The sequence below is a fragment of the Thermobia domestica genome, chromosome 1, assembly GCF_964235325.1.
Source record: "Thermobia domestica chromosome 1, izTheDome1.hap1.1, whole genome shotgun sequence".
NCBI lineage: Eukaryota > Metazoa > Arthropoda > Insecta > Zygentoma > Lepismatidae > Thermobia > Thermobia domestica.
The window spans coordinates 117,489,989-117,603,390 of record NC_137454.1 but is presented as its reverse complement, the minus strand read 5'-3'; the positions used below and the strand labels follow the sequence as shown (position 1 = coordinate 117,603,390).

Sequence of the window (113,402 nt, the reverse complement as noted above, 5' to 3'; positions counted from 1 at the left end):
CCCCAGAACCCACCTCCTGCGTAAGTCCCTGTATATATGCCCCAATTAATTGTTTTAATTGCTTCAATCTCCTCTATCTCCTCTACCTCTTTTCAAGAGCGAGAGCGGGAGAAAGTTGAGAATCTCAACGTAGACGACCTGGGATTCTTTTTCCAGACAGCCGTTCTTTTCTAAAAGACAGCAGGTGATAATTACTGACTGTATTTAGGATAATCAGTTTATATTCTTAACGGTTGTCACAAATTTTTCATTCACACGTTACATCACAGCAGAGGGCTTGTGTATAGCCCGCTCCCCCCAGTTTTTTGTCACCGGAACTGGAAGTCACTACTACTACTACTACTACTACTACTACTACTACTACTACTACTACTACTACTACTACTACTTATATCGAGAACAGAACCCAACCAATCCCTGCGGGGCTTCTAACCCGTTCCTACTACTACTACTACTACTACTATTGCTACTACCACTACTACTGCTACTACTACTACTACTACCGCTACTACTACTACAACAACAACTATTACTACCGCTACTACTACTACAACTACTACTACTACTACTACTACTACTACTACTTATACTAAAGCTTCCTTACCACAAGATTTACATCTTAAATCTTTATAACATGCGATTCCGATTCATTATGAACTAATATGAATCGTTAGAATCACTTAAAAATCACTGGGGGGAGCGGGCTATACTCAATCCCAGCAGAGATCTATTGTTTCTTACTGGTGGAAATTTCGTACCCCTTTTCATGAGAAAATTACCAAATAATTTTAAAAATGTATATGGGATGATTTTTGTATTTACAAAAAGGCGAAAAGGATATAGAAATTCTTCATAAAGCTGCTAGTACAATTCCTCGTTTTATAGTAAGTGATGGATATTTATATTAGTATTAGTAAAGAAAATAAAGTTACCTTCATTGCACTGAGTGTTCTTTATCTAAAATATAATTCTTTAACTTGTCATATTATGATTATTGGTTATCAAATATGTTTGCAGTAGAAATGTATTTTATCAAATGTAAAATTAGTTCGACGTATAAATTTCTAATTACATGCTTATTGCATTTATTTCAGTCTAATTTCACACCCATCCAAGTGTCACTGATTATTCTAGAGATTTTAAACCGAGAAATCTAATAAGGATTTGTTTTGGAACAGAAACAAAACAAAACAAAAATACAGTATAGAAATAAATATCGATTTTAACAACAAAGCATTACATTTGAACTTGATATGTATAACAAATATTACAATTTAACTATTTCATCGTATCTTTATAATTGCACCTGTGCAATAGGACACAATCGATATTTATTTTGTCCAAGATTAGTAATTACTATGTCAGTTCCCTTCACTGGCGCGTGAGACGGCCTATCAGAAACTGAAACAAAGTAAGGTCCAGTGCCGCCATTCGCGATAATGTTAACGAAAAACGATAATAAACTTAGATTATTTTGATGCCGACCCTTAAGCAAAGAAAACGTCAGAAGTTGTTCTCAGATATATATTCGAAATTTAGAATGACAGTCATCGAAAGAAGGATTGAGTTTTACTCTTCAGGAAAGAAGTAATTTAACATAATATATAGTTTAAAGTCTATGACGTACCGCAGTAATTGTCATAAATAATGTACTATATAACAATAACTAAAATAGAATTAGTTTTATATTTGCATATTTTTAAGAACACAATTTGGACATTGGTACAACAAATTAATCATATAGGCCTATTCATTTTACTTTACAGCTCTACAGAAGAAGTGCAAGGCATAGGGATTCCAGGTACAGCGATTTATCAGTTTTGGTAAGTATTCCAAAGTATTCCAGACAGGTAAGTATTTTCTTAAACAGTTTTTAGTATAAAATAGTTAGTAGGCCTATATTAGATTAGTGTAAGCATAGAATTGATGATTATAGTAGTAGTAGCAGTAATGATAACTTTCAAATAGGCTTAGGTTAGGTTATTTTCCTTTTTCCTGTAGTCAGGGTCCTGTATTTCATTTATATTGAAATACAGTAGGCAGTAGAAAATAATACTGTTCCATAGATAACACTAATACTTAGTTCGTGCCAATTCTTGTGATGGAGTGTACTTTAAAAGTAGTTTCATTTCATTTTCATCCATAGTCATACAGTTTAGTTAATAAGTAGAGTCCAAAGTTCTCTTTGAAAGTTAGGTTAGGTTTCAGAGGAAAAGAAGACACTTGATAATATTTATGAAGCAGTACTGAATACACAAAGATACGTATTTTGTATTTGCATATTTATTCTTTTTAAAACTTGCTAAGTAAGTTTTTTTTTTTTTTTAATTTTCTTTCTTTACAGTTTTCCAACGAATTGCAGCTGATTCCTCTCCATCCACCATGTTCCAAATATGTCAGTAATACAGTAATTGTTTTCACAACAATAAATTATAAAATATTGCGGCGCAACACTTAAATATTATTTATAATCGCCCCGTACTCTTCATAATCCTTAGTTGCAATCGCAACCTAACATATTCTTCATAATATAAATATTTTATTAAAATTACAATTTTGATATGGTAGAGGAGGGATATCAACAACATTGTATGATATTTCTTAAATTAAAGGTATATAGCAATAACATGCAATTGTAGAATTCATCAAACTATCAGTACACAAAATTATCAGTAAAAATGTTCATACATATCCTCTGATTAAACCAACTTACTAACACTATACTTCCTTCTCAATTAAATTTGTATGGGTTAAGTTCCAGAGTTAGTCGTCCGTTTCTAGCAAAATTTTGAAAATTTACCAGGAAGAAATGAATAATTTGCTTGTTTATGTATTTGATAATGTATAAGGAGAGTGAAAGTTGTGTTTATTTTCTTATATAAACGGTTTTAAACATGGAACTGTTTGGCAAGCGGAGGGAACTGCTTGGCAGAAGGTAACTTTATGGTAGAATTACGGGAACGTAATGAGCATTTGTTTTGTAAACATGGCTAGTGATAATCAGGAAAATTATTAAAAGTAAGTAAAAGTCAGGCTTAGTAAATCTAAAAATAAATTGTAGAAAATGCGGTAAGCAAATAACTGTAAAGAAACGTGGAGAAAGTTATACTTTCCAATGTTACGGTATGTAACATACAGTAACCAACATGACGACAAGATTCTAGAACACAGGTGCCTCTTCCCATTTAGCTATAATAAAGACAGAAAACAAGGTGCTCTGTGGGACTCTAACCCATACAACTGAATTTTATAAAGTTTCACAATATTTCTCACTAGATAGTCTTCTATCTACGTGTTTGGATATTTTGATAACAGATGTCCCTATTAAATGTTTAATTTTCCCTAGATGTTTAATTACGGAAAAGTTTTACAATGTATTTGTATTGAATTGAAATTGTTTTGAATTTACTACATAAGGTAAGTAGACCGAAGGAGGAGAACTCAAGTAATTGATATTCTACGTAAAAGCAACGTATTGTAGAATGATGATGCTTCTTACCTTCAGCACATAATCTTTACGTTAGAGAGTCAGACAGAGAAAAATCCTGGTTTTTCCTCCCCTATGACCACCCATCTTAAACCTCTACATATCATTGTTCGTCTCACAAAATTTCGGTGCTCCAAAAACATTCAAATAATAATAATAATAATAATAATAATAATAATAATAATAATAATAATCCTGAATATGCCATCCTTACATAATGTAAGGATATCTTAGTTTCCTAGTTTAAATCTTAAATATCTTAGTTTAAAATGCTTTCTTTAGTACTTATTTGAGCAACCATGTAGGAGGGGGTACGACTTTTTATTTTGCCCCTCTCATTTCAGTACCCTTCCAACAGAAAGTAATTTTTGATAAGCAGGACAGACAAAATGAATAAGAAATATATTTACAGCATCCTCTCCCCTTTCATGATTGGAATATCATGTAATATTTTTTTATTCTACGAAAGATAGCCCTGTGCGGTTAGGGGTAGGTAACTAAAAAAATACCAAATATATAGCGCCCCTTGATTGTAATATTACCGCTTCTTTATTTGTACGAGGGAGCCCCTGCACAATCAAGGGTGACATTTCATTTTCTAACCCGCCTTCACTCGCTAACGCTCGCTCGGGAATACTATGTGAATCATATAGGCCTATTAAACTTTGGTACAGAAAGGAACCAATTATTACGCTCTTAATCAAAAACTAAGCTGACAACCAAATTCGGAATAAATGCCATTTGTATATAGAGAGCATTCAGAAAAGATCTGTGAGACTACTGAAAATTTGAAAATTTTTTACTAGAATTTAGAAGGTAGTAAACTGTCTTAGATCTTCAAGACATTCGTAAGTAGTGGCATATTATGGGAAGAATGGACCTTCCCATACAATATGATTACTGCCGCATCATTATTATTCTATGCACATCTTTAAACACAAATATCCTAAATTGGTTATTCAGAGTTTATTAATATCAACTTTACCTATTCGCTTTCCACACTTATTATGTAGTTTTCAAAATCACCAAGTTTGAAATCAACTTCAATAAAGGTTTTGTGAATAAATATACTTTATTTTTCTAGTTTTGAAAATGAGCTATATCTGGTTTGCATCTATTTTATATTTTAAGGAGTCATAAAAAAAAACTTCTTCTTAATCAATACTCTGGAATCTTTTTTCAATCAACTAACATCTGAAATCGAAATTTAAAATTAAATGTAATAAAATAAACTTATTTTCTGCAGTATAGCTTCGTGTTCATTAAATAAATCGCTGATGGCAGAGAAAATGAAAATATTTAAAATAATTAATTTATTAATTCTGGAACGAAAATGAAACAAAATTAATTAATTAATTATAGAACAAAAATAAACAAATACTGTAACGATGTACTAGTGGAGCGTTACATCTTCATGTTAAAAAAAAAGAAATAAAAAAACATCTGAGAGTGAGTTTTGAACCCTCGATTTTCAAATTTCACAAGTTCTGTATGAAGATTCCGTACCTCCCCATGCTCGGCTATCATCGATACAGATAAGTCTTGCAGCTAGTGTCTATACAAAGAACGAAGGAAAACTGCAATTTCCTCTGTACAGATCTGTAGGAGTTGTGATGGATCTGGGATCACTTTTTTGGACTTCACCTGGTCTCGCCTAAACCTTAACTGCTTCAAACACTAATTAATAAACAAAAACAAGTACTGCGATCAATTATACCTCATTATTTACCTTCAAGATCAACAATAATTACCTTTTACCCAAAAGGTTACATGTACTACCATGAGCAAAATAAATGACGCGTCTCTTTATTTTGAAGTTTTTTGAAAATATCTCCGTTTTCTTTATATGTTCGAAATTTCGGAAGGTTTTCCCAGCAGGACAGGTTAATAACAAACCCGTTTTTAATATTTGTGTTAGATATTAGCTTAAAATAAATAAATTAGAAGCAAAAAACATGAAATCGACAGAAATCTCGAGAATTACCAACTCTGCTAAAGTGGGAAATTTTCAAGAACACGAGGGAATTCTGCATTTCAACACGAAGCAGCGACATCTATGTCATTGAGAGAAATGTGGATTAAATCTACAAATTAAACTTTTAACGAATATTTCTAGTATGTCTTATTATATGCATTATCTGCAAACTCCAAATATATGAATATATGCTAAGTATTAACATAAAGATAGAGCAAATAGTGGAAATTATCTATGGAAAAGGACGAATTGGTAGCACGATCGTAATGAAATATCGTCTTTATCGGAACAGGCTCAGTTCACGTTAAAAAACAAATAGCTCAGTTAGTTAAAGCACCGAGTCTGAATGCTGAAGGTAGCGGGTTCGATCCCATGGAAGTGCCGTTGTCATTTTTATCACTACACTACGGTTATTTTATTTATTTTTTTATGTGGGAAAGAATCAAATTGTAACGTATGTGTAAAATTCATGACGATACCAAAAAAAGAAAAAATGCCGTTGTCGCACTTGCATTAGCGTCCCTAATTTTGTTTGCAAACAGTTTCGTAATTATTTCCCCTGTGCTCACTGCTCACCATATGCTCGCTGGTGCATAACGAATGTTTCCCAGTAAATGTTAATTCTAATTTGGAGAATTTTATAAAGTTTCACAATATTTCTCACTAGATAGTCTTCTATCTACGTGTTTGGATATTTTGATAACAGATGTCCCTATTAAATGTTTAATTTTCCCTAGATGTTTAATTACGGAAAAGTTTTACAATGTATTTGTATTGAATTGAAATTGTTTTGAATTTACTACATAAGGTAAGTAGACCGAAGGAGGAGAACTCAAGTAATTGATATTCTACGTAAAAGCAACGTATTGTAGAATGATGATGCTTCTTACCTTCAGCACATAATCTTTACGTTAGAGAGTCAGACAGAGAAAAATCCTGGTTTTTCCTCCCCTATGACCACCCATCTTAAACCTCTACATATCATTGTTCGTCTCACAAAATTTCGGTGCTCCAAAAACATTCAAATAATAATAATAATAATAATAATAATAATAATAATAATAATAATAATAATAATAATAATAATAATCCTGAATATGCCATCCTTACATAATGTAAGGATATCTTAGTTTCCTAGTTTAAATCTTAAATATCTTAGTTTAAAATGCTTTCTTTAGTACTTATTTGAGCAACCATGTAGGAGGGGGTACGACTTTTTATTTTGCCCCTCTCATTTCAGTACCCTTCCAACAGAAAGTAATTTTTGATAAGCAGGACAGACAAAATGAATAAGAAATATATTTACAGCATCCTCTCCCCTTTCATGATTGGAATATCATGTAATATTTTTTTATTCTACGAAAGATGGCCCTGTGCGGTTAGGGGTAGGTAACTAAAAAAATACCAAATATATAGCGCCCCTTGATTGTAATATTACCGCTTCTTTATTTGTACGAGGGAGCCCCTGCACAATCAAGGGTGACAAAAAGAATAGGAAGAGTGTCTATTGATTCCAGTGGTGGATCCAGCACGAACTCCTGGGGGAGGGGAGGGGAGGGGAAGTGAAACATTCTTTTGATGATGTGAAGCTGTCACAAATTACCACTTAACTAAACTAAACAATAGTGGGGTGAACCGGAACCCAGTCAGTTTAAATTGATGTAAAAGTTTAATTTTTGGCTTCATATTAAAGTTTTGGTTTCAAATGAGAATTTCAGTCCAAGTGGTCAATGATCAAATCTCGTGGGGCTCTTCAGTGTAGGCTAATACGGCCCCCTTATGAGAAAAGGCAAAAATATTAACATGTTTATAACTTTCGAATTTTTCGTCTATTTTAAAGAAATATTTTGCTTCGTATTAAAGTGTTGGTTCCAAATGACAATTTCAGTCCGAGTGGACAATGATCAAATCTCCGGGGAAGGGGGGGGCTCTTCAGTATAGAGGCTACGGCTCCCTTATGGGAAAAGGCAAAAATATGAAAATGCTTATAACTTCCGATTTTTCCGTCTATTTTAAAGAAATTATTGGCTTCATATTAAAGTCTTGGCTTCAAATGACAATTTCAGTCCGTGTGGACAATGATCAAATCTCGGAGGGCTCTTCGGTGTAGGGGTTTCGGCTTCTTTATGGGACAAGATTCACGTAGTTGATATTGCAAAATTGTTTTGTATATATGAGTGGAAACTTGCACCATTTGGTTAATTTTACCTCTTATGTTTTGCAGATTCATATTCCAAGCAATAGTTACTTCGCAGAGCTAAAAGAAGGCACTTACTAGTTTCATTAAAATGAAATGTCTTTTATGAGAGGAGCAGACGAACGAACAGACACCCAAACGCTGGTTGAGTCATACGGTTGAAACTCGTTAAGCTCGCTTCAATTATTATTATTATTATTATTATTATTATTATTATTATTATTATTATTATTAATAATAATAATAATAATAATAATAATAATAATAATAATAATAATAATAATAATAATAAAGCATTGCAGGGACATTTGGTGCAGGGGGTCCGTGTCTCGATTCCACTTCTTGCCAAGTGAAATTTGAGGTGGACAAATACCGTGTGCATGGGTATGTGTTTTCTTGAGATTTTCCATTTTCCTCCCACTTTCTTCATTTCACCATTTCATTCATCATCATTCTCCCTTAGCGTAGGTGCATAATCCTCCAACGTTAAACTAGATAATGCAATTTCAATAATAATAATAATAATAAAAATTAATTCAACTGAAAGGACTGTAATTTATGTGGACAGCAATTATCATAAATATGCAACCATTATAACAACAATGCTTTGAGTAGAAAGATAATCCTTTCCAAGTGTTAACGAATGCGCACGAGATAAGACATGTCTCGAGAAAAAGCGAGACGCGCTTTGTGACATCCAAGATAATACGAGGCAAATGTTTTGGACACGAGATAGCTTGTAAAATGTCTCGTCTTGTCTGGAATGTCTCGAAAACAAAAGTCTAAGTTTTAAAATTATTTTTCAAGATCTATTCTCTCAGAAGTAGTTCTCTGCCTTAAAATTAATAACGGCATTTGTGATTTAAAAAAGATAAACAATGCCTAAAGTTAATAGTTAACTTTTCGAAAAGAAGCTTCATTAAGGGTGAACCTGAAAGATGTTCACAAACTTCGGGAGGTGATTCGTGACATCAAAAGGAGACAAATGGTCCTCTTGCAGTTTTCGAATTCAGCTTCGTTGTCGAGATACAGGGTTGCCAACTGGTCGTGTTTGAGAAACTCATTGGGAATAAATTCAAGTCCAAGAATAAACTACTACTCATATATTTTTCAGGTCAATTGACTTATACCATGTTGTAAGGTCAAATATTTATTTATGAAGTGTCTACAAAATTCGCCAGTGTCTTTTCTGAGAAAATCGTCGAAAAAAGTCACCTCCAAGAATAAACTACCCATCGTAAATTTTTCTAAGAGAAATATCTGATACTGCAATATAGGGTTGTTAATTAAATATTGATTAATGAAAAATAAACAAAATTGTTAAAACCATTTTTGAGAAAATAGCGTTTTTCGATTTTCGGCTGTTGGTAAACCACACTTATTTTAGGTGGTAGGAAAAAATGGAAAAGCTCCTGTAAGAATACTAAGTAAACCCTAAGTTTAAAATAAGATAAGTTGAACGGTATGGCCTCTAGGCGAGAGCATATAAAAGTGTGCCGAACGGACGGACCGGAAGGACGGGTGTCGAAAACTCACATTTTCGGTATGTAGACGCCATGAAACATGTAAATCCGTTGAAATCCGAATTTGATATTATTTTCACAATCACTATATTTTCTTCTCTCTTTTGTCGCTCTAAAAAGAAAAGCCTGAGTTTACCACAAAAAGCTAGGGAGTTTCTCAAAAAATATTCAATTACAGGGCCACCGCACTAAACTTTTTCAATTCAATTTCTTAACTGTGTTAGGCCACAGTTGTTACTGAAGTGTGTATTTGGACAATACGAATAAAATTATCGTACTATTCAAATACATCGAATGTCAGATTATCGAATAAAAAACTTCGATTGAAGAAAATCCACACTACAAAACTAACTCACACTTTGAGCACATTTTCATTAGACATATAATAGACCAATTAATACAATCATTGTTTATGAAATATGAAAAAAATCAAATGAGTCACTTTGTGAAAGTCGTTCAAAAAGAACACGTCAGGAGTAACCTACCTCTTGTGAATTGTTTCGAACAATGAGTTAAGATATACTTTTGGTTATTAATGAAATATTTATTTGCGAAATTTGAACAAAATCGCCTGTCGTTCGAGAAAATTGTCGGGGAAATAACCTCGACCCCAAAAATAAACTATCCGTTGTAATTGTTTTTCATAGAAATTACTTATACTAAAATATAGGGTTATTAATGAAATACTTATTTATGAATTATCAATAAAATTGTCCGAGTAATTTTTGAGAAAATCGTGAGGGAAAAATAACTCCCCGAATAAACTATATCTTGAGGATTCTTTCAGAGTAAGCGAGTTATTCCATATTACTAGGTTTTTAATGAAATATTTATTTCTGAGTACGAACAAAATTGCTTGACTCATTTTTGAGAAAACCGTGGAGGAAAAACACCCCCAAGAGTAAACTACCCCTCGCATATTTTTTAGGACAAACGAGTTTTGCCATATTGTTCGGTTATTAACGAAATATTTATTTTTGAAATATGAATAAACTCTTTTGAGTCGTTTTTGAGAAAATCGCCCAGACAACACTCCACCAAGAATAAACTACCCCTCGCATTTTTTTAGGATAAACGAGTTATGCCATATTGATAAGTTATTAATGAAATCTTTATTTATGAAATATGAACGAAAACACTTGAGTCCATTTTGAGAAAATCACAGAAAAAACTCACCCCCTTAGTATAAACTACCCCTTGTAGATTTTTCTCAGATAAATGCCTTATACCACAAAATAGGGTTGCTCATTAAATATTGATTTATAAAAAAAGAAAGAAAACAAGATCGTTAGAGTCAGTTATGAGAAAATGTCTTTTTTCTATTTTCATCGTACAGGAAACTACCCTTGTTTTGGGGGTAGGAGGGAAATAAAAAAAACTAGGAAATACTATGAAAATCTTAAACTAAAATTTGGTGCACATAAGTTGAACGGTATGGCCTCTAGGCGAGTGCACAGAAAAGTGTAGCGAACGGACGGACGAACAGATAGACATGTATCGAAAAATAACTTTTTCGGTGTTAGGTGCTATAATACGTGTAAATTCGTTGAAATCTCAAATTTGATTTTTTTTCGAACACCATACTTTCTTCTCTCATTTGTCACTTCAAAGTAAAAGGAACTCAGAACTACAGATAAGAGACACCTACTTTTACACATAGACATTTATTGATTTAAAACTGTTTTAGTTTGTGTCATTTCACTTCCAATTGAAAGGTTTTACAATGATTAACGGCATACCAATGACGAGACGGAAGTTTTCAGGAAGTAAATGCATTCAGAAGTCTAGACTGCATTACAGCTATCAGCCTGTTTTTACTTCTGCAATTGTTAACAGCTGTAATTTCGTCCAAACGCTACATGAAATAATTCTTGGTTGACGTCATTGTGTTACTATTTTAGTATTGTTCTCTTCAGACTTGGTTGAAGTTTTGTCTTAACGGTTATACATTTTTTTTCTTATTTCATCGTTACATAAGAATAAAATGTTGTGGTGACTGGATAGATTCGAACCTACAAACATTGAGTTTTTATTCTTCAAACACTTTATCAATGGACCAAGCTTTGCCCTCACGTTAACGTACGGTTACAGGGTTTATTACGATTTAAATAAAATGGCTGGCTTTTAGAGTTTCCTGCTCACATATTTTGATAAAAATTTTCATTGCTTCGTAGATATGTAGAGCAATGTTTAGATACACATTTTAGGAGAGTGCATTTTAATTTCATGCCAGAAAAAAGCTGGATAAGTTTTAATAACATGTTTCATATGTAGTTCTCAATAATAGACTTGTTGTTCGGATGACGTTCCAAGGTTTAGCAATGACTAGCAGTTTTTGCTATTAATATCCCATCTAGCAATATTGGCAGTGGACAAAAGTTAGCCCGTGTTGAAGCTTTTTGCTCCTAATTTAGTTATTTTACTTTATTATTTAACGAATATGTTGAAAATTGTCAGAGACACGTATGCAGTAATTTATTTCGGGAGGGGTCCGACTTCAATATTAGGATAAATTATAATAAAATTTTAAAAGATAATCCCCCAAATTAGGCTAAATTTACAGAAAAGTTGGGGTTTCAGAGGGGTCCGGACCCCCTGGACCCACCCCTAAATTCGTCCTTGTTTGTCAGTAACGTTTCCTCATTTTGAAACCCTCAAAAACTTCGGATAGACTATATAAAGGAAAACGAGTTATTTTCGATGAAATATCACTTCAAGGAGACGCGTCAGTTTTATTGCACATTGTGGTATCCTACGCTCACAATGGCAAGAATTCCTTTCCTCTGATTCTCTGCCATTGTGCGCTATCGAAAGGTTAGGTTTGTAACATATTACTCCTACGAACAAGCATGACTGGGAGATAGGAATACTGAAAGAACTCCACAGAAATGCATGCTGAACTTACGTTTATAGCTACCCTTTGGTGATCTGCCCTCAAGGTCAATCGAGTGGTAATTCAGTTCCGTCTCTGTTCTTAAGCCATGTTCGTATTACTTCGAACAGTTTTGATAATGAAAAGCATGCCTCTTAATATAACAGACTTATTTCGCGTAAGAAATCGAAACTCAGTTGGTCAGAGCAACTAGTCTGTACGAATTAGGTTGTTAGTTAGTTAGGAGCCCAGTACGAGTAAGGGTTTTTATTACTATTGTTTTTATCTTTTTTATGTGAGGAAAAATCAAATTGTGATATCGCGATATCAAATGTATTTGATTAGGTAGCTTTGTCTTAGCTAAACTTTAAACATCAGTAACCGTCGAAATTATTTCACTAACCGATCACTTACTGAACATTTCAAACACGTCAAACCAGTGGCATAACATGAAGGTTAACCTCTCCTCCGCAGTCCTTAGTTATGCGTCCGTACTTTCAAGGGCGGACTAAGGGCTGGGCGACTGCCCGGGGCGCCAGAGAAAGAGGGGCACCAAAACGAGCCTCAAAAAGTAAATTTTATAATGTGCTTTCTACTGACGTTTTTGGTTTATATTCTTGTAAAGTAGTGGTAATTATATGATCTTTTTCCATTTCACTATGGAAGAAGAGAGTTTCATAGTACTAAGGGATCTGTATCGAAAAATGGAGAGATGGCATGTAGAATAAAGAGTATTAAGTATTGTTTGTTTGTTTGCTTGAGTTTAGCATTCCACGGTTATGCCTTAATGGGCAAGGGAGATGTGGATACTAATTATAGTGGAATTCGAACCACTTTTATCGTTCAACAGTAATCCACCGGGAATTGGACCCGGTACCACAGAAGGCAGGCGTGCTAGCCACTAGACCAGGGGGTGGAGTTGGTATTGTTTATAGCGGGCCATATTCTTTGTGAAGTATTCCTAGGTAATGGATTTCTTTTTGAAAATAGGTTTAAAACAGGGGCGTCATTTAGGGAGGGCAGGGAGGGGCATTTGCCCCCCCTGAGTTTGAGATGTATATAGATTTTATCATTAGAATAGTAGTAAATCAGTGAACAACGCGAAATTTTACTTATATCAAGAGGTCTTGCCCCCCCCAAAGCAAAATCTGAAATAACGCTCCCGGTTTAAACTATTAAAAACACTATGATAAAATGTAAAATATAGGCTACTACTAGGGGAAGGGCGCCAAAAAGTCACTTTGCCCGTGTGAAAATTTGGCCTGCTCCGCCCCTGCGTACTTTCTGTATATTTTTTGGCCTTGCAGCTTGTGCGGTCCCCACGCCACATTGTTGCGGGGGCGCTATTTACGCTTACCCTTCGAACGTAATTCAATAACTGTTTAAGAAATTCTACCATCAGCGTGGAAACGGGAATATATTTTTCTAATAGTCCCATAGAACTTTCACTCAGAACGCCAGATGCCATTTTTCAGAGTGGGCTCTGGCTAAGTAGAAGGAAGATCTGTTTCCTAAGTAAGTTCCTTTCAGAAAGTTTGCTATTTCTTTAACAGTGATGTAAATAAACATACTCATCGTTATTAGCTCGACACCAAACCATCCTGGACAAATCCCTCTAGAACAATGATCGGCAAAAGTTATTCTGCCTAATTTTATAAGCGACTCAAGGGTGAAACACTTGTTAACGAAAGCAATGTTGTGTATAAACTGCCTTGTTTCAGACAAAATATAGTCTTTTGTAATCTTTAGACACTTTTCCTATTCTTTTTGTCACCCTTGGTTGTGTAGGGAGGCCTCGAACAAATAAAGAAGAGGTAATATTACAGTTAAGGGGCGCTATAAATATATTAAGTATTTCTTTTGTTACCTAACCATAATGGCCTAGGGTCGTCTTCAGTAGAATAAAAAATGCTACGTGATATTCCATTCACGAAGGAGGAAAGGATGCTCTAAATATATTTCTTATTCATTTTGTCTGCCCTGCTTCTCAGAAATTATATACCTTCTGTTGGAGGGTGCTGAAAAGAGAGGAGGGGAAATAAAACGTCGTGCCCCCTCATACATTTTAAATTTTGTGACGTGGTTGCTCAAATTATTACTAAAGAAAGCACTTTAAACTAAGATGTCTAAAGTTACTACATTATGTAAGGGTGGCATATTCAGGAATAATAATAATAATAATAATAATAATAATAATAATAATAAATATGAATGTCTTTGGAGAGCCGAAATTATGTGACACGAATCATTATAGGTAGAGCTTTAAGATGAGTGGTCATAGGGGAGGAAAAACAGGATTTTTCTCTCTCTGACTCTCTAACGTTAAGATTATGTGCTGAAGGTAAGGAGCATCATCATTCTACAATAGGTTGCTTTTACGTAGAATATCTATTACTTGAGCTCTCCTCCTTCGGGCAACTTTGCTTGTGTAGTAAATTCAAAACAATTTCAATTTAAGACAAATATTTATAGAGAAAATTAAACATTTAATAGGGAAATCTGTTATCAAAATATCCAAACACGTAGATAGAAGACTATGTAGTGAGAAACATTGTGAAACTATAAAATTCTCCAAATTAGAATTAACATTTACTGGAAAACATTCGTTATGCATCAGTGAGCACAGGGGAAATAATTACGAATCTGTTTGCAAACAAAAATTAGAGACACTAATGCAAATGCGACGATATTTTCTCTCTCTCTCTCTCTTTTTTTTTTTTTTTTTTTGGTATCGTCATGAGTTTTACACATATGTTACAATTTGATTCTTTCCCAAATAAAAAATAAATAAAATAACCTTAGTGATAAAAATGACAACAGTACTTCCAGGGGATTCGAACCGTCTACCTTCGGAATACAGACTCGCTGCTTTATCTAACTGAGCTATTTGCTTTCTTACGTAAGCTGAACCTATTCTACAGTAAAGACGATTTTTCATTACGATTGGGCTAACAATTCGTCTTTTTCCATAGGTAATTTCCACTATTTGCACTATCTATACGTTAATACTTAGCATAGATTCATATATTTGGAGTTCGCTGATAATTGATATAATAAGACATACTAGAAATATTTCGTTAAAATTTTCGTTTGTAGATCTAATCCACGCTTCTCTCAATGACATAGATGTCGCTGCTTCGTGTTGAACTGCAGAATTCCCTCGCGTCCTTGAAAATTTCCCACTTTAGCAGAGTTGGTAATTCTCGAGATTTCTGTCGATTTAATGTTTTTTTCTTCTAATTTATTTATTTTAAGCTAATATCTAACACAAATATTAAAAACGGGTTTGTTATTAACCTGTCCTGCTGGGGAAACCTTCCGAAATTTCGAACATATAAAGAAAACAGATATTTTCAAAAAACTTCAAAATAAAGAGACGCGTCATTTATTTTGCTCATAGTAGTACAACTAGATAAATAAGGGAAGAATAAGCTAGTATAGTCTCTGAAAGGGTTTCTAGGTTTTTGTGAACAGAAGTGTACAAGCTGAATGTTAGTGCTTCTACATAAAGAAAGTTATTAATAATTTAAAATGGCGATTCCGGTTTTGCGTAAAAAGTATAATCGATACATCTTCAAATGTTTCTGGATTTAAAAGAAAAAAAAAGGAGGGGGTAGTTAAAACTCCTAATTTAAACTATGTTCCATGGAAGGTTATTGCTCTAGATATCTGTTACAATAAATAAATAAATAAATAAATAAATAAAAAAGCAGCTTACATGTATGGGATATGGACTGTACATAGCCACTGTTGAAGTCACCGTTATCTGTTAATATATTCACAGATTAATTCCATTAACAAACTCGGTCAAGATGATCGCTCAAGCTATCTACTGAAAAAAAAATTAAAAATTAGCAATCGTTCGTTATCGTGTGGAGTGACGGAAAAACATACTAACAACACAATATTATAAGTATCACTGCGTGATCCTAATAAGGAATCACGTATTTCAGTGTTTCTCGTAATTCTGCTCCAAACGGTTAAAAATAGCTCCCTCGTGGCTAAGCGGTTAGCGTATGCGCCTTTGGCGTGGAAGACCCGGGTTCGATTCCTGGCGGGAGCTCATGTGGTTCGGATTCCACGTTAATCAGTAGGTCCACGTCTCATATAGCCTCGCTGCTGAAAGGGACGCTAAACTAAAATCAACTCAACCCAAACGGTTAAAAAAAGGGGGACAATTTCAAGTATATTGATACTTCCCTTTATTCATTCACAAAGTGCCAAATAGGGAGTGGATTCGCTCAAGTTGGTATATAAACTCTCGAATAAAAATAAGGGAATACGTGTTTCAGCATTTTCAAAAACTCTACTTGTAAGGAAGGGGGGGAAGGGGGAGTTGGATCATTTCTTCAATATTCAAATTTTCCCTCTCTTTATTGAAAAAGTGCCCAATGCGAGGATTCACCTCAAGTGAAAATCTGAAATTGGGTATAAACTCTACGTAAAAATAAGAGAATAAGTGTTTCAACATTTACGGAAATTTAGCTCCTAAGGAAGAAAAGGGAGACTGAAATTTTCCTCTTCTTTATTAAGAAAGTGCCGAATGTGGGGAGTTGGCTTAAGTTGATGTTAAATTCAGTTATAAACTCTTGAATACAAATAATGGGACACGTGTTTCAGTATTCTGGAAAATTACACTCCTTAGGGGGGGGGGGAAAGGTAGTCATTACCATATCCGAATTTCTCTTTCATTATTAAGAAAATGTCCAATGTGAGGATTCGCAAGTTGAAGATGTGAAAATCGTTATATTAACTCTTAAATAAAAATAATTAAATACGTATTTCAGAGTCTGAAAAGATTCCGCTTTTAAAGGGGACAATCTCTATAATATTACGATTTCCTATTATTTACTCAGAAAATGCTTAATGTAAGGATTCGTTTAAGTTGGAAGCGTGAATTTAGTTATATAAACTCTTAATTAGAAATCAGAGAAACACGTACCGGCATTTCGGCGCTTTTTCGAAAATTCCACTCCTGGAAGAGTGAAATTGATTCACCGAAAATTCAGGCCACGCAAATATATCTAGAAACAGGAGATTTGGACATAAAACTCCTTTTGTAACGAGAACAGTGAATAAGAAATGAATTTCCTGAAATTCTATGCTGAGAGAGGTAAAGGGGACTCAAATATCTTGTCGAGAATAGAATACCACATAAGTCCCCTTAGTTTGGGAGATGAAACTCAACATATAAACTCCTCAATAAGAATAACTGCCCACGTGTCTAGAGTTTCTAAAATTTCCTGTATTAAGAAGAAAGGTGATTTTCCATTTCCTCCCTCCGTATCGTCTGTTGTTTATGATCATATCACGGGAAGAGGCTAAAAAACTTTGAAATGGATTTTGGAACAATTTAGTACCTACATCGAGCTAGGTTTCAATCGCTACGTTGATTCAAGGGCGTATCCTAAAGGAGTATGAAGTTCAAAATTGATGTGAAAAATAGAATATCTCATGAGCTCCCAAAGTTAAGATGATGAAAATTTGTACATAAACTAATTACAAATTAATAAGCAGACACCCGACCTACCATTTTCCAAAATTTCGATTTTAAGGGGGATTTGCAATTTCCATATTTTTCGCCACATTGGAATAGACGTTGTCGGTTGTTTGTGATCGTATCACGCCGAACGGTTTTCCCGTTTGAAATGAATCTTGGAATGTAGTTAGATCCTGATTCAAGATTTTCATCATACCACACTAATTATCGAGTGGTGAAGGGGATTCCCTGAAGTTAAGGGAATGAAACTCGGCATGTAAACTCATTATAAATAAGTCAACCCGTGTCTCAGCGTTTTAAAAAATTCTCTATGCTAAGACGAGACAGTTTCTATTTTTTCTCTCTCCTCTGTATTGAAAGCGACGTTCAGTAGGGGAGTTCAAAATTTACGCCTAAAGTAGAATATGTTATGAGTTTTAAAAATTACACTTTGATTGGAATATGTGTTCTTTTCCATAAACCTAACCTTCCCGTGCGAAGAATGGACACTTCAGCTAGTATATATATAAAGTTTAAATCTCGCTTGTGAAACAAGCAACAAAACTACAGTTGTGTGGCTTCAGTGTGTTCCACTCATGTTCGTCTCAAGAAGAGAAAAAGTAATTACTTTCTTGCCTAATGGGCAAAGTTTATTTGGACATCTCAGTAAATATGCTGACCCTACCAATAAGGGACAGCTTTTGTTTTATTTCATTACCATTCGCATGGAAAGTATAATCTCAGTACTTTTTTTTCTTCTTAACACGATGTTTGACACATTCTTTATGACAGAACGAAATGCACTTTTTTCATGATCACACGTAAACTACTTAAGTTTCATAGATACAGAAAGATTTATGAAGGGAAACTATCGTTTACGAACTACGGAAAATTTAACTAAGAGAAATTTCTGTTCTACGAATACTGGTCTCAATTGCAATATTATTTGAAGCTGGGGCTCAGGATTACAGAAGCTTCTGTGGAAGTTTTAGCAAAATTTGCGAACTGAAAGCGCAACAAATAATATCAAACTATACGCCCAAAAACTAGTTCAAGCGCTTCACAGCTGGCGATTGCTTCTTCAAATTAACGACTACACGTGGAAGGCCATCAACTGTTGCATATAATGCCTTAAATGTAACATACAGTGAACCTATCACCATACTTGAAAAGTTTCAGAAACTTTTGGATCACATAAGGATATCGTAAGTTGATCATTTCACAAACTTAACAAATTTTTAGAAATCCGTGGTGATCAGGTTGAGCTCTGTTAAACTTTTAAAAGCTTAAGTATGATTCTATCGGGTTATCTCTTTAACACTTTCAATGTCTTAAAGGCAAATAATAATCCCATGGAATTAAGCTTTATTTGTTTCCGGTGTAATAGTCCGTAAGATACTAAATTTTAAGGATCTTTAATCTCAATTTTTTCAGATCATAGACACAAGGCTGGGTTAGTTCTTGATAACCATATCCTTTCTCAATAGCAACATAATTACTATTATTTCTTTTAACAAATGTATGTTAAGGACAAAATAATGACAATTACTTGATTTTTTTAAATATTTTCTTTATTTACATACTGTACAGGCAATGTACAAAACGTGGAATGTTTTTTGTTGTTTGAAAGAAATATGACGTAAAATTTGTACAAGAAAATTTGAAGTCTCTTTTCTTTTCTTTCTTTTAGAAAATAACCAAAAATGGCTTCAGTACCTTTAAAAACAAGATTTTTTTTTTTAATATTATGTAGTTTACCTGGGAATTATGACTTTTACTAATGGGGTGGTTATGTTTTCTTTTTTTTATACACTAGAATTCTATTTTTACATGAGATGATTAAAAGACAAAAAATTACACTGTACAATAATGGCATATACAATACTTTCCTTGTCGTTATTATGGTATGCATGAAATGCTTCATCACACCGATTTGTTTATTAATAAGGTTTGTTTCCATAAAGATATATTCCGTCTCTATAATGCTTCACAATAATGTTGCAATGCATTAAGTCTTTTGAAGATAAATTGACTTCACCTACCCAAAGTGCTTGGCAATTTCTTTTCATATGTATATATATAAGGGGGAAAATAAATACGTTTCACACACATTAAAAGCTTAACAATACCCCCTTTGTTTTTATTCTTCTAAAATGAATAAAGATTCGGTGATTTTTTAGTAAATATAAATTTCATGTGTGTGTGTGTGTCTGTATGTTTTATGAGTGTGTAAAGCTAGAAAAATCACAACCCGTTTTTCCATTAAAATGTTTGGTGCTAGGATTTTCTTTTGTTCAAGAGTGTACATTCAGTGTTCAAAATTGAAGCAAAGTAGTTATTTTATTATCATCATTATTATATTTCTATTTTTTCTATAGGAATAGATTTAATTTTTTTTTTCATTTAAATCTTATCCTATCTAGCACATGCTTAGTAATTAGTTGTTAAAATTTTTATAACGAACATTCTTCACTACTACGTTCAAGTATTTCCGAATTCTCCAAAAATAGAGCAAAATATGCGCGGCAGTTAAATCTAAAACAAGCCAAAATGGCGTTAAGTGTACGGATATATTATATAAATAAAGTATATACACAAAAATCAATTGAGACTCTTGTTTTTATTTTTTATTTTAGAAAAGTACAGCCAGCGACAAAGAACATCCCTGCTGATTACATGCATGCTTTTAATACTAAGGTTTCTCTAAAGATTATGATGTAAAATATTGACACTCAACATCACCAAATGCTATCCGATAAATTTTTGATGGTTCAGATTTCGTGAAAAAGTTTTACTTTATTATTATTAGTATTTTCTCGCAATAACAGTGCATGTATTGTTTCCAACTGGCCTATTACTAAGAATTTCAATGGAAGGTAATACAGATTCTTCGGATGATATATCGTATTCAAAAATAACATTATTTACACGTAATAACTTTTTATGTACTTCGCGCCAAAATAATTCATTCTCGAAGTTTGCATTTATTCTTTATACTGTATGAATGTCACTACAGAAGCTAATTTTTTTTATATATATATAAATTTTACCTTGTATTCGAAAGTTAACATTAATTGTAACATTAAAATTATATTGCAACTACGGAATCCCCGAAACAAATTATTTACCACAGAATGCTAAAACACTATCATTAAGCATTAGTAAACATAAGAAAATAAGCTGCGCTAAAATCTTTGTCGAACAGACAGAGCAACAAAATAAAGAAAGAGCAGTAAGTAATTGATAAGAAAATGAATCGGCGTCGTATTGGCGTAATATATGTCAGTAAGAAAAAAAAAAAACACTGAGTTTTTCACTACAACGCTCCATCAAATAGGGAGGGAAGAACAGCCTTGGAATTTCTTTGTTTCAACTATATACAAATGGAACAAGCGGAAATTATAATGAACAGCCTAAGCGTTTCGCTAAACATTTCATTACATACAGACGGAAAAGAAAATTACCGCTACTTCCCTGTTCTTTAATATGTTTTGCTGTTCCCTCTGCTTCTTCCACTCCCAATATGATGAAAACTTTAGCGAAAGTAATTATAGTCTGGAATTTTTAGTGTATCTAATTATGTTTATCCTATCTTCTGGTATTATTCATATGTGTGTATATATAATAGACTTTAGTCTTCTAGCTATTCACAAAATTCCCGTACTGTTATGTTGATTTTACCTTCCCTTACAGCTTGCTTATTATGAAGGAACAATGTATGTTCCTATAAAGTTGTATCTGTATCTTCATACGAATTTTAGTTCTGTTCGGAATTCTGTAGTTGTTCATATTCTAATACTATAGTGACGAAAAATTACTTCATCATGTCCACAACAAAGAAATTGATATAACATCCCCCAGAATAAAACAGAATTTTAGCAACATCTTTTTTTTCTTTCTTTCTTTTTCTTTATGGTATTACAAAAATTAATAAGATACGCAAAGAGAACATACTGGATGACATAACATTGCATCATATACCTATTCTTTCCTAAGGAGAAAAATAAAATAAAATTACATTGGTCTCCGAATTTGCGAACGACAGGTTAAACTCTCAGAAATAAATTTACAAATCGCTGTTACACTTGTAGATAATTGCACATACTACCACATAGTATACCCCAAAATATGGCGCAGTGATCCTGTATACATATTACTTGATGCTGCATACGCACAAAATACACACACATACTGGAATCAAATTATAACAATTTTTCACATGAAACATTAACAGAATTCCTGAAATCTTAGTGAAAGTGTTCTAGAAAGTAAAACAATATACGAAAGTGTTCCATTATTCATATCTGAAAGAATGTATACGGATACCAAAATAAGAAGTTTACTTCATTTAATTTTTCAATCCCGCCCCGAAGTCACGCTCGTTACCATACATAATACGTGAAGTTTGTACTATATATCAATGCTATTTTCAATTAAATTTGCCTCGTCTTGTAAAATTTGATACAAAGATGAGTATTACTTCTCTTTTCTCTTCTTTTTATTTAATTTTCTTCATGAAGACAGTTTCCAATATACATAAAAAAACAAATAAATAAATAAACACTAAGGAAAAAAGAAAGTAATAAAGTAATACAATTTGAACTCAACCAAATTGTATTCACATTTATTCGAAAATAATTGTCTACTAATTGAATATATTTCTCTTAGATTTCGTACTATTCTAACAAAATAGTTCTCAATTCAACGGAATATTTTCATGAACAGGATTTTATTATTATTATTATTATTTCGTTCATATTCTACTGCGTCTATATTAAATACAGGACTTTGTAGGAGAAATATGAGTCCACGTTTTATCACATAAGGAATAAATATTACAGTTTCAAATTAAAATTAAAGATTTTAAAATAATGATAATAATAATAATAGTGAGAGTTCAGTTTCAGTTTATTTTAAAATAAATTCAATTTTGCGCTCATTTTCTTGCCACGAAACTATATGTTGTTCTTAGTATCTAATTTGGAAAGTACGTTCATTCTCAAACAATAATTCTCACTTTTCGTGTGTAAAAATACACAAATAAAGTAGGGTAATGCAGCATAAAAACACGAATTTCACACTGAAAGTTTCTCTTTTATGTTCAATACACCTGATATGTATTGAACAGCATACATATTTTGTTTAAAGATGTATCTTTAATGTCTCCCCTTAAATTAAGTATCAAATCCGATTTTCAAAAACATTCGTTTCACAAATAGAAACGTGCTAACAAACTATATTCTGATAGTTTGAATATGTATGCAATGCCTGTATTCATTTTCTTACAGTAATTTATTTCCAAACAAAAGTGTGCACGCCGTATCTCAAATTACGAATTTTTAATGCTCTCTTTTCCTAGATCATCTTTAATATCAATGGTGTTTAGTTTTGCTTTATGAAGGATAGGATGCAGTATTAAAAATGGATCCTAACTACTAACCCGGGTTTTTATTTGAAATGTTAGTCTTGCCATAAGCGTTGAGGTACTCCGAATGTTTTTAATACGATTCGTAATCAACTTTGTAAGCACATTTCATGATGATTAGGAAGAGTCAATTGTATTAGTCACATAATGATAAACAAGAAACTAATAATGTTAAATATAAACAATCTAAAATGTCATGAGTCAATTGTAATATAATTATTTTGGACAAAAGAAATTACAAAAGGATGAGAGAGAATTTTACCTACACAAAACCAACTAATTAGTCAAAATCATAAACTACAGTTGTATGTAAAGAAAGTAATTAGATTAAAATACCTAAATCATTACATTTAAAAAAAAAAAAAAATCTGAACAAGCCAATGAATCGTTTTAGCAATAAATGGAAAAAAAAAAAAGAAAAGAAAGGAAAGTACTACATATAGCAATTTTGTAAGTACCATGTATTGCCAAGTAAGAAATTACCCTTCTAAAGCTTCGATAGTGCAGTTCTGAAATTTTCGAAAATTTGAATGAATTAAACTTGTTTAACAATGAATGCAAAATTATTATCATTATTTAATGAGAATTTTAAACATAGGACCTTCCTTGAATCTCTTGAGTATTACTTCTCCAGAATAATAACTTCTGAAGATACCAATAACTTCACGTTCCAAACTGTTATCGAAATATAGTTCTCTTTATATTTAGTACTGCATACGTATTCATAAGTATAGCATGCCCTGTTATTTTGGGCTAGAAGTAGTTCAGGAGTATGTAAAGTGGTGAATTAAATACATTGTTTTGAGTAAAGCAATGCAGTTACAATATTTCGATATGATGCGATTGAGAAATATTTTCACACAGAATAATACAGAACATTTTATATGGGTGTAAATTGTATCAAAAAATACTGATGCTAGATTTTTATTTTAGAAGTGCATGTATATACATGTGTGTCGTTATACTGTTAATTTCAAACATAAGTAGGCCAAATAATTTTTAAGATATAATAATAATAATAATAATAATAATAATAATAATAATAATAATAATAATAATAATAATAATAATAATAATAATAATCATCATCATCATCATCATCATCATCTACAAGAAATGAAACTGTCACATAATTAAAAAAGAAAAAAAAGTATAATTATTAACAACATTCAAGTTTATATCAACACTTAAGATAATTTATGGATTATATATTATGTTTCTATGTTTGTATTTATTTCTTTTAATATTCTAAAATTTTAACACTAAGACTTCTAGGAAATCCGAATTTTACACTTATTTTGTATTTAAATGAAAGTTCACGAAGAAATTACAAATGATGATTTCCGGAAATTTCTGATCAAAATAATACAAAAATGTCTCCTATCGGTTTACAAAGATGAGCGCAATTACAAATGACTTATTGATGCAAATCCTGTTACTCATGTAACAACGGAATACAATAGCAATAATTTACTTGCAAATGAAACCCCATATATCCCATGGCAGGAATAGTATTTCAGGATTCTTCGACCGGATGGCAAATAATGGATGGAGTTAAGATTATGAATTTATTCAGAAAGCAAATGAAATTCCGATATTATTATATATATCTAGATAAAACACAAAAGTGGGTTGGAAAGATTCCGGACTAACAGGAAAATGGTGAGAAAATCTGTACATACTGCTACTAAATCAAAGTGTCTCTTGTGATGTGATTATGTGAAAATGTGATATAGTGCACATTCTGCACAATTGAATTAGTGATGGCTGTTCGAAGTATGGAATTTCACTGGCAGAAAAAAGACCCATCATCATTTTTTTTTTTTTTTTCAAGGAGTACGACAGCCAAGGAAATAAATGATAAATTGCGTGAAAATATATGAATAATGTCCCTCATACAGCGATGTCAAATAATGCACTGTTCAGTTTAAAAGAGGAAAACATCGATTGATGATGAGACGCATGTTGAACAACCAAGAGCTCCAGTGACTCGTAACCGTGGATTCAGTGCACTATTTTATATTAGAATACTGACAAACTGCTTTGACGAGAATTAGAGCTCTCCTACACACATTCTCTGAAGATACTGTTTTTGCATTGTTCATCAAAAGTTGAGAATGAAAAACCTGTCCACCAAGTGCATCCCCAAACAGTTGAACACACATGAGAAATGGTATGAAGTGCATGATGCAATGAATGTTTTTTTCACATTTCCAAAGAAATCCCAAACTTTCTGCGTCGTGCAATGACAATGGGAACCTAAATCCATACTATGATAGAGGAAGGGCAGAAAAGCAGTAAATGCAATGCGACATCACAGTTCACTCAGAAACAAAACAAAACAAAAAAAAAAAAAAAAAAAATCGATGAGAGAAACTTGGTAGCAAAGTGATGGTGTTCGTCTTCCAGAATTCAGACGGCATTTTAAATCATATGAAGCAAGGTTCTACAATGAACTCCACATGTCACTGGATCTTTGTGAATAAACACGGAGCAGATCAGTTTAGAAAACTTATTATTATTATAATAATAATAATAATAATAATAATAATAATACACAAGATCCTATTCGTACAAGGCAATGTTCCTGTTACAAGCTTAATCGACCAATGCTGAAAGTGGAGCAATTACCCTATCAAGTGCATGATTTTCTTTCTTTCTTTCTTTTTTTTTTTTTTTTTTTTAAATTTAACACCACCAGATTATTTCTTCGCAAAACTGAAAAAATGAATCTAAAATACAAGATATTTCCAGGACAATGATGAAGTGAATTACACTGTGAACAATTAGTTTGGACAAAGGCCTTCTTTTTTTCATCCCAGAGATTAAATTTGTTGCAGGACCATAAAAAAAAAAAAAAAAAAAGTTCGAGCCGAATACGCTGAGCAACCTAATGTTCCCATTGTCCCAACAGAAATCCTTCACTGTCAGACCGGTAATATTTCAACCCCTTCACAACTTGCATTCCTTTCAACATTTAAAATACAAGGTGTTATAAAATAAACAAAATAATACAAAATATAAAGACGTAATACGTACCTAAAATTAAAAGCTAAAAGTACAGTGATTTCTTTATTGTTTTTACCACGTATTAACTAATTATCTACAACACAAGAACAATGTTCATAGCAAAGCTGAAAGCAAGATTTTGTGAATCTTGATACAATGAATGGGCCAAGCATGACGTACTTCCGGTAACATTTGTTTACGATGGATTATAAAGAACTGTGATACCTATGGAGCTTGCAGTTTGTTTCATGTTGAGCTATGCAGAAAGAAAGGAAAATATTTTTGTTTACATTTCCGAATCATGAAATTTCGAAGAATTAACAGATCCAAGGTAAAGAAGGAGACGAATTAATGAGAATAGGTATGGATTATATACCGGCTTATATTTTCTTTATCTAGCAGCATACTTTATTTGGAACCACAAATGCAAATTTTGGAACTTGGCACTTCCATTATCATCGGAAGTGACGAGATTACTTAACTCATCCATTGCAGAATACTGCCATAAACAATAACTCCTATAATGAATTGCGTATGTCTTACTCTCCTACATCACAAAATTCGCAATTCAAGTTCAATATTAACAAAAATCTTATATTATATATATATATTTATTATTTATTTTTCCAACGAATGTGAATTGGAATTATCAACTTAATACACAGATCCTTCACTATCAAATTTTACTTAGTTTCTTCGTGTTGAGCATATTTGCGTTTTAGTGTTGTTCTGCAACTTCTTGTATACAGAAGACACTACATCCATTTTGAAAGACATTTTCTTGTGCCGATTAGTTCTCACTGAACTTGGTCGACAGCCAAGTTCAAAAATATGTACACTGTACAAAGCTGCAACCATAAAATCCTTCAACAATCATATTATTTAAAAACAATGACTTCCGCGCTTTGACCAGCAAAGCTGCTAACAGAGATAATAATATAACTATTATTAATATTTGCTATTTTTTTACAACAATAACTTAGCGTTAAAAAGCAAAAGAAATAACTTACATCCACACTTCAGTTTACCAATTGAGAACAATTGTCGTTGCAGGAATCCCTGTGGATATCAAACAATACGTATTTCAACAATATAGCCCACAAATGTTACTGATTAAGCATATCCTCTTAATATATATCAAAACAATCTCAATTTGCTGCTAATAATCAGCAAGACGATACTTAATATAAAAATCTTAAATTAAGTGAAGATCCAGTGTAGATCACCCATTTGTGTTTATTACGTTAATTGAAATACACGTAACACAGACACAAAAATGGATATAGCAAAACATATCGCCAAATTTTCTCTTTTTAACTGATTATTGTTTGAAACCCAAACATAGTAACACAAGTTTTATTTGAATCAAATCCTTGAATTACTTAAAAATCCTTTGTTGTATACAGAAAAATATACAAAGAAAACTAGATAAGAAAAAAAAGAAAGGAAAAAATACAGTCTTGATAGAGGACCGGTGCATAAAAAAAAATGTTATACAAGATGTTTCAAAACACCACCGACAACGTTTGGGAGGTGATTCCTGACACCAAGATAAGACAAAAAGTATAGACCAACCTGGATGCAGAAATCCGTCATTTCGGAGTTTGGGCTGTCGAAAATATGAAAACAATAAACTTTAAAGATCCATAGCTCTAATATTATGGGACCTACCACAGTCGGGTCAAAACTTCACTTGGGAATTAGTATGTGCCCTATCCAAATATCTATGTCTCAGAATCCTGCGGTACTTCCGCAACAAGTTTTATAGAGGTAGTTGCTGATTACTTCAAATTATATGCCCGTAGCCAAACTCCCTCTAAAAAAAATTGTTGCGCGAGTACAGCAGAATTCTGAAAAATGGATATTTGGATAGGGCATATACTAGTTTCTAAATTAAGTCTTGATCAGACTACGGTAGGTCCCATAGTATTAGAGCTATAGACATTTAAAGCTCATATTTTCATGTTCTCAGCAGCCTATAACTCTGAAATGACGGATTTCTGCACCCAGGTTGGTCTATAACTTTTTGTCTTACCTTAGTGTTAGGAATCACCACCCAAACATTGTCGGTGTTCTTTTGAAACACCCTGTATCTAAACTACAATATTAGATTTTTAATATACATGAAAGAAAAGCAATACTTTTAAAAAAAGGAAAAAAGAAGTTATAAACGAAAATCGAGAGGAACACAGGCAGCTACATCTATCCACTATGAAGAACTCACCAATTCTTGGTAACGACATAGATGTGATAGAGCTTCAATGCAGAATTGACATGTATCGTCAATCTTACTATAACATTTAGTTAAAATATATCAAAATAATGTGTGTTCATTGTCTTACGCGTGACCATCAAATTCAATGGAACATCTATTTTTTTCTTTATCCCTTGCTGATAATCGCTTCTATTCTGTTACCATCAGGGGATGTTTTGGAGTGGTAATGAAAATATGCATGAAATGCTTATGTACGTCTAAATAAATACATCAATGAATGTACCTCAAACTTTCAATATACATGCGACCAATATTATATGGTAATGAGGAACACTTCCAAATTCCCCTTTCATTGCGGTAAAGAAAAATGTAACTGGAAAATATTACTTTGGCAACATTACTTACGAACAATCTATACTATTAGCAAAACAAAACTGACGAAACCACCAAACATACATTAATAATACATGCAACAGTTTCAGCAATATAACATTTGCTTTTACCAGACACGTTATCATAGATACCTATACGTGATATATCCACTGTGCTACGCAAGTGTTATATGTATTTGGTGGTTTGGTCAGTTTTGCTTTATTAATACTGTGGAATGCCATCAAAGTTAAAATGATCAAGGTACGAGTAATCTATTTATAGCAATACTCGCAATACAAATATGCCTTGAGTTCAACACACTGCAATCAGAACATTATTTTTCACGTACAGCATAATACTATTTTTAAATAGTTTCTTCAACAATTAAATAAACATAGATCCGACACTACTTTTCTTATCACATTATAGACCATCTTGTTACTAAAATACATCATTCTATAATATGTGACAGAAACACAAGGAACAAAATTTGATCAGACTAGAATTTTTATTCTCACCTTCAATCCTCTATTTCAATTGTTCCAGTAAAATAGGACCACAAAAATCTTTACCTAATTTAACTAATCGAACTCAAAAGTGCTGATGAATATTGATTTTACACCTCATTGTATAGCCTACAAATCGTGTATCTTTAAAGAAAAGCAAACGATATATTATAAATAACTGAACTCAGTTTTTATCTACATTCGAAATATATCTAACTTTCGTTACAATAATCCACTTGAAGCTTAAAGTAATACCCACATTTCAGCATACAGGCACAGAAATTAAAAAACAAAATAAATCCAATCGTCCAATTCCATAAAATTCTCGAAGATATCCCTTTTTATTCTGAAAATTCCTCTGTGTAACTAAAACAAGAACATTAATCTCCTTATTACATTTAACAATAAATGAATGAAATATATCTAACTGAATTTCATTTATGTATAATAAAAAATAAATTGCATTACCTTTGCGAATTTTTACTGTTAGAATACTTACGATTTCAATACTCATATAATCCTGATATTTCATTAATATGAAACAGTTACTCCATAAGACCACCTCACAAATCGGAAATTCTACTTATGAATCCTACTTTATTAGATTTAGAGAGTCAGAGCTAAACCTTGATCTAAACTCATTGTATGTAAGTTGAAATTATATTATTAATCTATGTTGGTGGTTTTGGAGTTTAACGTCCTTTTTAACACCAAGGCGATATGAGACACGGACATACAACTTAACGTGGGATCCGAACAACATGAGCTCCCACCGGAAATTAAGCTATAAAACATCACCAAACATTCACTAATTCTAGTTGGTTTGAGTATACTCTATTTTTTCTATTTTCATCATACGTCAGATGACGTATTCAGCAATTTTTCATCATAAGTGCAAGAAATGTAATACAGTGGTTGGCTACTGTGAGTTATAATGGTAAGGTAATTTTGTAAATACATTTGTAGGAAAATACTCTCATTATTTCTTTATCAGTTTATCAGTGTACTTTTCAACTGAGTGTGAGTTTCTGGGAATTTCTGTAGTGTCTTTAAGAGGTTGTTAAATCTAATCTGTGAAGAAGATATTAAAGAAGTAACATGTACTTATCCATTCGATTTACTACTCAAAAAGCCACGTCTGCTTTAAGGAAAATATCAGGATTGCATAAGATATTGAAATTATAAGGATTCTAAAAATAAAAATACGCAAAATTCTGTGAAATTTATTTACCTTATTATTATACATAATTGCGAATTTACACTAAACATGTATGAATTTCATTTAGTTCTTTCAACAAACACGAGAACAGAACTTGACAATATTAAATAGTTACATATGTAAAAACATATTTTCTATCCATATTCTTATGATACATAGTTGATTAAATGAGATCATATGTAGACCGACTATAAAATCCGTGCTAAGTGCCAAAATGGACATGCTAAGTAAAAATCCCATATTTTACTTCAGAACTCATGGGACATATACCCATGCGCATTTGAACTACTTCCACAGGGAACACTAGATAGAGTTTTTTACTGAGCAGTGTTAGACACATACGCCACATTTTGACATTAAACCAAATTTTTCCATTTTTGGAACTTAGCACGAATCTGGTATTCAGTCAACATATTATCTTAAACACAAAACGAAAAGACAAAAGTAAAGATATTATCAATATTCATCATACCGTCTACGAAACTAATAAGATTATTTCCATCTCCTTTTCAAAATATGAAGGAACCATATAAATTAAAAAATTAACTTTATGTAAAAATTAACTTCAAGAATGGTAATTATAGAAATTACAAGTATATATATATTACATAGCTAACAAATACTTCCCTTAATAATAAACCCTTAATAATAATTATCAGACAAAATATACAAAGTATGAACAAATATTACACCATATGCTCAATAGAAAATGTGCGCCATTTTAAATAAAAAACTATTTGTACATTCTTATTATATTGCCTTACAGATCCCTCTGCTTTTTAGTCACGACTTTTTTCAGTGATGATAATATGTTCAATATTAGTCTTGCGTCCGCGCTTAATAAAATTCAAATGGTACAATGCTACGATAATGGATGTCACCACATTTCTAAGAAATAAAACATAATATGTAGCTCCTATAATAGCCAATGTGCTCTGTTCACATACTTTAAAAGAGGATAGCGTGTTCTTGAAAAATTATAATAATTTCTTCATCAAAATTCAAAAACGAAGCATATACATGTACGCGAGCAAAGATACTGACTGACAGAATATTTTTCTTCATATGTATGCAGTGTTACCAGATATAAGTTACTTTAAAAACAGCAGGGAATCTAACTCATACACATAACCTTACCCGTAATATTTTTCTACATAGTAGCAAGCTGCATATAGTCTTCAATCCACATTTCTTTCTTTATTTTTTAAGATTTTAATTTTTCTTTGGCATTAAAAAGACAAAAATGATTCATTGAACCTACTGTAAATGTGTCTTTGTGTATAGAGAACTACAATTATATATCGCCACACTTACGGCCACATTTTGCATTTTTTTCCTCTCTTCTGAAAAGCACTAACTGTGGTCTTGGTTGCACAATTGGAATATCTCCTTTTTTATTTGGGTGAGGACTTACACAAGGTGTTCAAAAACACTATAACTTAAGAGACAAATAGCTCTTGCAAAAGTAAGCACACAGGTCTTATATATTTAAGTCAAAAAACGTTTCCTTTCGAAGCAAAGATTACTCAAGAGTTGCTCTTTATCTTAACTGAAATGGTGGTATCTCGAAAACTGTGAAGTCACGGAGTAGCACGATGTCTCTACAATAGTCGAATAGGAGTAATAATGATAACAAGAAATAGAAAACACCATCAGCCGATTCTAACTGAAGATATCGAGATAAAACGCTTCGCATCCTTGCTCAATAGGTTAATGAGCTGTACATGATTAGATAATTGACTGTATGATACTTAGTTACACAAAATACATCGTACATGTTTGTTCATTTCTATTAATTTACAATAATTTTGAGATTCATTTTGACAAAAGTGTGAAATTTTATCTTTAGGAAGAAAAAAAAAACATCCGTGTACAATGACCACATGGAATAGTTCTTCCGATAAGTAGCAACAATAGCTGTTACTAGAGGCAAAGTGATCGCTTTTGTCACTTCAACACACATATGTTGTACAATTATAATTACGTTTCTAATTCCACCTAATGCCAATGTGTCCAGTTGTATTCGAGATATGTTTATTTAAGTAACTTTTAAGATCAATTTTCTTTTTACGCCTATTCATCTGAAAGGAAATGTGTTTCGACCTATGCAAATCATAACCTGTACTTACTTTTATGAAAATCTCAAAGTTTTATTTTGAGCACCCTGTATATACCTTTAGCTCTTCTAGCACACACAAAATAATATCGCCCAAGTAACTATTAAAAGGAACCACAGACTTTAAATGACTGGAAAGGAACTCCATGCAAACATGCTTCTTTTCTTGAATACCTATGCCACTTGAAAAACAAAACGGCATAGGCAGCAGCCGACCGAAACCTTTTGCCAGCTATAGTTATAAATAAATAAAAACAAAACCAATGAATAACAGCTCCAGGAACCTTCACTTCCTCAGACTGTCTTTACTGCTGGCTAGAGAAGTGCCTGCACTGGTTTCGGCATTCTCACCATTGACACATGCTCGATCACTTTGTGACGACATTTCGCTCCTCGACGACCGATCTCGATCTCGTTGTTCGATCACCTTCCGCATCACAAACTCCTCGACGGATGTAGGGGTCGGAGGCGCCTTCCCCTTCAACTTATTAATTACTTTGTCCAACCTATGTACAAATAAGTCCACATCCGATTTTTTCATACCAATGGCTGCCGCCGCCGTCAAATACGGCACTGGATAGTTATTAGTGTGAGCTCCCCACCCTATATTGAAAAGAAACAAAAAAACATATTTAGCAAGTATGAATATAGTGTACGAGTACAATCTGTACGAGTTATAAATTAGTAGGAGCAAAATCTAAAAGCAGTAGTCACCAATAATAATAATAATAATAATAATAATAATAATAATAATAATAATAATAATAATAATAATAATAATAATAATAATAATAATAATAATAATCATCATCATCATCATCATCATCATCACCATCACCATCACCATCAGAAGAAGGGGGGAGGAGGAGGGTGAAACTGAAGGTATGAAGTTAAGGAAAAATATAACATACGTAATTTAAAGGCTCAGAATAGAAAATTTACATATGTTTCCATCTTGTCTTGAAGGAAGTGAGAGTGTATGGATGGAGGATTTTAAGCTGAGTTCGAGTTTTTGTATTTTGCGTCATTATACAACACCAAGGTTACAAACTATTACTGTGGGCTTCCAACTACGATTAAAGCTTGAATCAATATGCGAGGTCCATCTCACATCACAGGCATTCCGTGCAGGGCGAATACGGGAAACTTTCTAAATAAAGTTTGTCGTTTCACTCAAATTTTCGCTTTTAGAAACCTTCCTACTACGTTCTTTATCTAATCTCTATGCACAAACCAATAGTGTTTAATATCAGAATGCTTAGTTTTATTTGCATCACGTGAAATATATTATGCTATAAAAACATTGTAGACATGTGTAATCTGTTGAAAATGAAAACTTTCCTTTACTAAGCAACATCCACACTTATTCTGTTACAATCAAGAGAAGGAGGCACAACATAATGTTTAAAAAGAAAGTATCCAATAATTAGAAATCAAGTTACTTGGTTTTTACCAAGGCTTGCCATGTCCCACTAATATTTTCTTGAATGTATATGCAGTTAGCTGAAAACTTACCAACAAATTTATGACCAGCCACTTCCTTCACTTCTGTTCCTGAAATAACTCGTGTTCCCGATACACACCGCAGAAAAAGCATAGATCCAAGCATAGTAATAGACTTGCTATCTGTTCCAGACAGAGTGCTAAGAGTCATGGCTACAAGAGAACGAAAAAAAATATATATTAAGCATTCCACTGCTACCAATACATATAAAATTACTAAGTTAATAATGTAATAACTTTATTATCATTATTATTACTTGACTAAATTGAGGTTTTCACGGGATACTATCTGAAAAATGCACACCACCACCTAAGATTGATTCAATTTTAATACTATAAATGATCGTAAAATAAACTTTCATCTTAATGTAAATGTTGAACTACTACTATTACATGAAATGCTGAAAATAAAGGAAATTTTTGGAGGGAATGCTTACGGAAGTTACACAATTAAGTCTTATAAATCGGTCAGAACATGTACAACTCACAAACTACAAAAAAATTAGCTACTTCCATAATTTACCATTTGCTGTTTCGATTCCTACTGGTATACAGTTTGCATTACCCTGAAGGACTTACCAGTAAAAGGCAAACCCCAATATAAACTTACCTAGTGATATAGGATTATTTTTTGTCTCTAAAAGCCTTTCCCCGTGCTTCATTGCAACTTTTGTCAATTCCTCTTTTAAATATGAATACATTTCCTTCCGTTGCGAGATTAAATTTTTGTAACCATTTACACCAAGGGAGAGCAGAGTTATAAATACATCCATAGAAGGACTAGCAGAAGCTCGACCTGCAAAACAAGTACGCACTGAAATAATGTAGGAAACCCTTATACTTCAGAACATTAATAACAGTACCAGTTAACTAGTTCGCGACATGAAAACTGAAATGAAAAATTAAATGAAATCTTTGAGTTTTACGTCCCACGGTTATGCCGGTTAGGCTAAAGGAGACGGTGATGATGAGTGATGAATGAAATGGTGGAATGAAGAAACTGGGAGGAAACGGGAGAACCCCGAGGAAACCCACGCACACGGTGTTTGTCCACTACAAAGTTCACTTGGCGGGGGCTGGGATTGAACCCGGGACCCCAAGCACCAGAGGTGAACGCTTTACCACTGAGCCACCGCGGCCCCGACATGGAAAACTGAATATTACGATGCTTTTACATATCAATTCTAATTTTACTATAATTTGAAATTATTTACAATATGTCTGAAGTCAGTAAACAAATTTACAAGATAACATAATAATCATATCTAGAACGTTATTAGTTTTCAGTTCAATTTCTCAGCAAAACTACTGAAAATAATTCTGTGCTTTAAAGAAATACCTTTCCAAAATTTTCCGACAAGTGTTATTTATATAGGCTTGCGCTCCTCTTAAAACAGTTTTCCAACTGTTACGGGAATACATTTCTTTCGCTCTGGGTACTAAGAGAGTAATAGTGTAAGTCTTTAATAATTTTGAGAGTACAAATGATAACTGCGTTCTGGTCAGTGCGCCATGGTTTAGAAATTCAATCGACTGGCATATATATTTTACAAAGTATTTTAAAATAAGAACACGGTGCTATTAACAGATAGTAGTCGTCGAATGTCGTAATTAATTAAGACAAAACCAACATAAAACAACAAACTAACAGAAAAATTAACATTCTGGGACATTCAAAGGAATTGATGGTCTCAGAACTTCTCGCCCAGATGATGATCCTCCACAAAGAAGAATCACGACAAAACGTGGTTTTAAGGTTAGCTACCTCTGGAAATTGAATAGAAAGTAGTCGGTAAAAAAATAATAAAAAAATAAAAAAAAGTGTCTACATTATTACTCCGAAGCATGGATGCTGCTGGCATCGTGCTGTGATTCAAGAAGGGACCACCTAAGGTTGTCAGAAAGGACCACCTGAGGTATGGGATCAAACAAAACATTCATCAACAGAAGGTACTCCTCTGTGTTTGGTGGACCATCGCTGGTATTGTACACTTTGAACTGGTAGAGAGTGACAAAACCATCACAACCGAGGTGTACTTGTCCCAGTTGCAAAGTGCTGCATCTGCACTGCGTCAGAAGCAGTCAGCACTAGTTTAGACAATGCCAGACCTCATAGTGCGAAAGCGACGAAGGGGACCCCCACACTTGGTTGGAGTCATCCTCCTTACTCTCCGGACATTGATCCATAGCTTTTGGCCATGGACAACCATTTGCGTGAGCAACAGTTCCGAAACCGAAAACTATCACGCGGGTGATAGTACATTTTTTTGTCTGTTTGTTTGTTTTTTACTCTAGAAATAAAAACTTTTACAAACGTGGTATTTATATGCTTTAACATGTAATTAAAGCTACAAGGAATAATTTTACTGAATAAGGTATATTTACATGAAATTACTGAGTCATTATTCCCCAATGCAAAAAATGCCTGGATACTGTGTAGCTTTTGTAAATTTTATTCATACTTTTTTCTCTTATGCCCCCTTTCATCATTTTTCTTTTGTACCTCCTTTCCCTGACAATACCAATAGTTGAAGTAGTGAAAATTATCTTAGTATGAATGAAGAGGATTATGAGGGTACATTATATTTCAATTTTTAGACTACTAATCCTTAGCGCTTAATTAGCACATACATTTAAGCTTTCAAGCCTCGAACCCTCATCACCGATATGCAGTGGTAACATTCAAATCATTTACCAGCCGTTCTATGATTAATATATAACAATCGGTTCTACGATTAGTATTTAACAACCGGACACTTTTAACGATCGCTTCCAAAAACTGGAGAAATTTCAACAACGGATTAAAACGAATCGGCCGAATGACACCACTGCCGACACGCACTATGAAGAGTAAGAAAATAAGAAAGAATACTAGATAGATCCACACATCAGTTGCCGTAAGACGTTTTAGTGAACTGACATTTGGATATAGCTGTTAAAGTGGAAATTTAGATTGCCAACGCTAATATAGCACAATATTTTTTCTTTAATTGTCCTAGTACTGAAATAATCTAACGACTAAGAATTAATATAATTATAATAAATTTTATAAGTCAGCTATATAATTAATTTTCTTTTTTAACGTATTTTGTTATTTCCAAGCAACATTGTCCTAAAACAGCTAATCATGTGCTGCCAGTGAGCAACATTGCCTGTAATATGGTCAATTATAATTAGGAATATTTCTCAGGAGTAACTAGCAACAGTTTCACTTAACAGATCAAAATACCACCAGGAAAATAAACTTTCGTGGAATTCGGAAAATAAACCTTATGCAGTACTGAGTTTTGACTGTTCCCTGTTGAAGAGGATTGCATCTATCTAAACAAGTGATCAGTGAATCACTTATATATAGGATAAGCGTTTTTAAAATTTTAAAATAAAAGAGGAGACAGTTAGAACACTTGTTTGAAGGTTCATTTGATGCCTAACATATTGTAGAAAACACTGCCTCAAAAACTGCAGCAACAAAAAAGACGTGGCTTTTAAAAGTGCATTTTCGATACCTTAATCTCAAAGATCCATACATTAAAAAACTTATTTTCTCTCTCTCTATAAAGCATGCTTCTAAAAATCTTAGTAACAACCTCTCCCTCAAAGGTAACGAATGAACATTCATGCGAATTTTTCATTTCAACAACACCTAACGAGACAATAATAAATAAATTAAAAAAGAAAGCATAGCTTACCAGGATACATCCTTGCAACTCGCTCTACAAAGCTTTTTTCAAAGCCAGCTACTATTGCACCACCAACAGGGACCAAGAAGTTTTTATCCGTACTTTGCACGAAGGCGTCTACTCTTCCCTTTCTGAAATGAAAATATAACAATTTCTATTAAAGCATATCAGTAAATATATTTCAGGAAGAATGTGGAATGTAGTTAAATTTAAGGTTGTACATGAATATCTTAATTGAAAAAGTTCTTTGGAAGACTGGTCCAAAAGTAAGAGGTCTACAAAAAAGGTGATTAGTCTGAATACTTCACATATGATCCTTCATTTTCCAACTAAAGAGTAATTCAAAGAGCTTTGCTTAACAACAATTAGATACGAAACCTATCTACCTTTTTGAAAAATTACATTTTGACATTTTATCAAACGTTTTCCCCATGTCTGAGAGCCGTATTTACAAGTGGCGAAACTGGAAATTTTGCTTTTTCCTTTCTTTTCTATCTTTATTTTTTCATATCAATTCTGTACAGATATGAGTGTTGAGGTTGACTGTAATATTGTAGTCAGCAGCTCAAATCATTTCAGTCGCCATACAGAGTTAGACAGCAAAACAACGATTATTCATCGTGGAGACATTTTTTCAAGCCAGTGATAGGCTTACTCGGCATGGGCAATTCAACATTTATCTGAATCACAGTGTTCCAAGCCGCAACACAACATTGTGGGTTACGAACTTTCGGGAATAAAAGTGCGCTGTGAAGAAAACTTCAGGAAAACCGAGCACCATTCGAATTGTAGAGAATATTGAGGAAATCATGTGAAAAATGTAATCTTCAAAAAGTAGGGACGGTAAGTTTCATATTAATTGTGGTATGTTTCATACCTAATTGTTGTAAGCAAGACATTTTGAGTTATATTTCAATGGGAAATAAAAGATCAAATGTGAAATAATCAATTTAGTTATAATTTCAATTTCAAAGCTGTCAGGTTTTTCTGCCGGACCCTATACAACAAAATTCAAGAAGTCTATTAATGCGTATTCATACCTTTACAATAGTCACTTTAGTTCTGCACATAAATAAAACAATTTACATCAGACCAAATTTATATCCATAGAATTACATTCAAAGGGACTTGGTCACTCTTCTCTTTATTTTAAAGACTTTCTCACAACTATTGACACAATATCTTAATAATAAGGTTTAGAATAAATGTTTGAAACAAGTGAAGAAAACAAAGCCTTTGATTCGAATCTTCTGATGGGTAGGAATAAACACGACTTTTCTATGCTAAATGTGCAGCCAGAATTTTCTTTTTCTTTGCTTAAACATGCTATACAACGCGAGGAATAGTATACGTGAAGCTAGTTCTTTTTTCACTATTTCTTCATGAGGAAGAATTTCTAAACTGCAAATTGACTACAAATTACACGAAATTTCTACCTTAAGCTAGTGACAACGGAGTACAACAACAAAAATTACAGTATGTTTATAATTTTGTACTTCTTGGTTTAAAAATGCTTTAGATTTTCAGACTTTTTTAGTTGGTGAAAAATGTTCGCTAGTGGCATTAGAATCAAACACAATAATCTAATTAAAACTTGAAACTAAATATGAAAGTACGTTTAGATAAACGTAAGTAGAAATATGGTATCTAGTATTCCTGAAAGATTGGGATGAAGACACCAACAAGGTAAGCAAGAGACAGGGTTCGCTCCGTCGTACATTTTTCATTCTTTCGAAGAAGAAAGTTCTAGCCACTCACCCAGCTTTGAAAAGCTGTGTACTCCTATTTCTCAGAAGATCTAAATTTAAGACGTTTACCTTTCAGAACTTTATTGTAAACTTCATTATTAAAATATTGTGTATATAGCTGTGAGAAGGTTTTTAAAACAGGAAAGAATGACCAGATGTTTCTGAAAGCCGTTGTATGCATACTCTTTCGGTCTTTTCTAAAACTACATTTATGTGAAGAACATACAGTCGTGTTAGAATTCTTTGCAGTACAAGTTTCAACTGAACAACAATAAAGTGAATCTAAGTTACATCACATGGTAATAGAATATGAATTTGTGAAACGTACACTAAAATTAATATTAAGCTAACTTTGTTTCCACATCGGTCATTCGCAATTTTAAACAGACTATTTATTATTAAAATTGGTATATCAAGTTCCAGGACACTTTCTCGAAATACTGAATATCAAATATTGGCTGTCTAGCTTAAAATAACGTATAAACTCGACTAGTATTAATGATAACTATAAATATCATTTAATAATCAAAATCTATAAAATACGAATCCGAAGTTATTGTCTGTTTCACATAAAAGGATAGGAAAAAGAAGAAGTTTTTTCCCCCACCACGCTCAAGTACAGGTGAATGTTGGTGTTCCGTCTTCCACCATCAGCCCCCGCACACGGAGGTATAGAGTGTATTTAAATATGTCTAGGCCTAAATAATAAATTACAACTTTCATAATAACATTGAGTATTTTAAAACACTTAATGACATTTACCTGTATTAGTGAGTAAGTAGCACATTTGTCATTTTAATGGAAATTTTATTGAACAGTTGTATTGTTTATTTTCCTTCTTTTTTGGCAGTCGGGGTTATGACATAATGTTGGAATGGCAAAGGATGTCAGGGTTGGTAATTGAATTGGTATTTACTGCTTTGATACATGAATTTCATAATATAAAATCGGAAACCAAGTACAATATGTATGGGTAAATTATCAGTGCGTTAAGATAATAACAATAGAACCTGAAATAATAATAATAATAATAATAATAATAATAATAATAATAATAAAAACTTCTTGTTTCCTCTCTTATATACATGTGTTCTTACATTAAAAAGAACCAGAAGAAAAATAACCATATGTATACACACTGATAATAGTGAATAAATGCGTCTCGCCCCGGGCGCCTCAACTCAGGCAAATGCCCTGGTTTCTATTAATTACTTTTCAATGAAATCATTTTCCTACGTTTTTCTCTTCGTACGTACACCTGATGTGATGGTGGCAAAGTATATTTTTTTGTTTGTTGTTTATTAATACGCGGCGATAAATTTACGGTAAAGCATCATACATACAAGATTCATCAACATTGGAGTCTTCTGAGTTTATTAAGGGGGAAAATTTGTTATGGTGGACTTAGAAAAAAAAAATACCAGATTGATTGAAGCCTGACACGAAATAGTAACTGCAGATGCTATGTAATTTGAACAGGCCCATGTCTGAGTCTGTCGTTTCAAGCAAAATTATAATATTGGAGCTTAACCATCATAGTGAATTTGACGCCCCTAAAATCCCCTAAAATTTGGCGCCTTGTGTGGTTGCAATCCTCACCCGGCCCTTTCGTTGGCCTTGAGTTAAGCCAATTGATAATAGAGGAAATTGACTTTTGAATTGTTACTTGACTATTTTAATAAAAACGGAGTTGTCAACAGTCCTGACGACCGTTGAGGGGGAGGGAGAGTAACATAAGTTTGGAAATGAAATTAAATCTTTGAGTTTTACGTATCGCAGTTATGCCGGGTAGGCTAAAGGAGACTGTGATGACGAGAATGAATGAAACAGTGCAAAGAAAAAAGTAGGAGGAAACAGGAGAACTCCGAGAAAATCTGCAAAAACAGTGCTTGTCCACCACAAAGCCCACTAAGCACGAGCTGGGATCGAACCAGGGCCTTATGCCCCAGAGGTGAACGCTCTACAACGGAGCCACCACGGCCCCAACAAAAGTTTTTAGTTCTCACAGAACTCTTGTCTGGAGGTCAATGCAATTAATGGGTGCTATACATACTTGAATTTCATTATTTTCAACAGTTTATGGAGAGTTGAATGAGAAAAGCAGGGCAGTTCATCATCGGTATTTATAGCTATCAGAATTTTATTTAACGTTGGCAATTCATTACGGGAAAAGACCTGATGTACCTTTGATCGAATTGCCGATTTCGTGAAGTCGTCATAGTTTTCCGAGAGGGGAAGTACTTGTACGCGTATTTTTGAGACTTCTTAATTTATTTTCATTAAATTTAGCCTCCCGCCTACTTCTATAAACAGTTGCCTTTCCTACACTTGCCTGTTTCCCAGTCATGTCGGCGAATTCTTCAACAGTTAAATTAGGGTGTTGTTCTCTTAAAGCATGGAAGATATTCAAAATGCAACGCTTCTCACCACTTCGTAACGCTGTCCCGGGCTCATGTTTTATCACAGAACTACTGCAAGCATCATGAATTGTCGCTTCACAAAGCACTAAATACGCAATTATTTACAATTTAATATGCACTAAAATTTGTTTCAGATAATATAAACTATACAAAACATAATGGATACAGAATACAATTTAATATGCACTAATTTCACACGACACTATATATAATATGGTTACCACACACGCTAAATTCATACAATATTTGCACAGGTCGATAGTCTGCGCACTCGATACTCAGACAGCCAGAAGATTACCTTTCTTGAAATTGTAAATAAAGACAGAATGTCGACAGGATTGGTTTGCTTTTTCTCCCGATTCTTAAGTGAAACAATGATGGAAATTAACTTTATAACGAATTAGTTCTTATTTCTAGAAATGCAATTTAATAAATAGGACTAAAGCCAAAACTTTAATACATAAATAGTAAAAAATACTTTTCTTAAAGACAACAATTGAAAACAGTAATTGTTTGTTATTCGGGGTTGACAGGTAAAAACAGCAGTCAGTGCTTTCTCACCATCAGGTGCGAGCGAATTGACGTACGAATTTAGTGTGTACACGATTTTGTTTATTAGAAAAGCTTCCCTCCCTGTGAAGGTCAACGGCTTGATTTCCCCTCCGTACTGGAGAGTGGTGGGAGGAAGGGGAGTTTCCTATCAGGTTGCCTGGAATAGATCTTAGTATGATAACCACATCACAGTAAGTAGGATATATGTTTAAAATGAAATGAAATCTTAAAGTTTTACGTTCCACGGTTATGCCGGTTAGGCTAAAGGAGACGGTGATGATGAGAAATGAATAAAAAAATGGAGGAATGAAGAAAGTAGGAGGAAACGAAAGAACCTCAAGAAAACCCACGAGCACGGTGTTTGTCCACCACAAAGTCCACACGGCGCGAGCTGGGATCGAACCAGGAACCCCAAGCACCGAAGGTGAACTCTCTACCACTGAGCCACCGCGCCCCCCCTATGATGTTTAAATTTATAAAATTTTGAAAGAGCACATAAACTAAAACCTCTGACATATCCAACTCTAATTACCAACTCACCTGGCTGCTTCTTGTATAAGATGCATACATCGAGAACTTTGAAGTCCGTAGGCGTTATTCACAAGGTGAGGTATATCATATCTACTGCAAAGAATGGCCACTTGTTCTAACGAATCACTAGCTCGTGGTGCAAAACAACTGGTTGTAGTGAGCACACAGGCAATATTTTCTGGACCAAGAGTTACCATTTGACTCTCCAGTGACGTAAGATCGGTTCTCAATTCATCTCCTACTGGGTACATTTCAATTACCACTGGTTCTAATCCTTTAATAATATTAAGAATAACAGTAGTTAGACGGTTTTCATATAACCTCATAAGATGTAATAGAATCTGAAGCGGATATAGGTAAGATTAGTAACAAATGAATCTTACCTATGTCCGCTGTTTGTAGAAATTATTTTTCTGTATTTGACTGAACCCGAAAGCCTTAGAGAGAAGTATTCGACACATGGCTGTCGAATAAATAAAACACTGAAGAAATAATTTATAAATGAAATTCTACAGAAATAATTTCTACAAACATATAAATTACATTTGGTTTCTATTATTTTGCATCCTTAGTGTGTTACCGAAATCATATTTGGATTAAATTAGTATTTAACTGAACAACTTTAAAAAGTTGCACATAAAAATTCGTTTCCTTACAATACACAATATTTTATGAAATTTGTTTCTGCTTATGGTCTATCGAGCAACTAGTATTTTGTAGCCTTCGAAAACTGATTCTTTTTTGTAGATAAAATCTACTATTAGCTAATTCTGCTAGTAGCTGAATTTTCGCTGTAGTTTTTAATAGCATTATCAAGATGATAAAAAGGTAAAGAGTGAAATAAGACTGCCACAGAAAGAAAAGAAAAACGAAGTTATTGTCTACATATTTTCTTCCAGATATCTGTTTTTCTTGTTACGAACGTGAACATGCAAGTTTCGGTTAGGGTACAATTCTTTACACTCTTACAGGTTCAAATTCTGAAAATGAATTTTAAAACGAAATAACGATCTTATGAAAGGTAGTTAGAATATATTTCCTTACGAGACGAAAAATATACGAATCTTCAACAACGCTTCACTATAATTTTTATCATAAAAATAAAACTCTAAACTTAGTCTTAAGCTTTTCCCATAAGTCCTCAAGCAATTTCTGTTAATGTTCATATTGTATATCACGAATAAATAAATAAATAAAGTCTAAATCAGCCGAGCAGAAAATTATGAACAATACACGTTACTTTAACTTACTTCCTGTTTAGAAATTTGAAAAATCTCTTATATACTTACAATTTCCACTGTCACCTTAAAAACAAAGGTGTCTTTGTGATCTCCGTATCTTAAAATAATTTTACCCTAGCTTCTAGGAATAAAAATGCAATTGGATGCTTGTAATGTAGATTTTTTAGAGACCAACAAATAAAAGGATTAATTATTAAGTCTATATAAGGATACTTACATAAGTGTCTTTTTAAAAAAAAAAAAAATACTAGATATATACATTTATCATCAGGTAGAACGCAAGCCAACAGTCGGATATCCTTCATCTTTGTAAAACCTTTGTTTGTCTAGGTACCAAAACATTACTACATGGCTACGAGTATGGAGTTCGTTGAATGACGTTAGACTATTTATTGAATGACGTCATATTCTCGCAATCGTAAAGTGAAAACTTTAAAGCTTTGGCTTGATAAAAGAACTTAATTGGCCAAACTAAGATTCTCATTTGTTAGATCTAATTCAATCTATAAGTAAGAATATCCAGTTTCTGAAAGGGATTGGTGTCATTTTTTTCAACCTGACTGTATATATGGTTCCTAAACGGTAAATGAACATACATCTTTGAACCTGATTGCATTACTAACGTCATGTGGTGTACAAAAAAAGATTATACTTGTTGGATACTCACCAGCCGTTATTATACATTTAAAGCAAGTTTTCTGGTCTATTCTAGTCCACAGAACATATTTTGCTTGTGGCCTTTGTTGTTTAATAGTAAGCATACATAACACAAGACTCATTCCTGTTGCCATTGGAACAACGAAACAGCCAGCCGTTGTTTTAACACCTGTAGAAAAGAAGAAGAGCACATTTTGTAACTTAAATCCGATTGACAACGATTATTTAAAATTAAACGTTGAAACTTACTAATTAGTAATTAAGATTCCCCATTTTTCTTATGTAATATCGACCGGAATTATTTATATTATTTAAATATAAGCACGTAAAAATAGTGTAATCTTTAATTTCAAGTAGTTAGATTGTAAGATTTTAACGGTTAAGCTACAGAATAAGATAACCGAAAGACTTTCCCAATATTTATTTATTCATAGTCTGATGTAGTGCTTCTCAATTCTTGGACACTGACTAAATTAATTTTAAATGGATGATACTGATACTTAGAAGAGTGTGGCAATTATTCATTTTATGTTCATCAGCCGTAAACGTACCTGAAAATCTGATGACATCAAGAACTAAGGAATTCGTTAGTTTGTTCATTAAGCTTGATCCAGCGGCTTTAGGCTGAACTTCCCCAAGGTCACCAGATCGACCGATTCCATGACCTAAACGGTAGTGACGGCGAGCAACAAGGGCTACGATGAATTTAAAAAAAAAAAAAAACATCATTATTATGACCACATAAAGATAAAACGCTTACATATAATGAAAAATTCTGAATTAAATCACTTACCCTAATTCTTGTCTTAAACTGATATCGTTTAGTTGGAGTTTAATAATAAATCAGTGATTTTATATAAATCTAATTCATGATTACAACTGCTGGAAGTACAGTACTTGTACGAATAAAAGTAAAGCATTTTTACAAATTCCAATGGTAATTAATTACACCTCAAAGAATTTTTAGTGAATCTCTACAGTATATATACAGGGTGTTCAGAAAGTAACTGTACAGTTCATAACTTGCCGTATTTTATTTTCCATTGCCTTCATAGGCTTTTTCCTTCAATGTACCCCATAGAAAGTAATCCGATGGAGTCAAGTCGGGTCGGGTTCAAATATGTTAAATAATGGAAAAAAGTTGTCTTACTAATTGACAATCATATCAGTCATCACTTAGCACACCACAACATGGCACTGCATAGCTACTTTCTGAACACTCGGTATATATATATATATATATATATATATATATATATAAAGATTTTGTACGAAGCAAATATCAAATGGTACTCTACAATACCAACAAATGAACACTGTTGCCAATTAAACAGAAAGCAGAAAGTTCCACTTTTTCAAATTGCATTACGTCAGATTATCACATATTTCAAATCTGCATGTTATACGAATATTTACAATACTAAATTTATTATTTCATATTGCCAACTAAGGACGCTACAATATCACACGCTTTCAAATATCGGATGCCTCCACCACAGCTCAGGTAACTTTTAGGTCACTTAATGGCCTTTGTATTCTTTTTCTTCTACATAAGAAAATCTTAAAAAAATGAAATGAAATGAAATCTTGAAGTTTTACGTCCCATGGTTATGCCGGTTAGGCTAAAGGAGACGGTGATGATGAGAGATGTGTGAAATGGTGGAATGAAGGAAGTGGGAGGAAACCGGAGAACCCCGAGAAAACCCACGAGCACGGTGTTTGCCCACCACTAAGTCCACACGGCGCGAGCTGGGATCGAAGCACGGATCCCAAGCACCGGAGGTGAACGCTCTACCACTGAGCCACCGCGCCCCCAAGGAAATCTTAAAATGAATACTGTTTACGGATTTGAAAAATACGAAGGTAAATAATCTCTTTTCCTGTTTCCTGACTACTGGGGTGGAAAAACTGCATTCCTAACAAGCTAATGAACACTAAGCTGTAGCTGGTTGACGAGAGGTGGGAGTTGATAGGTGGCCAAAGTAAATGGTTTTGGGTTGTTGACCACAAAGGATGTGATGACGTGAGTAACTAAAAATATATTAGAAGGCGTACAAAGATTTTAAACAGAACTTTTATCTATTGTTCCCGTGTATACAGTCTATACTTGCGAACTTTTCTTCTTTAAATGTACTTCCTAGTTTCAACTCAGGAGTGAACTGACGCTTTCAATACGTACAATGCCGAGGCCTAAACCATCTACAGCTTCTCATTTAAGACAGAATGTTTCTGAATTTGGTGAGAATGTTTTCAGTACTGACGGTGCAGTATCGTTTTGCAAGGTATGTGAAGTAAAAGTGGCAGCAGAGAAAACAATCACTGTGCAAAAGTATATCAGCCGCGAAAAACATTTACGCGCAGCAGAAAACAAACATACGAAGAAGTGTTCGCAGTTGTTACGTGTAGAGTGCTTCGAATAGTACACAAATCCTCGGAGTTTTCAAAAGAGTTGTGTGAAGTTTTTGTGTCTTCAACATTCCTCTTTGGAAACTCAACAACGTGAAATTGTGGGATTTCCTGGAACGTCATACAGGTCGTTCCATTCCAGACGAATCGACTCTTAGGAAAAATTACATATCCAAGTGTTACGAGGACACAATAAGAAAAACAAGAGAAAATGAAATGAAATCTTTGAGTTTTACGTCTCACGGTTATGCCGGTTAGGCTAAAGGAGACGGTGATGATGAGAGATGAGTGAAATGGTGGAATGAAGAAAGTGGGAGGAAACGGGAGAACCCCGAGAAAACCCACGAGCACGGTGTTTGTCCACCACAAAGTTCACTTGGTGGGGGCTGGGATCGAACCCGGGACCCCAAGTACCAGAGGTGAACGCTCTACCACTGAGCCACCGCGCCCCCCCAAGAAAAACAAGAGAGGAATTTCGGAACCAGAAATTTTTTGTTTCTATAGACGAGACTAGTGATGTGGAGGAACGGTATATAGCCAATGTTATTGTTGGGTCAATGAAAGCCGCCGAACCTAGAAAAACATTTTTGCTAACTAGTGAAGTGTTGGAATCTGTCAACCATTTTTTAAAATATGTAAACTTTTCGATAAACTGATGTCCCTACTTTGGTCTGAAGGTTCCAACATGACCATGTTCTCTTTTTAACAGATGCTGCTCCGTATATAATTAAGGCTGCTAATTCAATAAAATCATCTTATCCAAAAATGATTCATGTAACATGCTTAGCTCATAGTTTACACCAAGTGGCAGAAGAAGCATGGGCATTTTTTCCTAAAATCGATTCCTTGGTTTCGAATGTCAAAAAGATATTTGTGAAGGGTCCATCCCGCAGAAGGACATTAAAATCTGCTGCGCCAAACATTCCTTTACCATCACAACATGTTGTTACGAGATGCGGAACCTGGATCGACGCTTTATTATTGCGATAATTTTGATGTAGTAAAACGTGTTGTTAACTTATTTGAATTCCAAGACGCAAAGGCAATCCAGTATGCCCAGGATATGTTTCCCGACAGTGAAGTAGAGTGTCAATTGGCATATATAAAATCGAATTTCAGTTTCCTGCCTACATCCATCATGCGTCTTCAGGAAAAAGGTGCTTCTCTTGCGGAATCCTTACTTGTAGTTCAAGAAACAAAAGTGGCGTTGGAAAAAGTGTCAGATGATGTTGGCAACAATGTTCTGTGTAAATTGAAACGTGTGCTGGAAAGAAACAACGGATACAATACTTTGTGTGCAATTTCAAGTGTACTGCAAGGTGAAGTGTTATCCTCCAAAGTTGAAGATTAAGCCCTAATGACATAGTTCATTTCAAGTATGCTCCCATAGCTTCTGTTGACGTTAAAAGAAGCTTTTCCAAATATAAGAGTGTGCTAGCGGACAACAGGCGCTCATTCACTCGTGAGAACTTGCGCATGTTCACAGTTATCTACTGTAATGCTGAATAAGGTATGAGCAAAATTTTGTGACGATTACAAAGTTCCTGATTTAGTTTGTTGTGTCACAGCTTACAAAATGTTTGTATGTTGCTTAACTGGATACAGGCCTATATAACTGTAATGCAAAGAAATGCTTAACTATTTACTAAATTGGGCAAAGTTTAGTTTTAATATTATTGCTTTAAAAAAAAATGATCAATGGACCGCAACTAACTGAAACAAAACATTTGAAAATAGTGAGAAATAGTAATTAAAATCCAATAGATATTCAAAAAATGTCAATGTTTAACGAAATAAATGTTTTTTTAAAAAAGTCAAAAGTCAATTTTTGTGAATTTAGGGGCATTTTACAAATCATTTTATAGGACACTTTTTAGAAAATTTTAGGTCAACAAGATCCATGCCCTGGTTATTAATTTAAAAGTTACACGGGTATATCAACTTAAAAAAACTCATCCTGTAGATTTTCGCAGCAGTACATTTGGAATTCATTTTCTAATATGGGTATGCTTATGTTTCAATTGTACAAAAAACGTACCTTTAGTATTATTGAATACTACGTTAAGGAAAGATTACAACATAAAATAAAACAAACAATATAGTAACATGCTCAGGAAAAGCTGCCAGTCACACGTCAAGTGGTAGTACCTGTGCCATGTAATCTAGACGTGTGATGCCAGGTAATCTAGACGTGTGACTGGGAGTGATAGAACTGTTTTAACTCGGTAAGTCCACTCGTTTATATTATCTTGGTGTTTTTATCGCTTATACTCCTATTTTTACCCTCCGTGAACAAGGTTCCAGGCGAAAACCGAAAGTTTGGAAATGTAAGGGATATTCAGAAATCAGAATTTCAAGTAAGTGAAATGACTGCACGCAGCTTATGTATATAAAATATAATATAAAATTATATTATATAAAATAATATCATTATATAAAATAATATCATTATATAAAATTTATACCTTTGCAGTTATGTTTATTTATGTGGTTAATAATGATCTTCGGATTTAATAAATATTAAGTTCTGAAATATAGGAGACCAACTACACAATAAATAAACAGCCAACATCAATTACAAATATTCTGCTAATGACTCACCTGATGCAATCCTAGCTTCTCTTTCTCCAATGCCACAATTCCCAGGGAAGTTGTTACTATCCATCTGAGCCAAGTCTGTGAGAAAGAGTTCGATCGTTGTGTCATCCCAGCCCTCTTCTGGCCATTTTCTCTGAATAAAATAAAATCAAATAATTACTTGTATCGTAAACAACATACAAAAAACTTACAAATAAATTATCTGAAGTAAGTACTGGATAAGAGTATTTGTTAATTATTATTTCATTTATTCCTTATTCTTAGTAATGTTATTCTACAGACATAGTTTTCTAAATATAAACGATTATAACCTATAAACCATTACTTATATGAGAAGGTTAGCGTAACCTTCGCAACAGCTGTCTATTACAAGTACTTTGTAGGTCCAAATTTTATTATATAGGTTAATGTAGCTGCTATCCAACAACTTGGCTTTTAAACTGCTTTAAGATTTTGTAATTAGGGTAATCAAATAATGATTCCGTTCTTCATACTGCTGATTCAACAAAATTTGGGATGGCCCGGGGTATGCCCCACGCATTTCTGGGACATATACTGTATCCTTCCCAAAACTTGATATGGATACATGAAGAACGACGTACCTGTTGGGTAAGGTTAATGTCAAAATCTGACAAAGAACAAATTCATACCCTACAGGCCAAATATATCTGAATAAGGTTACACCCTCTCTAAAACTGTTCACGATTTCGATTTAAAATTATGTTGTAAAAGCATGTCCTCCTTCCCCCCCCCCCTTCCAAACTTGAAAGGGGTCAGAAGTCCAAACCCACAAATTCTGACAGTTTTTTGAATGTTTTAAATTAAGCTGCTTGACATTAATTTGGATGTACTTATATCAATTTCTTTTCGGGAAAATGTCATTACCCTCTTCGTTCCTCTCCGAATTTTGGAAGAAGAAAAGCTCAAGAAATCAGTAACGTATTTTGCTGTTATTGCAAAGGTTTAAATGTTTTTAAATTAATTGTTTGGGAAGAATCACGTATCTCTTTAACATTTTGGATTAGGGGGGTGGTCATGGTCTAACCTTACATCTATTGGTTTAAATTTTATAACATTCTCTTTAAAATGTTTCAAAAGATTTACAGTTTACGGATATCGTTTTCCGGGTTCGCCTAGGATTGGAATCCCTATATGTGATTATTACGTGTTCAGCACTTATTCTTCTGTTACACAAATATCTATTACTACGGAAGATGGTACGTTGCTGTAAACTGAAAAGAGTAGCTTAGCAAACAAGAGTACATGTATTCTTAAATCTTTTCCTCTCTCTACATATAGATAGTGGCAATCTTTAAGGTTAGGTCGATCTAGGGCTTACTTATAAGATTCTAGCGCCAATCACTATAATATTCAGTCCGGCACACATACATCAGGCACGAACTCAGAAATATTCATTAATGGCAGAATCTATCATCACTACCACTAGTCGACTATATATATATATCAGAAGAAGTACATGTATATGTACTCAGAGCCTCTACAACGAAATTGAAACTACTGTTTTCACGACAACATAATCAGACTGTACCATATAACATTTATTAGTTTGATTTCCGACCAATAGTTGTATAAATACAGAAATATAGCTAGATATCAGATGCTTTGAGAATTTATTCATCCTGAGGTGAGAGCAGTAGCTGAGGGAACCGAAGTTCTTTTACTCGCACATAATTATTTTATTATACATATCACAATACAACACTAAACCCTAATCTGGAAATTTACTTTTGACTGGAATATACAACTAGTAAGCTGTATTCACTTTAACGACGTTTGTCTATAAATTATATCGTTCGTCGATACACAATTAGATTTTATATATCTCCATCTTTTAATCAACAACAACTGTGTATTATTTTTCTTTTTTTTCTAACAAGTTACTTCCTAAGCCTAATATCATACATATGTTTACAAACATCAAAAGAAACATAATTACATCGTATTGGATTACATTGTTCATTTACACATATTAATATTTAAAAGGAAAACAATTTAATAGAAATTATAATTTTGAATATTAAAATAATCGAAATATATTTTAGAGAACTATAAATCCATGGCACTTCTGAATATAATATATCTTTGGAATTAAATAAATAATTCTAGAAATTCTTTTTCTCATACTCGAATTAGCTATTATAAAGAGATGAAAATGTCATTATTTATTAAAGTACCAAAACTTCTGTAACGGAAAATTTGGTCCATTACACTTTGACTCTTTATTTCCACAAAACCATTTAATTTTAAAAATATAATCGATATGATACGGATTTTATCCCTCTTAGGTTTCTTATATCTTGATCCTTTATTTGATTTTTGACTTCAATAGACTCCCTCCACTTGAATATGATAGAACCAAAATGAAAATATGGACACTTGGTTTTTATCGCTTATCCTCCAAAGAAGTTGACAAAATTGTGATTGTTTTATTGTGAAAATTGATAACTTGACATATGTTATGTGATTGATCCTCTGACTCCTCACCCTTTCCGCAACCCCAAGTCTTATGATTAATTATAAATTAACTTTTGATCTTTTATGACTTTAGCTTAAGAAAACTGGACGCAATCTTCTTTTGATTTTAGATTCAGAATTTATGTTGCTTATTGTGCACCAATTTCAATCTTTTGTCTCCCCCATTATCTAGTTCAAGGGTCAAATTAGACCACTGTCAATAAAAAAAGCTAGTCTTTAAAGTTATACTTTTTTTTTTTCATGGAAACAAAGAAAACTGACTTGTATGCATAATTTTGTCCTTCTGTCTCTACACGGAAACAATGAACCATACGGAATATTGATATTTATCATGATTTATAGTTACTTTGTGCATGTGTGTGAGAGATCTTTGAAGATTATTAAAGTCAATGTCTTATGCGCAGGTGGAACAGGATAGTGCAGGAAAACGGAAAATTTTGAACGTTAGAGTTGGCAATACAGTAGGTGCCAGCAGTCGTTCAAAACCGATGAGTGTTGTAAACGTGTTTCCATTTAGTAATCATGCAGCATTGGAATGGTGCGTAATGTGCTATTGCTTTGAGATCGTTTTACAAGCAGGGTGATAGTGTGATTGCTCCGCAAAGTATATTTCGACAGCATTACCAGCTAGGACGTCATGGACGTGCTTCATCTGCTCACGCGATTACAGAGTGGTGCGTAATTTTGAAGAAATTTGTTCAGCCTTGAACAAGAAGCCTTCAAATGGCGTTCGAACAGTGCGTAGCCCAGACAACATTGCAGCTGTTCGAAATGAAATGAAATGAAATCTTTGAGTTTTACGTCCCACGGTTATGCCGGTTAGGCTAAAGGAGACGGTGATGATGAAAGATGAGTGAAATGGTGGAATGAAGAAAGTGGGAGGAAATGGGAGAACCCCGAGAAAACCCACAAGCACGGTGTTTGTCCACCACAAAGTTCACTTGGCGGGGGCTGGGATCGAACCCGGGACCCCAAGCACCAGAGTTGAACGCTCTACCACTGAGCCACCGCGCCCCCTGCAGCTGTTCGAGTTTCCATCAAAAGCAACCCTTGCCGCTCCATTCAACAACATGCATCTACGCTAGAGGTTGGGTGAAGAAGCGTACAAGAATACTGCACGAATAAAGTTCCACTTCTATAAGTTACAGATTGTGTAGAAATTACATGCACGAGACCCTGTGTCACGTAGGAAGTTAGTAAACAAGTGTTGGCTAAAATCAACAAGGAAGCCAATTTCCTTAACAACATATGGATGTCAGACGAAGCCCACTTTAACAATAACGGATACATTAACAAATAGATTTTCCGTTACTGGGCACAGGAAAATCCTTGTGAGCTTCATACGCGTCCATTACATTGCGCCAAGGTTACAGTATAATATCATGGTGTAACTGGACCTTAGTTTTTTGTGAAAACGGCATAGCAACAACAGTAACATCTGCTGGGCATGTTGGTATGCTTGAAACAGTTTTTACACCGAGGCTCCACGATCTTAATCTTAACATAAAAAATATGTAGTTTCAGCAAGATGAAGCCACTTTATATGCTGCTCGACAGTCGATGGAAGTCGTTCGTCAATTGTTTGCAAGGCGCGTCATTTCACATGACGGTGACATTTCATCGCCTGCGAGCCCCTTGATCTTAGTGTATGTGATTTCTTCCTATTAAGACATCTTAAAGACTGCACACGCCCTGCAACTATTCAGAATTGAAACAAAATATTGAAGACGAAATCGCTGTCATTCCCCGAGACATGCTACACCGAAAATTCAGTACTTTCCATAACAGGCTATTATAATGTGAACGCCGAAAGGGAGCACATCTTTTTCATGTCATCTTTACGAAGTAAAGAGACAGTTTGTGACATTTTGTAATGAAAACATAAATGGCATACTGTATACATGCACTTTCGTCAATAGATGTTTTTCCTGTGTTTATTCGCGCTAATTACGTTACTTCAAAAGTTCCCGTTTCCCTGCGCCATTCTGTATATAACTTACGCTGATACACATACTCTGAATTGTTATATTTGAATTGCATAACTTCTAAACATTTTTTTGTTGATACGTCTTCTGTGGAAACGTCTTCTGTGTATGAATACTTGACTTCATTTTAGTGTTAGAACGTACAAGAACAACAACAACAGATTAGATTTCTTCAATAATTTAGCAGTTGACAAAAGAACAAATCAATACACTTTTACCGATTTTAAGAAAATTATGGATTAGGAACCAAGCAATATGTTTGAAGCTTGCGGTCTTGGATTCGTTTTATTGTTAATAAAAAATCAAACACAATACACGGATTTAGATATAAACATTTTTTCTTTTCATTTAGAAACTAAATAAAGTCTACTCAGACGTTGCTATTTTTGTTGGCTGACTAATGTAAAATTATGAGAATTGTTAGTCATGCCTTTAGAAAAAAAAACAGAGAGTTTATGTTTACACTATTTTCTGGTGGATGAAGTGTCTAATTGATTATATCTCCACGTCTTTTTGTTTTTACCCATTCAATCCTATTTTTCTTTCTTTTTTTTTTTTCTGACCAAGTTCGGGACTTTCCAATTCATGTACTCCCCAATTGTCTTACGACGTTAAATTAACGCCAAAAAGTTGCATTGTGTCAAGAATCGCAACCTGAATTATGTAACCTAAAAATTTGGCTACAGAAAATCATATATATATATATATATATATATATATATATATATATATATATATATATATATATAGATAGATAGATAGATAGATAGATAGATAGATAGATAGATAGATAGAGAGAGAGAGAGAGAGAGAGAATTTTATGTACTTGTAATTGATGTGATGTTAGAAAGTTTAGTTTAGATATACATTGATCCAGAAGTTTACCAATTATTCTTGCATAGAAGTATTTACATACTACATTTTGCATACATGCAGCATAATATAATATATACTTTACATACTTATTTCTGAAAATAAGTATGTTTATAATTTCTCCAGAAGATTGGCCCATTTCTTAAAATTAGGTTTAATATAATTGTCGTAGTGTTTTAGTGTTTTTAGTGCTTTCCTTTATAATTCTTAATAAATAATTTGTTTAGTTTCTGTCTGAGTGAGAAAATATGTCTCAATCCAACTAGTTGTTGTTTATTTCAGTGTCCAGAAATTAATATTCGATAGTACTTTTTAATTAAATATGTTTTCTTTTATTTTCTTACTTTGCTTGATACATTAAAGGAAAGACGTACTTTGAACAAATAACGGATATTGACTCCGAACGTCCCAATGTTAAAAGAAAGGGAAGAAAAGAATCCGACGGAACAACAAAATCAATTTAGGGAAAATAAAAATAAAAACAGGAAAGATAAACCAGTAGTAAATGAATTAAATGAGAAATGTGAAATGAATCCTGTAAAAGAGAAAGAACCAGGGCTTGTCCGGGAAGTAATAGGACTGATTTTATTCCGCCATGACTGTACTTCGGAGCGTGCGCGCACCGACTGGATCCGGTAGAGGGCGTTCCTAGCTAACGAACGAGCGGCTGGGCAGTTGTCTCCGAGCACACGGAGAGTCAGGACAGGCTTTTTCGCGCGACGTGTTTCTGTGAGTGGTGCAAGCCGAAAATGCAGAGGTACGCGATTAAATTCTGTGTTAAACTCGGTAAATCTGCGACAGAGACGTTTGATATGATCAAGCAGGCTTACCCAGATGATGCTTTAGCAAGAAGTGGTGTGTTTCGGTGGCACAAGGCCTTTTCGGAGGGCCGGGAAGAGGTCGCCGATGAAGACCGTGCTGGAAGACCTTCGACTTCAACAAACATCGACAATGTGACTCGTGTGCGCGAAGTTTTGAACTCAGACCGTCGACTAAGTATTCGTTTAATTGCCCAGATGTTAAATTTACCAAAAACTGTGGTTCATGAAACTGTGACGGAGCATTTGAACATGCGCAAGGTGTGCGCGAAGATTGTCCCAAAAGTGCTCACTGACGATCAGAAATTGCGGCGAGTGAAATTGTGCCAAGAAAATTTGAACATGTGTGAAAGCGACCCCCAATTTTTGAATAACGTAATCACAGGTGACGAATCATGGATCTTTGAGTATGATCCCGAGACAAAGAGGCAATCTTCCGAGTGGCACACGCCGGCGTCTCCTCGCCCAAAAAAAAGGAAGAATGAGCAAATACAAAGTGAAAACGATGCTCATTGTCTTTTTTGACATCAAAGGCATCGTCCACCATAAATTTGTTCCTCCTGGACAAACCGTCAACGCCAAGTTTTACGTGGAAGTGCTCAAGAGACTCAAACGAAGGGTCAATCGGGTCCGACTAGACATCGGAGCCGACTGGAAGCTGCACCACGACAACGCCCCGGCTCACACCGCCTTTCTTGTGAACAGCTACCTGACCAAGGCCGGCATTGCAACGCTTCCGCAGCCGCCCTACAGCCCAGATGCCCCCCCCCCCGGACTTCTTTTTGTTTCCTCGCCTGAAACGCCCAAGCATTTTGAGACGACAGAGGGGAGCTCACACCGCGGCTCTCAAGGCTATTCCGGAGAATGACTTCCGTGACGCCTTCAATGCTTGGAAATCGCGCTGGCAGCGCTGCATCGACGCAGAAGGAGCCTATTTTGAAAGTTTTTAAAGAATTGTAACGATTGGCTCAATATTTTTTTTTTTTTTTTTTTTTTTTTTTTATCGACTCAGTCCTATTACTTTCCGGACAAACCCTGGAATGAAACATGTCAGCTTCAAAACTTAATAAGAATCAAAATCAGGAAGAAGAAGTGGAAGAGAAACAGTAATCATCCAAGTATTGACAGAAGATTTTCAAGCGATTACGCCTGCAAAAAATGAAGTTGGTGAATCAAAGGTGTGAGTGCTAGTTCATTAAAAGTGAAGCACGCAACTTATTTTCAAATTACAGACACACACAGACTTAAATATGCATGGAATTTGAAGAAACGTTCTTACAGAGATAACAGCTGATAATACTCAGAAGATAATATTTCTATATCTATTAAAGACATTTTTTTAAAAATCTGCCAAGTCAACTCTAGTGAGTTACGAATCATCCACTTATAACCAATCATAAAACTGAAATGTTAAAACGAACGAATGGTAGCTCTTCCGATTTTACAAAATACACTGAAAAATGCAGCAGATGCAAAGAGTATAATGTCAAGAAAGAAGAAATGTGTAAGACAAACATGATATGTAAGATACACAAAAACACACACACAATATGTAAGATACACAAAAACATCAAAGTAGAAAGGCATAAATAAATAGACACATTGCAATATAATGAAATGTAATGATTTGAAAGTCATTAATGGTCATAATTTATTATTACAAGTGTGGACAGTGTGTAGATTCAAGAGAAACGGTGTAGCGATCCCAAGGAGCCAAAGAGTTAAATGATTTTGAATGTTGTCGGATAGTAGGATACTGCGACCTTGGTGCAAGCAAAGATAAATTTCCCGACACTTTCAGATTCCATTTTCCATCATCAATTGCGTTATTACACAGTTTAAAAGACTTCAAAAGGAAAGTGTGAGTTTAAGTTCTGGTTGATCAGGCCCAACACAACCCAAATTGAGAGCTACCAAAAGTCGTGTGAAACAAAATCCCAAGTGTGGGGCTATAGACGTGGCAGAACATCTGAAATTGATCCGATTACAGCTGTCAGATAGCTGCATCAACTAAACTATCATGGTCGAGCTGCACAACGTAAACCCTTGCCTACCATTGCCAGTTTAGCTAAGCAGAAACAGTGCGCACGAAATGGTGAAGTACGATGTTAACTTTTGTTCCCAGGTAATTTTTTGTTATGAGACTATACTTTCTCAATTTACACAGGTTTAGAGACAACCTCTTCAAAAATCAGACTTGGACTGCTTAAACCAACGGTCAAAATGGAGAGTTTTCATTATGGTGTGGGCAGTTATTTGGAGCTTTGGACATCCCGAGTTGCTGGTATGTGTTGGTACTTTCAACAGAGCCGAATACATCCCGGCCTCTGCCATACTCAAAAACACCCGAACTTGGAAGACAAAAAAACATCCAAAAACTGCTACGGGTCAGTAAGCTCCAGGACATAAACTCAACTGAACAAGTCTAGACTATTCTAGATCATCCCATCAGACGGCGTCTCCAAAAACTCGCTTCCCGTGGAGAACTTCTCCAATATTTCCGTGAAGAATGGGCAAAAATTCTTCAGGTCAAAATCACAGAACTTATTAATTCCATGTGCCAACAGATTAACACTTTGGTTCAAGCTAAAGGTCGATCAACAAGGTATTAATCTGTGTTCTTTGGTTACCATTTGTTTCTACATCAACTGGGTACAGTTCAATAAACGGAGAAGGTTATAAATAGAGGTGACTATTCACTTATGATATGTCTCTATATCTATTTGTATTCATTGCATCAAACAAAATCAATTCTACTGAGAAACCAAAATGAAAAGTCCATCAGAAAAAGAACCTAGACAGTTTTTACAATACTAAAAGTGATGTGCAGCTTCTATGAATCTTTTGTGACCTAGAAGATTTTGATCTAAACAAGAATTTGAAAGATAATTAAGATTAGTTCATGCCTCAAGCTTTAGACATTTACATAATATTAACAAATTTGAGTTACTAATTTTATGATTTGATGTGAGACAGACTGCTATTTTTAATTTCTAACATTAATTTTAATGTTTTGAAAAAGTTACCATTTAACTTTAATTTTACTAAAAGTAAAGTTCGAAAAAAATTTTATTGATTTCCAGACAATAGAACGTTTTTTTTTTAAAAAAAACACAAGATAAATGTAACTGGACTCAGATTTTTTTTTTTTAAATAATATACAATATGGTTTCATTTCTCTAAACAATATTTTTCATATGATGGGGCGGAAAATGTTTCAATTTTTAATTGCGGATATACTAACTATATATATATATGGATTCGAATGATAAATTTTAATGCTTAATTACGCATTTAATGGAGTCAGATTGTTTTATATTATCAACATCAAATGTCTTGCTGACCAGGATCCAAGTGACGAACAGCGTGATTATATATATATATACATTGCCAAAGTGTGCACAAAGTGAACAGATACGGAACTGCCCATTCACCGTGATAGTGAGTTCATTACGTGATGTGGTAAAAGAGTTGCTCACGCGCTCACCTCTTTTAAATGCATCACTTGACAGAACACAGTTATCCATTTCACGATGGGAGCCCATACTCACAAGTTGATTTTCACTGCAATGATATACATATGGTTTCATTTCTCTATATAAGGTACTTTTCACTAAGTTCAGTTTCCTAGAATCCCATATATAAAAGAAAGTCTACTTCAAGAGAACCATTGTATCTAACGTGAACCAAATCTAAAATGCAGTAGTAATAATTCATAGTGTAAACAGATTCTCACAAACTAATCACTGAAAAATACAGTGCACAAAATTCGTAAGAAGGACTTTTGAACAAACGTACCAAAATGTATGAAGAAAATAACTTTGTTGCTTTTTTACACTATGAATAAATACCCTATATTCTTGATAATAAAAGATATTACAAAAGAAAAAATAAACCTCCGATATAACAAAAACAAATACCGTTATTTTGATAATTATATATAATAAGAATATGATCGATACCTTTAAAGAAGTACAATGTGAGCTCTTTCGCTAAAATGTTCCACCCGAGAGGGGGGGGGGGGGAGAGGAATCTCTCTTCTTCAATCTGATTGAGCGTTTTAACGAAAGAATTAATAGTATTTCTTTAGTAGTAGTAGTATTGTGATTATGTTTTTGCAATTTTCTGGTAAGTAATCCATTACACACCGAGTGATATACAGTTGATTTGTACGAACTGATTGTAAGAATTGAGAATATTTAAATATTTCCTGTGAATAAATCGAACTCTGACTTGCATTGATTTATTTAATACAAAACGGCATAAGTGCCATAACAAAATACGACGGAAGTTTATAAAGTGTCCAGCCAGATAAGCAACGACAATGAAATCTTTAATTTAGCAACTTACGCTTATGCTCTTTAGCTTAAAAGAGATAAATGATTGAGGAAGGTGAATGATTGAGGAAGGTGAATGATTGGTGGCATAATAGAGCAGACGAGAACAAGAACCCCCCTCTCCCCGAAAAAAAAAATCGAAATACGTTGCTGTCCATCACACACTCATACGGCCTGGGATATCGAACCAAGGATTCCTCGCACCAGAGATGAGAGCTCTATAATTGAGCAATCGTACCCTTGTCAAGCAAAAAATAAAGATGATAATAATAATAATAATAATAATAATAATAATAATAAAAACTGATTAAACTGACACTTTCAACTCACATTTTTCTTTCTATTGCAGGTTACAAGCGAGCATTATGCTTACCTAAGGACATAAATTTTACCAGGACAGAGAATGCGTTGTGGTATATTACCTCATCTTAAAAGGAATGGACGCAAAGCATATACAGTTATGACTGACTGATTGACTCTCTCTCTCTCTCTCACTCTCTCACTCACACTCACACACACACAGAGAGAGAGAGAGAGAGAGAGAGAGAGAGAGAGAGAGAGGGGGGGGGAGAGAGAGAGAGAGAGAGAGAGTTTGTGTGTTATTCAAAAGCCTTTTTACGGCACTCTAGTGGAATGGGTTGGACACTTCAAAACATTCGGGAAATAAGGATCAGTTCGGAAAAGCATAAACTGGAGATACACTTAAAAATGTCAACTAGACACAAGACGATGTGATTTGTATAGTTAGAAAAACAAGTTTTAAACGCACAGAACTGTGCTATATTGCCGCTGAACGTACACGAATTGGTTTAGAATGGATACACCATAATGATAATCTTGAATTAGACACGAGAAAGCTGTCAGCAAAATAGGTGTTCAAAATGACTGCCGTCGTCACTTTCTATTAAATATGACTTTTTGTTCCAAATATGCACAAGGCGACTAGTCACGCAGTTTAACTCATCTTGGGATGGTCTGAAATTGCCACACATAGACACATTATATTTTTATATTGCACTGATTGGCTAGAAAAACATAGTCATTCACTGTCGACGTAATAACTTTACTTCGGTTTTTCACTTTTAGTACATTTATTTTACTGAAGATTCCAAATCACCACTATAACGAGCTGTAACCAGTTTTGGATCAGTAGTCACTGTATGATAGAAAGCATGACAGAAGAAAACTTTTTGCTTAAAAATAAAATATTGATACAAAATTTTTAGGTAAGGAGTTGAACCTTATACTCTGCGAGAAGAGCAAATTATCATACTTGTACAGAGGTTGTTCAGCCTATGTTTGGCAGATTTTGTTCCTTCCCCCTCCCGGGCAGAATGGACTCACCCGACCTGGCTCATGGCGTCCTGCAGTGGCTTCCTGAGAACGGAGTTGTTTTTCCGCGCGGACGACAATAACGCACAAAACAGGACCATTGTTGTGAGTGTTGTGTTACATTTGTTTCCAAGTGTGGTTTCCGCTTTGTGACCAATATGCCGCCCAAACTAAGCCGGTTTTGGGAAGGCTATGTTGTGGCTCTTTATGATGCCCACTTTAGTGTTTCTGTCATAAGAAAACAGTACAAGAAAAACTGTTGCAACATCAGTTTAAGTGGAATAAAAAATGTTATTAAAAAGTACAAGAGCAACGAAGCTCTAGTATTTGAATCACCAACGAAGTTGCCTAGGAAGCGGGAATGCATCAAGGCCACCTCCACCATGCAGAGGAAACTTCGCAAAATGGCAATGCAAGAAAATCTGCCAACACAAAGACGTATGGCTAATCGTCTTGACGTGTCTTTGGGGACTGTGAGCCGGACGTTACATCAACTCAAGCTGGAAAAGTCATGAAAGCTCGCGGCCATCTTCTCACGGATGCCCACCAAAAGGAACGAAAGTGTAACGCCCGGAAGCTGTACGAACGGCATTTGACAAAACAAAGGTGGATGTACGGCCGATCTACGAGCTTGAGATTCCAACAATGTACGGAAATGACGCCAATCTGGTGCACATTCACATGGACAAGGCCTCATCACATACCTCATGATCGTCCCTTGCATTCTACAGGGAGATGGAGGAGGTAAGTGGTATACAGGTGATACCTTTCAATGAGGTACCTGTTAAATTTCCAGATGCCAGGACTATTGTGGATTTGGATTGCTGAAGCGGGCTTTGGGAAAACGGCGTGTGACAACTATGGAAGGACTTTGGAAAGCTGCGCAAAGGGAATGGGATAAGATTCCCCTCCCAGTTCTTCAGAGAAGCCTATTACAGTGGAAATTACGCTGTCGGGCTATTGTTAGGAACCAAGGGAAATACATCGAGCACTTACGGACCTGGCGCCATGAATTCTAAACTTTTAGGTAAGTCGAAACTGGCCAAATGTAGACTAAACAACCTCTGTACGGTCAAGATCGTGTCTGATAACACTGGGTACAGTATTCCTTGTTGCTTGTTCGCCACTTACGAAACTCTCAGCTAGATAATGAGAAGAACGTTCCGGTCTGTTCAACTTATTGCTACATGTCCTCACAGGCAATATAAAATACCAATGCATATTATGGAAGTATTTCTCTTGGTTCTTTGCTGACCAACAAAACTAAAAGATACAACAAGACACACAAAGGTAAACTTAATTCTTCCGTGTGGCATATGCCAAATTGTATACCATTTGCCGCCCGCATTCATTCTATTTCCTACCAGTATCTAATTATACAAGTGAAACATGAAGTTAGCTTACCTGTTCTATGAGCTGTCGTACTAAACTTTCTCTGGTCTTTTTGGCAGCAGCTGCTTGCTGTAGATAGGTTGCAGGAATAAGACGTTCAGCCAAGGTGAAGTTGTGACTATTCATTGTATTTAATATTGCTTAAATCGAAGTACACAGCAGTCAATCAATGTACATGCATTATCTGGAAAACAACACAAGAGTAATTTTATCTTCAATGCCAGCTACTACTAACTTTGCATCAGTAAGTTTAATATAATGAATTCGTATAAATATTTACATATTCTAGCTATAATTATTACTTTCTTTTCCAGTATCAAGACTATGTAAGACGTAGCCCATCCGGAAATGAACGCGAACGGTTACAACAGAAACATTAACGATTTAACCACACACTAGATTAACACAGAATATGCTGATGGCAAGTATAATTTAATATTGGTTTCGCATTTTTCCTTGTGTCATTCTCAATCAATAAAGTGAGCGATAAAGGATTATGCTACGGCTATCACTGCCTGTGAATCAACAATACAGAGAGTGAGTCAACTAAAGTACTGCTCAGCTGGTTACCCAAGACGAATTCTTTCTCTGGTACTAAGCGAATCACATATTGCACCCTTCACAAAGATTGAAAGTACTTTGTTACTTGAAATCTTGGTGTCTGTACAGAGAAAGTAAATCGTAAATCAGACATTGAAAATTAATTGACACATTAGCTATTGTTTTACTTTTACCTTATATATATCAGACTGTCTATAAAGTATAGAGCCTTTTGCGCACGAGACAGTGATAGCGTCACAAATATCAGGGTATATGAGTCGAAGCGGGTCAGGTCTAACGTCATTTGACAAAGTTAGTAGATATACAAAATATTTTGGAATTAATATCTATACGTATAATCACTGGACACGGATATATTTTGATACACTTAGGACACTTTTTTACTTATTAAGCAATTAGTAACAAAGTGATTTCTAAAAGGGTCCAAAAAATGTTCAAACACTAATTTCTTTTTTGCAGTGCACGTTCGAGAAAATCGTCCGTAAAAAACACTTTCCAAGAGCAAACCACTTCTTATAGACATTTTTACGCAACATGATTTATGCTGTATTGTAGCACCGTCACTGAAATATTTGTTTATTAAGTAAGAACAGTCAACTGAACAGTTTCTGAAAAAAAAAAGAAAAGAAAAGAAAAAGAAAAAGAAAAAAAAAAGAAAGATCCTCTAGGTTCGCGATTCATACGTCGTTGTCTTCAGGATGAACTGAGAATTTGAACAATACAATACAGATGTGTCACGGGCAGCAGAGTAAGCAGAGTTTTATCAAGGGAAACTTTTAAACTCCCAAGTTCATATTTAATCATACAAATATATGTACCTCACGGCTCACGGACACCCAAATTTCTTATTGCACTGTTGCAGTAATCTAAGGCCCAAGTAGAGATATCTATATACATAAATTCAATATTTTTTATTTGTATGTCTGACATCGTCGATACGATTTTTGCTTTTCGGTCGTCTTGAATGTTTCATTTTACTTCTACTAACTGGTGCACTTGTAGTAGTCAGGTGACTGTGTAGTGTGCATCCTGATAGAAGTCTCCGAACAAAATTGAGAATGTTCCAGGAAGGTCAAAAGGGAAAATTTATTCTAGTGCTTTAAGCTTTATACACGCTGGAATTTTTTAACAGTTCCTCTTGAACTTGTTCTCTGGTTTATTACTTCTAACTGTATGTGATTATTTTATTTACGAAGTACGTTTCGTCTAGGTCAAGGTAGAATTTGTGCTAAAGTACAATCTGTAGTACTGTAATGAGTACTTTAACGCATTGTTGTATCTTACCTGAACTCAATATTAATTTTTTTCAAGTGAAAATATAACCTTAGAATCGAATGTATAATCAGGAATCACTCCTTTATTCAAACTATCGTATAAAGGAATAATTCCAAACAGTGAACATATCAGGCAGTAATCCTGGGGGAAATTTTGTCCCTGGTGCAGAGAAATTTCCCGAGGTATTTATCAGTTCGGGTTTAACCTGGATTACCAGCATTTTTGAGGTACTAGTTTCTTCCCCAGTTTATTTCGAGTCCCCCTCAGGGGGGAAAACTTCTGAAATCATCAATCATTCACCTCTTCTGATGTAGAATTTGAACACAAAAATTCTAAATTATTCTTTGAGAAACATCAGCACTCCCTTTTTTGCACTTTAAATAACCATGCACTTGATAGTGAGTTTGCTGAAAACGATGTACATTTATTAATGGAACTTTTCATTAATCTCTCCAATCAATCACATCGAAAGAGTCCTTCCTTCATACACTTCCGTTTCAACTTTTATTTTTTGACGACAGCCAAAGCGCTAAAATACTGATTTCGTTTGGTTAACTATTTCTTGGTGTTCGTAATACTTAAATTACGAGAAAATACATTAAAAATTTCGTGTTACTTGCGCTTAAATCAACGACGTAATTTTTGATTTCTAAACAACATATAATTACTATTTAGGAGTGGAAACTTCGTTAATTTGTAGAACTCTTTTGGGAAATATACTGTATAATAGATATCATTACTGATTACAAAGGAAGATTACAACTCATTTGCCCATTAAGTTTAGAATATTCGTGACAGTTAAAACATATGTTAAGTTACTCTTTTTTAATGGATATTTCTCTTACTTAGTAGAAGTACGCATCTTATTTAATTAATTAATAGATTAATGTATTTCTCGTAGACACAATATAGTAATATATTTGGGTTAGACACAATTAAATTTATTATTTCTTCGTTTTATCAAGACTAACCCAGCAACTGAAATTTAATCTGAATAGTTTAGTTTATTATGCAGGAAGCAACGTGCATCATATGAGGTGTACAGATGCCTGAAATATTTATGATGTCTTTATATTATTTGTATTCTGTGTTTATGTGCACAGCTTTTCTTACTCCACTATAGAATTTATAAAAAACAATAAAAACGAAAAAATATAAACGCGCTCTGAAAATACGATGCTTTTAAATTCATTAGTAATATTCTGTTTTTAAATAATTGGCAGCTTGTTTGGGGTCTTCACTCGATAACATGCCTTACACATTAAAACAAACAGCAGATGGCTGCTATTCGCCATACAATTAGAAAACAAATGACTATTGTGTTAGTAGTTGGCAACGCGCTAGTAACTGCAATCACACAGATAGTGGCGCCAATTGTACCTCTACTGGTTAGTTCGGTAACTCTATTCTCCGAACATACGTCCTGGCTAGACTTTTTACAACAGATAAATAGCACGATACCCTATACTTTCTTTTCTCTATACTTTTACAAACAACAATCAATTTCAAGAACTTTGAGTCACGTAAATATTGGTTACTAATATTTTAAGAAGGCAGGCTTTTAGAGAAGTCAATATTAATTTCTTTCTTTGGAATATTATAAAGTATAACTACTCTTCCCGCCAAGGGTGGTATAGATACGAAATTTACCTTAAAAAAAAAAAAAAAAAAAATCCACGAAATATTCCGAGGCAAATGAAGCCAGGGGTAATAATAAAAGATATGTTGGAATAGAAACGGGAGGAGAAGCCCGAGAAAACCAACGCACACAGTATTTGTTCATCACAAAACTCACTTGGCGCGAGTCTAACCGGGGTCTCGTACCAGAGGTAAGCCAACTAGCACTGAAGGACTCAAAATAGTTTATTAGTCCTAATTTAAAAATATATAACTCTAACTAACTCTATGGCCTATGGAACCCGGAGGTTCAATGCCGCGTTCACAAAAGCTCTCCACTGACTTCTATCCTTAGCTAATTGCATCCAGTTTCTACTTTGTATTCCTATCTCTGCGAGATCCATCTTAATATTGTCCTCCCATCTGCACCTAGGTCTTCCTAATGGTCGTTTTCCGATTGGTCTTCCAGTCAAGACTTTGAAAGCGTTTCTACTTTCTTCCATTCTAGCTACATGACCCGCCCACCTAAGCCTCCTAGACTTGACGACCCTAACTATGTTGGGTAAACCGTATAAACTATGTAGTTCCTCGTTATGAAGCTTCCGCCATTCCCCATTCTCGTTCCTCTTGGGTCCGAATATTCTTCTCAGGATCCTGTTCTCAAATACTTTCAGTCTATGTTCTTCCCTCAGAGTAAGCGACCATGTTTCACAACCATACAGAACAACAGGCATGATTATCGTTTTATATATTTTAAGCTTCAAATTCCTCGACAGAATTCGCGACGACAAGAGATTTTGAACCGAATAGTAACACGAGTTCCCTGCTTTTAGTCGACATTTAATTTCTTCGTGAATATGATTTTCGTCTGTTAAAATTGATCCTAAATATTTGAAAGTATCCACTTTATCAAAAGCATTATTTAATATTTTAACGCCTCCACAATTTGCCGTATTACGGTCCCGACGCACTTCCATGTATTTAGTTTTCTCTGCATTTACTTCTAAACCCATGTCCCTGCAAGCGTTTAATAATATCTCTGCATTTATTTCTACTGTTCTCCTATCATCCCCTATTAAATTTACATCATCAGCATATGCCATAACCTGGTGAATGCCGTTCAACTCTAGGCCCTGGTTGCTATCTTTGATTTTCCTTATGGCGTATTCCAGCACAAAGTTAAATAATAATGGCGACAACGCATCTCCTTGTTTCAGGCCATTTTCGACGTGGAAGCTCGTGGACAAAAATTTTCCTACCCGGACTTTACTTTGGGATTCACTTAAACATATCTTAATTAATCTAATTAGCTTTCTCGGTATTCCAAGTTCTCTAAGAACGTTGTATAATGTTTCTCTCCTAACCGAGTCGTAAGCCTTTCTAAAATCAATAAATAGTTGATGTACCGGGGTATTGTATTCCCACTTCTTTTCGAGTATTTGGCGAATGGTAAATATTTGGTCGATAGTTGATCGATTTCGTCTAAATCCGCACTGATAATCTCCAATAATTTCATCTGCGTATGGGGTCAATCTTGCTAACAGAATATTTGAAAGGATTTTATAGGATGTTGACAGAAGAGAAATGCCTCGATAATTATTACAGTCAGTTTTGTCGCCTTTCTTGTGAATTGGAACAATAATTGATTCTTTCCACTCTTGTGGCAATTCTTCCTTGTTCCAGATAAGGAGAATGAGTTTGTGTATCTTGTTCCACAATTTTTCGCCTCCAGCTAAAATTAACTCAGCCGGAATTTCATCTACACCCGGAGATTTGTGTTTCTTCAATTTCTTTATAGCGGCTTCCACTTCTATTCGATTGGGTTCTGGAATATACGGTTCTGCGGTGTGTATCTCCTTTTCTCCACGCACATTAGTTTTTGGCTGCGTGTTCAGCAAATCGTCAAAGAAATCTTTCCATCTATTTAAGAGGCTATCCGTATCGGTGAGAACTGTTCCGTCAGATTTCTTTATTATATAAGCACGAGGTTGATAGCCTTTCTTAAATTCGCTGATCCCCTTATACATGTCCCGAATATTTTTATTTTTACTATTATCTTCAAGTTCCTTAATTTTAGCTTTCAAAAAATCCCGTTTTTTTGTTCTAAAAGTTTTGGAAGTTTCCCGCCTGATATCTGCGAAATTTTGTGTAGTTGTTTCATTCGGATTTTGTAGCCACCGTAATTTTGCCTGTTTTCTCTTCTCTGCTAGTTTAATGCATTCTTGGTCGAACCATGGTTTGTTCCTACGTATTTCCGCGTGTCCCAATTTTTCTATTGCTGAACTTTTAATGCTATCTCTAATTTCAATCCAAGTATCCTCAACACTAGTGCACTCCGAGTCTTCTAAAACCGCGAATCTATTCGAAACTTCAGTCTGGTATTCCTCTCTTACCTGGCTCTCTTCTAATTTCTTTAAATTAAATCTCTCCGTTTTCGGACATTGAATATTACCTTTATTCAACGATAATCTTTCCCGTATTATCGCTACTACCAGGTAGTGATCAGTGTCACAATCAGCCCCTCTAAACGACCGGACGTCAATTATGCTAGATTGTCTTCTTCTATCTACTAAAACGTGATCAATTTGATTATGTGTTTTTCCGTCTGGTGATGTCCAAGTGTATTTATGAACGTCGCGATGTGGGAATTTTGTACTCTTCACGATTAGGTTTTTGGATGTTGCAAAGTTCACGAGTCTAACACCGTTGTCATTACTTTCCTTATGCAAACTTTCGTTCCCTATAATCGGTTTGAAAATATCCTCTCGTCCTACCTTCGCATTGAAATCCCCTAATAGAATCTTTATATGGTATCGCGGGAGTTGGTCAAATATATGTAATAATTTAAAAATATATGTAACAAATAAATCATTATTTTTTATACAGATTTTTTATTTTAAGTATTCCTTCACATCAGTATTTTTATTTTTATTTTCATTACTAATTACAGAGTTAAGTTGCAAGAGAACTTCTCAAAAATTAAGTGATGTTACTTACAGGGTGACACTTAATGAACTATATGAAATAAAACGTGCCGTCAAGGAATATCGCACCGATTATTTCATGGCTGGACATTGCACACCACACCGTCACCCGTTCAGGGTAGAGAGACTCTCCATTGCGAAATGAGGATTCTCAGGCATTGACGAACCCATCCAAATGAAAGTGGGCTTCGTTGCTTAAGTGCGCTTCTTCGCATGTCCATACGAATACTCATCATGTCCTGTGATCAGCCACACAGTTTGGACGTCATCACGTGAACAGTTCAGAAATTATGACTGTTTTATTTCATATAGTTCATTATGATTACTTCAAGGGTCCGGGCAGAAAATAAATATCGCAGTATGCGCAGCAAACTGTATTAACGTAGGCCTCCGGACTATCCTCTCTATCTCCTATGCAACAGCTGAACAGGGTAAGTCACATGTTTCCAGAAAAGAGCACAATACTTGCACCATGCTGATTTCGATAGAGTACTCCTTGACGGTTTTCGCTACAAGGAAGTTCACCGGACAAGAAGTTCACCGTATGTTGTGAGGACACTCGAATTGGCAGTGGAACAATAAAACACGCAAAACAGATGCGTTAGCCATTGTGATTATGATATTGCCACTACTTCGATCTCAATTTTTAAAATTGTTCTAGATTTGAAATACAGTTCATATATCAAATTTGCGATTTAACCCTTAAGGGATCCGGGGTTTTTGGGGTATTTTTTAGACTTTCAGTCACTATTTATCCTAGGATCATGGTTCATACCTCATTCTCTTCAGAATGAAGCTGGCTTTCAAATGGTACCACTTGCATGCCCATATCATATACCTGAAGAGGGAAAATTGATGTCAAAGGGAATTTTTTTCACACTTTGGGCCCATCTGGAGCGGCCCTGTGTGAACGTAGAGATCTCAAAAAAATCTGATAAATAGTACTTGGTAGACTGAATGTGTGTGCCAAATTTCAAGTTTCTATCCTAAATACTAAGGGCGGGAGAAATTTTATCAAGAATCTCCACAATGCCCCAAATTACCGCAAAAGACCATGATCTCAGGTAAAAAATTTCCTGAGACATCCCTAATTACCCTAGGGTCATATTTCGACATCATTCTCTTCAGAATAGAACTGCCTTTCAGAGGGTAGGACTCACGTGTCTCCATCATGTATCTAAGGCGGGAAAATCCCGAAGAAAGGGATTTTTTGGTCTAAATATCCCTGTTTTCAACTTTTTGCCCCTCTGGAACCCTCCTGTTTTAACGCAGAGATCTGAAAAAAATCTGATAAATACTACTAGGTGTCTGAATGTTTATGCACAATTTCAATCTTGCAGGTGCAAAAGTAAGCCCGCCAAAAAAAAAAAAAAAAAAAAAAAAAAAAACGACAATGGCCTATATTCTCCTATACAGAAGTATATTTTGATAAAAATTCCCTGAGACATCCCTAATTACCCTAAGGTCATGTTTCGCACATCATTCTCTTCAGAATAGAACTGCCTTTCAGAGGGTACGACTCACGTGTCTCCATCATTTATCTAAGGCGGAAAAATCCCGAAGGGATTTTTTGGTAAAAATATCCCTTTTTTCAACACTTTGCCCCTCTGGATCCCCCCTGTTTTAACGCAGAAATCTGAAAAAAAATCTGATAAATACTACTCGGTGGACTGAATGTTTGTGCAAAATTTTAATCTTCTACGTGCAAAAATAAGCCCGCTAAAAAATAATGAACATAGGCTTAATAAGAGAAAATATATATTTTAAAATTATGACGTCATCACCTCCTATGTCTGGACGCAGGAAGATGGGAAACCATACGTAAGGTCTTCTACAATGCCTCTGGACTTTATAAAAGACGAAAAAGTTCAAATAGAAGAGTTATAACGCAATGTACCATGAAACACCCGTATGGTACAAATTGTATCATTGGATCCCTTAAGGGTTAAAGTCACAGTATTTTACTGCATAGTAGCTATGTTTTGATCGTTCACTGTACAATCAAACAAATATGGTATGCAAACAGTAATATTATCGTTCAACTTCCAACCCTATCTGTGATTTTAAAAATGCGGAGAAAATGCACACCCAAAGGAATTCGTCAGACCTAAAGGAATTCGTAAGGATATTGGGTGGCTTTTTCGGACTTTGCCTCTGGAAGGTAGTCTAGGTTTTTGTGACCTGAAGTGTACAAAGCAAATATCAACAGGTGGAAATCGTCTGACATATTCAACAATACCAACAGATGAAAAGTATTGGTAACTCAACATAAAGCAATACATCAGTTTATTACATACTTCAATTCTGTGTATTAACCAAGAACTACCGATACATTTATTATGCAGTTGCAAACTGAGGGCGCTATAGTTTCACAAACATCCAAATTTTGAAAGTCTCTACCACACAACTGAGACTGACGAGCCAATACATATCCAAAGTACCTTTGTGTTGGATACCATGATCATGATATGGCGTATTTCGAATAAATGGAAACGAAGTTACAGGAGGTTGAAAATTTGATTTTTCTTGAAAGGTTTACTTGAGGAAAAAAAAGTGCTTAAATAAGTATCATATATATCATATATAAGCACTTATAGGCTATGTTTTTCAATAGACGAACAAATTATATTGCCGTTTAAAAGCAATTTGATATCTCAAGCCGCTCCGGTGATATGATAAACATTGGTAAGGTTTGCAACATTGCCTAAAATTATGTAACTGCGAGAAATGGTTGTAATTACAATTACCAAAAGTTACTGATGTAATGTTATAAAAGCAAAGAAAAATAACACTCATTTTAAATATTTTACTAAATTCATAATTTTGTAGAGGTTTCGAAAGTTAGGGTTTTTGTGATACTGTAACATCCTTAGTTTGCAACACCGAATAACAGACGTGGTATTGTGAGTTTTCGTTTAACATATACGTTTGAAACATGGAATAATTTGACGCAGTGCTATGCGAAAAAAATATGCTGGGCTGGCAACACTATTTATCTGTCGGTACTGCGGAGTATGTCAAACGATGCTACCTTAAACAGCAACCCCACTTCTCTTACAGCCCGGGTGCTGAAAAGAAACGCTTAACTTCAATAGACAAACAACAGAACGTTGAAAATAACAGAAACATGGAATTCAATCACTAGAATAGAAAACTAGTAAATTATGACAATAATGTTATCTTCATACATAAAACACATTCTAACATTTTTGCCTTAAAGAAACTTGAGATAAGGCGAAAAATCCTCATAGATCCAGATGTTTTCCTTTTTTCAAACCCTGTCGTCAACCACATGTTGCAAGGCACGAGGAGAGTTCGAGATGCCACAGCAGGTGGTAATTGGTAGGAGATATGGTGAGTTAGGAAGGCTTCCATATTGCAAGTCATGGAGAATATGCACTGTCCTGTGAGCGACACGAGGTGTGTATCGTCGTGCAACAGGACGACATCATGTTTGTTGACCATTGCTATAGAGGAGCCAGCAAGAGACGATCTCTGACAGCTCGCAACGACGTTGCCACTATTCATGAGGTAAGGCTTTTTCGGTGCATCTATAATGGCAGTTGCATCTATAATGTGAATGATGTAAAACAGAATGATCGCGGTTAGTAACACTAACACCAAAGTAGAGTCTGCCTTTTTCCTTCGTATGTTTGTAAGAAACTTCAGGGACATCTCATGATAGCTCCTCCATAGGATTTAACTATTTAGGAGGAATTTGCGATGAATTTCTCATGCAGTTCAACACGGCAACGATTCGCTGCGATGCCTTCGCCTCGACAAAGAAACACACGATGGATGATTCCCATCGCACACCATTATACAAGCAGAATCACCTTCTGCGAGTGGAGCAATAGTTTTGAAAATGTCCTGGACATTGATCGCAATCCAACAACTGTCCTGACCGTTTAGATTAGCATAGCAGACTCATGTTTATTAGAAGTGGCAATCCGAAGTTGGTAACCTTCCTGGTTACTCAATACATTCAGAGAACTGCACACCTGCAGGTGGATATTCATGTCAGCCGGTGTCCAACCCCTTTCATGCAAGTACTCAACAGATGCTCTTTTATTTCTTTCCTCGACAATAAATTCGATCAATATGCTACAGCCCTCAGCAAATGCTTCTTAGATTCAATCATTTCTTTCAGTAGTATCCTGTTGTTCCACTTGTTTTGCATTATCTCGAAAACAACTTTACTTACTCGTTACATGTAATCTTCTGTTTTGCACAGAAGTTTTCAGCTTAATAAATATGCCATACACAAACCAATATTCCAAATAAACAGACTAATGAAAAATACCGTGATAATTGTTTACATGTTAACAAATAAACAACTTTCGCCCTCATTGGAACGACCACCATATTTTATATAAGTATCAGGAATCTTATTTTGTTATAACATCTTTATTAAACTTGTAACTACTGTCGCGAACACAACATTACATATAACTAACAAGTGGAGTTGGTTTCAAGAATATGTAGGAACAGCAAAGTGGACGAAATTGTAGTTCAGAGAAGAAATAAAAGCATAATTGGTAAACTTATATGTTCTTTCATCAAAGATGTAACAAAAGAACAGCTAAGGTCCAGCCGCCCCAGGGTAACACATTCTGAGGTCATATGATAACCCATTGACGAAATTCCATCTGCCAGCATACGACAATTGAAAACTCCTAGTAGAAAACAATGTAAGTGCCAAAAACAATAGTTACTGTAACAGTAGAGACAAAAGATAGTAAATTGGGCCCAAGCGTCTCACAAAATGAGCTTAGAAATACAACTCACCATATAACCAAGTATGAAAATCTAACTAAGGCATAAACGTATTTAAAAAATAAAATAAGTGAAACAATTTCAAGGTGGCACTTACATTGTTTTCTACAGTGAGTCTTCAATTGTCAAACAAACTCGGGAAAACCATCAGGAACTACCGTATTATGCCATATGAGTTGTCTCCACCTCAGGTCCAGATGAGAGAGGATGTGTGTCAACAACTGCTGCAAAATCTGCATTTCACATACGACGAAAAGTGAGTCTTTCCCCGAAATCCGAATGAGCAAAAATAATAGCTGTCAAGGGCCAGCTTCCAGATCCAGTAGTCAAACGGGGCCGTTTCGAGCACAAAGTCATACTCTATGGAACTACAAGAGGGTGATTCACTTCAAGTTCGTTCCTAAGGGTCGTATCACCAATGTCAACCGTTATTCCAAACCGTTGTACCAGATGTACTGCACTAAGTCAAAATATCCTGTATTGGTTAACTAAAAGTGCAGCACTAAAACTGCTGCAACAGGATAACGCAAAACAACACTCGGCATGAAACACGCAACATGACATTGAACTGATGTCACATCCGGCATGTATTACCAATTTCGGTTTATGGCACACTTCCTGAAATCACCATGCTTCAGTAACCACCAGAAGGAGGAAACTTCAGTAACTGACTTCTTTGCCTCTAAGGACAAAACGTAGTATCAATGTGGAATTGAGAAACTGGCAGAAAGATGGATGCAGACAGTCCAATACGAGGGGCTATACTTTGACCCGTAATGTTAACCTGACTTCATTGTAGTGTAATAAATACAGGTATATTGTGCTCCAAATTAGTGGAGGACTTATGGCTAACCCTTGCACTTCCGGAGGAAGTGATCCCAATAGTTGGTGCTCTTTGAGTTTGCTTAATTTGTTGTTTTGTTTTGCAATTACAGGTGTGTGCGTTGTGGATCATGTCATGGTTCATGATGGTAATATGTCATCGTCACGTAGAGGTTGTGATGTTACTTTTTTTTTTTTTTTAATCTGAAATCGGTTTATATCGGACTGAATTAAAAATGATACTGCCAACTGGGAAATAACACTAGAACGACGCGTCTGCTGTCGTAAGTATTCTGACGTTGCAGGTGGGTAAGCGTCGTCGAATGGCGTCCAAATTAAACCGTTACTGGAAAGGGTATGTCATGGCCCTTTTCCATGCGCGTTATTCCTATATAAATGCATAGTGAAACAGTGTCGGGAGAATGGGTTCACACTTCGAATGTCTATTACACAAGCTATTGTAGCCCATTGCACTAACCAGGAGCCCGTGGCGAAACAGCCGTCTACGAAAACCACCGAGAGGTCTCGAAGAAAAGTCATATTTGCAGTGCTGCAGGTTTCCACCGATTGGTACGTGAGGAAAATGCACCAAACCCAGAGTGCAATGGATCAGCGCCTTTCCTGTCAATACAGCCATTCCAAATCAACTCCGGCTGAGGTGTGTATGCGTAAGGCCCACGTACACCACTTGCTCCAAGACCATATTGCAGAACAAAAACGAACTGCAAGAAACTGTATAAAAACCAACTGGCAGGATTTAAGCGGCTGACAGTTGTCATAATGCATGAGGCACCCATCCAATTCATTGTTAAAAGTTATATTTGCGCGTTGACACATCATGACAGCGATACCAAGGGCCGCTGTAACTTTGTCCGTCACTGACGGAAAGTTACTGATATGCAAGGTTGATAAAAAGAAAAAAACACAGGATAGCATTTAGTACTTCCTCCAAATCCAACGATGCCTCCGGAGCCGGTACTGTAGCTTACAGTAAGCCGTTGAAACGACCGCTCTTATGTATATATGCACCGTCGCTAACGCGCCTGATCCTTACGGACGCATCCCCTCGGCCTCCCTGCTGTACTCCTGCCCTCACTCGGTTAGATAGCATTCATGCATTTTAGTAGCCACCTAGCGCAAGTTGTTTCGTGTTTTATGCTCTATAGTTTTTATGCCATACAACCACACTCTCTTTACACTTATGCCTAGGCTACATCACAGTTACAAATAACAAACCATAATCACTATCAAGTGAGCCAGAGTCACCACCAAGTGATTTGGAGGAGAAATTAAATAACACTCAAAACGTGAAAAGAACAAGATATTTACAGGAATCTATCATTATACGCCTATCATATCTTTCAGATCGACAACATACAATTATACGGTGCGAATGTCAACCAGGACCCATATGGACAAGGCTTTAAACAATAGCGTCAAAAATGTCTGCATTTTTGTTAACATATGGAACGAGAATTAGTAATTCGTGTCATTCCGTTTCAAGATATTCCTATGAAGAGCTCTGATACCAGTCCAGTGAATTTCTGCGGCTTTTGCCTCTTAAAAAGGCGTTTCAAACATCAGTGTCCGCGCACTGTGGCTGGTCTCTGAAAAACTTGCAAAGACTGGAACTTAAATCCATTGCCTGGCGTGGTTCCTCGTAAGGTGAGTACGGTACCCTACAAAATTGGTTCAATATAAACTGAACAAATTTCTGTATTATAAATAAAGTGAGCTGCAGAAGTTTGAAGAAAGACATGGTTTGGTTCACTTAGAAACTAGAATGCAAACATGTAGTGAGAAGATACCAAAGAACAGACGTCAACTCATCATCCGTTGTCACCGAATGTGAGTGGGACGAAGTGTTCTTGACGTGCTTCTCCTTTTGAAATTAAATGTGAAAAAATTTATACACTTCGTATATTTTAAAGCTTTTCCCTGATTTTGGTTTACTGTTTTCTGGCTGTTCGAAATAGAACATCGTAGAGCATTTTATACTCGTTGTTACTGATTTACATAAGCCTAAATTTTGATGTGATTTGAGATTTTTTGTGATGGTGTATTTTTGAGTGTTGTAGTTCAATTGTATGAAGTGCGAAAAACATACATTAACCTGTACTAGATAGTCACTACAAGCTAAAATTGCATCTAATACTGATTAGATCTGAGCCGGCGTGTTAGGAATGGTGGGTACGCGCGTAAAGAAAAGTATTGTTGAAGATAGTGCCAATTTTCATGTTTATGTAAGTTTAACAGCCGCTGATATTCATTTAATATTGACTCCAACTTTTCAACTAAATTTCTTCCACCGATAATATATCAAGGTACGGTAAAGTAGTGCTTAGCTTCCACAGATGTGAGCCAAGATGTTTTATCCTACAAATTGCCTAAAAATCTAATTTTGTTATTTTTGGTACTCTTTCTGTTAGATTTAGTTAGGTCAGTTTAGGTTTAGTTCTGTCTTACATTCCTGGAAACAAACCCAGCTACTAATATGGACGACAGAGGTACCGCATCCCAAGCGGAAATGAATGTAGAAAAGAAAAAAAATCCTGAAAACTGTGATATCTGAGTGTATCTGAGCGAGTCCTGAAACTCACTATGGTTGACATTTCTGTTTCCATGCGTCTGACAACTTTCACTCACTTAAACTAAAGACCCTAGCACTATGTTGATCGACTTCAACACTGATGTTCGCGAGTAAACAAAAGGAATCAATTAAAATGATGAGACGGGTCTCAAGTGAATAAAACTTTACTCGACAAACAAACAATATTGCAGTGTATACCAATGAGTACACAGATTTGAATTGAACACATTTCTTGTACGAAAAAACTATTTCTGAATTCTTCTCAGCGGTATCTCGTACTAGGTTGTTTATGCTTACTTGGTATAAACTCAAATTACGAACTGATCCACCTTTGTGTAATTATATGTGTTCTAAACACTTGGTGTAGCAATAGGAAAGTTACTTACTTTTAAAAAATCATATGAATATATACAAAGACCTTTAATAAGCTTTGTTATAAATAAACCTGTGTATCATTCATATATTACTGTATAGGTACCTTGTCTATCTTAACGCGGGCTCTTTTCTACTTCTCATTCACAGAACAAATATATAAATTGTTCCAATACATTGACAATCACATTTTGAATCAATATAAAGCATCATACTGAATAAGATACAACGAAAGGCAATATTTATTAGGTACAAATAAATACTACACATTTTGATTTTCTTATCCACAATGTTCGAGGGATCGTCCATTACCATTACATTAAAAGATTACCTAATATTATTATTTTACTCCATATTATGTTTTACTTTAGAAGTCAGATTGCTAAAAACACTTGTGTTACTTACAGAAGTCAAACATATACTAACTTTTTTCATACTCCTACGTCAAAACTCACGAATTTACACATTTACAACAGCAACTAACAATAATCATTAACTAGCTTTACGCTTCATGTAGAAGTCATCTGTTACTTCTTACATGAGGCATTAACTTAAAAATTCATCCTAGAGATGTCACTTTTGCATGTATATTTAGAAAAAGTTGCACCATGGCGTCGATAGGCAGAAGTGTGAGTGTGAAGTTCACTAGATTATTTTTCGAAAACTCATTCAGCTTCATGAAGTATGGAAGTGTTAGGTACAGTATACAGCTTCATTTGATGATTGTATCGGTAGGATAGAGTATTTTATTCCTGTTAGCGATTTGCAAGTGTGGAAATGGTCATAGATTGAATGACTAGGTACGAAAGCTCTTATGTAATAATTTTTGAAGTAAATATTACAGCTTACGAAATGCCATACCATACACCAAACCAACAACTTTGATGTAATTTCGTGGAATTAATAAAATGCCCAATAAAACGTTGTTGAAATTATGAAATTATAATAATTGTATGAAGTGCAAGGATATATTGAACGAGTATTTGTAAATTGTTCACCGAATTATGTAATAAATTGCATGCACTTATAAGAGCTGTCGTTCAAAAATTAGTAATTTTACGATTAAAATTGAATGATCACACGTGAAATAGGATATGTAATACGTGCAAGTTAAGTTTGAGAATACCTGGGTCAACTCATATGTGGCGACCCCGAAATAAAAAAATTACGGAAAAATGAACAGAATCAGATATGCCAGCATAAGAGTAACAAGAAAGATAATAACATCAGTATAGGGTAATTAACAAATTAAATTCTAGACTTGTATTTGCGTTGTACGAATTTACGTATTGATGCAATATTAGGTAAACAAGTACCGGTAATAGAGCATAATATGGTGCCGCACTGTCTATTAACTATCCCACAGCGTGTGTGCTGCAGTAGTGGGGGAAATACAGAGATGTAAATTGAAAACTAATAATAGGAGGGTTGCATCGGAACCAAATGTGGTGAATGGGTCAAAATTTTGGGTTCTATCCCATTTTATGAGGCATAAATTTGTAAAATTGGCGGAAGGAATATGTTACGAAAGTGAAAGTGTGCTCTTTGGCACGTAATACCCCAGAAGGAAGACATAATGAAGTGAAGTGCTATGTGAAGACAGTGTAAAGAGTGATCATAGAAGTATCGGAAAACTGTGCTACACATAAGGCGTGTATTTTTGTGCCGTATAAAGGGTTTTCCTCGTTACTATCGTTTATGCGTACGCCCATCGTCTCTAACGCGCTTGCTCCTTACACATACATCCCCCTTGCTACCACTTGGCCCTCCTGTTGCACTTCTACATTGACTCGGTTAGATAGCATTTGTGTTTTTTATTGATCACCTAGCACACGTTGTTTTGTGTGGACTATGATCTTTCGCATTTGACGGTCCCGGGTTGCACCCACCTGAACATGTTTTCAGCGTTGTATTAATTACTGCTTTAGTTTATATCTTAGTACTAGTATATATTACCCGCTTCGCTAGGTTGGAATAAATAATTTAAATGCACACTGATATTGCTCATTTTCGATCATTTTAATGTGTCACCTCTCCTCATTCCCCAAGTGTTGGGGCTGAAAATGGATTTAAACAGCATCAGACCGCAAGAACTATGGACTCAACACTAATATCGGTCATTTTTGACCATTACATATATGCATATTATATATATATTTCTTCTCCCCCATGTTGCGGGCCGTGACATCGGAAGTGTCACCGCTCATCTCAGCTACCCCCAAAAAATGTGGATTCAGCACTGATATCGGTCATTTTCGATTATTTTTAAATATCTCTTCCTCCCTGTCTCCGAAGTTGCGAGTTTGAATTTAAACAGGATCGAAAGTATCACTGTTCATCTAAGGGACCCAGAAAACTATAAATTCGACACTGATAGTGGCCATTTTCGGTCATTTTTATATATCTTTTTCTTCCCCTCCCCCAAGTGGCGGGGTTTGATTTTGGATTTAAACCGGATCGGAAATGTCACTGTTCATCGGAATGATGCCGAAAACTATAGATTACACACTAGTATTGCTCATTTTCGAACATTTATTATATATAGCTCCCCCTCCTCCGTGCTGCGGCACACGGCATCAGAATTGTCACTGTTAATCTCAGCTATTAAAACTATGGATTCGACTCTAATATTAGTCATTTTGGTTATAGTTAAGGGGTCGTACTTCCCATTTAGGGAAGGACGAGAAACGCCATACTTTCAGGCATTATTTATTGATTATCTAGGATGTTAAAAAGTAGGTAATAGATTGAGTTCTTGCCCTTGTACTTAGGGTGTTTAGGTAGTGCAACAGTAAGATGTATCCTCGTGCACGGGAGATGAGAAGTAGCTGTTCTTAACTATTACCGTCATTTTCGATCATTTTTAAAAGTTTATCCTCCTCCCCAACTATCAGGGCTGAACTTGGATAGAAACAACATCAGAAGTGTCACTGTTTCTCTCATCATCACCGAAAACTATGCATTTAACACTAATATTGGCCATTTTTTATATGTTTTTAAATTTCTCTGCCCCTTCCCTACATTGCATTGTCAAAGTGAATGTAATCCCTGCCCCTAAACTCATGTATGTTGAAAATTTGATTGAGATCGGTCGGGTGGTTCAATAGTGATGAAGTCACAAAAGCAGTCATTTTTATTTATTTATTTATTTTACATATATCTCCCCATCCCCTACGTTGGCTCGTCAAAGTGAAGCGATAAAAAAACGCCCAAGGCCGACCCTCATATATGTTGAAAATTTGATCGAGATTGGTTGGGTGGTTCAAAAGTTATATGATTTTATTAGTTTTTATTTATACGTCCCCCTCCTCCCCTCCCCTAGGATCTACCATTAAAGTGAAGTTACAGAAATGTTTCCAGATCCGAACCTCATGTATCTTGAAAATTTGATTGAAATCTGTTGGATAGTTCAAGAGTTATTAAGTTACGAAAATAGTCACTTTCAGTCTTGTATAAATTGATTTTCATATATCTCCCCCTCCTTCTTCTCACCTACGTTGCTCCGTCAATTTAAATCATAATAACGATCCCAGGACTGAACCTCATATATGTTGAAAATTTGATCAAGATCGGTCGAATGGTTCAGGAGTTATTAAGTTTTATTTATTTTTTTATACCCCATCCCCTCAGTTCTACCATCAAAATGAATAGCCCTGCCTCGAACCTCATCCATGTTAGAAATTTGATCGAGATCGGTAAGGCGGTTCAGGAGATTTAGTCACAAACATGGTGACTCAGTTTTATATATATTGGTTCCGTACCTAATATTACTACTTTTTCATTTTCGTTTTTCGCTCTCGACTGTTAGTCATTATTTCATATTTTCATGCTTTCTTAGCTCCTCACTGGATACATATTCATGTGTATTGGACAGGGTTGGCTGGTTTAAACCAGCTGTTAAAACTGGTTTAAACCAAAAAAAAAATGAAATGCTTTAAATCGTGTGAACTTCATGGTGACGTTTCCACATATCAAACCATCCGCATTACGTTTATCTACTTTTCACCTTTTAATCAAGGGGTCCCGTGTTCATTTCTCGGTCGAACCACAACCCATCTTTCAAGTGTAAACCAAGTAGCGATTCGAGGGTCCCTCTAAGCGAAAGTCTTCTCCGTGATAATCTTGGTGTTTCATAAGGATGTTACGCCTAAACATACGAAATGAAACCAAATTATATATTTCTACTTAAATGAATGCCTGTTGTTTTATAAAGAATCCAAGGTTGCTTAAATATAGTGATAGAAATTGGCAAAATTTATCAACTGCCTACGTAGCTTCCAATATCAGCTTGGATTTGACTTGGTTTTAATTTTATTGAATGATATCTACATACCAAATTTGTAATTTAATACCTGTTTTAGCGTAGTGATTATGATACGTTGACCTTAAAATTTTACATACAAATATATTTAAAGTAATAACAGGATTTTTCCCAATGGTTAAGGCGGGAGTTTCCCGATTTATATATAATTCTGTATAATGTTTTTACTTGTGTAACTGTTTATCATTTTGTCCTTCTGAAATGACTCTTGACAATATTATATTAACAAGTAAGCCTGTGCGTTAAAATATTAAATAATACTTTTGATAAGGTGGATAGTTTCAAATATCTAGGATCAATATTAACAGAGGAAAATCATATTCACGAAGAAATTAAATGTCGACTAAAAGCAAGGAATTCGTGTTACTATTCGGTTCAAAATCTCTTGTCGTCGCGAATTCTGTCGAGAAATTTGAAACTTAAGATATACAAAACGATAACCATGCCTGTTGTTCTGTATGGTTGCGAAACATGGTCGCTTACTCTGAGGGAAGAACATAGACTGAAAATATTTGAGAACAAGATCCTGAGACGAATATTTGGACCCGAGAGGAACGGGAATGGGGAATGGCGGAAACTTCATAACGAGGAACTACATAATTTATACGTTTTACCCAACATTATTAGGGTCGTCAAGTCTAGGAGTCTTAGGTGGGCAGGTCATGTAGCTAGAATGGAAGAAAGTAGAAACGCTTTCGAAGTCTTGACGGAAGACCAATCGGAAAACGACCATTAGGAAGACCTAGGCGCAGATAGGAGGACAATATTAAGATGGATCTCGCAGGATGGATAGGTATACAAGGTAGAAACTAGATCCAATTGACTAAGGATAGAAGTCAGTGGCGAGCTTTTGTAAACGCGGCATTGAACCTCCGGGTTCCATAGGCTATAGAGTTAGTTAGTTAGGCCTATGGAAAGATCAGTACAACGTATTTTATCAAGAGTCCTCCGTGAGTGAGTCGGCAATCGCATTTGTGACCAATTAGTCCCGGTTTCGTCTCCAAACGGACAATTTCTGTTGGATGTAAGCCGATAAGCGTTTTGGATTTTGCTTTAAGCTTATGTGACCCCTTTCAGCATAACCTTGTTCTTGCATAATAACACCAAGGCTAAACAAACTAATTTCTGTCTATATTTAATATAAATACAAACTGTTTTTTTTTTTTTTTTTTATTATTATTAATAAAAACCATGGTTTTTGCCAACCCTGGTATTGGATTAGCACCTTCCAACTATTAAGTGTTGCAAACTACGCACTGTTCAGAAATAACGAAAATGATGCATTCCTACCTTCAAAATGTTTCCAACCAGCACTATATAAAGAAAATTCTACTACGGTATTATATAAATGAACTTCTAGAGAGGGGTTTGGGGGCGGGATTTCCTATCAAATACATGTCTCTTGGACGTCAAAACTTACGGAACACATACGAAGATAATTCTTTTCTGTACTGGATTACCACAAAGGGGATACCTATGTTCATAACATATCGCCTGTTTATTTCAAGAACGACACAATTCTAAAATCGCACTTATTGACTTAGGACAGAATATGAAAGTTAATGTTGATGTCTGTCTCTGGTAAAAATTTCACAGATGTGGTTCCTAAACTGGGCGCTAAAGAGCACTTTGTGACGTTCTTGCGCCCATTTGTTTTCATTGCGTTTCGAAACTTTAAACGGTTCTCGTGAAAAGGTAAGAATTTTGAGTTATGCCATTCTTGAAATAAACAGGCGGTATGAACTTCTCTTAGCAGGAAATTCACTGTTACTGCCTTAGAAAGTGTTCCTTAAGGAAAGAGTTGGATGGGTGTAGGTTGACTTTAATAGGGCTAAGTATAATTACAGCGTATGCACATATGCCATAAAAACTGCAGTGCATAAAACACAAATTAACTTAAAAAACAAACTACCTTGTGCTGGGTTGCCACTAAAAAGCACGAACGCTATCTAACTGACTCAAGGCAGGGAACTCGATTGGTAGGAAGAGGGTATACCCGTAGGGGGCAGGCGCGTCAGCGACGGTGAATATACGCATAAACAAGGATAGTAATTAAATACTTTATATGACATAAAACACATGCCTTGTGTTGGCATAGTTTTCTAACACTTCTATGATCTCTTTGTACATTGCCTTCACATAGCCTTCACTTCATCGTGTCTTTATTATGGAGTATTACTTTCTGAAGAGCACATTTTCCATTTGGTATTTCTATCTTATTATACATGTAAGAGGTAAGATCCTGATATATTTTGATTACTTGTACAATCCTACTGTGAAATAAAGCAACATGTTTCTTCCGTGGCTTTTACAAATTTACTCCATAAAATAGGATAACACCCAAAATATTGACTCCTCGTATTAGTTTCATTTATCCACATTTCTGTGTTTCCCTTCATTACTGCAGCAAACGCGCTCTAGATTAGTTAATAAGACAGTGGGTTTGAAATACTGCCATATTATGGTCTGTTGCCTGTTTACCTAATATTAGATCAATACCCGAACTCAAGTTTTTCTCCCTAGTTATTCACTTGACACTGATGGTCTTTATTACCTTTTCTGTTACTCTGATGCAGACATAATTTTTGTCATATGTGCACACGCTGTAGTTATATTCAGTCCTCCTAAAGTCAACCTGCAGTTCTCCTCCGAAGAAACATTTCCAAGGCAGTAAGAGTGCATTTCCTGCTAAGAGAAGTTCATATTTCATGAATATAAGTATCCCATTGTATGACAACTTGGGATAATTGGAAAGTAGTACAGATAGATTATTTTTTTATTGCACAACTACTAAACTTAAACCATTATAAAATTTTTGAATGATGGATTATTTTTTTTACTTCATTACCTTCAAATTGAGTTTAAAATAAATTGTTTAACTTGTATAGCAGAACTTGAGAAATAACAAAAGCTACCTCTCAATTACCCCGTCTTATCCTAACTATCGTAAGTAGTAACATACACATTTCTAAAGCAGTAGCTATTTCTTACCGGCTATCGGTTTCTGTCTTATAAATAATACATATTCGATCATTTCTCTCCGTCTCTCTCTCTCCTCTTTTCTATAACAATGATATATATATATAATATATATATATATATATATATATATATATATATATATATATATAATCCTGTTAATAAGAGTTGACAACAAAGGAGTAGGGTCTAGTTGTTATTTTTTTTTTCTTGTGCTTTGCTGGAGATACGGTGGCTCAGTGGTAGAGCGCTTACCTCTAGTGCATAGGGTCCTTCTTGCTTAGATCTCCGGGCAAGTAAGTTTGTGGCAGACAACATTGTGTCCGTGAGCTTTGTCGAAGTACTCCCACATTCTTATTCCACCGATAATTGTATCATCATTCACATGCCTTACTCACCCGTCTCCTTTAGCCTAAAGGACACTCGTGGGACGTTAAACTGAAAGACTTCATTTCTTGTACTTTTGCAAACTGCATTTTCTGCTTTCGCAACAGATAATTTGAATTTTAAGCCTCCTTAGTGTGTATCCTTTGTTTCCCGCGCCGGAATGAATACTGTATATATATCATCATTTGAAGTTTACCATACGCACACACTTGGACGCTTGTCTCCCACGCTAAAATAAATATACGTAACTTTTCTAAGATTGAAGGACTAATATTGTAACAGAAATGCCCCAAATTGGACAGACCGTTTTTGCGTGACCCATGAGTTCGAATTTTGGTTTCTTTCATCGCCTTATCCGTATGTTTACCGCGCCAAATTAAATATATATTCCGAAGCCCAGCTTTGTGCCAAGTATGGTCTAAATCGAAAATTTCTGCATTCTAGGCCTCTGTGTTCTCGAAATTTTATTGTTGCCTTTTATGCAGGCAGAACTGTCAAGCGCATTCTGTCACTACCGAAACCGTACAAATTTAATTTTACAAGAAGTGTTAAAATGGTAGGTGCAAAACTTGACATTACTAATGATTAGTAATGTTCGTCAATTTCTCTTATTAACTGTTACTTTTGTTTAGCTTCTGCGAATCATTTATACCTAGGACTCGGTCCGATCAGCAAACAAGCTTGAATTGGGTTCAAATAGAAGAAACCTGAAGTCTGGAAAGACTTTTCTAATTCTAAATTTGAGTTTTGCGTAAGCAATAATTGTAAGCTAAAAGCGCATGATTTAGTTTAGACTTTTTACTTTAGTTTTGTATCATATAGGTAACATGATGCTTTGAGTTTAATGCTGATTCATGATAGTGCACATTACTTATTTCTGTTGAAGTTAAGATGTAAAAATGCTTAAGCGGTAAGATCAATTTTGGAATGCAGAACTGGAAAAAGGTGTGCAGGTGGACAATAAGAGCATTTACAGTAAATGTAGCGAAGTTTCGTAAAATGTGTGATAAATATTTATTTTTAACACCATGTTCTTGTCCTCAAGGTTAATTATGTTAATATAATTAATTGAACTTGTTTCGATTCTAGATTTCCTGCTCATCGACGTTGTCTGCTGAATACAGAGTATTCAAAATGTTGTTTGAGTACACTGACAGAAGAAAAAAAGAAAAAGGCGTCGGATGTACCTCCTGTAGGAGACATGGCTGCAGAGAGAGGCGAGACCTCTACAGAAGAGAAATCGGAACAAGAATTGAAGCTTGCATCAGAAATCGAAAAGCTAAATAAGGAAATCGGAATTTTATCACAAAAATCAAAGGACTTAGATGTAAGTTGTGACTGAGCAAAATATGAGGTGTAAATGAAACCTGATAATACATAAATCAGCCACTTTACGTAGGTATATATTTATATAAAAATTGAGTGCAGAAGAAAGCAGAATATACATGATATTCCTGGTTAGCTATATTGTGTAATAACAGAAACCCAAGTGATTTTGCATTAGTATTACAAATGTGATCACAATAGTTTGTCGTCATTGCTGTTAAACGCGTTTCAATTGTAGGTTTATGAGCTTGGTTAGCGAAACAGAGTTCAACTTCTTTTTTGAAGTAATGTCTTTGGCCATCCGTTGGGTACTTAGTTGTACAGTCCTTCTTGACATAGAAACTCTTAATGGCCACACATTTTTCCTATCTTTTCATGCATTTATGGAAATCTTGCTTGCAGATTGTTCCAGAAGCCATGACTTGACCTCAGAAATCAGCGTTTTATGGTCTTGGATAGGCTTTTCTTTCAGAAATGACTTACATGGTTGAAAATAAGTGAAAGTCAGATGGTCCAAGGTCAGGAGAGTACGAAATTGAGGAAGGATTTTTTCATACCCTCATTATCCTTCTGTCTGGGCAACATGCAAGTTGTGAGCAGATTTGTCTTGAAGAATACGGACACTTTTGGTCATCATTCCATGCGTCTTAGTTTTGATGGAATCCCGTAACTACTACAGCAGTGAAGCATAGTATGTGTCTGTAATTGTGATAACCTCTTCCAGAAATTCCATTATTACTACTCCATGTTGATTCCTCCCCCCCCCCCCAGAAAAAAAAACTGTCAGTATGAGCTTACTGGTTAGTAAGTATGCTTCGTTGCTTTGAATGGGTCTTAGTATTGGACCCATGTTTCATCTTGACTTTTTAACTATCAAAAAAGAAAAAGAAATCGTGCTACAGGATCAATAGTTCTGGAAGCAGGTTATTCGTTCCTGCTTTTGAAAAGATGTCAGTATCCGGGAATCCACTGGCCAGGACACATCTTGATATCTTCAGCTGTTGGCAAATGGTTACACTGTGATTCTCCAAGATCCTGACTTTCACTTGCCAAATGGTATCTTCATCAGTGGCGAACTGAAGTGGCCCTGGAATGGGGACCATTTCTACGTAAATCCGATTATACTTCAATTGACTATTCCAGTACGTTACAACGTCATTTGAAGAGATTTCCTCTCTATAAGTCTCTTTCATCTCAAGTACAGAAACGATTGCCGCTCGGGATTCGATTTGATCTATCTCTACTTTCTTTCACTTTAGTCCCTGTAACAAAGAAGGTGTTACGAGTTAAGAGCTGAACTTTTCCTCATAACCTATAGAGATCTATAACAATACTCATGTAAAATTTCAATGTTGTACACTAACTACAACTAAGTTAGGAGAAATCTTTAATTGAACCTCCCTCATTACTGTCCAATCCAGTGTGCAGTATTTCACTGTACATTACACAGCCAGTTTTCTCTCAAGTAAGGTGTCAGAGATGTTTATTGCTCACTTTAACCTGATCATCATTTTATACTAGTTTATTTTTTTCTTAAATGTTCATAGTGGTATTTATAATAAAAATTGCATTTTTGTCACCCAACAATTGTCTTAAAACTGATCACTAGCATCTTGAGATCTCTTCTGTTGTGTTACGTAATTTTACATACAGATGATTCATCTAACGCAGTCTCACTTTTGTTCGATTGGAGAGGTTTTTTTTTATTATTATTATTATTAACATTTTAAAACAAATAAGGTACTGCGTCAGTATGTGTGGGCCGATCCTTGTAAAATTCTCTCAAGGACTCAAAGTGGTCAAGGACTGGGTAGCTTTTTAAGGAACAAGGTTCAGAAATAGAGAGATTTGGAGTATGTGACGGATAGGAATGAATATGTCCAAACTTACGATTTAATCATAGGAAAATAAAGGAATAATAAGTGAACATTAAATAAGAAAAGTAATAATGAAATGTGTGTGAACTGGCACAAAATGTGTACGAGAATCGTGGTAGTTCCTCATTTTTCTGATTTAGTTACACTGAAGTCTAGGCGAGAATATGAAAGAACTGTTGTATTAGGATTGGGTTAATGTAACTATAATAGTAATAATGATAATCATAATTCTAGCATTTTATCACCATTTTTGAATGTGAATTACAAGGGTGTCTTATTTTCCCAAAATATCGAAACTACCTAACGAAAATACTGACTTTCAAAAGTAATATAATGGAAAATTTAACAATTTAAGGCTCTTTTTAAGATTTAAATCCCAGTCCTCATTGCAGCTCCTTCTTCTGTTGATTATCACTTCTGGTTTAGTATACTCAGTTTCACATCGATGGATAGAAAATGTAAATATTTTGTTGTTCAATTTTCTTATTTATTTATTTATCCTCCGAATGTAAATAAGTAGTTGATTGGATTTCCCTGTTTAACAAGCAAGTTAATGTATAGTTGTAGCAGCTAAGAGAAGAAATGGAAAATATTTCGTAACTTGAAAAGATGATTGTGTAACAAATGATTGATACTGAAAAGATAAAATACAGTGACAAGTGATTGATGCTACAAAACAAAATGTAAACAACAGTAAAGTTTGGTTGATGGATGGGCAACCATCTCTGGTAACCACTTGGAAATGTATTGGTTTTATCTTACGGTTAGGTTTCTTTGGTACCGCAGCTACAGTAGTTTATTTACATATTTTCGGTTATTTGGATTTTTTGTTTGTTTGTTTGTTTGTTTGTTTGTTTGAGCTGACATCTACCTTCAATATGCCCATGCCTTGAATCCAGGTTCCCGGGTTTCATCTAGTTGAGATTTGGTGGCATGGGCTAGTGGGTCGGCCACCTATTGCTGTGGGAAGGAGGGCCTACATCATTGATGTATAAATTTCTCCTTTGTATCATTCCTTGTCAAGTAAAAACACGGTTTCGTATCGACCAGTTGATATTTTATGTTTTGCCCGCTATCATCAGTGTAGAAGAAGCTGAAAGCTCATGTTAATTTGTAAACCGGTTTCAAAATTACAGGGCCCCAAAGTTGTCAGATTTAGCAAAAATTGAGCGAGTGACATTTGTTCGATTGGCATTTGTGGCTGATTTTTAAAATCTAGGACGTTTATTGTCATTTTAAAGCTTATGAAAAGAGCTTCCAAATGATATATAACTTTGTAGATTTTTTAAATAATATTTTTTCGAGAAAATAAGGATTTTAAATTTGATCTTGTCAAAAATCCATATTTTGAAAATTTTCTAATAATTATCAAACAATATTCGGACTGTTATGAATGTACTCCCAAAATTATATTTTGTTATCAGCATGGGATAGTTTGCTACAAGAGTTCCACTTCCATACGTGTAGTTGAAATTTGCGTTAATTAAGGTTTTTCACTTTAAAATAATGCACAGAAGAAATAAGGAGGTACTAAAATCAAATTATTAACATTACAGTCTCAGAAATAGAACATTAACCAGGTTAAGTCTTCTTGAGACACTGCTTGCAACAACTTAGCTTAGAGTGAGCGTGAAAGGCTTTTTCGGTTGTCACTACATCTTTGTCAAGTCGGCCTGTTGGGGTCACAAATTCACCTTAACAGAATACATCCACTGCACGACTCCAGAGAACATCTAACTTCCCAGGATATGCAAAAGGTGGATATAGGCCAACTGAACAGAGAAAGTTATTTTCACTTTTATCTTTCCCCAAATATAAGCCAGCTACTACCTGTTCTCATAGCTTACAGTTGTGTATCCATTTACATCTGCCACTGCCAGCTTGTCTTTGAATTTAATGTCTGTGTGTTCCAATGAGCTCTGGCAATACGAAAATATAGGACTTGTCCAAAAATAATGCGTTTTTCTTTCTTTCTTGCAGTGTTTATTGATCAGAACGGTATAACCTCTTAAAAATCTTGAAGGTATGATCCTCTTGCATCACTATATTTTTAACAGTGAGATTTCCATTCGTTATATGTCCCCTAAAAGTCATCGACGAGAATGCCCTTTAAAAGTCTCGTCGAAGTCGTTTAGATGTTGTCAGTGGTATCCAAATAACGTCCTTTCAGGGACTTTTTTAAGACTTTGAAAACAGAAAGAAATCGAATGGGGCAAGTTGGAACTGTAGGGCGTTTGCGGAACTGTTGTAACCCTGATCAGGGTCAAGTAGTCGCGCACGACAAAGGCGGTGTGGCTGGAAGCGTTATCATGATGAAGCTTTCACGTAAAATTTGCCTTTGACGGTCTGCTCAGGTAGTACAAACTCAGAATGTATCCCTGTAGCATTAAAAGTTTATATATGGCTTTGATTTGCAATTTGCTCATTCTTGCCCTTTTTGGACAAAGGGACTGCTCCGTGTGGGATTCAGTGCTCAGCCTTTTTGTTGCACGGTCATATTCAAAGACCCATGTCTCATCACCGGTTATTACATTGGCCGAAAAGCTAGAGTCCTCTTCACAAACAGCCACTCGATTGTTTTTCTGATCGTCAGTGAGAACTCTTGGAACGAGTTTCACTCATACTTTCACCATCTGCAACTCTTTGGTCACAGTCCGGTGGATAACACTTTCCGAAATGTTTAGTGTGTCACCTAACAACTGAACACTCATTCTTCAATCAGAATTCAGTATCTCGGGCTACAGTGTCAACACCATGTGATGTGATGTCCAGAGCAGGCTTCATCGGTATCGTGCTGTCGACCTTCGCTAACATTTTGTGCCACCTGTCCTACTAGGATTTGGTCAAAGAGCCATCCCCAAAGGCCTCTTGAATTACCCGATTAGTGTTATCTGGGGTCTTGCTTAGTTTGACTCAAAATTTGATAGCGTACCGCTGCTTCAGGGATTTCTCCATCGCGACTTCAACGGCACTTTCTAACAGAGGCTCACTTTATTGCGCTCCGAGAGCTCCGAACCAACTGCTGCGCGGTGAGCTGTATTCTTAAAGCCTCAAAACCACACACCTTATCTGGTGAAAACGCTCAGCGACGAATAATCCGTCAGAAAATAATGTGACGCATTACTTCCCGGGAGAAACAGTTTGGACAAAAAGTTTGGGAGTATCAGAAGCCACAGGAATGAACGCATAAAATTTATGTCCGAGGAATTGTTTGTGCTTTGTTGAAGCGGTCTCGTAGGAATGTTTTTGACTCAGTGAACTCTTATTGACTGACAATGTAAAATGAACTCCGAGCACTCTATTACAAGCGCGCTTCCCATGAGCTGTTGCAACAAAATATCATTCAGCCTCTATGCCAAAATCAATTTCATATGAACATAAGTTTAAAAAAAGCTGTTTCTGTTCTTGCACTGAGCACGAGATCCATCAGAATAGTAATTCATTTTTTCGGTGTAAACTGGTTCTCAAGAACACAGTAAGTTTCTGTTGGAAGCAGTCTGTAGCCATAGTGTTGTGTTTGAGACACTCCAAATTACTACATAACTGAAATCCTTATACTTTTTTCCTTTATAGTACACTACAAACAGTAACGAAGGCGACTTTAATTTGCTGGGGAGGGCAAACAGAGAGGCAAAGAAATATTTGGGGAGCACCTATTCATTTGTATACCGAAAAGTGTAGTTGTACTCCATATTATTTCACCCACATTACAATAACACGGGATGCAGACACGTAGTCATCAGTAGGTGCGCACTTTCCAACTCACATTCCAGGCACTAGAAGCTAAGATGCACTCTCCATACTCCACTTACACTGTATATTCTATCAGATCTTCGTAATTTTCGTTTCATGCACCCAAACTCTCTATCATTTGGTAAGAACAAGTTGCCCCGAAATGGGAAGATAAGTTCTATTTTGCGGAATCGCCTAGTATCCACTTAGGTTTGACAGACTCATTACGTAGTGATTTTCTTCTGAGCTGGACAATGATCACAAAATAAAACGAGTTCCTCGCTGGTGTAGACATCTCGGTACTTAAGTAGTGATGTAGACAACTACAGTAAAAACGTGACGTATGAAGTTTCATATTATTAATACCAAATACATTGAGTGTTATCAGTCTCAAATGAAACCGTATTTAACTGGAATTTTGGGAAGATGAAGATTCTTCATATGATCAAAACTGAGGACCGAAACTTCATTTTCTGTTGTACGTGATTCGCTGTCTTTCATAGCATATATATATTAGGTATATGACTTTTTTTCAAATTGAAAAGCCTGGGGTGGCAAACAATGAACATTTGGCTGCAAACCTCAAAAATGTCTTTGATTTTGTTTAATTGTAAAAAAAAGCTCCCGCACCTACATTGATGCTGTTTTCGCATTAAAAGAAAATTCGTCTATTTACACAGTCTGCATTTGGCACTGAATATTCTATATAGTACATTAGTAAAATGGTTTTAAATTTGTGAATTACTGTTAATGAACTTGCTGTTGAGATATTTGTCACTTTTGCAAGTGTTGTGATGCTCTTGCATCACTTTCAACGCTCGCTCGGCCACCATATTTGAGCGAGGCACATCCAGCATAGAACGTTCCGGAAAAACACTTTAAAGGTTTAGGACACTTTAGGTCGGAGATAGCAGCATGCAGTTCATTGTATGTGTCCTCTGTATAGTGCTGAATTGAAAATCATACCTTTGTCCATCTAGTTGGGATGACGTCGCAAGTACGTTGTAGCTGATCTCTCCATTTTGGAAGAAGAAAGAAGGAAACAATGCATAGATTGCACGTGAATTCCACCTAACATTGTTGAGGGAAGGTAGCTTCTGCCAGTTCAGTTGAGGCCAATTGTTCTCCTTCCGGTAGAAATTATATCCTTCACAAAGTTCAAATAAAAAATAAATAAATAAAAAGCGGAAATCATTTCTCCATCCTGGGTTTTCACGTGGTGGTACCTTTCCTGTGCCAGAATAGTTTTCTTGTAAGTCCTCATACCGAGCCAAAACATCTTCAATGATTTGATAGTTGAAGCTGGATGACCGTGATTTTGTTGGGAATACTGAATCCATCCAGTGTCACAGAACCAGGTCAAGAATATGGTGCTGACATCCTATAAAATGAGGCTCATCGAAACCCATTTGTTTAAAATGTCTCTGGAGTCTAACAACAACACCACTTTTGCGCCCATATTCAATGCTGTGATGTCAGAAATGATCATTTTAATACTCACCCAACAAGGCTTGCAGTAAGATATAGATGCTCTCGGCGGATCTGCTTTCACAAACCAAAACTCCAAGGCGAAGACTTCTTTCACAATTCTGCACTTGATAATCTTTTCTTCCTATTCTCGTCCCATCAAAATGCAAGTAGAATTCCTGTTCACCGAAAATTTCTTTAAGCCGATTTTTCAGTGTTTCAGCTTCCTTGATCACTCGACGCAAAATCCCCGATTGTGAAAGTGTGGGTATATTTATTTCTTCCGCAGCCAAGTTCTGAAGAACTTTCGCTGCTTTTCTTGTAGACAGAGACAGTTTTGACACGAGTTTGGCTGCAGATTTGTTGCTTATACTTACGTTTCATAGGGGGAGGCTCTTCTAAAAATTCAGAGTCACTGCTGACCTTACTTTCTTCAGTATCACTGATACTCACATGTTGCACTTGGCTTGTACACGGACTAATTGAGGTACTTCGCCTTTTTGAAGGACAGATCGTTGATATAGAGGCAACTTTCTCTGTAGTGTATCCGACTCGGACACCAGATTCAAGTTGTTTTCTATTCAATTCTTTGTCTTCACTGCAAAGCCAGTTTCCTTTTTCTTTTGTAATATCGAAGACACTAGTGAGAGATTTTTCAAATACCTCATTCCTCCTTTTTCTATATTTTACGAACAACTGTATCAGCTTGGCAACTTTTTCTGAAATTTGCTGCATAGTAAGCAAAGAAAAGTTCAGGTTCTCCCAAAGTCTACACAGTTCTTAAGAGATTATCTGTATTCTATCCGACTGCCCTTTCAGTTCATCGTACAACCCCAAATATCTACCAACTATGTCTCTGTTTGTAGGCATTTTACACATTTCACTCATGTCCGTTTTCATTTCTGGTATGCTGGGACGGCGGTTTCTACATGTCGCTAAGTTCTGTGTCCACTTTTTTCCAGCTGATTTAACTGCTGATTTTGATCTTTTGGTTTTGAATGACATTTTTAATCTAAAAATAGAAGAGATCACAATTAGAAAGACAATTGAGGGAAGCACTGTTACAAATACGTATAAAAGCAAAGTTTTATCACCGGCAAATCAACTACTAGGCTCGTAACACCAATAAAACTGATTTGCAAAAGTGTTTAATGTGCATAGTATAAATTAAAATTTGGAAAATAACTTGTATTCTATGTTGCTTACTTATAACTTACAACAAAACACAATGTGTTATTTACATAGGAATCTTTGAATTTCTTCGTGCGTGATGGGCTGATGTGCAGACAAAGATCTGTACATTTTGGTTGTAAATATACGATAAATAGATTACATTACCACAATTTATGTTATACAAATGTCTATTAAACCTTTCCTAGATGCCAGACTTCTTTTCATTATCATGTTTTGCGAATCAAAAATTCTTAGCACATATCGTTTTTTTCACTTACCTCGAATATGACAATAGATTAGGTGCGGGACGTTTTTCCAACCCCGAACGAAAATAACACCAGAGCAGTAACGTATAGGCAAAAGTTCATTAAATACAACATCAGGAAAATTAAAATTTTGTAAAAAGTTAAAAAGTCATATCCCTAATATATATAAAACTACATGAGCTGACATAAATTAAAGGGGGTACTTCCGGTTGACGTGGAAACTTGGAATTTGGCATGATTGTAGCTTTCCGAGACTAACCGACAGAAAAATTGCCAAAAGTGAATATTTTTAATTTTTAGGAGGTCTAAAGGAGGGATTAATAATTTTCCCATGTTATTTATTATTTTTTTTCCTATAATCTCATGTTTTAAGTACTTGGAATTTGAATAAAAACTTGAAATTCGGTATGCTTATACGTTTTCGTTAGCGTTAACTAAATAAATAAGTAAAAGTAAAAATTCCCTACTGCAGTGTGGTTTTATGGACAACTGAAAAATCTTTCCCATGTTATTTATATGGGACACCTTTTACACCCCCAAATTATTGGGCACTTCCTGTAGGGCTACAATGATTAAATTTGACGTGATTGTAGTTTTTTGTGACTAATCGACAGAAAAATTGACAAAAGTGAATGTTTTTCATTTTTAGGGGGTCTAAAGGGAAGATGAAGAAATTGCCCATGTTATTTAAATGGGCCTTCTTTGGGAGCTATAATCTCATATTTTAGGTACTTGGAATTGGAATAAAAACTTGAAATTCTGTATGTTTATACGTTTTGGTTAGCGTTAACTAAGTGAATCGCTAAAAACAAAAAATTCCATCTGTAGAGTGGTTTTATGGGGAACTGAAAATTCTTACCCACGTTATTTATATGGAAGAAAATGTTTAGGCACTTCCAGCAGGATTAGAATGATGAAATTTCGCATGATTGTAGCCTTCTGGCGCTGACCTACAGGAAAATTGCCAAAAGTGAATATTTTAGTTTTTAAGGGGTCTAAAGGGAGGATGAAGAAATTCCCATGTTATTTAAATGGGTGTTTTCTTGGGATACAAAATCTTATCTTTTAGATAGTTGAAATAGGAAAAAAAAATTAAAATTTGGTAGAATTCTGTGTCTAAGAGGTGCGAGGCCGTAGGCCGAGTAAACGTGAGGGTCAGGGGGCGAAGGCCCCCAGCTGTGCCAAATTCAGAAAATGTAATTAAAGAGCAAATGCACAAAATTCACTCTTGATGCAAAGGATGATACCTAAGAGATGTGATGCTATAGGCCGAGCAAACGCGGGGGACTGGGGGTGGAGCCCCCAGCTAGCCAAAGGCTAGTATATATATGTATATATATATATATATATCGCTTGTGAACTAACATTTCACTCACAACCGTTTGTTTTGCTGCTTCATTGAAAGCTTTGTTCTCGATATGTACGATAACGACTCACAATTGCAACAGGTGTATACTTGAAGCCTATTAAAATGTAACTGAAAAATCTTGATTCAGTATTTTGACATAGTATTCATATTTTATGGACGAATCTGAGTGCTTTTCTTTAAAAAAAAAAATAACTTTGTTTGTTTGTTTGTTCAACTCTGCATTTAAATAATGGTATTCCTTGCCTGAATAGTAGGATTCTTTTGCGGGAAGTGAGGTTATATGTTCATAAACTTTAGCAATTTCAAATACAGGAATTAGTTGACACTTTTTCCTTTGCCTCTCCCATCTGTGGGGCTTTACCATGTAAGAGGAGCTTGTGTATCCTTCTTATTCATTTCTCACTTGCAGCATGTAAACTCAGATAAGCCTTGCGGCAAATTTCGATGTAATCTTTTTCAGCCATCCAGAAAAAAGTAAAAAAGTATTTTTCCCTTCGTACCTTGTCTTGCCCTGTGGCGTGTAACAGCATCCATCAGTATTAAACCTTGATTTTTTTTTCTCATCTTTCGTATGGAAATCACAGAAATGGGTGAGAACTGGCAGTTAATCCGCTTCGTTAATGTGTACAAAACACTTTTTACGACACTCACATATGGACCCACAATTTCGACAGCAATTAACTTCCGTTTGTAGTTATAATATTCAACTAATACGCCTTAATTTTGGTGGATTTTCTAGTGCTTTGTATGTATTGCAAGATTCCTCCTACTTCGTTTTCTTTTTCTTAGCACCTGTGTATCTGACATCTGTGTGTCCGTTTCAAACTGCAATCAACAGACACTCAAAAGAAATTTACTCTCCTTGTCACCCTACACTGCTTGTTGTATTATACTTATGTTGCACTAAATCGTCTATTGTAAGGCAGGAGGATACCGACTTTTTGAGTAGCATCATCTGAAGTTGCCACTTTTGAGTGCGGAAAGGCCTCAAATCGTGGACATAGAGCCCTTTTGCACTCAATGGAAACTTCAACTTCGGATTTCTCGCTCAATATAGCAGATAGAACAGCCATTTCTGCACTCGTGATGACTATACCTGAAGATTTGAAATAAGAGAAAAAGACAAGATCGACAAAAAATTAGACATAGGGCCTTTCTGCAATGAACTATTCAATGTATTTACGATTATGCTAAAAAGACTGTCAATCAGGTCGTTTGGTGTTACCGTGCTCCTTAACCAGATGATCTCGGGTTCTTTTCCAATTTGCATCCATTCGTAGTTTCCTTAGCCTTTTTTAATCCAAAGGAAAGGCATGTAGAGAAGTAGATTTGAATTGCTGGAAAGTACGTAGGTATAATGGTGTACGTTACATACGAGTTAAGTTTTTAAAGGTAAATTAAGACACCCCAAAGTTGGTGTGATCTAATTTTAAAAAATGGTATTTGTCACTGATATAAACGTTTTAATCGCTCTTTCTTTAATTAAAGTCGGTAATAATAATAAAGTTTGTGTTGATTGGTTGCACCAAAAACCTGGAACGTTTGGGTATAAATATTCATATTTGCTTTATGAGAAGTTGAACACAATAAATAAGGAATTGTTTAATTACAATGCAGTTCAAACTTTAAAGGCAGATGGATTATCTTTCAAATATATTGGTCGGTTTGAACAATTTCCTATAACTTGCAAACAAAGTGATTCATAAAGACAATCGACACCGTATTCCAGCAGTCGTCAGCGAAGAGCCGATGCTTGCAAGGGGCACAGAACGAACAGTCAAAGAACACCACCAGTTAAAAATGAAATTTCTAGTTTTACGTAGATACATCATACAATAAAGTGAATTATTGTGAAATAATTGGTGGAATGATAATGTGGAAGAAACAGGAAAACTCCAAAAAAAGCCCATGGACATGATGTTGTTCACTACACACTCACTTGACCTAGGATCGAATCAAACGCCCATCGCACTAGAAGTGGACTCTCTACCGGTGAGCTACCTTGCCCTCCTTACTGCCAATTAAAAAATACTCTACTCAATATCCCATGTTTGTTGTAGAATAAATGGGAAGATAAGGAATGATTACAAGAATGGAAACCAAGATTATATATTATGCATATATCCCTTTCCTGACAAGTGAAACTCGAATTCATGACTCTGTTGTTGTGCTTATCAGCCTGCACCTCAAACTGCTCAGCAACGATGATGCAATTTTTTTTAATAAAGGTGTGCATAATGTTGCAGCCCATAATATTAGATATGAAAACACAGGAAGATGTACAAAGTATTTGCCTAGCATATAAACTGCAATTTTGACGTAGTAACGCCTCTTATTTGGTAGTGCAGCTCATTATTTTTTTTTTTTTTTTTTTTTTTTTTTTTTTTTTTTGACTTCTCAATTCTTTTTGGCGGAAGCTTACTCCACGAGGTATTTATTTGACTCGTAAACGGCGTCCATGCGTACTAATTAGCTTTTTGTAGGGTTTGTTTGCTAAAAGATTCTTTCTTGTTTTCAGGACAAGTATAAAAGGGCACTTGCAGATGGTGAGAATATGCGAAAGAGACTGACAAAACAAATAGAGGATGCCAAACTGTTTGGAATACAAGGGTTTTGCAAAGATCTTGTAGAGGTGAGATTCTTTAATTATATGGATTAAACGTTGTATTATGTTCAAATAAATATTGTCATGTGACAGGTGTCATTTAAATATTCGCTTTTCACAACTGAAAAGGAATGGACAATAGAAAATATATATTGCACTGTACAGTGTGACGCATTTGAAAGTATTACTCCTGAAAATGAATGAAGAGAACGCTTGAAACAGGCACGACTTAATGAGCACATCATTCGTTTCTGGCGTGCGGAATTTTAGTTCTATGCATTAATTTTCGTAGAAATAAACGACCACGAACCTTTACGAAAGTTTTGTAATATAACCTTATTCCTTATACTTTCAACAAAGTACATTCCACCACACATTACACATTTTTCCATTCTTCGAAACCAGTCGTCGAAAGAAACTCTACCATCTCTCGGCAGAGATCTGGGCACACTCATCGTCCCAAGCCCTTAGTAGGGTGTCATCGCTTATAAAACGCCTTCCTTTCAGTCTGGTCTTCACATGAGGGAACAGCGCGAAGTTACAGGGAGCGAGATCTGGATTGTACGGAGGGTGCTCTAACAGTTTTAGTCCAGTGTTGGCCAAATACTTTGAGCAAACGTTTGAACGGTACGCTGGCGTGTTTTCGTTGTGAAGAAACCATGTGTTCATCCTTGTTTGGGCGCAACTGTTTGAGCTGTAAGAACTTTAGGCAGATTCCTCGATATACCACTTCCCTGTGACATCTTCTGTGTTTCTAAGACAACTCGTTCTACAATTCCTCGCACTCTAAAATCTATCGCCACCATTATCTTCTTCACTGATGTGGACTTCCAAACAGCCATGGAGGTCTCCTCATGTTCGAACACTCATACTTTGTTTTGAGCTTTCGTCGGGACGTCATAGTAATAGAGCAAGTTTCGTCACGTGTCACAATACTGTTCACAAAGGAAGATTTTCCATGTTTAAATTTTTTTAACATTTCACGGCACCATGAACTACGGTGTGCTATCTGCTCGTCGGTCAAGTCATGTGGTACCCAAAGAATACAAAACTTTCTAACTCGAAGGTGATCGCGGAGAATAGCACGAACTGCTGGTACATTAATGCCCAAGCATACCTCTAGTTGATGGTATGTAATCCGTCTCAAGCATTTTCCTTACTGCAGCAATGTTTTGTTCAGTCACAGATGAAGATGGCCGACCTGACCTTGGTGCGTCCTCAAGGCTGAAATTTTCTTTCTAAAACTCTCGGTACCACCTAAATATCGTTGTACGCTAGTCTCGGTACCGCTGAGGAGAATCCTCTCTAAGTACAGGAGTCATTTCCACTAAACACTGATCACCACTTAAACCACGTGCAAAATTGCCCGGATTCGGTTTTTGACTACGACGATTTTTTCACCTCTTTTCACTAACATAGCTGAAAATCAGCTGACACTGAAACAATGACTAGACTTTGTACAATGCAGGTTTGCACATGTCTAAACACGCACTAATTTGCAAACTCCTGTAATGATCCGTTCTGTTCTATTGTAAAACTTTCCCAGTGCCTTTGTATTTTCTTGATGTAATTTCGGTAACCAGGTATAAAGTATTAAGTGTTTATTAGTCTCGGCAAACGTATGTCAAACTTTATCTGTACGAAAACTTTGTGTTTTACGTCCTTATTCATCACAGAGAGTAAAGTTTTTTTAACGTGGCCTCCGAGCCATGATTGGGACTTGAATCCGGTGCAGACGGAGGGTCCACAGATCATCATGCAAAATCAATCCTCAAAGAAGGGGACATTCCCTGCCTCATTGCCCTTCAAGAGAGTTGGATTACTGGGCCACGCTACCAGTCCCGGGCTTGTGTTTATCTGTGTTGAAGTTTAAAACACAGAGTTTTGAAAGGCTCCTCTGTAGGAAAGAAAATACGAATTACATTAAATGTTTCAAATAATATGGTTAAAGTATAAGATTATTTTGCGATCTGTCCCAAAATCGTCAGTATATTTCGAGCATTTCAGTATCCCAGGGGTAGCATAACAAGAAACAGTGCCTGTAAAATGACTATATAATGTGAATATAGAAACAACTTTCCTTTCTCCATGTATTCATAATCGATAAATGTAATTTTACATGTGTTACATTGCCTTTCCGTTTTGAAGATACTTAAACATATTCTCGAATTATATATAGGTGTGTGTATTTAGCTAACTTTATATATATATTGTTAGCTTACGTGCGCTCGTATTATACGTTAGGTTATGAATGTTAGCAGATGTCAGATTAATAAGTACGCATTTTTGCGTGTTTCAGGTAGCAGATATTTTAGGAAAAGCCACCGAAAGCGTTCCTAAAGAAGAGTTATGTGATAGTAATCCTCATTTGAAGAATCTATACGAGGGACTCATCATGACAGAGGCACAGTTGCAACAGGTGAGCCATACAGATGATACATACGCTAATTAATCAAAACACAATCATAGAGATTTACAGTGTCCTGTGATTATCCACATGATTTGCGACTTATTCTTTTCTTTTCTTCCTTCAGATTGCGTCATTTAGTTGTACAGATTAGCGGGCGATACATATATAAGACGAACTTTTCTTTCCTGTTAGAATAAGTGCAAAAATGGAATGCGTCTTATCCTGTTAAGATATTATTTTAGTTTCAAGGAATATTTCCGACTCTTTGTTGTCTGATGTCTTTCCTGTTTTCAAAAGCATTCCAGCTAACTCAGGAAATGTAATTTGGATATAAATATAGCTGGAAAAATTAATGAAAAATTTAACGGTTTTAAGTTAAAAAGTAATGTCGGAGAAAAGTAACAGTTAAAATTAAAATTAATTGATTAAAATTAAAATTAAAAATTGTAATTTTCAATATTATACATTAAAAATCGTCTTGAAAGTGTGGGAGTTAAGGTGAAATTTAATTAATAAAATTATAAACAGGAAAATTAATCGATTATTACGAACAGTTATGATTTTCGAACAAACTGGTAATTAATAAATATTAATGTATATTGTCAGAAAATCCCGAAACAGTTTTATCAGTGCCATAGATAGATATAACTTTTACTGCTGGTCTAGTGACTTGTGTGCGCACCTTTGGTGCACGGAGTCCCAACTTCGATTCCCAGTGGGAAAGAATTAAAATTTGAACGCATTACGGAGGGTCGAATTTCATCTTCAGCTGTAGATTCTTACGGCTCGGTGCTGAAAAGCCTCCATGCTTAACTTCGATAACAACAGATATTGATATAATGTGTTGAAATATAGTAACAGTGATATGTGTCTGTTAGGTAGGTTTAATATCAAAGAGGTACTTACAGCCTTCTATAATGGTGATTTCATTGTTTTAAAGTTCGCGGAACATAAAGTTTATTTTATTGTGAGTTTTGTATTTATTAGTTTGAGAGATCCCTATGGAAGTAGGTAATATATTTAAAGTAGTTTCGCACATGACATTACATTCATATACAAATGAAACACCTAAGCTTTCCTTTAAAACTGTCTTTCAAATATTCTTCGTTTTATCCATGCTCAATTACTCTGTTATAATTTTGGAAGGTAGGCAGTTTGTTGCTTATAAAATAGCTTTAATAAACTAATACCGCTAGTTGATTTCAAGACCTACCCATATTTTCATTAGTATATATAATTGTTCCTTGCCCTCATTAAATGATCCCCGTTTCCCCGTACAAAATTGTGAATACATGCCGTTATGATGACAAAAACTGTCTATAGATCTCTATAGAGTGTAGGAAGAACTCAGAACAGACTTCTAATCTATTTTAAAACATTTCAGAAGTACTACACCGTTTCTTTTCTAGATTTTCAATACTCTTTATTGTATTGATGATTCACGAAGCCTATTAAGCAGCTACACTTTGAGAAAAGGTGTGCATGTTGAAACTAACTGTCTTGACACTTTTTTGTAAGTACTCTTGCCGGGTATTCAACCTATGTCTACTGAAAAAAATGCCTCCATCGAATTACTCAACAGTTTTCTTTTCGAGTGTTAAAAAGAAATCATTAGAAATACCAAATTTATGGCATACATGTCTTCTCAGAAGTTAACTTTAGGAGAGTACAACGCAATGAATGAGTCAAGTAGTTTCGTCACTTCTGCTGTACGATTCCAAAAGGCACGTTTTCGGTTCCAAACTAAGCGTCTTCTAGGTAAACAAAAGCATAAGCCAGTTATGTTTTCCTTTATGTCCTTGTAAATATGTTTTCTTACTTTCCTTATCCTTGATCCGTCTGCTCTTTAGATCATCATCTTTCAGAAATTTAAACAAAAGTTGCAGTTATCTCTTTCATTATAATATTAATCGAACAACACAAAACATAACCATTCTAATATAGCTCATGGCAGGAGAACCTACTGGAAACAAATTATGCCGGAAGGAATGGCACAAATACGTCATGCTTAACTCATCCATTCTGCGCGAGCGCTGAAGAGGAATCTTAAATTCTAACCGACCAGGGAACTATTCCATTTTCAATATGCATAATCTGAATCTGTAAAAAATAAATGCATAACAAGTGTAATCTACTTACCTCTGTTCAAAGTAGAAATCTCTTTTGTCTACACACAACTGTGCATCATCCAGTAAGTCATGAAATGAATCCTGGAAGTCCTGGACTGTAATGGTATTCCAAGTCCTCATCTCTACTTTCTGGATGGTGGGAACGTCGTCAATAAAACTACCCTTCAATCATGCTTTCAATTTGGGGGGAAAAAAAGCATTCGCATGAGGACAGATCTGGCGAGTACGCGATGTGTGGTAGAACACGAACATTTGTGGACCAGTAACTCATTAACAGTCACTGCGTTGCGTGGTAGGTTATTTCCACTTTCTTCTTCTCCGTTAAGGAATAGGACACGAAACTTGCACTCTGCTTCTGTTTGCAATGATAGTGTCTGATGTCACCCTGGGATTTGTATTTTGAAATGTGTGTATGTGTATATAAAATAGAACTTTTAAAACTAAAGGAGTGCATTTTTTATTTATTTAATTTTTCAGGCAATAATTGTTTGTGCAGAACGCCGGATGTAGCGTATTAAAATCACGTTGTACTTAACACTTATGTAATATGCTCGTCTACTTCCCGTAGCAACTTTGACATAACCAAATTTCCTCTTGTGCAATTTCAACGTGAGTAAAGAAAAATTACTTTGTAAAGCTTTGAGAGGTTAAAGTAATATTCCATAATATGTGTTCATTTCTTTCAGGTGTTCAAAAGGCATGGGTTAGTTCCAGTCAATCCAATAGATGAAAAATTCGATCCAAATCTTCACGAAGCTCTTTTTCAACAGGTAATCTGAGAATTGAATGTATTTAATTTTATGTTAAGATACTTATGAATAAATTTACTGTTTTCAAATGTAGTTAAGACATGTAGTTGTATGTTTTGCTGGGGCTATTCTTAAAACTTTTGGCAGGCTTTAAAAAAAAAAAAAAAATGCGTTTCTTCCCGATCTACCGTTGGCTGAAGATAAAATGCAACAATATCTGATTACATATGATGCAATTATTATTTTGATAATAGGATGAACACGTATTAATTCTTGACGGGTACGGTGGCTCAGTAATACAGTGCTCACCTTTGGTGCGAGGGGGCCCGTGGGTTTTCTCGGGGTTTTAACGTTTCCTTTTTGTGTGCGTATGATTTTCCACACACAGAAATAGTGCTCAATATTTTTAAATCTACCACTGTCTGTGAAGTTTAACAGAATGAATGTATAAATGTATGAATGAATGTGTGTATTGTTGTGACACTCGCCATTCAGACAGTCCAATTTTAGTACCCATTAGTTAGCACTGAGAGAGCAGGGGGTGAAATGATGGCATGTAAAAATAATCGAAAACGACCGACATTAGTGTGTCGAATCAATAGTTTTTAATGTCTCTAAATTAATTAGTAACAGTCCTGATGCCATATAACTCCCACGTGCAGTCCCCAGTGGAAGTAAGACCCCACAAGCACTCCTAGTGGGAGTGAAAGTCAAAAATGGTCGAAAACGACTGATAGTAGTGTCGAATCCATGGCTTTCGGGGTCGCTTATATAAATAGCGATACTCCGGATGCCGGTTAAAACTAATTTTGGGGGTGAAATGAAGACATGTAAAAATAATCGAAAGCATCCTATATTCGTATTGAATCCATAGTTTTCGTGCCCTTAAATTGATTGGTAACAGTTCCAGTGTCTTTTAAGTCCAACTTCAGCTCCCTGTGGGAGTTAGATCCCCCTAGCACTCCTAGGGAGAGTGAGAGAAGTGACTTACAATAATAAACAAAAATGATAGATATTAATGTCGAATCCATAGTTTTCGAGGGCGATGAAGTAAGTAATGACACTTCCCATGCCGTGTAAGTTCACGTTCAGCCTCAATTAGCACCCCTAAGGGTTGGGAACGGAATTGTATGCAGAAACGAAAACGGCTATCATAAGTGACAAATCCATACTTTTTCGGGTCGCTGAGGTGCATAGTCACACTCCGGGTATTGTAAAGTCCAAATTCAGTCCCCATCAGATAAAGGGTGAGAAGGAGTGAAAAATAAAACGTCTAAGATGACCGAGATTATTGTCGAATCCATCGGAGTCCATCGTCGATTACTGTATTTTCCTGGTCACATAGATTTTGGCTGCCAATCCCGAAGACATTTAAGCCCAAGCTTAGGCAAGAACGAGTATGTTAGCTGGCTGAGGAATTTATAGGAGCAACGCCGAAGTCGTTGCGTCTCCTTATTTATTCTGCTCAGTTCCTTATTTTGTGACAGGGGCAACGTTTCCTCGTTATTTATTTATTTATTTATTCAGTTTGCATTGCTCATACATCTGTGTGTGTATATATAAAGGTGTGTCTATGTAAACGCATAGTTATTTCAACCAAATTTGGTAGATATGGTTTACAATCTTGAGAAAAATTATTGTGGTATAAGACATTCCTAGCTCCACTAGGAGTAGAGGTAGATAGGGAAGACGCAAAAATAATCGAAAGTGACAGACAGATATTAATGTCGAATAAGTAATTTTCGGGGTCAGTGATATGAATACTGATAATTCTGACGCCGTTAAAAGTTGTTCGTCTCGAAGGACATCCAGTGACAACACACTCGACCCTCCTGCCCCATTCCCAGGGTTAGGAGAGGAATTAGCTTTGAAATCTTAAATAGAAACTTCCAGTTTTTATTGCATATTCAGATTCACCGGGAACAAATACGTAACTTCTGTGTGTAACATTTTGTTCATTGCGTGATAGATGGAGCTGTAAAGTTGACCACCTACCGCCCCCGGGGGATGGGACGGGAGGATCAGGTGTGGTGTTATTGGATGTCTCCCTTCGACATCCATTACAGCATTTTTTTTTAAATCGGATTTGTAGTTTTCCACATATTTCCAAAAACAGTGTTAAATTCCTCACCTGATTATATATATATTCTGAACCTCTCATACTCTGGTTTTATATTTATTTTAATAAACAGTCCCTTTGTTCCATTCTGCTTCGATGGGAGAGGCACTCACTTTAGTCACTTTATATATGTTGTTTCACAATTGACACGCACACAAATCATTGAAATGAAAGCACAGCGATGTTAACAAGGGTGACTCATGATAATCTGTACCCATTGCGATAACTGAAAAGAATTGAGTCGGGTGGGCAATCTTAATGAAAGAAATTATTTCAGGCTCTGTCAGCTTGATGACATGCGTTCATTGTTAAGGGAGTATAACGCATTTGCTTTTTAACAGTGAGTCAGAATTTCATGTTTAATAAAATGGGATTGCAAATGAAATAACCTCACCATTTTCGTTGACAGATTGGTCTGTTAATATACAATACGAATTTATGCATTTCAGAAATTGGGCGAACATGACACATATCCCTCTTTAACATGACTGATTCAGTTTTAAAGGTATGATAAGAAAATAACATGTTGAAGTTCATTTGGCAGATATTTGCTTCAATTTCAGCAAAATTTATTTTGATTATATTTCGCTCTATTTGCCTATTTTATTCCGTAAAATCCCGTATATTTCCTATTCTTCGTATTTTCTTGAAAACAAAGACTCAGTGAGATAGCTGTATAGATCCCTTTTCAAAAAAGGTTTGTGTTATCTCCAAGAAATTTAAAAATGACAAACTTAACGTCAAGGTCTCATTTCATTAATCCTTTCCTACTGTTTCTTCTCGTTGTAACTCTCCTCGTTCATTAATTTCACGAATGAATCAAGAAAATAGCAAAATTTTTCAAGTAATCATTTTAATTTGGCGTTTATCTTGTGAACGTTCATGTAATATTGTGTGTATGTGCTTTCGAACGAAGAAAAAAAGGAAGTTCTTGCTAATATCTCGAAGGAAAAATATCGTTATTATGTGTAAATGCAATTGACTCAATGACGGGCTACGAAAATAAATTAAAATACATTTCATAATTTATCTATTAGTTCGGAAATGACAAATAATTTCTTTGTTTCAACTGCTCGTACTGTAAGTAATTTGTGTATTAGATATATATGGAAATCATTTGATGGTTCTTTCTTTGAAAGAAGATATTCTCTACAAGCAACGTTGAGGTGTGTTCGAGGTTATTTGAAGAGCATTTATGACTTGCTTTAAGTGTGTATGTGTCACTGAAAAATTATTTTCAATATTTCCAGTTAGATTTGAGTGCCTATTTGTCTGGCTGTTTTCCATGTTATGGTGCTTAAACTTCTTGTCTCTATTCACAATCGCAAAGTGCCTTAACCTTGCAATTTGAAATAAATACTACTTGTATTGTAAAAAGGTAATTTGGGTCAATACGTTAATGAACTTCTAGATTAAGGATTCAAACAATAACTGTAATAACATCGACGACTCCTCATCTTCCCAAATATAAGTCGCAATAACAGGCCGAGAAACACCTGAACTTCGTGGCTATATGGTAACTGTACACGTGTTTGACGTGGGAAACACGGGTTCGATTTCAGGTAGGATCTCATGTGGTTCCGATTTCACATTAAGTTAGGTCCATCTCTCATATAGCCTTAGTACCGAAAGGGACTTTAAACTTTAATCTAATCTATTCACATTCATTAACCAGATTTTCTTTAGCCAAGCAATATAACCGTAGAACGTTAAATTAAAATTTCTTTACTTTTCACCTTTTAATTCTTCATAGGAACCCAACTTGTTTTCACCTTGATGATTGCTGCAGTATAATTTTTGAGGTTACTGGAAGAAACGTTTCCTTATGCCATATAATTTCTAAGTACTTTATTCTTAATATACAAAAAAAAAAAAAAAAAAAAAAAAAAGCTGATATCAAACTTTTACATACTAAGAGTCTTTGCTTCAACGAAAAAGAGGAACTTTTACATGTTAAAAGTAAGGTTTTCCAAGTGTTACACTCCGAGTGAATTAAGGAATCAAAACTAAGACATACGTGTTTTTTTTATATCGGCCAACATGGGGGATGAAGGTGGTAAACGCTTCCTAAAGTACGAACATAGGGCAATATGACACATTTTAGAAAGGCCATAACTAGCAACGCACAATAGGAATTTGCTTGAAACTCCTGGAGTGAATAAAGGAATCAAAAGTGGGACATACGTGTTTTTTATATCGGCCAACGTAGGAATGAAGGAGGTAAACACTCGCCTAAGCTGCGAACATACGCAATACTACACCTGTTCAGAAGACCTTAACTAGTTACGCCGTTAGAGATACACATTGGGTAATGTTGGAAATTTGGTCACTTTACGTGAAACGATATTGTGCGCCAGCTTAAATGCCCACAATCATGTTTCTGAAGCCGTAAATGAAGCGAGGTTATGCTCCTGACTTGCCTGGAGAACCCACCGCTGCAGATCTACGTCATGCAGCGGTAAATGTGCACCGACGGCGGTTTGAAAGTTCTGAAACCTGGTGAGCGACACCGAACGTAATTTGTCTTTGCGTGTTCCACCTGAAGAGACTTTGCTTTTCCCAATGGTGCGTCTCTTTTCAGGAAGTTACTCTCTTGTGACGTCGCATAACGGACTGTAACGACAATCTCTTTCGTTTTCCACTCTTCCATAATTCAGCTGCTTTCCTCTTGTATTCCAAGTCCACAGACTCGCCACTTATATCACCGCAGGTCCCCGATGCTCTCCTCTGCACATATTCCTTGTAAGTTTCATCCACTTCTCCAGAGTCGGTGATGGCATTTGGTTCCATGACATCCTCATCCAAATCAAAGTGTACTGTAACGTCTTCATTGTATATTCGCACGGCTCTATCTGCAACGTCATTAGTCAGTTCCCGGAGGTTGTTTACAAGATGTATCTCTGCCTTGTTTGGAGGTGGTTCTGGAATGTCTACAATAGCAAAATAGGCTACAAGTAGACGGATGACATTTAATGGGTTTACACCCATTTTGGATAGGACCCTATAGCTTTGACTTATTACGGCCCAACAAACATAATGATAAGCATGCCTTATTGTGCATATATATATACCGTTGAGTGCACGTTATCAGTGATACATAGGACACAAGGCATACGATTCGATTAACACATTGACCATTGTTCACTGATAACTTACTGGCACACTCGTTGTTGAACATATTGCGTGAATGTCTTTTTATTAATATGAGATAATATTCCACTTGTTCACGTTTATCAAGGATAAAACGAATTAAATCCAGTGTCCAATTGTATTATGAAGTATTCGTAATTATCATTTAATTTCTAGTATCGTGTGATGTAACCATGCTCTAAACTCTCAAGATATTATTGTTTTATAAAACAGGTACAAACAATTCAAACTGTAGTAACGAATTCCAATCTTATCTCTCACCTTGGCCAATATTTACAAGAAATCCATCTGTTATTTTCCTTAAATTTCTCTATAGCAACAGGAATTCATAGCACTTCTTACATTGCATGCAGATGATTATACAATATTCGTAATTGATTCGACATTTGCCAGACGTATCGACTACTATTACAATGTTCCCCTTATTGTTTTTTCCTCTACGAATTTTAAAAGCGTCTAGCGAATCGACAGACTGCATTGCTCTTTATGGCCTTCCTACATAGTCATATTGCCCAATATTCGCAGTTTATAGGGACGTTTATCCCCTTCATCCCTCACGTTGGCCGATATATATATATATATATAAAAAAAAAAAAAAAAAACATGCATGTCCTACTTTTGATTCCTTTAATCACTCCAGGAGTTTCAAGCAGCAAATTGGAGTGTGACACTTGGAAAACCTTGTTTGCAAGTCTTTGTTTCAACGAAAATACAGGGCTTTGCTCCTCTATTTGAGTTTTTCCAAAGTCGCCGTTAATTATCCCTTTGCAAACTCGAAATCTGTTTAAATCGCTTTCTCACACTCGAAAATAGTAGATTCATCCTCTTTGAAGCAAATTATTCTTAACCTTCTCCCTTAAACGAGTTTGCCGTAAGCTATAATTTAACAACAGTTTTTATTCGAATACACTAGAGTCACGTTATTTCTTAAAAATTCCTGTTTTCACAACCAAATAAATAACCCATGAAGTATTCCCTGTACAGGATTTTCCAACAGATAATAAATTAATTTGCTGGAAAAGCTAGAAATAGTTTTATTTTTCTATGCATGTTTGTTCTTATAACTTTATCTCTGTGTGTTGTAGGAGGTGAATGGGAAAGAACCAGGAACAATTGTGGTTGTCTCAAAAGTTGGATATAAACTACACGAGCGAATTATTAGGCCTGCTTTAGTTGGAGTAGCCAAGTGATTTAAACCAAAACTACACATGCTTTCTATATAGCAAATGGTTTGGAATGGGATCATCATAGAAGGACTGTGTATATAGGATAAAACAAGGATTGTCAGTTACTTCTGCACGTTAATTTATGACTGAAAAAATATCATAATTACCAAATAGAATGAGTATGTGTGTATTTATATATACAACTAAGAAGGAAATTTTTTACTTATCGAATGATTTCCAAATCACAGTTTCGAAAATTCAGAATAAGAGTGAAAAATACTGCACAAATGATTTTCATTTAAATCGGACTGTAGTGACTTCTATTTACATTCAGGCAAATTTGTTAAGAAAGTAGCATTCCAGTTGTGAAATCTAGACTTACTTATTTTTATTATTAATTCAAATATTCTTAAAGAAGTCTCCAGTAATTACATTTAAAGCGTTAATCAAAATTACATTTTTACTTTTTTTTTTTTTTTTTTTTTTTTTTTTTTTTTTTTTTTTTTTTTTTTTTACGACGCTTAAGACACAGTCATATGAAGTGAGCCAATAGCTCCACACTAAAACTAAAGACGCAACTTCTAACAGAATAGAAGAAGGCTGATAACTTAATGGTTATTTGTGTGTATGTATGTAAATGTATATATATATGTATATTTGCAGTCGTGTAGAAGTTGCAGCTCTCCTGACTGATAGTGAGGATGCGTGCATTGTTATGTATGCGAGATGATTAATAAAAATTGTAAAGAAATATTAAAGCTGTGGAAGCGTTTCATTTATGTATTTGTTTATTATTATTTTCCTGCGAATGCAACGGTGTTCTATTTGTGAGATGAAAATGAGTAATTCTAAAGGGATTTTCATCGGTAAATTCAAATCTGATATCAGAACTTTACTGTCAGGGATAGTTTTCCAGAAATTTGAACAAATAGATAATATATATTTGCTGCAAACATAGTGAATTTGTATAAATTATTGGCAATGTTATTTTTGAAGATTTATGATGTAACATGTCCTTGAAAGTAGATTTCAGGGTTCCGATCTGGATTTCTATCCAGAAAGTTGCAGCAACATCTCGGTAGGTAACGAAGAAAGATTTCATAATACAACGAGATTGTATATCTAGCCCATAAATTACTTCCATTTTCTTGTAGTTATTTTGGGCAACGGCGCTTAAAAGTACACAATTTGTTGATAATAATAATAAGATGATGTAGAAAATATATGTAGATTTATATAGATAATCAGCTAATATCAGTTATTGAAGAGAAGATAGGTATTTGTCTGTTGTTGCTATGGCAACATACTAAATATACATAAAATAAGAAGAATGGAATTAGTCATAACCATTAAGGTGTTTAATCGTGTTTACCAATTTTTGTGATTCGAACTGTGGGCTATAAATGTAATAAATTAAAATATAAGAATATAACGTTACAATAAAGAGAAATGGTATGAAAGGAAATTGATGCCCAGAATATTAGCAGAGTATTGCTGGACCACAATTCAGGACAAAAAGGACACTTAACTCGAAAGGAAGAAATAAGACATTCTGTTTATTTTTTTTTATTATTTTTTTTATTTTTTTTTAATATGCTCTTAGAATAACTGCTAAAAATTGAATACATATGTGAACACTTTGTCAAATATTACTTTCTGTTGCTCTCTAAATGTTATAGGCTTTCTGCTTGAATTTCAATTAGTGTATCCATCACCATATGAATACAAATGGCTAGAACTATATGAAAATGTTCAAATAGATTAAAAATCTAACTACCCTTAAACTATACTCGATGCAGAAAAACTGCACACATATTTGAATTCAGCTCTGAAATGTCTATACGGATCACAATTTTTTTCTCCAAAAGTGATCTTTTTTGTAGAATAGTGTGATTAGTGTTGCCTGTGAGCAACAATTAAAATAGCGCACCATAACAAAGTATATTCGGTATGTATATACGAGGGCTATTTTTAAAGTAAGCTCCAATTGTCAGTTGAAACAGAACTAGTAAAGATAGTGCCATATATATTTTTTATTATTTCCTCTGTACATATTACGCTATTTTTCTACATAGTTAATAATGTTTGTTTTAACATTTATCATAGCGTTCAATAATTTTTTGTCTGCCCACATCGTAGAAATCATCCGACTGTGACGGAAACCAATCTTAACCGTTGTTTTCATTGCGCCTATTGGCTCTGTTTGTTGTTTCTGT

At 35.1% G+C, this 113,402-nt stretch overlaps 2 protein-coding genes across 3 annotated transcripts; one reads left to right on the top strand and one right to left on the bottom strand.

Annotated features, from left to right (window-relative positions):
* Positions 1–29,919: 29,919 nt before the first annotated feature.
* On the bottom strand, positions 29,920–78,522 carry SecS (Sec synthetase). Of its 2 annotated transcripts, none has more exons than XM_081762320.1 (10): positions 78,388–78,522; positions 62,977–63,148; positions 49,735–49,864; positions 45,279–45,422; positions 44,738–44,896; positions 42,839–43,103; positions 37,588–37,709; positions 34,509–34,694; positions 33,911–34,051; positions 29,920–32,998 (listed from the first exon to the last, which is right to left on the bottom strand). In XM_081762320.1, the coding sequence occupies exons 2-10, from the start codon at positions 63,088–63,090 to the stop codon at positions 32,682–32,684; spliced, it is 1,578 nt and encodes a 525-aa protein (XP_081618446.1). In that variant the 5' UTR covers positions 63,091–63,148; positions 78,388–78,522; the 3' UTR covers positions 29,920–32,681. The 2 variants fall into 2 exon arrangements, with proteins under 2 accessions (XP_081618446.1, XP_081618456.1); XM_081762330.1 differs by having other exon boundaries at positions 78,367–78,492.
* Roe1 (grpE protein homolog, mitochondrial Roe1) lies at positions 78,508–111,944 on the top strand. The gene is made up of 6 exons (XM_081762346.1): positions 78,508–78,658; positions 86,738–86,975; positions 99,377–99,490; positions 101,763–101,882; positions 104,689–104,772; positions 111,106–111,944. Exons 1-6 carry the CDS (start codon positions 78,570–78,572, stop codon positions 111,208–111,210), a joined length of 750 nt encoding a protein of 249 aa, XP_081618472.1. The 5' UTR covers positions 78,508–78,569; the 3' UTR covers positions 111,211–111,944.
* Positions 111,945–113,402: the final 1,458 nt, after the last annotated feature.

What these genes read in the sequence shown, in the direction of transcription:
- SecS (XM_081762320.1), bottom strand. Translation starts at nt 63,090, where the DNA reads ATGAATAGTCACAACTTCACCTTGGCTGAACGTCTTATTCCTGCAACC. An exon ending in TGATGTCATCAGATTTTCAG is followed by an intron (nt 44,897 to 45,278) that starts GTACGTTTACGG and finishes TCTTTTCTACAG; the next exon opens with GTGTTAAAACAACGGCTGGC. An exon ending in GGCTGGTCATAAATTTGTTG is followed by an intron (nt 32,999 to 33,910) that starts GTAAGTTTTCAG and finishes TTTTCAATATAG; the next exon opens with GGTGGGGAGCTCACACTAAT.
- Roe1 (XM_081762346.1), top strand. Translation starts at nt 78,570, where the DNA reads ATGGCGTCGATAGGCAGAAGTGTGAGTGTGAAGTTCACTAGATTATTT. An exon ending in ATGAAGTATGGAAGTGTTAG is followed by an intron (nt 78,659 to 86,737) that starts GTACAGTATACA and finishes TTTCGATTCTAG; the next exon opens with ATTTCCTGCTCATCGACGTT. An exon ending in CAGAGGCACAGTTGCAACAG is followed by an intron (nt 101,883 to 104,688) that starts GTGAGCCATACA and finishes CATTTCTTTCAG; the next exon opens with GTGTTCAAAAGGCATGGGTT.